This window comes from Nothobranchius furzeri, chromosome 5, assembly GCF_043380555.1.
Source record: "Nothobranchius furzeri strain GRZ-AD chromosome 5, NfurGRZ-RIMD1, whole genome shotgun sequence".
Taxonomy (NCBI): Eukaryota; Metazoa; Chordata; class Actinopteri; order Cyprinodontiformes; family Nothobranchiidae; genus Nothobranchius; species Nothobranchius furzeri.
In genome coordinates, this window is record NC_091745.1 from 54,436,786 (window position 1) to 54,580,964 (window position 144,179).

Consider the following 144,179-nt stretch of genomic DNA (forward strand, 5'->3'; position numbering starts at 1 on the left):
AAATCCCTGGAGAGGGGAGGAGTCCAAGGCCCCACCTGACATGTACAGTCATACACAGACACAGTCACACACTCCCTCCCTCATGCTCACACATACACATACAACTTAAGACTTAAAAAAATGAATGCTAGACATCCACTCATGCTCCCCATACACACCCTATTCACTCTGGTCCCGGTACTGCTGCACAAAGGGTACACCCATCACCGGTCCCCAGAGTTTGTCCCTTTCTGCTAGAGTGATGATGAGCAGGCACCCCCGCCCAATGCCGAGCAAAGCAACCCACCACTCCAGACCCCAACCAGAGGGCCAGCTCCCACTCCTAGCCTCCAGCCCTGGGAAGCCAAGCAACAACAGAGGTGTGCTGAGATCCCTAGTCTCCTTCTGCCTGCTCCAATACAGTGTTGATGAATGATGATGAGGTGTATTCCATGGCTGTGGTGAGCAGACAGTGCAGGAATCGTCTGGCCTACAGCAGCTAATGCATCCACACAACCCCACTTCGCCCCACAGCCCTCTGTGTCTAAGTGCAGTTCAAAATTGGAAGTGGTCACCGGCACTCGAGATGAGGCTGAAAAATTCCCTTGCCAAATGCCGTTGAGTGTGCTCTCTCCCAAGGCCCTAAGTGTGTGTTTGCGTGAAATGTTGTTGGTGGAAGTGTTTAATGTGCAAATAAAATTGAGGGGCAGGCTGCCACAGAAATGTTGAAATGGGATCTATACGTGCACCTCCTGACTTGCCCACCCCCCAAGGTCCTATGTGCATGTTTGTGTGATGATGTGAGGGAGCAGGAGGAGAAAAATGTGTGTGGGGATGGGAGTAATGGCTGATTGGCCTAAGTCCTCCAGGGAGCCAGTGGCCCCAATAGGCACCCCCATTCCCCAAATGCCACCCAGGGCATGGAGACCCCAGCCCATCTCGCCAGGGCCCAAAGCAGCAGCATCGCAGAGCCCCACGGAGTCCGAGGGCACCAACCCAGCCCCACCACAGCAGAATATCTCCCCCCCATCCCTGCATTTGCACAACTTCCAGAATATGTAAGACATGAGACATCCAGGTAAGGTTGGTTCCATACTGAATATTCCCTCCCCCGTGATGGGACAGATTGTTATTATTTCAGAGGAGCCAAAGTGCACCTGAGGCCCCTGAGCCTGGGCCAGGCACTGCCGCGTGTTCCCACCTTCTTCTTGGCAGCATATAAGTCAGGACCCAGTCCCCAAGGCCCCACCCAGACCCCCACACAGGGCCAGCCGCCCCGCACCCCGAGCTCCCAGACTCCCACCCCAGCCCCAACAGCTAATTTTCTTAAAGTGACTCTGGAAGGTGCTAAAAATGTGTTACTACCCCTTTGTCTGGTCTAGGGATGAGAAGGGGGTAACATATAAAGCATGTGCACAATGGTAAAATCCAACAAGGTTTCTATTTCAAAAAGGATTTAAATATATAAACGATATATATATATATATATATATATATATATATATATATATATATATATATATATATATATAAAGAGAGAGAGAGAGAGAGAGAGAGAGAGAGAGAGAGAGAGAGAGAGAGAGAGAGAGAGAGAGAGAGAGAGAGAGAGAGAGAAAGAGAGAGAGACATAAACATACTATAATATAAACGAACTGGAACGGCCCTCAAAGCTGAACTAAAATGAAAACTAACATGAACAAAGATCTTAGACGTTTTACAAACACACACACCAAATGAATTTTACTTTAACTGCAAAGCTTTAAGCTATGTCACACACATACACAATGGTGGCACAATTGTTAGCACTGTTGCCTCGCAGCAAGGAGATTGTAGGTTCGAAACTCGGCTGCAGCCTTTCTGCCTGGAGTTACATGGTCTCCCCATGCATGCGTGGGTTTCTTCCAGGTACTCGGGTTTTCCCTTTAGGTTAACACATGTACGTCACTTTAGATAAAAGCCAAATAAATAAACATAAACAAACGAAAGGTTTCTACTTACAAGGCAACTTCCTAACACTAATCCATTTTAACAAGCACTTGCAATAAACCTGAGCTCCTCTTAACATTTACAAACACCCCTGACCGAAGCCTTCACTAACTTTTGGGTTCTTACCCATTAGCAACAACATGCTGTTTAACCCTGTATGGCCAAGTCTCAGGCCCTGTCCACACGTAGCCGGGGATCTGCCAAAACGTAGATATTTTTCTACGTTTTGGCCTGTCATCCACACGAAAACGGAGTTTTTTCACACGAAAACGGATCTTTTTAAAAACTCCGGCCAAAGTGAAGATCTGCGTTTTCTCCGTTTTGGGTGTCTGCGTGTGGACAGACAAAACCGGAGTTTTAAGGTCCGCAACGTCACTTTCCGCGACAAAAAATGCTGACATCACGTGTGCGACCTGTGTTTACACTAGCCGACATCATGGAAGCCCTCAGAGCTGCGCTCTGTCACTACCCGATCCATCAATTGTCCAAGCGCTTTTTGCTTGTTTGTTTTTGCAAGTGGAATTACTGCTCCTTGCGGAAGACCACAGACGAAGGACGAGGTTAAGAACGGGGGAAGTACTGCCGCCTACAGGTCTGGCATCTCCATAACAACGTATTTATCCGGATACGTGTGGACAGAGTTTGTTTTTAAAACGAGGTGGTGTGGATGCAAGTTTTTGGAGGGGAGGATATTCGTTTTTAAAAAACCCCGGCTACGTGTGGACTAGGCCTCAATCTAGATAACACAATCTCCTCTCTTCTTGCTCTCCCCATCCTCCTCCTTTCTCCTGCACCTCTCTGTATTTCATACATGCATCTTTCTAATCTTTCTTCCCCCCACCTTTTCTGTCTTTTCTACTTTCTAACCTGTTTTATCATGCTTTTTATTTCAATTTTCCCCACACCTCCTTAGACAATTTGTCCACCACCTTGTTAGCGCCCACTCCAGAGTGCACTGGCAGCCTCAAAAATTGGAAAACCACACCCATCATGTGAACCCTAAATAGCATTTGTGCCACTTCTGCCGTTCCAGCTGGCCTGCTGTCTGAGCACCGTCTCTTCCAGCTCTCCAGAGCCACACTTGCATCAGAGCATAGGATGTGCTCTTGTGATTCTGGGAGCTCTCCTTTTTAAGCGGTCAGGTGCTGAGTTGGTGATTGGGTGCAACTGTGCAGGTAGGAGGAGGAGGGGCGCTGACCAGGGCTCTGTACTCCTGATCTCAGGGTGAAAAGGCAGCAGCCATGACAAGTGCCAAGAATAAAGCAGCTGGGATTGCTTTGTGTGAGAGTGATTTTATGTAAAGACCTTCATGAACATGTTGTGCATCAAGCATAGCACTATTATAACTGTAAAAATAATATTCATTCTATAAGTGTTCAGTGTAATTTATGTTAGTTTATCCTTGTTTCTCCTTGAATAAAATGTGAAACTCTGAATAATGAAAGTGTGTATTAGTAGTAACTCTAACAGTAAGAGGTCAGGTGTTTGCTGTACTGTGTCTCATATCTTATTCAGTGGAGAATTCCCAGCAGAGGAAATTTCATCTGTAGATGTTTTGTTCCAGCTGCCCTCCTGTAGATTTGCACCAAGTGTACTTTTCAGGCACACTTTTAGAAAGCCTGCAAAACCAAAAATACAGGCATATCTGTTCAAACACAGAGCCCAGTGACCTGTAGTCAGATCAATAGTAAAAATAAAAAAGAAACAGGGAATAATTTTACTACTTAGCAAAGTAGCATCTGATTCACGCTAAAAGATACATTTTAAAATGATGATTGAATGAACTTCTAGTTACTAAAACCACTACTTTAATACAAGCAAACATGATGGGTTCACTTTTTAAGGTAAAATTAATCCAGTGATCAACCACTTACTTTGATTTTACAGTATAGTTTTGTTTTAAACTGATCATATTCACAGACTAGGTCTCAAAAGTCGTGATTTTGTGGCTGGTGGCAATAATGCTAATTACTTAGCATTTACATGCAAGTAGAAGTTATGCATGTTATAGATTAATACCAGAAATAACAAAGAGGCATTTGTATGTGTAAATTCTAGGCTAATAAAAAAAATGCATATTACTATAAAACAGTTGTTACAATCTGTGAACTGACCCAAAATGATGAAGCTGAGTCAATATGATTCACTCCCCTGCTCTGAAACATGAAAGTTAAAATGTTGACCCTGGGACTGAACCAATGAAACCAACAAGGCAGTTACAGACAGGACATGTTTTGTTACCCTTCCCCTTCAATCAGCAGCTCAGTTAACCTTGGACCTTGCAACACTTTGGATTTAATACTGGTTTTTTTTTTTTCAAAAAAGCAAGTGTATAACTTGTAAATGCTTAAAATGTTCTCCCTTCTTCCTCTTTCTCTCCTCTTTGCTTAACATTCCTGTAATTCACCTACTTGGTTCTTAATGGGAAGCCCTAAGCTCAGGCTCTAGCAGTCACATGATGGATTCAGACTTTCTCTCACTTTTCATGCTCTAAACAGAAGAACCAGCAGGCCATGCTCCTCTTCACATCTCAGTTCTGCTGCTTTTGTTAACTGTCTTACTAAAACTGACCTCTTCTCACAGGTAAGTTGTCTCTACTTGGATTTAAAATGGTACATTTAGTTCATTTGATTTGCTCAAAGCAGCTCTGTGCATTGGCTTAAAAAGTCTCATTGTGAGACATTTTCTTAAAATCTCAGAATATTATGAAAAATCATATAATTTTACTTCTAAAAACCCTATGAAACTTCTAAAGATGTATTGCTCTTTCTGTTGGTGATTTTGCTCTTGTTGAAGTAATTGCTACTGGGTGTATGAAAATCAAATAACCAAAAATGAAGCTTTCTTTTTTATTTTTATTTTTATTCAGAATTGTGTAATGTGATCGTGAGACATGGCAGTGGGAACTGTTTCTAATTATTTCTTCTACAAATGCAGTGTAATTTATTTTAACCCTCTCAAGCTCAAAATAAGCTTTGATAAAAGGACAAACAACTAAGTCCTTCAGGGGTACTTCTGAGTTTAAAATTGCTCATGAAATATGTATGTGGAGGTAGGTAGGTTTCAACTGTTGCAAATGTGCAACGTCTGCCTCCAGAGTGTTAACAAATATATCCAGAAGAGGCAAAATTCTCAACCACAGCTTCGAACACCATTTTGGCAGATTTTTGAGAAATTACACCTGGCTTTTAGTATTAGGGTGTTACTAATTCCCTACGATGCTAATATTTTTATTTAGAAGCTGCCATTCCTTGATGTTATCAGTTTAGCAGCCTTTATGGTCGTGAACCATTCGCTGGAGCGCTTCAGACAAATTCTCAGGAAAACTAAACTAGAAAGTCAGTTAAACTGAACTTGACTGACAGGTCTTTTTAGAGTAATTTTCTTTGTTTCATCTGGGATTGTGAAACTCAAACTGACATTCAAAAGCATTTAGTTCTAAGTAACTGAAGACATGCAGACACCTGAGAATCCAGGCCCTCGCTGCCTTTGTGTTTTACAGCAGAGCAGGGAGTCCCTGAGCGGGTTGGGGGATGGAAAAGCAGAAAGGTGGAGCTTTTTTACTCTAAGGCCTTCCCCCTCACTCCCCTTCTTTCTAGTGCCAAGCTTCTTGAGTAAGCAGAGGAAGAGCACATGGCTGCCTGGTGTTGAAACCACCCCCTTCAGCAGAAAGATGGTGCAAGTGTTCTGGTGGAGAAGCACATGTGCGGCTGTGCAGTCCCTCCCCTCTGACAAGTGCAGCAGAGACACGGAAGTAGAGTGAAGGCTTAGTGTGTGTGTGTGTGTGTGTGTAGCTGTGTGTGTGTGTGGAGGGAATGTATAAAAGGAGGGGGTGCATACATGCTTGGGTCAAATCAGAAGAAATAGTGATGGTGATGCCATGAAGGTTTTTGGAAGGTCAGAGGAGAAACGTTCATTTGGTTCTGAATGAGGTAAGAGAACCGATTCAGTCGTAGCATAGCTAGTTAGTTACAGCACGGTAAAGGTTAATGGAGGGTCGGGTTGTCCAAGAACCCTAATCTGTGAGTCTTTCAGTCCCTCTGCTCCGTATGATTGTCCTTGTGTTTTTAGTTTTAGGTAAAGGGACTGAATTGTCTCAAATTATTATGTTATAACACATAACAAGAAGGAAATAGGAAGTTGAAGCAATAGTTGTATACCTTCCTTGTGTTTGTATAATACTAAGTCACATGACTTGTGCCAAATTTGGTAATGCACTTTTTTTTTACTTGGTACCTCAACCAAACCTTTTGTGGTCTTTAGGATCAAGTCTTTTAAAGCTTGCTCTTAACATCATGCTTTAACTTTTACTGCCCTTTAAGAGCATGCCAAAACTCACGGGAGCAGTGTGTCAGTGTGTGAAAGGTCAACCTAGAGAAGGAGGGACGGAGGAAGATAAAAGAGGGTCAGTTGCAAAGTATCCAGAAAATATTAAAGGTGTCGCATTTAGAATTTTGAAGAAAACAAATTAATTCGATCCATTTTTGGAAAAAAGATTGTAACTTCTGAATACCCTGCTCACTTTTATATGTATGAATAATTCATGTAGTGGGATTTCTTTGCTAATTTGAATTATCTTGGTGTAAAAGTAAGACAATAATCACTATCTTACCCACTGTATAGATAGCTTCTAGCCATTAGAGAAAAAGACAACTTGCATAGGGTGTGCTTGAATTTTTTTCACTTATATATATATATATATATATATATATATATATATATATATATATATATATATATATAGTTTTGTTTTTCTGTTAAAACACACTCAGTTATACATAATTAGTTCTGCAGTACATATGAATTATCCCAGTACAAAAGAAAATGTAGAGATACATTGCAATTTCAAACATTAGTTTTGTACTGTACTGTTTGTAACTGTACTAAGCAGACTGTTGTGTGTTGTTACTGTGTTTCAGATTTTCATCATCTATATTTCCTTATTCCTTCCTTCGTCATGTCGCTGCTGACTCACATACTGGCCTGCCTTTTTGGTATGGGCTCATGGGTAGCCATCAATGGAATGTGGGTGGAGCTCCCCCTGGTTGTGCCTGAGATTCCAGAGCATTGGTACCTGCCTTCCTATCTCACAATCCTCATCCAAATGGCCAACGTAGGTCCTCTGTTCATCACCCTGATGCATCGCTTCCGTCCAGGAGAATTAGATGAGCGACCAGTTATCTACTTTATCGTAGCGCTGGGAATTGTTGCAACATTCCTGCTGTCTTTTTTCTGGAGGCAAACAGTGACAATAGCTGGCTCATTGCACAGTGTGCCACTGTTGATTTTAAGTTTTCTGCTGTCTGTGGTGGACTGCACATCATCAGTCACATTCCTGCCTTTCATGATGCGCCTACGTCCGCAATACCTCACTACGTACTTTGTGGGAGAAGGCCTCAGTGGATTAGTACCTGCACTTGTGGCTTTAATTCAGGGTGTTGGTGTAGTTCATTGCAAAAATGTTACCTTGGCTGGAAACGGATCATCTGATAATTCCAGTATCGTGGGAAATGGAGAATTACAAGCTGTCTACCAGCCTGCCAAATTCTCTGTCCAGGTTTTCTTTGTGTTTCTCAGTGCCATGATGGTTGTGTGTCTGGTAGCCTTTATCCTACTGAATCACCATCCCGCGGTAGCCCTGGAAAGAAAGAGTGACCGGTATTTCAGTACGGACCAAGAGAAAAATGAACAAGGATTTTCTCTGCACGCCCAGACACCGGAGCAGAAACCAATGCTGAATCATTTGGAGTCTGTCCAAAAAGAACCAAGAAGTTCATTTGGAAAGGGAACATACAGCAACTTGGAAGTAGTGTTCATCTTTGTCGTGCTGGCTTGGGTCAATGCTTTGACCAATGCAGTGCTGCCCGCAGTGCAGTCCTACTCCTGTCTGCCTTATGGAAACAAAGCCTACCATCTAGCAGCCACTATGGCTGCTGTTGCTAACCCCATTGCTTGCTTCATTGCCATGTTTGTGCCAATAAGGTGAGTAATAGACATGTGCCAACATCTGTGTCAGTGATCATTTTGATCACATTTGAAAAATTTCTGTACAGCAATAAATGCTCTTGGAAATAATTCAGAAAACAAACAAACCAACAAACAAAAAACAGTTAGAGGTGTTTTGTCTTTAACTTTGTATTAACTAATCTCTGCATCTTTGTTCATAGGTCTCTCACCTTCATGGGGTCTTTGACCATTTTTGGTACAGGCCATGGGGCCTACATCATGGCCATGGCTGCACTGAGCCCTTGTCCATTGCTGGTCCATAGTACCTCTGGAACTGCTGTCATAGTAAGACCATATGTTTTCCTTTTTGCAGCATGCACATACCTGCAAAAGTAAAATAAATACATTTTAGCCTCTTTAAAAATGGGAATGTGTCAGCCAAATGTTATCTTTCATATTTTTCATAAGTAAACTTTCTAACAACCACATCAGCTCATCACTGTCTCATAGAGTAACTTTCCAAGTCATAATTATCAAAAAAAGACCAACTGAATAAAACCATTTTTCAAAATAAAAGTTCCAGGCTCACCCATTGTTGAATGCCTGTCTTCTATGGTATCAAAAGACAAAATAAATGTTTGAACATTCTCCTCATTTATGTCATCACTCTTCAGTTTGTTTTAAATCAGTTACCATTACCAAACTGTCTCCTAAAGGTTTTCCAATTAAGGAAGCAAATCTAGTTGAAGAACAGATATGTTGGCCAGATGTATTAATTAATGCTGAACTTGACTTTCCCGACCTGGCCTGGCATATTTTACTCAGGATGGTTTTCTGCTCAACATCCAACTTCTTAAACCCAAGACAGGTCCTTGTAACCAACATTGCCTTGTCTTTAAAAGCACTTCCTCCTTCAGCCGCTCAACATTTGAAGCAGCAGTTGCTGCTTTCATTGAAAGTTGACGATGATTGACAACAGTCATCAGAATATGCAATTGTGTAAGGCCATCAGAGTCAAAACTGGTATAGTTGGCCAAACTGATATCATTTCTACTATATTCTGTTTATATCGCCCAATACTGGTTGGTCGTCATTCATTTTTTGAGCTTCAAGTCCTGCCAGGTGTGTTCCAGTCAAAGGTCTAGCAGTTGAATATTACAGGTGCTACTGATACCACCCTGCTGGTTTCCTTAAACAACTCCTGGTTGAGGATTAGGATGTTGATGCAAAAAATGGGATCCATTTTGGTGATCAGCATAAGGACGAGGAGCCAAGTTGTTGTGGTTAAGTATGGGTCTTCCACACACGGCTTTAACATGGCCAGTGTGTGTTGTTTTACTTTATGAAAGTGCAGTCATCCAGTTCACTAAGCAACTCAGAATAAGAATGAATGCCAACAGAAGAACACTGCAGGGAACTTAACAACTTTGGAGAGAAACTAAAAATACTGTCAGATTCTCAGGACCAGGACACATTGCTGCATAATTAATTACTGTAACTGATTTAATTTCAGCCACACTATTGATTTCCTGTCTTCTGCAGGTGCTGGCCTGGATCTTTTTCGTGCTGTCACTGTCTTATGTGAAGATCATCATTGGGGTGATTCTGAGAGATGAGGGACACAGCGCCCTCGTGTGGTGTGGTGCTGTAGTACAGCTTGGCTCCATGCTTGGTGCTTTAACCATGTTTCCACTGGTTAGTGTCTATGGACTGTTCAGGTCAGGTGATGCCTGCAACACCAAGTGTCCATCATAGACAATAAACGCATCAGCATTAAACACTACTGAGCAAACCTTAGACTAAACTGTACTTATGATAGAAGCTCTGAGTTCCAGCTGGTATGTTTCTTGCTTCAGGAAGAATGAGAGGTCACAGGTGATTCCTCACTTCTAGACTTATTTAAAGTATTTATACATGGAGTGAAAGTTACCAAAAACTATTTATATCCACATGGTCATAAATTCAGACTATGATAGACCAAAACTGAAGCTATCTATTAAACATTCATTTTACTTGAAATGTTGAGGTGATATAAATGTATTAAAGTAGGCTGTTTTTGTCCCTGTATGAGGAAATTGTAGTTTTGGCTTTTAAAAGTGCCTTAGTTTCTGTTGCTTATGAAATGAATACATTTTAATTTGTATAAAATACTGTTTAAATGGGCTTTGTTACTGGAGGGTGTTTGTTGGACAACACCAAATAAATGGTAAATGGTCTGTATTTGATATAGCACCTTCTAGAGTCATGGAACCCCCCAAGGCGCTTTACAACACAATCAGTCATTCACCCATTCACACACACATTCATACACTGGTGGGGATGAGCTACAATGTAGCCACAGCTGCCCTGGGGTGCACTGACAGAGGCGAGGCTGCCGAGCACTGGCGCCACTGGTCCCTCCGACCACCACCAGCAGGCACCGTGGGTTAAGTGTCTTCCCCAAGGACACAACGACAGAGACAGACTGAGCGGGGCTCAAACCTGCAACCTTCCGATTGCACTTAACTCCTGTGCCACCATCGCCCCACCTGTATAAATTGAGTTATGTGTAATAAAGTGAAAAGACACATGGAAAGCACCTAATTTACTGAAAACAAATATTTTATTAATCTAATCCAAGATTGTATGAACCATAAGCAGAAAAATGGCTTTTGGTGTATAAAAGATGTTTGCAAGAGAGTTGAGCAATAGAACTTAACATGTGACTGGCTTTGGTAAGAAGAGTGGACTTGTTAGCCTAACCTTAAGCTTGTAACTTTTTTGAATTACATTTAGACACTAAACACACACAAATGTTACTCCAGTTATGTGCATTTTTAGTCCTATTTTGTATTGTGCTTGTGAATCACATTTTTTTTCTTGTAAGGCAAACAAACATTTTCTCTTGTTTATTTGTTTATTTGATTGCATTGAGGTGTCACATAAATATTTTTATTGTATTTTGTAATGGCTTACTTTATTTAGAGCTTTACAAATGCATTCATCCCAATAACTCACTGGGCTGTGACTGTTCTCTCTGCAGTTGTGCATATTTTCTTGTCATGGTTTAAATTATAAATGGCCTGGATTTGACAAAGCACATTTTAAGGTTCCACAACACCCCACGGTGCTTTACAACACAACAGCATTTTTAACAGTAAGCGTTTGTCAAAGTGACCTATTGACACAAAATCTCCACCACATGTCAATGTCAACTCAAATATTTAATTTAGTGATGTGTCCGATGTGTTGACACTTCGGAGTGTGTGTCGGGTATCCAGGAAGATTTTTAGTGAAGCGTGTATCGAGGATTGAGTTGGTTACGCAAGCAGTGACGTTCAAGGCCTTGTTGGCCTTCCATACCATGTGACCGATTCAGGAACTGGCTTGCCGGTTCGCGCCGGATTTGAAATAAAAGGGGCAGCAGAATACAGTCACATTGTGCTGTGGAAACCCTATGTCCTGTTAGTTTCCTTTCTCTTTTGGACCAGACAGTATATTAAAAGGACAGTTTATGACAATATTAAGAATATATTGCGATCAAAAGCATTTATTTTTTTCATGTTAAAAGGTTTACAGTTTTACATGAATTGTCCACTCGATGGCGAAATAGAGCAAATGAATCATCTCAGTGCCTCAAGATCAAGTCGACCAGTTGGATGGAAAGCTTCAGCTCATCATGAGGCTTTATCTCACCATCACTCATTTAATTCATGAAAAGGTATCCAAACGTTTAACTCTATAAATTGAGTTATGTGTAAAAAAGTGAAAAGACACAAGAAAAAAGTATTAAACACATGAAAGTAACAAGGTACAAAAAAAAGGCATAGTAAGCAGGGAGATCACCTGAAATCTGTCAGTACTGAGAGAGAACCCCGCCCCCAATCAGCACTAATATCAGCTGCCTTAGTCCTAATTGATGGCCTATAAAGGCTTCTCATTAACCAGGAGGCACATGGGGGGGGGGGGGGGGGGGGTGTAAAAGGGACCACACGGATAGCAGTGATGCCTCGGACGGTGATTGGGACGCACGCGCAGGCGAAGCAGCAGAGGTTGGCGGAAGGACGACTTTGTGGTCTACATACGACGGTGGCTGGTGCGCGTTTTGCAATGTCCAACCCATTTGCGGTGCCCAGGGGGATCAGTACGGTGATTGGGGATGTGATAGATGCTACTGTCATGTTTCCTGGTATGTTGATGGTGGTTTGTCGGACGAGGGCCCAGTGCCTCAAAGCGCAGCAGCTTGAAATGTTTATGGGGGTGGAAGTGGATGTTTCTGAGTCGCGTTTGGGTGCTTTGGTTAAAGGGGTGGTATATGGCGTGCCAAATAAGGTTTCTGTTTCTGACGTGTTTTCCTCCCTGAGTGGAGCGGCGGGGGTGGCTATTCCGTGTCTAGGATTTGATGCTCGTGGATCCACTCCACTGTTAATTACTTGCGGTGAAGCGTGTCATGTTGGGCTTTCTCATCTTCTCGATCAGGGCGTTTGAGGAGCCTCTTCTGATTGTGTGGCATATAGGTCAGCGGTGGAGGTGGAAAAGTTTCAGGTGGAGCATAAGGTGTCTTATCCGGAGGCAGTGCGTCGTAAGGGGGTTAAGAGTGGTGGTGGGTTGGGTTCGGGGCCTCGATCGGCTGGTGGTGTGGAGGAGGGGGAGGGTGTGGTGGTGGTGAGGGATAAGAGGCCTTGTGGAGAGTGAAGCATGTAGCGACCAACAAGTCGGATGTTGCACGCAAGGTGACTGTTGCTGTAGAGACCTTTTTGGGATTTGGTGACGTGCTCCCCGAGGAAGTTTGGGGGACTGCGTGTTCATGCAGGGTTGGGGGCTCTGGGTCTGCTGCGGGTAATGGGATGTCCTTGGTGAAGAATGTGGGTGATGACGGTGATGGGATAAGTTTTCTTACGAGGTTGTGTGTGCATGTTTACTGGGGTGAGTGCTGGTGGTGGTGGGGGTTTTGTTGATGGCGGCTATGTGTGAATTGGGGTGGGGATGTACCTTTGTTTTGTTGAGTGCAACGGGAGGGGCTGGTTAGACTGTGTTGGTTGTTGTGGCAGCAATACGCCTTTTTGACGTCCAGCCTGCCTTTCTCATAATGAAAGAAGAAAGAGGCACACAGGAAAGACTTTGTGATGGTTAAAGGACAAACTCTACAAAGATCTTTGTAATATTATAGTTGAAAACTTTTTGGACGGGAATGGTTATAAGCACATTCCCAGAATGCTGACCGTTTCTGTGAGAGCTCTGGCGGCCATTATCTGGAAGTGGAAAGAACATCAGTTCACCATAAACTGGTTTAGGTCAGGTGCTTCACATAAGATTCCTGTCTTAGACCAGCGAATAATCATGAGAGTTTTTTAAGAGCCAGAACGACTCAGAACTTCAGCAAGACCTTACATCAGCAGGTACTGGTGTTTCAAAGAAAAATGTGTTAAACCACGATGGCATCCACCGCTCACCACACAATATTCCATTTCTGGGAAAAAACAGACATGTAAAGGCTCAATTAAAGTTCATCAAACAGCATTTGGATTACTGGTCGACTATAGTATGTTCAGATGAAACACAAATGACATTCTACTAAGCGTGTTTGGAGAAGAAATGGCACTGCCCACCACCCCATGAACACCATATCAACAGTTTAATTTGGGGTGGAAGCATCATGGTGTGGGGCTGCTTTCAGCAAGGGATAATGGCATATATCATGTTATTGAAATCAGGATGAATGGAGAAATGTACTGGGACATTCTGGATGACAATGTGCTGCCATCTACCGGAAAGCTGAAAATGAAAAGAGGGAGGATATGTCAGCAAGATGATGATCCCAAACACAAGGCAGAAAATGAGTAATTGGTTTCAAAGACAGAAAATCAAGTTGCTTGAATGGCCCAGGCAATCACCTGACCTAAATCCCATAGAAAACCTATGGAGAGAGCTGAAGATCAAAGTTCCTAAAATAAGCCCAAGGAAACTTCAACATTTAAAGTCTGTCTGTGTGGAGGAATGAGCTAAAAAACACTCCTGAACAATGCAGAAGACTGGTCTCTCCATACATGAGGCATCTAGAAGCTGTGATCAAGTATGTTCAATACTTATTGCCTGTGCCATTTCACTTAATTTATTATGACTCAACTTGTATGCGTGTAATTGAAAAGACACAAGGAAAAAGTATTAAACACATGAAAGTAACAAGGCACAAAAAAAGGGGGGTTCTGATTTCTTTTTATTAATTCAATATTTGGTTAGATGGCAACTTCTAGTGCAAATGTATAATAGTCTACTTAGAAATACCCTTACTGATAAAACCTAACCTACATGATAAAAGCCAAACTGCTTAATTTTTCCACTGCACATCATTAACTGCAACACTAGATGTCAGCATCTGTATTTAAGTTGATCAGAGAACCGAGGACACCTGGAGGCAAGGTTAAAAATTCATGTATATCACTGATTGGAACCTCTGTTAACACCAGACTGAGCTGTTAGCTTCAGCTACTAGCAACTGCTTTGTCGAAAGAGAAAAACAAGCACTCGCCACTCAGGTTCCCGAATGTACTGGTAAAATCCAGATGCATGTTCAGTTTGTGGTCTGGTCCAGTTTGTTATTTTTTTTCCTTGTTCATCTGCAACCCTTAAACAACCCTTACCCCACTTCACATTAGGGGCATCAGTAATGTGGAATGGCAGCAAATCGTCACTGCTTCAAATAGAATCCATTATAGTCAATGGGGTGGGTATGATTCAAACGAGCTGCCATGTGGAAATTTTCAGATGTCCCAGAAGCGGCTTGCTACCAGTGTTGGGAGCGTTATTTTTAAAGAGTAATTAGTTGTAGTTAAAAATTACTTTGTCAAAAAATAACTCAGCTACAAGATTATAAAAGTAACTAATTGTCAAGAAAAATAACAATTTTGTTACTTCTTACATAAAAGAATGCAAGAAAAATGGGTTATCTTAATTAAACGTCCTTAATTCACTATAAATTATTACAATGCTAAAATATAAATGACTAAAATGAGTTGAACATAATAAAATGTACATCCAAATGTTTATTATAAAATTGAATAATTGAAAAAAAATTGTACTTAACAAGAGGAACTACAAACAAGAAGCATTGAATGGCCTGTAAATGGCCTGTATTTGATATAGCGCCTTCTAGAGCCCTGGAACCCCCCAAGGCGCTTTACAACACAATCAGTCATTCACCCATTCACACACACATTCACACACTGGTGGGGATGAGCTACAATGTAGCCACAGCTGCCCTGGGGCGCACTGACAAAGGCGAGGCTGCCGAGCACTGGCGCCACCGGTCCCTCCGACCACCACCAGCAGGCAATGTGGGTTAAGTGTCTTGCCCAAGGACACAACGACAGCGACAGACTGAGCGGGACTGGAACCTGCAACCTTCCGATTAAGGGGCGAGCACTTAACTCCTGTGCCACCATCGCCCCCATGACACTAATCTAAACTATTCAAATGTCACTGATGAAACAAGACCCTAATCAACTTAATTTTATAATTGCAAAAGGGTTCCCGAGCGTTTAAATTGGCTCCCAGTGTAGTTAAATTACTCTTCTTCGTCTTCGTCTTCCTCCGCTTATCCGGGTCCGGGTCGCGGGGGAAGCATCCCAATTAGGGAGCTCCAGGCCGTCCTCTCCCCGGCCTTGTCCACCAGCTCCTCCGGCAGGACCCCAAGGCGTTCCCGGACCAGATTGGAGATGTAACCTCTCCAACGTGTCCTGGGTCGACCCGGGGGCCTTCTGCCAGCAGGACATGCCCGAAACACCTCCCCGGGAAGGCGTCCAGGAGGCATCCTGACCAGATGCCCAAACCACCTCAACTGGCTCCTTTCGATCCGGAGGAGCAGCGGTTCCACTCCGAGTCCCTCCCGAATGTCCGAGCTCCTCACCCTATCTCTAAGGCTGAGCCCGGCCACCCTACGGAGGAAACTCATTTCGGCCGCTTGTATCCGCGATCTCGTTCTTTCGGTCATTACCCAAAGCTCATGACCATAGGTGAGGATTGGGACGTAGATCGACCGGTAAATTGAGAGCCTGGCTTTCTGGCTCAGCTCCCTCTTCCCCACGACAGATCGGCTCAGCGTCCGCATCACTGCAGACGCCGAACCAATCCGCCTGTCGATCTCCCGATCCCTCCTACCCTCACTCGTGAACAAGACCCCGAGATACTTAAACTCCTCCACTTGAGGTAGGACCTCTCCCCCGACCCGGAGGTGGCAAGCCACCCTTTTCCGGTCGAGAACCATGGTCTCAGATTTGGAGGTGCTGATCCTCATCCCAGCCGCTTCACATTCGGCCGCGAACCTACCCAGCAAGAGCTGAAGGTCAGAGCTGGATGAAGCTAGGAGGACCACATCATCCGCAAAAAGCAGAGACGAGATTCTCCTGCCACCAAACTCGACACACTCCACACCACGGCTGCGTCTAGAAATTCTGTCCATAAAAGTGATGAACAGAACCGGTGACAAAGGGCAGCCCTGGCGGAGTCCAACCCTCACTGGGAACAGGTCCGACTTACTACCGGCTATGCGGACCAAACTCACGCTACTCTGGTAAAGGGACTGAAAGGCCCTTAACAGAAAGCCACCCACCCCATACTCCTGGAGCGTCCCCCACAGGGTGCCCCTGGGGACACGGTCATAAGCCTTCTCCAAATCCACAAAGCACATGTGGATTGGTTGGGCAAACTCCCATGCCCCCTCCATCACCCTTGCAAGGGTATAGAGCTGGTCCACAGTTCCACGGCCAGGACGAAAACCACATTGCTCCTCCTCTATCTGAGATTCAACTATCGATCGGACCCTCCTCTCCAGTACCTTGGCGTAGACCTTTCCAGGGAGGCTGAGGAGTGTGATCCCCCTATAGTTGGAACACACCCTCAGGTCACCCTTCTTAAAGATGGGGACCACCACCCCGGTCTGCCACTCCCTAGGAACTGCCCCCGATGACCACGCAATGTTGTAGAGACGTGTCAACCATGACAGCCCCACAACATCCATAGCCTTGAGATACCCAGGACGAACCTCATCCGCCCCCGGGGCTCCGCCGCTGTGTAGTTGTTTGACTACCTCAGCAACTTCTGCCCCCGAGATCGGACAGTCCATCCCCAGGCCCCCCAGCTCTGGTTCCTCCTCGGAATGCGCATTGGTGGGATTGAGGAGCTCCTCAAAGTATTCCTTCCACCGTCCGACTATAGCCTCAGTTGACGTCAGCAGCTCCCCATCCCCACTGTAAACAGTGTGAGCGAGTTGCTGCCTTCCTCTCCTGAGGCGCCGGACAGTTTGCCAGAACCTCTTTGGAGCCGATCGATAGTCTTTCTCCATGGCCTCACCAAACTCCTCCCACGCCCGAGATTTTGCCTCGGCAACTGCCACTGCTGCACCCCGCTTGGCTATCCGGTACCTGTCTGCTGCCTCCGGAGACCCACAGACCAGCCACGCCCTGTAGGCCTCCTTCTTCAGCCTGACGGCTCCCCGAACCTCTGGTGTCCACCAGCGGGTACGGGGGTTGCCACCACGACTGGCACCGGCCACCTTACGACCACAGCTAGCAACAGCCGCCTCGACAATCGCAGAGTGGAACAAGGCCCACTCGGACTCAATGTCCCCCACTGCTCTCGCGACGTGGTCAAAGCTCTGCCGGAGATGGGAGTTGAAGACCGTCTTGACAGCTTCTTCTGCCAGGCGTTCCCAGCAGACCCTCACTATGCGTTTGGGTCTGCCAGGTCTACGTGGCATGTTCCCTTGCCATCTGATCCAACTCACCACCAGGTGGTGATCAGTTGACAGCTCCGCCCCTCTCTTCACTCGGGTGTCCAAAACATACGGCCGCAGGTCAGATGATACGACTACAAAATCTATCATCGACCTGTGACCTAGGCTGCCCTGGTACCAAGTGTACCGATGGGCATCCTTATGTTCGAACATGGTGTTCGTTATGGCCAAACTGCGGCTTGCACAGAAGTCCAATAACAAAACACCGCTCGAGTTCAGATTAGGTGGGCCGTTCCTCCCAATCACACCCCTCCAGGTCAAGCTGTCATTGCCCACGTGAGCATTGAAGTCCCCCAGCAGGACAATGGAGTCCCCTGACGGAGCACTATCTAGCACTCGTCCCAGGGACTCCAAAAAGGGTGGGTACTCTGAACTGATATTTGGCCCATAAGCACAAACAACAGTCAGGACCCATTCCCCGACCCGAAGGCGCAAGGAAGCTACCCTCTTGTCCCCCGGGGTAAACCCCAACACACAGGCAGAGAGTCTCGGGGCTAACAAAAAGCCAACCCCAGCCCTCCGCCTCTCACCCAGAGCTATTCCAGCAAAGTAGAGTGTCCAACCCCTCTCCAGGTCTCGGGTTCCAGAGCCAATGCAATGTGTCGAGGTGAGTCCGACTATATCTAGCCGGTACCGCTCAACCTCTGCCACAAGCTACGGCTCCTTCCCCGCCAGCGAGGTGACGTTCCATGTCCCAAAAACTAGTTTTCTTGTCCGGGGATTGGACCGCCAAGGCTCCCGCCTTGGTCTGCCACCCGATTCGCATTGCACCGGACCCTTCATGTTCCTCCTGCGGGTGGTGGGTCCACAGTTGGACGAGCCCATGTATCCGGTTCGGGCTGGGCCCGGCCGGGCCCCATGGGCGAAAGCCCGGCCACCAGGCGCTCGCTCACGGGCTCCAACCCCAGGCCTGGCTCCAGGGTGGGACCCCGGTAACCCTCCGGGCCGGGTACTCCGACTCTTCGTTTTAACCGCCATGAAAGATCCTTCGAACCGTTCTTTGTCTCACCCTTCACCTAAGACCAATTTGTCATGGGAGACCCTACCAGGGGCACTAAGTGCCCCAGACAACATAGCTCCTAGGATCATTAGGGCACTCAAACTCCTCCACCACGATAAGGTGACGGTTCAAGGAGGGGTTAAATTACTCACATAAAAGTAATTTTGTAACAGTATTCTAATTTTTCCAGTTTCACATAATTGTTTGTTATTAGTAGCATTTCTATTACTGGTAATTTAACTAATAATGTTTATGTTTATGTATTTAGCAGACGCTTTTTTTCCAAAGCAACTTACAAGTGATAATCGGCATGTTGCCCTTGAGGCTAACAACAACAATAACAACAACAACAACAAACAATTTCCAGTCAGTCGTAGGTGGCAGTGAGGCCGCATGATAAATCATGGAGAGGAGGGAACAAGGAGTGGACAGTAGAGAGGGAAACGGGTGCAGGGAGGGTGCTAGTTTAGAAGATGCTCTCTGAAGAGCAGGGCCTTCAGGAGTTTCTTGAAAATCAAAAAGGAAGCCCCTGTTCTTGTAGTGCTTGGTAGGTCATTCCACATTTGTGGAACGATGCATGAGAAGAGTCTGGATTGTCCTGAGTGTGGTGTAGGCACTGCTAGCCGACGATCCTGTGATGACCGGAGCGGCCGGGCCGAGACGTAAGCCTTTGCAAGAGGATTCAGGTAGATGGGAGCCGTACCATCTCAAACTTTGTATGCTAGTGTTAGCAATTTGAATTTGATGTGTGCAGCTAGAGGTAGCCAGTGGAGCTCAACAGAGGGGTGACGTGTGCCCTTTTTGGCTGATTGAAGACCAGATGCGCCGCTGCGTTCTGGATCATTTGAAGAGATCTCACAGTACAGGCTGGAAGACCAGTTAGAAGGGCATTTCAGTAATCGAGGCAGGAGATGACAGTAGACTGCACCAGGAGCCGGGTGGCATGTTGTGTTAGGTATGGTCTGATCTTTCGTTTGTTATACAGCGCAAAGTGGCATGATCGAGCAACAGAGGCAACATGATCTTTAAAGGTCAGGTGTTCATCAATCACAACATCCAGATTTCGAACTGCTTTTGAAGGAGCGAGAGATAGGAAGTCATTTTGGATTGAGATATTGTGCTGTATGGATGGTTTTGCTGGGATGACAAGTAGTTCAGTTTTAGAGAGGTTGAGTTGGAGATGGTGGGATTTCATCTATTTTGATATGTCAGAGAGACAGTTTGCTATTCGTGCAAAGTCAGTGTTGTCGTCCGGTGGAAATGACAGATAGAGCTGGGTGTCGTCAGCATAGCAGTGGTAGGAGAAGCCATGTGATCAAATGATCTCACCCAGTGAGGTGGTGTATATGGCAAAGAGAAGAGGTCCTAGTACAGAGCCCTGGGGGACTCTTGTGGCAAGATGGTGCACAGTACAGAATTGTCCAAGCCAAGATACACTGAATGATCGTCCTGTGAGGTATGATTCAAACCAGTCGTGTGCTTTCTCTGTTATGCCCATGCTAGAGAGTGTGGACAAAAGGAATTAATAAAACATGCCCTTAAAAATAACACTTGAACAGGCATATCTGATGGAGAACTTAATTTTACTATCTTTAACAAGAGTCTGCTTCTAGACCTGCGGAAGGAGAAAAACAGAAAAGGGACACACAACAATACAACAGGAGCAAGCTATCACTGCGTCAACCTGATGAGGAAATACAAAATCAACATTGTTTTACTGAACAATCACACAATAATAAATCACAGTGCATTAAGTGCCAACCACAGCCTTAAGACATGTGTTGAACGTGCCCAAGTCCATACTTATGAGAGCACCATGTGAGCATCTGTGTGCATACACGCACTTGTATATGTAAGGTTTCTCCATAGGAGCACCCAATAAAGAGTGTGAGGAGCCACAGATCTGCTCCCCAAAGATGTGTAGGAGATGGAAGGAGCTCCAAGTCTCAGAGATCCAGGAGCTGCCCCAGAACTCAGGGACCTCAGGGAGACTGCAACCAGAAAAGCCCCTGCCCTCCTCGAGAGGCGCCGAGGATTGCCCCAAGGGGGCCAAAACCAGCAGCCGGCAGAGTTCCGGGGGATATCAGCGACAAGCCCACAGGCTCGCCCGTAGCCTCCCACCCCCAAGGCGGCGGAGCCCGGAGCCCAGCAACCCAGGACCCAGGGGCGACCAGCCCCGTCGTGGACCCAACAGAGTCCAGGGACTCAGATCCCACCAGGCAGCCACCGAGATCGATCAGGCAGATGCCAAAAATCTTAAAGCCCCTGACCCGAGAGCCACAAACACTCAGGCAGACCAAGGCACCACACTCCACACCAAGTGTGGCAGGGGGAGGGGAGGCGAAGATGTATAGCATCAAAAGAAGTCCCAGGAGAGGGGAGGAGTCGAAGGCCCCACCTGACATATACAGTCATACACAAACACAGTCACCCACTTTCTCCCTCATGCTCACACATACACATTAGAGCTGAAACAACTAATCGATTTAATCGATTATAATCGATTATTAAAATAGTTAACAACTTTTTTAGTCATCGATTAGTTGTTTAATAATCATATTTTACCGCATAAAGTCTATTTTTTACCACAATCTGATATCGGTTACAATCTGTTAAATTTGCCGCCAGTGTGTGGCAGTAATGAGCCACTGATCTACCAGTGGAGCCGCAGAAGAAGAAATGAGCCAATAAGTGCCCTCGGTTTTCATGACGTATCACGTTACTGACGCTCATCTTGCTGTGAGAGATGGCGGATCAACAAGAAATACGGAAGAAAAATAGAAGCGACAAAACAAGAGAAACCCCGGACAAAAACCTCACGAGTATGAGAGCACTTCACTAGATGCCTTGAAAAGACCGGTGACCTGCAAAATATGCAAAAACCATGGCACGACGGAAGCACGACGTCCCTAAGTGAACATTTGAGATGAAAACGTGGGGGCTGATGCAGCAGAGGAATGTCCGGTAAGTAACAGAAAATAAGCAAGCTAACACAGATCAAATTTGGGACTTAGTGTTAGCTGAGTTCGTTATAGTGGATGTTAAACATGTTTTTTTTTGCCACGTCAGTTTACGGTGTTCTACTTCTGATTGACTAGATGCAATCGTGAATCTCCGTGTTGTGTATCATGCGCTTGCCAAATTTAGCACGTCTGTTTATAAGAATGTTCTCGTTAAGAGAAAAATGGCACAAACACATAACTATGTTCCTCATTCAAAAAAGGACAACTCCGTGGAGAAAAATATACAGACGAGCTGTGTCCAGGTGAATATAACGCGGCATAGTTGTACGCTTTCAATTTTTAAATACAGGATAAATTCAGAAAGTCCTTTTTTTTACTATTAAAAGGCTGTTTTACCGTCTAACGCTGTAAAACGCCTCACAACACATTTTTGTCAAAATAAATGATCACTGTATATTGTTAATTAATTCAAATAATGTAATATTGATTTAGTGTTGTAGTGTGTGTGCTGCTTTATTTTATATGTGTACTTATTTCAGTCTATTTGTGTTTCTTATGCAGAAAAAAACAAGCAACGATGGACAACTACATGGGGAACAAGACACTCACCCCCAGCAATGCATACCACTTACAAACTCTATTCTAGATTCTACATTATTTTTATGGAATTTACCTCATATTTTGATGCCAAAAAATTATTCTGGACTGATATTTTGCACTGTTTAGCTCATTTTACACCACTGACTGTGTTCATCTGCAATAAAATAGATTGCAGTCAACTGCAAAATTCTCTTATGTTTTTCTTTTTCTTAACTGAAATGTATTCATCACTTGTATAGGTTAAATAGCTAAACAATAACAAACCGATTAATCGATTAATCGAAAAAATAATCGACAGATTAATCGATTATGAAAATAATCGTTAGTTGCAGCCCTAATACACATACAAACAAAGACTTACGAAAATGCACGCCAGACACCCACTCGTGCTCCCCATACACACCCTATTCACTCTGGTCCCAGTACTGCTGTACAAGGGTACATTCATCACCGGTTCCCAGAGTTCGATCCTTTCTGCTGGGGTGCTGATGAACAGGCTCCCCCGCCCAACACCGAGCAAATCGACCCACCACCCCAGACCCCAGCCAGACGGCCAGATCCCCCTCCTTGCCTCCAGCCCCGGGAAGCCAAGCGACAACAGAGGTGTGCTAAGACCCCTAGTCTCCCTCCGCCTGCTCCAATACAGTGTTGGTGCATGTTGATGAGGTGTATTCGTGGCTGTGATGAGCGGGCAGTGCAGTCATTGTCTGGCCTATGCCAGCTGATGCCACCACACCACCCCTTTCCCCCCAACAGCCCTCTGTGTCTAAGTGCAGTTTAAAATTGGAAGTGGGTACCGGCACTTGGATTGGAAGTGGGTACCGGCACTTGGGATGAGGCTGAAAGATCCCCTTGTCAAATGCCGTTGAATGTGCTCACTCCCAAGGCCAAGTGTGTGTTAGCATGGAATGTAGTTGGCGGAAGTGTTTAATGTGCAAATAAAATTGGGAGGCAGGCTGCCACAGGAATGCGGAAATTGGGTCCATACCCGCACCCCCTGACTTGTCCACCCCCCAAGGTTCTATGTGCATGTTTGTGTGATGATGTGAGGGAGCAGGAGGAGAAAAATGTGTGTGGGGATGGGGAGGAATGGCTGGTTGGCCTAAGCCCTCCAGGGAGCCAGCTCCCCCAACTTGCCCCAATAGGCACCTCCGTTGCCAAAATGCCACCCAGGGCATGGAGACCCCAGCCCATCTTGCCAGGGCCCAAAGAAGCTGCATCGCAGAGCTCCACAGAGTCTAAGGGAACCAACGCAGCCCCACTCCTGCAGAATATCTACTCCCATACCTGCATTTGCACAACTTCCAGAATATATAAGACGCAGGACATACAGGTAAGGTTGGGTCCTCCCCCTCCTGGACATCCCCCTCTCCCGTGATGGGACATCAGAGGAGCCAAGGTCTACCTGAGGCCCCTGAGCCTGGGCCAGGCACTGCTGCATGTTTCCGCCTTCTTCCCGGCAGCATACATGTCAGGACCCGACCCCCAAGGCCCCGCCCAGATCCCCACATGGGGAAGTCCCGCTTTCACGCCAAGAAGGGTACAGCTGCAAACCCGCAGATCGCAGAGCAGATTCACGCCTGCAGCAGTGAGTCTGCGGGTCTCTGGATCTGTAGCCATAGACTGTTCATCACATCTTCCTCGTTCTTCATAGGCCATGATGTGCCTGGGTGTAAACATCTGCTCCTTTAGATCCTGATCAGCTGATGACATCTTCAAAACACCGCGCTGCTAAACCAAAGTAACACGCACATTTTCTTATCAGTAACGGAAACTGCATTATGGCAAAAAAGTAATTAGTTAGATTACTGGTTACTGAAAAGAACAACTTCTTTTAGTAACAGCATTGTTTTAAATGCTGTTATTTCTGTCACTGCTTGCCGTGCCGCACCACGCCGCTAAGGACAGGATTGGGTTCCATTTTTGCCACAAGCTGCTTCTGGGACACGTCAACTTCCATAGTTAACAGAGCTAGACAGGAAGTCACACACGGTTTCAGTGTAAAACGTTTGGTAATTTTTTAAATAAAAGACTAGTACAGTGATGCAATTTCATATCTATGTAGATTACATCAATACATGTGACCTTATTTACTCCCAGCATCATTCCAGAAGGGCAGGGGTGGGTTTTTCGTGGCTTTAATCCTGGCAGTGGAGAGGAACAACTTTATTACATCAAACAGAGATATGCATTTATGCTATGAATATTATGTATGTTATGAAGAAAACCATGTTTGAACATGGTTTTCTTCTTTTTGGTTTAATTGCAGATGGCATAAACAAACTGTGACCTTTGAAGTCTCAAGGGATCTTGTGAGCTCACGATTCTAGTGAGGAGCGCGGCAGAGAAGCTGCTTTGCGCCAGTGTGCACTGGCACGCAGCAAAGCTTACAAGTAAATTGTTCTGCTGCTACTCCGACAACAAAAATAATGGCACTCATTTAAGGAGTTTGATTTGAACAAGTCATCTTCTTTTTGAAGAGCTTTCATGGATCATCAGGGCTCCACTTGTATCATGTCCTTGTCTCACTAAATCTGAGCTTGCTTTACCCATTTAGGTGTGTGTGTGTGTGTGTGTGTGTGTGTGTGTGTGTGTGTGTGTGTGTGTGTGTGTGTGTGTGTGTGTGTGTGTGTGTGTGTGTGTGTGTGTGTGTGTGTGTGTGTGTGTGTGTGATGAGGAACTCCCAACCAGTCAGTCTAATTCAGATCCCAGAGAACATCTGGGGTCATCATCTGCTGGTGTCTCATACCTGACCTATTCTCCTTACTGCCTCCGGTAGTTTTAGTAACTTATGGTGTGGTGAGTTTTAAAGTAGCTTACCTGCTTGGAAGGATTGTAATGTCTGATCCTGAATAAGTCAATTTGTAACCTGAAATGGAGAAAAGTCAACAAATCTCCTTAAGTCTGAAAAATGTGAGTTAAAAAAATACAGAGAGAGAAAAAGGAGAGTATGTTCTACCTTATCATTTAGGCTTAGAGTGACATCTCTTTTTCTTAGAGATCCTCCTTTCTTCTGTCTGTGAATACGGGAAAAGTTGTGACCATAATTTCAATTTAAAACACATGAGGGGAAATCCTAGCCCGTGCTGCTCTTTAATGGGCCGTCATGGGATTGGGGTATGCAGAGAATGATTGAATTTTGTGAGAAGGCCAGGAACGATCAGGTCTCGCCTGCTGTTATGCAATCGACCATTCCCCACTCCCAACGCAACGTCTGGTAAAACCTGGTACAGTTAAAGGAGGGAGAGTTGGGGGAGGGGGACTGGAGTCTGGAAATCTCAAACGTCTGGACCAAAAGACAGAATAACTTCTTCTTTCAACTGACTCAACCCTCATGAAAAAAAAATCCCATACTAAATTGAATCCCTCTGATGCTTCATATCAAAGGCAAAGATCTTAAACTACATTGATTTTAATGGCTTTATATGAGTCTTTTTACACTGACATGCATGAAATCTCACATTTCCTCACAGATGGAAACATATGGATTAAATACAGCGTTCAGCTTGCTGTTTTATACATTTGATTGTGTCACGTCTGTTTCTTTTGTCACCTTTTTTCAGCTGTTCTCAGGTTGCTTAGCTCTCCTTGACCTTGTAAAGATAAAAACTCAACTTTACTGCAAACGTTAACACCCTTTGTGTTGGATTCCACCTGTCCAGTGTCTCCTGTCAGTTAAGCAAAAGAGATTACTTTTCCCGTTAAGCCCATTATAATCAAATGGACTTGGCTTCTTCATTATTTTCTTCTTCTTCACAACAAGACATAAAGTAATCAAAAGTTAAAAGCAAACACTCAAGGAGGCACTTAGCAAAAAAGAAAAGCTTTTATGATAAAACATTCATATACAGTACAGAGTAGGAGACAGGTGATCTTTGAGGAGCATAGGGTTGTCTTGTGGTCAATTTTGTGTGATATTGCTTGTGGGAGTCTTGAGGATGAATTTTGCTAATAACATCCCCGCCCACATATCATCCACCAGATGATCCTGACAGAACAACTAATATCTGAACGTGTTTCCTCAGTGGTGTGAAGTATGCCTCAAAAAGCTGTTGGAAGCTAAAGTGGAGACGGGTTTATTACTCTGACAAGCTGATGACAGCAGCGTCTGGTTGAGATGAGCACACACACACACACACACACACACACACACACACACACACACACACACACACACACACACACACACACACACACACACACCTCATACTAGCATCTGATATCTTTTTAGTCAGTGAACTCATGATTTACCAGTAGCAATGCAAAATCCATTGTTTTATGGCTTATGAACTCACCATTGTTAAATACTAGTTTATTAGACATAATCGATGTGGAAATTTTTATTTTCAGAATCATAAATATTGTGTTAATTAGAAATTGAAAAAATTGTTTTGAGATGAACTAGAATGAGACGCAATCTGTCTCATCAGGTCAAAGTTGTATAAGATGGGCAAGTTAGCCGATGAGAATCAGTGCATCTCCATTCATCTCGTTTAGTTCTTTTGTGGCTCTTTGTTCCCTGCTTTGGTTTATAGTTGTGTTTGATACAGATGTGGACAGCTGTGAGCCATCAAACACGCTGCAGTTGATCAAAAGGTATCTATTAGTCAGGATTGGTATGAGAAGAACCATTGGGAGGGCTGCATCTGACAAAATATATTTTAGTTTATAACATCTGTTAGTGATTTTACAAATGCACTTTGCTATTGAACAAACAAACTTGTGTGTTTACATACTTTTTGTGAGGACAATTTTGCAACAGAGAAATGTGTCCAAATGTTTGGAGCCAAAATTGCCCAGATTACAGAACTTATTACTCAAGCACCACAGAAATAGTTCATTAAAAGTGATTTAAAGTACATGTAAATAATTTTCATGTAATTTTTGAAAAAAGTATAGTTTTTACTTACTGAATACACTAAAGCTGTTATAGCAAATCTACAGAACGAGCTAGGTTTTTAACGTAAACGGGGTCACAGGACTTTCACCCCTCCCCTCGGTTGTCTTCTCTGAGATACTTTTGCCGGAACCGGGGACCCACATTTCAAGTCAAAACGAGAAGGCACTAAATGTCAGTCACTGTTTTCTAGGTCTAAACGGGTTTTGTTGCCCGTGACTTTAAATGGTGTTTTTCATTTTGGGACTCTGGCAGTTTGCCTGGCTGGTTGCAATTAAGGGAACGATGAGTGCGGAGCTTAGGGTCATTGTCATGTTGGAAGGTAAACCTTTGACCCAGTCTGAGCACTCTGAAGAAGGTTCTTATCCAGGATAGTCCAGTACTTGGCCACGTGCTGTTCCTGCTGCTGCTGAAAAACACCTCCATAGCATGGTGCTGCCACCGCCATAATTCACTGTGGGGAAGCGCATGGTTTTCTCCACGCATACTGCAGAATGAAGGCAAAAATATTCCATCTTGGTCTCATCAGAACAGAGAATCTTATTTCTCACCACTTCGGGTCCTTCGGGTGTCTTTTAGCAAACTCCATGCAGGCTTTCATTTATCTTGCACTGAGGAGAGGCTTCCAAAGGGCCACTCTGCCATTAAGCCCTAACTGGTGATTGTTGACGTTCTCCCATCTCCTGGCTGCATCTCTGGAGCTCACTTTGGGTTTTTCTTTACCTCCCTTACCAAGACTCTTCTCCCCCGTAGCTCAGTTTGGCTGGAAAGCCTGCACTCGGAATGGTTCTGGTCGTCCCAAACATCTTCCATTTAAGCATTAAGGAGGCCACTGTGCTCTTTGGAACCTTAAGTGCAGCAGAGATGTTTTGTAACCATGGCCAGATTTGTGCCTTCCCGCAGTTCTGTCTCTGAGCTCTTCAAGCAGTTCCTTTGACCACATGATTCTCATTTGCTCTGACATGCATTCGTTTTCTTCTTCTTTCGGTAAGGCAGGCTGCACGCCTTGCGGCATATTGCTGCCACAACAACACTAAGTCTACAGCCAAACCTGGCTTCAGCCTGTCATAGACTCCAATCGCCCATAGAATACGTATTAACGCCTCCGCCCTGCGCCACTCCACCACCTCCAGTAAAGTCCTCAGACTGAACTACGCCCCCAACCCACCCAAAGATCCAATCAAGGTCTGCCACTCCACCGCAAATCGGCCCTACCTCAAAAGAACGTGCCCAACCATCTCCACAATCACATCTACCATCTGGGTGCCTATCAACTAGAAGCAACCCAACCCTGACCCAAGAAAAAAAATCAACCTCAGGTTCAGGAAATAACCAGGGCGGAACCGCAGTCCAAACCAAATGAGAACTCACAGGCCAACAGAGAAAGCCCAACTCCTCGTCTGCCTCCTCAGACAATCTGGGAAACCACCCCCAACCCTTCTGCTCGACCCCTCAAATTTCAAATGTCGCCTCAACAATGCCATCGCTGGGGCAGACCCCCCATACCCTTGACCCACAGCAGGTAACAGAACCCCAACTTGACCCGCTGAAACTCCAAAGGGATGTCCCCAGCACCCCAAGGTGCTGTTTAACACCATCAGCAGCATTGTCTCTCCTGCCTCTCCTACAGCCTCCGTCCACTCTGTTACAGACTGTGAGAACTTTCTGTCTTAAGGTTCTGTCAATAAGGTTAGATCTAGCATCTCTCCTGCAGCTTTATGGGCTCGACACACGGGAGGCGACAAACGACCGCGATCAGCGAAATTTGTCGCTGTCGCTTTCATTACCTGACACACGGGAGGCGACCCGCGGCAGTGGCCAGCGGCAAAGCCGTCTACGCGTTCTGTTCCATGGCGAAATTCAAAACTTCCATTGTTTTGCTTGGCTGTGCCAGGTTGGAGGGAATTAAGGTTATTTAACCTTGGCTAACCTTTGGTTAGTTAACCAAACTAGTTAACTCTATGAAGACCTCTGCATGCCCCCTCGACATCTTACCCTCATCTTTGCTTAAAAGTGCTTTTCAGTCCATCAGTCCCAGCGTGCTCTCTATAATTAATGCGTCCCTGGTCTCTGGTCAGGTCCCTGCTTACTTTAAGAATGCTGTAGTCCACCCGCTTCTTAAAAAACCGAGTCTTGACCCCTCTCTCCATAGCAGCTTCAGGCCCATCTCTAAACTTCCGTTCATCTCCAAGATCTTGGAAAAGGTTGTGGCTAAACAACTCACAGCTGCTCTTGATGAACATAACATCTTTCATAGCTTCCAGTCAGGTTTTCGTAGAGCTCATTCTACTGAAACAGCCTTTGACACTGTTGACCGTCACCTGCTACTGGAGAGGCTCAGAGACTGGGTAGGCCTATCAGGATCTGCTCTGGAGTGGTTCTCCTCTTATTTCTCTGAGCGCTCCTTTTCTGTGGCAGTCTCCAAGTTTAGGTCCTCCACCACCTCTCTTACCCATGGTGTCCCACAAGGTTCTGTGCTGGGGCCTCTGCTCTTCCTCCTCTACCTGCTTCCTCTTCAGCACATCCTGAGCTCCTTCAAAGGAATCTCCTACCATCTTTATGCAGATGACATCCAACTGTACATCTCCTTTAAGCCCCATGAGATGTCTATGCTGCAGCTGTTACACACCTGCTTAGACTGGATGGCTGGGAGCTTTCTTCAGCTGAATGAAGATAAGACTGAGATCCTCATCTGTGCCACAGACAAGCTGGTTCCCAAAGTCAGAGACTCTCTTGGTCAGCTTGCTTCTCACACCAAACCTTCTGTCAGGAATCTTGGTGTGACCTTTGACCCGGCTCTCACCCTGGATTATCATGTCAGTTCTCTTGTTCGCTCTTCCTTCTTCCATCTCAGGAACATTGCTAAGCTGAGTCCCATTCTGTCCCGCTCTGAACTTGAGACAGTTATCCACACCTTCATCTCCTCATGTTTAGACTACTGTAACTCTCTTTTCACATGTCTGAGCAGAGCCTCCCTGAACCGTCTACAGGTGGTTCAGAATGCCTGTGCTCGGCTTCTGACCAAGTCCTCCAAACACACCCACATCACCCCGCTTCTCCTCCAGCTTCACTGGCTGCCAGTCAACTTCAGGGTTCATTTCAAGATCCTGGTTCTGGTCTATAGGGCCTTACATGGACAAGCACCATCTTATATTGGTGATCTTCTTAGTCCCTACACCCCCAGCAGGTCCCTGAGGTCCAGTGATCAAAGCCTACTGGTTGTGCAACGCACCAGGCTAAAGACCAAAGGTGACAGATCATTTGCTGCTGTGGCCCCCAGACTCTGGAACACTCTTCCCTTGAGCCTGAGATCAGTGGACTCAGTGACCTCTTTCAAAAAGCAGCTGAAGACTCACTTGTTCAAGCTGGCTTTTGTATGACCTTCTTCCATCCCTCTCTCTTTATTCTGCTCTCCCCACCTATTCCACCTTCCTCAGGATCCACTGATTTCCCTCTTTCCTATTCACTCTCTCTCTTTCTTAACATTTTTTAATCACAATTGTCAATTTTGTGCTCATTTTAAATATATTTTAACCATTTTCTAAATGCTTTTTTATATTTTTACATTTTTTGTTTTTGTGAAGCGCCTCATGAATTTTATCTTGAGAGGCGCTATAGAAATTATATTTTCTTCTTCTTCTTCTTCTTCAACAAGGAGGGCTGCCACCGGGACAACTGAAACGCCCCAGTACACACCCTCATAGCTACTGCCTGCAACACATCCAGCTGCTTCCCACATCACCACCCAAGGAGCCAAACAGACCTTTGATCGAGACGTTGAATAGAACTGGGCTGATCATACTGCCCTGCGGAACCCCATTCTCCACCCCAACCTATTCGGATAGCTCCGAACCCACCCTTACCTGGATTGTTCTGTCACATAGGTAATCCCCTGATCCACCGCCACATTCTCCCCAGCGCCACGGCTCTATACAGAGACACCTGCAGCCCATCCCTCCACAGCATATCATAGGCCTTCTCTATATCCAGGAACAAAGCCAAGACCACCTCCTAGTTTGCCAAAGCCCACCTGACCTCCAGATGCAGAGGCATTACCGCGTCCATAGTGGAACACCCCGCTGAAACCCACACTGATACCGGGCAAAGAAACTGCTGCGATCCAGGAAGTGCACTAACCGCGACGTAACCATACGCTCCAACACTTTACATACAACAGACGTCAAAGCAATAGGGCTGTATGAATCCAGGGCCCCCGCGGGTTTCCCAGGCTTCAGGAATGGAACAATGACTGCTTGTCTCCACTCAGCGAGCAAGCGACCAGTCCCCCAAACAAAGTTAACAAAGGGCAAGACCTCCTCCATGAATAGATCCCCAGCGTGCTGCAGCAACGGGTACGCCAGTCCATCCCTCCCAGGACTATTATCTCTTCTAGCTCTCTTGAGCTCTACCATAGAGAAATAGAGGTTAAGGCACCGGATCCCTCCCCAACCACTGTCAGCTGACCCAGAAAATTCAACAGAATATCCCAATATATTCCCTGCTTCAACACACCTGATTTCAATCAGCAGGTGATCTACAGGCTTTTGGAGAGCTTGATGAGCCACTGCACAGGTGAATCAACGGTGTTGGAACAGGGAAACAACAAAAACAGCAGGATACCAGCCACCGAGGACTGGAGATTGACACCCCTGCCATAAGATAAGGAAAACCATTTGTAGTGAAAACACAGGATAACTTAATTTGGTCATCAAAAAGGGGCAAAATGACTAAATAAACAGAAACTAACCACTTAAAACATGACAACACATTTAGTTCACAGTTTAGTTTCTTTATTAGTTTAGGGTGGTGATCACGCACATTTTGGATACTCAGTTTAAAATGAGTTATAATACAATACAAAATACCATTTTGATATTTCTTACGAACAACATTTAGATGAACTTGGCAAATTTAGTGGTTAAATCAATCCTGCAAGTTTTACAAATGATCACCAATTTTTTTCATTGTGTCAAAAAAACAGCTAGCAGCAAAGATTTTCATTTCGGGAAATCAGTTCACTGTGGTTGCATCTGGGGTCATCGTTAGGTCATTCTGGGCATCCATTAGTGGCCTTATTTAGAGACTCATCCCTTTAAGAGGAGTGATTGGCCAACAAAGACAAAGAATCATTACCTTTGCCCGCCCCCTCCCTGCCAGCAGTCAATAATGAGGGATCATTAAAATGAATAGATGGACATTCCCCTTTTCTCCGGATCCTTATTGCAAAATCAGTGTCAGGGGAAATGAAGATTGAGCTCGGAGAAGGCGTCTAAAAGCCTCACAGTGATTGTCGTGAACTCATCTCCAGTGCCAGGCTCCTTTATCTACTGTAAGAGTCTGCACCTGCCTGAACTCTTGACTAGCAAGAGCTTTTACTGCAGCCCATTAGGGGAGCATTCCTAATGCATGCTACCTTCAACATAAACATTCTGCATATGTACCAAAACATTTACAGCAAACAACAGGGGGGATGACTGCTTTGGATGTCTTCAGGTCGTTGTTTTCTTTCACATTAAAGAAAGGAAGAGTGAAAGGAGTGGAAAGTGAATGCCGTAACTTTAATGTGGAGGATGGAGAACTCAAGTGTTGTGATTAAATAAACAGTCACTTAAGGCTAATTCTCACGTTTCACATCTCAACCATCTGCCACTGCTGCGTTTGATAAATCCTCACACAACATTTCACACACCGCAAAAGAGAGAGTGAATCAGGCTGAATGAGTGCAGATGGAGGATAAAAGAGCACATATTTGTCCAGACCCCATATGGTTGCTGTTCTGACTGATTCTCCTAAAGTGTCTTTTTGTCCGTGCGTCTGCACTGATGTGACCGCGTCAGATGTCACATGTGAAAACGGTCCTAATAAAAGGTTGCTATACACCTGTGGAGATGGACACACAAGACAGGTTAAAGAAACTCATGTAAACAGATGCTCAACCTCCCCACTACAACACACACACACACACACACACACACACACACACACACACACACACACACACACACACACACACACACACACACACACACACACACACACACACACACACACACACACACACACACACACAGTCCTCATCTACTCTCCAAAGGTAACTGATAAGAGGCTCAGTTTATGGTCGTCTAACATATGTTTCTGAAGAATAAAGGAATCACAAAACCGGACACACGGGATGAGAAGAGATCAAATGCAACACTGACTTTGGAGCCATCACAGGTTCCCCTGTATGGTCAAACAATTATCTCTTAAAGAACGTCTTAAATCCACCCCCGTGATTCTATCAACATGCCTTTCATAACAGAGGTACATCAAGGATTTACTGGCTGCAGATGGCTGGTGAGAGGCTACAGTGCTGTGCCTGTCTGCTGTCCTTATAAAAGCCCAAATCCAGCACTCTGTTGGAATACAATAGGAGAGAAAGTGGGGCAGTAAAGACACAATAAATCCATACAATGAAACTTCTAAGTCGTGCCCTCTACCAGGTGGTGTGGACATGTGGACCTTTGGGAGTGAAGACACGCGCTGGAACGACTAAGATCAGGAGTTGATTTTCACCATAGGAAAACATCTGTGTGTGTAAAAGTCAGCTGAAGAGGTAAAAACACAAATTTTGCAGCTAAATATTGGATGATGACTAGACTAGATTAGCTGCCCCTTAGGACAATGACTAAAAACAATGTTTTAGTAAAGAGGTTTGATGTGCTTTCGCTCATTTTATCAGGAGTTAACAAATAACAGCAAAACATGTCAAAGCATCTGAACCGGTGGCATGATTCAAATCAGTGGGATTTTCTAATATTATGTGTAATGTAAAAAACAAAATGTGCCTTACCAAAGGTTTTACCAGAATAACAAGAACAGGTTGAAGGAATACAAGAAAATAAAAACAACTGTGACAATACAAGATAAGTGTGTAGATATGTTTTTGTTTATTGAGGTTTTAGAGTAAACTGACTAGTTGGTCTGTCTTCCTCCAGCTTTACACCAGATGCAAATTCATTGTTTAATAAAATAACTTTCCCCGCTACCTCAGTGGTGCGTCCTTTCTGACGAAGATGCAAATCGGCTGTGGAAGTGTTGCACTTAGCTGGTCCTGCCAGGTCACCAATGACCAGAGAATTGGAAGATCACACATGATTTCACCAGTTCAGACGATGACAAGCAACAGGAAAATGGCAGCATGCATCTAAAACTGGACTGTGGTTTTATTCTGCTTTTCTTTATCTTTATTTTACTTTGTCAATGGAGGTGTCAAACTTTTTCATGTACTCTTTTATTAGTGAAGAATTAGGAATAGACAATCCGCACATTTATTTTACTTTGAAAGTTGCTGGATACAGGGCTGGACTGGGACAATAAGTCAGGCCAGGAGTTTGAAACCATCCCAGGCCACCGCCCAACTGATGCCAAACACTGAAAGTGAGTCAGGTTGGGTGCATACTGATGTAAAAGTGTAAAATAACAAAAATAATGCTTCACATGGTCCCTGTTTCTTTCATCTACAATATAAATATTTGTGTTCTGCAGTGCTTTGCCAGACCCTGATGATGTAACAGGAGGGATCATGTGCCCTGTTTGCTCCGTTTCTGTGAGCATCATGGGAGCAGATGCCCTGATGAGCTGCATGAGGGATTGTTCATTTAGATATCAAGCACTTCATGACTGTCTCCAATCACTGAGCAGACCACATTAGCAACCAGGCCAGCGGGAATTCTCCTGGTGCTCCAGTGTTTGACTTCCTGTCTGGCCGGATCACAACGGATAAGCGTAACACTTTCTGGATGCATAGCTCCTAAAAAACTGGACCCAAAGTGCAAATTTAGCTGAGCGACACAACACCATGCATCTGGGATGGATCCATGATTCACCACTCTGCTCCCAGAGGAGCACAAACATTGTACATAGCTGTGCATTATGCTTCATGGATGTTACGCGAGGTTTACAAGTGCAGTTAGAATAAATCCTGGCCTGAATATGATTAGCCTGACTTGACCAGTGATGCCAAAAAAATATCTTACACTCTCACTCAGAACCTGTTTAAAATCACCAAACATATACTAAAGGAACATGAAAATAAGCTCCACACCTAAACGCTCAATAGATCGAAGGCCTTGTTATTGTGAGGCCACCAACCGCCACATCATCTGGGGCAAAGACATGAAACATAAACTATTGTGATTCTTGGTATTTGTATACAAACATCACTGATTTTCAGCTGGTCGTGAGCAGATTGTGAAGCATCACAAGTGTGTTGCAGCTTTGTGGAGTTCTCTGGCAGTGGTAAACATCTCCTACAGCCGTTTCTCCTCTTTGTGGGGCACTGTGAAAGGACGCCTAAGGTAAGGAGGACAGTGTGCCAGGAAAAAGGGGCGTGGCTGCATCTGTAAATAGTGGGTCTATTTTGGGCGTACCACGATTGTGTAGGGGTGAACCACCCAGGCCTGCCTTCTGTCACTATGGGAGCGTCATAACTTTGTTGAATGGAAAAAGTCTGTAAGACTGGCAGGTGGTACACAGGAGCGTGGCACCGCTCCCATAGCGAGGAGCTGTTTCACTACCCACCGCTAATAAAAAAACACCCAGGCTCTGTTTGCATCAGGGAGAGCAGAAATGTGTTGCTTCTTTAAGCTGCTGAAGCATTGCTTGGCTAGCCTAAAGTGTTATTTTCTGTTGCATATTTCTCAGCTGCAGCTCAGAGTATCACAGGGAAATAAATGAATAAATACTGAAAGAGTGCACTTATTTTTTTCTATTTACCATATTTATAATAGAAATAGAGTAAGTTTAAAGGACTTGTGCTGATGAACTTTCACGTGTACAACGACGTTCCAAATGAAACTGTAGAGCGGCTGCGTGCCGAATATATATATATATATATATATATATACACACACAGTGGGGCAGAAAAGTATTTAGTCAGCCACCGATTGTGCAAGTTCTCCCACTTAAAATGATGACAGAGGTCAGTAATTTACATCATAGGTACACTTCAACTGTGAGAGACAGAATGTGAAAAAAAATCCATGAATTCACATGGCAGGATTTTTAAAGACTTTATTTGTAAATCAGGGTGGAAAATAAGTATTTGGTCAATAACAAAAATTCAACTCAATACTTTGTAACATAACCTTTGTTGGCAATAGCAGAGGTCAGATTCAGCGCCTTGGGCTTCCTGACAGGGTTGCGAAAGGCGCTTTACAAATAAAGCTCTGATTGATTGATTTGATTGATTGATTTGATTGATTGATTGAGGTCAAACGATTACTATAGGTCTTTACCAGGTTTGCACACACAGTAGCTGGTATTTTAGCCCATTCCCCCATGCAGATCTTCTCGAGAGCATTGATGTTTTGGGGCTGTCGCCGAGCAACACGGACTTTCAACTCCCTCCACAGATTTTCTATGGGGTTGAGGTCGGGAGACTGGCTAGGCCACTCCAGGACTTTCAAATGCTTCTTACGGAGCCACTCCTTTGTTGCCTGGGTGGCGTGTTTGGGATCATTGTCGCGTTGGAAGACCCAGCCACGTTTCATCTTCAAAGCTCTCACTGATGGAAGGAGGTTTTGGCTCAGAATCTCACGATACATGGCCCCATTCATTCTGTCCTTAACACGGATCACTCATCCTGTCCCCTTAGCAGAAAAACAGCCCCAAAGCATGATGTTCCCACCCCCATGCTTCACAGTAGGTATGGTGTTCTTGGGATGCAACTCAGTATTCTTCTTCCTCCAAACACGACGAGTTGAGTTTATACCAAAAAGTTCTACTTTGGTTTCATCTGACCACATGACATTCTCCCAATCCTCTGCTGTATCATCCATGTGCTCTCTGGCAAACTTCAGACGGGCCTGGACATGCGCTGGCTTCAGCAGCGGAACACGTCTGGCACTGCAGGATTTGATTCCCTGCCGTTGTTTATGTTTATGTTTATGTATTTAGCAGACGCTTTTGTCCAAAGCGACTTACAAGTGATAATCGGCATTTTGCCCTTGAGGCTAACAACAATAGTAACAACAACAAATTGACATCAGTCATGGAGAGGAGGGAACAAGGAGTGGACAGTAGAGAGGAGGGACGGGTGCAGACAAGGTGCTAGTTAAGAAGATGCTCTCTGAAGAGCAGGGTCTTCAGGAGTTTCTTGAAAATAGAAAAGGAAGCCGCAGTTCTGGTAGTGTTAGGAAGGTCATTCCACATTTGTGGAACGATGCATGAGAAACGTCTGGATTGTCCTGAGCGTGGTGTAGGCACTGCTAGCCGACAATCCTGTGATGACCGCAGCGGCCGGGCCGAGACGTAAGCCTTTGCAAGAGGATTCAGGTAGATGGGAGCCGTACCGTCTCGGACTTTGTATGCTAGTGTTAGCAATTTGAATTTGATGCGTGCTGCTAGTGGTAGCCAGTGGAGCTCAATGAACAGAGGGGTGACGTTTGCTCTTTTAGGCTGATTGAAGACCAGACGCGCCGCTGCGTTCTGGACCAACTCCCAACGTTGTAGTGTGTTACTGATGGTGACCTTTGTTACTGTGGTCCCAGCTCTCTGCAGGTCATTCACCAGGTCCCCCCGTGTGGTTCTGGGATTCTTGCTCACCGTTCTCATGATCATTTTGACCCCACGGGATGAGATCTTGCGTGGTGTCCTTCGAAAGCTCTTTGGTCTTGGCCATAGTGGAGTTTGGAGTCTGACTGTTTGAGGCTGTGGACAGGTGACGTTACAGGTCTTTGAGAGCCAGAGATTTTCCTTGTTTGAAGTGACCAAATACTTGTTTTCCACCCTGATTTACAAATAAATTCTTTAAAAATCCTGCCATGTGAATTCATTGATTTTTTTCACATTCTGTCTCTCAGTTGAAGTGTCCCTATGATGTAAATTACTGACCTCTGTCATCACTTTAAGTGGGAAAACTTGCACAATTGGTGGCTGACTAAATACTTTTTTGCCCCCCTGCATATATATATATATATATATATATATATATATATATATATATATATATATATATATATACACTCACCTAAAGGATTGTTAGGAACACCTGTTCAACTACTCCTCATGCAATTATCTAATCATCCAATCACATGGCAGTTGCTTCAATGCATTTAGGGTGTGCTCCTGGTCAAGACAATCTCCTGAACTCCAAACTGAATGTCAGGATGGGAAAGAAAGGTGATTAAAGTAATTTTGAGTGTGGCATGGTTGTTGGTGCCAGACGGGCCGGTCTAAGTATTTCACAGCCTGCTCAGTTACTGGGATTTTCACACACAACCATTTCTAGGGTTTACAAAGAATGCTGTGAAAAGGGAAAAACATCCAGTTTGCGGCAGTCCTGTGGGTGAAAATGCCTTGTTGATGCTAGAGGTCAGAGGAGAATGGGCCGAATGATTCAAGCTGATAGAAGTGCAACTTTGACTGAAATAACCACTCGTTACAACCGAGGAATGTAGCAAAGCATTTGTGAAGCCACAACACACACAACCTTGAGGCGGATGGGTTACAACAGCAGAAGACCCCACCGGGTACCACTCATCTACACCACAAATAGGAAAAAGAGGTTACAGTTTGCACCAGCTCACCAAAATTGGACAGTTGAAGACTGGAAAAATGTTGCCTGGTCCGATAAGTCTCGATTTCTGTTAAGACATTCAAATGGTGGAGTCAGAATTTGTTGTGGTCTACACCTCATGATTGTTTTTTAATGAGTGTTTCTTCTCTGTGCAGGTTGGCTGTGCTTCTTCTTCTTCTTCGAGTTTAATGGCGGGTGGCATCTAACTGCTAGGAGCATTTCCGCCACCTACTGTGCTGGAGTGTGAGTCAGAGTAAGAGCGAAAAAAAAACCAACTAAATTCTATTCAACAGACCACAGTGCTTTAGATACCCAACAACCAACTTATAATTCCTTTCTTCATCATTTAACAAATTCCTTACAGTCATCACTCCACCTCCTATGTGTCTTAATTTCTCCTTGAGTTGTCCTCTACTTCCCTCATATTTTATGCAGTCACACAAAACATGTCCCACTGTTTCTCCTCCCACCCCACATCCACACAACCCTGTGGGATGTTTCGGCTGTGGCTCTTCCTGCAATACCTATCTCTTTGTGGAGCACCAGGGAGTGCCACAACTAACTGCAATATCCTGATTGCCACACCTTGTATTTAAGCAGCTGTTCCCAGTGTACGGTGTGGTGTTGTTTGTAGTGCTGCTTTGAGTCTGTGGATCTCCATTTGTACTCTTGTTTCAAGTAAAACCTGTTAAGCCTTATTTCCCACTCATGTGTTACTAAAAGTGTAAGAGGGTATAATATGTTCCTTTAAAGCTTAATATACTACCTTTACTTATGACCAATAAGATGTGATATTCTATATAATTATAGGATATCAACCTGATTGATCTTTGAATGTTTAATCAGAAGAATTGGGATTCTTTGCTTTTTCAGTGATAATAACACACTTCATATTAATTCAGACAGAGTCAAGTTAATAAAAAGTAAGAAATTTATTTTCTAAACAAATTAAAAACATGACCAGCTATAAACAACTGTATGTGATGGATATGGAAGGAATGTGATGTATGATGATGGAATGGTGTGTGATGTTTATCGGAACCTTGGATCTAGAAAAAAACTGAGTTCTGGGTGTGAAAAGACTTTGTGGTTGTTATAAGCAGAAAAATTGATTTATCAAAACAGCATCAGACGCAATTCATGTCGTGCCTATGTACCAGTTCCTGAAGACCCAGTTTGAATCCGAGATGTCAAGGAGTCGTTGACCCCAATGCACGTGGCTCATAGGAAAACCTCAATGCGACCAAGTCAGTCCTAGGATGCCTCCCGAGTCACAACAGATAGATGAAATTGTTTGTGTCTAGAACGGCTGGATTCTTATGGAGTCGGAACTGTGTCCACTTTGTTCTGCAGGAACCGTTTGCTGTGTCAGCTACAGCATGCAACAGGTTTGACAGCTTGTCAAGAGATGCAGTGGTGTCATGGATTTTATCAATATGTTTATCAATAACCCATTTCCTGTAGTCGAAGATAAATAGGAGGCAATGAACAGACAAGTCAAACAGTTATAACTGTGGCATAAAGCACGAGGCAAAATGCCCCAGACATCTGGTCACAGAATTAATTTATACCAAGAGATAAGAAAGGAATGAAAGTGAGAGAGAGAGAGAGTCTGTGTGTGCATATGAGAAGTCAAGAATATGTGTGTGTGTGTGTGTGTGTGTGTGCGCGTGTGTGTGTGTGTGTGTGTGTGTGTGTGTGTGTGTGTGTGTGTGTGTGTGTGTGTGTGTGTGTGTGTGTGTGTGTGTGTGTGTGTGTGTGTGTGTGTGTGAATAAGTGGCATGCAAAGAGGCATAGAGCAATACATATTGCCTCGTGAGTTCTGCGTGCTGCCATTTACGTGTTTTATGATCACAGCAATTAACCGGCTAAGCTGTATTTAATTTTTAAGCAATGGTTGATCAATTGTCAGATTACACATAAAAAGCACTTTGGATTGCTATTATCTGTCTCACTGAGACAGATCTCAGACAGATCCTGAGACACTCCTGCCTGACATATTTATTTTATTCATGGAAAAAATCAAACTAGTGATTTCTCTTGGCGTTCAGTTAATACATTGAAACAGCACAGCACTCTATTTAAACTACTTACATGCAAATCTATGTTATTTGTCCATCCATCCATTTTCATCCGCTTATCCGGAGTCGGGTTGCGGGGGCAGTAGCGTCGAGAGGCCCAGACTTCCCTCTCCCCAGCCACTTGGGCCAGCTCCTCTGGGGGAATCCCAAGGCGTTCCCCAGCCAGGTCCGGTAAGAAGTCAGCTCCGACAGCTTCTGGCATTTTTAAAAAGTATCCCAAGGGCACAGTAAGGGTCGGAGATGTTTAGTCTATTTAATTTCTGACTATATAAAACGATTTATTTGGTCTTAAAGTGTGAAGTAAACTCCGACGAAGTAAAATCCAAGCTGATCCCATTCATTTTGTTTACATTTGTTGCCTGCCAACATGACGTCCACTCTCTGAGAGTCACGTGACGTCAGGAGCTCTATAGGGTACAAATCAAGCAACTCAAGACAAAAATGATAAGCATCAAACAAGAAAAATAATAAGTAAATAGATAAATGCTACGATCAGATATGAAAGGTTCAGAATCAACACGCTGAAGTGAGAACACAGCATGAGGTGCTGCAATCATTTGTCTATTGCGGATCGTAATCTCAATCCTTATAACTTTGTCCAAAGAATCATTCCATACAAAGTGTTATACAAAAATCAGCAAAATAATAAGAACAAAGAAGGTAATAAACACGATAAGGCAAATACAACTGACAACAATCTCTTACAGCAGTTCACAGAGATAGAGAACGGAATCAGCTAAATCAACACAATTATAACCTTAAGAAAAGCTATTTCATACATATTGAAATGAATTTACTGTGATGCACAATTCTACAATTTATGGCAGTTACTGTAAGAAGATTGGGAAGGGTTCGCAAAACCATATAGTACACAGAAAACATCAATACAGTTTATTGAAACATCAGGTGAATTTGATTTAAAGCTTCAAGTTGCAGATGAGTCTTTCTGTGAAGGAGGAAAAATGAACGTGTAATATTAATTTATGCAGTTCTAACTATGTCAGAGCTAAGGCAAACCAGGCATTCTTGATCAAAGGGCTCGTCCGTGGACTGACAGTCCCAGTTGGAGAATAGTTTTGAAAGATAGAGTCCTCTTCCATTGATCAGGATGGTTTCAGTCTTATGTTGATAAGTACCTTGAAGTCCAGGTCCGGAACGTAATAACGTAGTTTGGAACATGAAGCGCACAGTTCAACTTCTCAATAGGAAGGCTTCAGGGTCCTTCCATGGCATGTCGAGGCGGTTGTCCAATTGTCAGGGAGCTGATCTTGTCCCCGAAAAGTCCTTTAGGTCCTTGACCATGAAACCAGTCTGGAGGTTTGGGTGCAGGTGCTTGAAGTAGTTGATCCTGTTGTAGTTTTGTCCACGGGGTCGACAGCTGAGGTGGAAGCGGGTTACGTTGTCATGTTGATGTGCGGTCAGGAAGGAACCCCAATCCGTAATTTCATTTCCAGTTCTAGTACCCCCTCAAATGCTGCTGTCTGAGTTGTTTCATCAGGTGCTGAGAGGCGGCCCAAGTGCAGGGCCATGAGTGCGACCACCAACATCAACAATGTGGTGAAACCAATGACCTTGAAGCAAACCTCCATCTTCACCGGATTTGAGAGGTGGCACCCTAGTGGTGGCCCACCCCTTTGTAGCTGGACTTCATCACTAAAGCGGTTAGTTGATAAGCTTGCAGTGGGATAGATGAATCCAAGATGGTCTCTCAGCAATCTTCACAGCAGTGGGAGTGAAGAGGAGTACTTCGAATGGACCTCTAGCTGCCCCATTTATTTCGCTTTAGCACCTTCAACCGAACCCTGGTGCCTGTCTCCAGCGGTCAATGGGCAATTAGGCGGGGTACACCCTGGACAGAGAGCCAGTCCATTGCAGGGACACACAGGACAAATAATCATGCACACACACACACTCACACCTAAGGACAATTCAGACAGACCAATTAACATAACAGTTATGTTTTTAGGACAGTGGGAGGAAGCCGGAGTACCCAGAGAGAACCCACGCATGCACAGGGAGAACATGCAAACTCCATGCAGAAAGATCCCAGGCCGGGAAGTGAACCCAGGACTTCAACCCCTTTTGATCATATCGTTATAGACTGTGTAGGTCCTCTTCCTCCATCTCGGTCAGGATGCAAATATCTGTTAACAATCTTGTGTTTTGCCACTTGGTTTCCGGAGGCTGTTCCTTTGTCTTCGATTACAACTAAGAATGTAAAAGCATTAACTAGTTTCTTTTCTGTTTTAGGTTTGCCCAAAGTCATTCAGTCCGATCAGGGTACCAACGTCACCTCTCGGATCTTCTCTCAGGTTGCAAAGACCCTGAACATCAGACACGCCACGTCCTCCAGTTACCATCCAGAAAGTCAGGGCGTGATCGAGCGACAGGACAAAACTCTAAAAACCATGCTCCGGAAAAATTGCTTATTTTCTGGTCACTCTTGGGAAGAAGGTCTTCCATTTGTTTTATTTGCAGCCAGGGATGCAGTACAAGACTCCACTGGTTTCAGTCCACATTAGCTAGTGTTTGGTCATGCCCCTAGGGGCCCATTAAAGGCCTTGAAGGAAAAGTTCCTCTGGCCTGTTCCTCCTGTCGGTTCTAGCATTCCAACCTATGTAAATACCTGTCAGAAAAGACTGAAAGACGCTAACCATTTAGCGCAACAGCACCCGAGGACTGTAAAAGCCTCTGTGAAAGCTCGCTATGACACAAAGTCTCGTTCCCAAGTTTTACAAGTAAGAGAATAAGTACTCCTTCTGAGTCCAATGGTTGGCTCTTCCTTATCTCCTAAGTTTGAGGGCCCTTAAGAGGTTGTATCTAAATTGAGTGAATGCAACTATGTGGTAAAAACCCCTTCATTGCATAGAAAGACTAAAGTCTGCCACATACACCGATTGAAACCATCCAGTGTAGAGACTCTGCTCCCACCCAGTCTGGTGTCATTGCTGCCAATGTAGGTTCACAACTACCAGAAGACTCTGATGTACCCTCTCATGCCATTACTATGGGTCCTCCTACTACCCCTCGTCTGTGCATTTCAGATGCCCTTAAGAATCTGTCTACCAGTCTGAATCATCTCTCACCTTCTCAGCAGGTGGAACTACAAGACTTACTTTTCTCTTTTCCTGAGCTATTTTCAGATGTTCCTTCGCAAACCCATCTGATAACTCGTGACATGGTTCTTTCAGACCCGACTTCAGTGCGGATGCACCCCTACCGCACCAGCCCTCAAAAGCGTGAGTTGATGAAGCAGGAGGTAAACTACCTACTCAAGAACGGCCTAGCAAAGCCAAGTATTAGTTCTTGGAGCTCCCCTTGTCTGTTAGAAAACAAACCCGATGGTACTTGTAGATTCATCACCGACTATCGTTAACTCAATGCAGCTACTGTTCCGGATTCATTCCCTTTGCCTCGTGTGGATGACTGTGTAGACAGTGTGGGAGCAGCATCCTTTGTTTCTAGACTCGGCCTTCTAAAAGGGTATTGGCAAGTTCCGTTAACTTCTTTCACCTCCAAGGTCTCTGCTTTTGTGACTCCAGACAATCTTTTACAGTACACTGTGTTGCCATTTGGTTTAAGAAATGCCCCTGCCACATTTCAGAGGCTCGTTAACCAGGTTCTGTGTGGCGTCCCTCAATGTAGTGCTTATTTAGATTGGCTAATCTCACTTGAAACTTGGATAAATGTGAGTTTGTGAAAGCCACCATCCACTACCTAGGGATGGAAGTCAGCCATGGGAAGGTATGAGCCCTAACGGACAAGATCCAGGCCATGGTTTCCTTTCCACCTCCAACAACCCATCAAGAGCTCCAGCGACTTCTAGGCATGGCTGGGTTCGATAGGTGTTTCTGTCGAAACTTCTCGGTTGTGGCTCAGCCCCTCACTAACATGCTAAGTCCTCGCATCCCCTTTTTATGGACTTCTGAGTGTCAACATGCCTTTGTTTCTTTACAAAACCTGTTGTGCTGTGCTCCTGTCCTAGCAGCTCCAGATCTCTCATGGCCGTTTAAGATGGAAGTTGACGCAGCCACGCTGGGGCTGGAGGAGCTGTTCTAATCCAGGAAGATTCTAACGTGCTTGATCATTCCGTTTGTTACTTTTCCCGGAAGTTCAACCAGGCTCAGCTCCACTACTCCACCATTGAAAAGGAAACATTAGCACTCATCTGGGCTTTGCAACATTTCCAAGTTTGTGTCAGAAACAGTAAATTCACCACTCCTGTGTTTACAGATCATAACCCATTGGTCTTCCTGAGTCGTATGTACAACCATAATCAGTGGCTGATGAGATGGTCTTTGCTGCTGCAGGAGTCCACCATTGAGATCCGTCACAAGGGCTCCGACAACGTCATCGCCGACGCCTTGTCCCGTAGTTTTGGTGCTTGAGGCTCCCTTATAGGCTTATGATCCCCACTCCTTTGGGTGTGAATCCCGTTTGTTTTGCTTTGTAGTGTTGAAAACAAAGGAGGTTAGTGTTGTCTGTGTCTCACAGACATCTCGGGAACACTCCGCAGTACTGGGGATCAGTACTGCTGGTAATTTGTGTTTAATTCACCCGCCATCACGTTTTCATGAAGACTAGGGTGAGTTAGTTAGTTTTATTTTTGAGTTAGCTGTAGTCCTCAAGATTTAAAACAAATGTCGGCCCTGTATGCTAAACTTGCCCTCTGTTTTCTTAAGGGGTGGGGCGTTACAGGCACTCCCCTTTCCGGCCACTAGATGGCCTCAGTAGCACCATTCTCACCTGGCTCCTTCCTCTGGTTGCCCAGCTGTACGTGATTCCAATCATCAGCACAGCTGGTAAAAGGACGTCACCTGGGCTGAGACGGCGAGAAGGTTGCAGGGAAGTGTGGGCATGGAAGGTTTCCATTTCTCTCTTCTCCTCGCGTGCACACATTTTGATTAGCTTCGTTGGTAAACTCGACCCTTGAACATACAGTTTGATTTGGCCTTGTCAGAGCGTCTCTGCTTAACAGGACTGCTCCCGTTTAAGTTGTGGATTTTAGTTGGACTATTTATGTTAGTATTCCCAGCCCCTTTTGGGCTGGCGCTTTCTGTTAGAACCTTTTGTACTTAGATCCTTTGTTTTCTTATAAAGATATCCCTTTTTTATTGTAAATACTTTTAGTCCACCTGAGTTTTGTAACGAAATCCTTGTTTTAGTGACACACTACTCTGTTATTATTTCTACCTCACACGTTTTCATTACAGCGTCCACCACATCACTCCTAGAGAGCTGGGGGACGTTATACAAATCAACACTTCCATGGTGGCCAGACCTAGAAGCCACAAGGGGTAACTTTCAGTCTGTATTTCTGAGGTAAACTACAAAATGTAATTCCTCTCCAGCACTTCTTTTAATGTACAACTCTTTGGTAACACTTCACTATAGGGGCCCTGTATTAGCGTTACTTAGAGAATTATTAAGCGATAATAAATTAATTAAAAAAATATTAGTAACTGCCCAATATTAAGTAATGCATCATTATCAGACACCGCCCGACCATTTGTCCTATCCTTAAAAACACAATAAAGGGATCCTTTGTTTGTTAATGCTTAATAATCCACTAAGTAACGTTAATAAGGGACCCTTACTGTTCAGTGTTACCAACTCTTCTTCTGATGCCATTCTTGTTGCTTAGCAATGCTGTTTTCTCATCACCGATGCCTTTAATTCAAGCTATAAATTGCAACAGCAGCACTGTCTCATTAGCTATTCTCGACGAAAACTGAAAGGACATGTTGAGTTTGATACTTCATATTTATAAAATGATAAAGCCTCTTTGCCACATTTTGCTATCAGAATAAATCATTAACACCAGAATATTTTTGGTCACCAGTCTGCCATTTATTTATTTATTCATTCAATTTCAAAGAACACGTTAATTAAATTCACTTTAGACAAATTTTATTTTTCATAAATATGTCATATTAAAGACATTTCACCTTGTGCCTATACAGAAATAAAGCATTACACAGTTGCAATAGTTTTTAAGCCATAAAAGAGAGTAAGGCACAGAATAGGAAGAGTATTCATACAGTTTACTCATGCTCTGACAGATTATGTTCAAAAAGGTATCAGAAAGCTATTCTGAAAACTAATCTCAGCTAAATGATGTCCGTCATTAGATTGGTGCGCATGCCCCTAAAGACAAAACAACACAGAAAGGCAGCAGCTTTGTATGGTTAGAGTAAGTTTGACACAGCTGAGGAAATCACTCCATAAGATTTGGTCTGAAGGCAAGAAATTCTGCTTTGTTTCTGCTGTAAAGTGCACAACGTTTAATATCTGGGGAATTGTGCTATGCTAAACGTTTCACACAGAAGAAGAAAGCTTTGGACAATAATTTCACCAAAGATAAAATCCTTTGGTTAACTAAGACCAATTATTGCCAGCTGCAGGTAAGTAACAGTCTTGCCAACTCCTCAGTGAAATCACACGGGTCACTGGAAATGAATTTGTAACAAATGTAGAAAAAAAACTTTTACCTTACTGCAGGAAAACCTGCAGTTCAAGACGTAACTGGTGGTATTCTTGTTTAAGTTCGGCAGGCAGGCATCGTTCATCTGTTTCACTGCTTGGAGGAAAAGCCTTTGCCACCTGCTTTTATAAGTCCCTGTGATAAAGAGACTTTGTCATTAGATTTAGCGATGTTATCTGATTGTCTTTGCATCTGTATGACTAAATCTGAGTCAAGGACTTGAAGAAATGGCAATGAGGGGAATCAAAAATAGGCACTAAGGTGAAAAGCAAAACGCAGGATGAAAAACACGTGGAGGGGAAGACGGAGGGAAGAGTGGAATGCTTAAGTAGAAAATATTTATGATATGAGCTTAAGGCATACATATTTTATCAGACATGTTTATACAAAAGGATATCATACAGAACATTCAGCATAAATGAACAGTGGTAATAATATTAATAATAACGATGAAACAAGAAATATGTAACTATCATGTATTCACATACCCCTAACACATTTTCCTTTTCTTTATTCCATTTTCCTGTAAACAAATCCTTGAAATGATACAAAAGAGCCGTATAAAAACTTCGGCTTTGGGTCTCGCTTGCACGTGTCACTGCTGTAAGGCACCAGTTTAGTTGTAGCTGCACAAACAAAAGGAACCGATGATGAAGCTCGACACTCGCTGTCCCATTAGCGTGTCCATGCATGAACATAGCAACCTTAGATGAAATGAAGATTGTCATTTGTAGAAGAGTAATGCAGTCACTGAGTTGCTTGGTCCACTAAAAACATCTGCTGTGCATAAAGACAAGTGTAGTCTCATACTTTGCCCCTGATATCACTTCCCTTCTTTAAAAGATGTAACCCTTTTATTGAAATTGAGCCTGCTGTGATTGTCAGTGTGAGTCTGCAGCAGGTGTCTGAGCAGGTGATGATAGGAGATCCTATCTTCATATTCTGGATTGCAGCCTTTTTCGTCCTCTTGCAGCAGGTGTGTGTGTGTGTGTGTGTGTGTGTGTGTGTGTGTGTGTGTGTGTGTGTGTGTGTGTGTGAAGCAGAAGACTGGATGTCTATGCATGCGTGTGAACAGAAATGGCGGAGAGGTCATTCTTGATGATCTCGTTCACTGTGGAGACAAAATGGGGAATATGGATCATTAATAACCACAACATTAACAATGAATTGGATTATTGAGGTCCCATCAGCTCACATAATTTTCGGAACTTTAAATTTTAAAGTGCATAAGTTTGGTAATTGACTGAGGACTAAAGAGATCGTGGCTGATTTCAGGTTTGTTCCTGCTATCTCCAGTTAAAATGAGTTTTTTTCTGGTATCATTCAACCTGACACAACAGGTGTATTCTGTCTGACTGACGCTATGTCAGCGATGTTTTAAACAATGACATTTTAGCAGACAGATGTTGAAAGGCATTTCATTTCATTTACTGGAATATTTGATTCTGAAAATCATAAAAACTAACCTAGAATTCTAGACAAGCCGTAGCTGTTTTCCTCTGCCGGTCGGTGTAGCCATGCTCCATTGTAGCCTCAGCAGGTCTAACACTGGCCAAAACTAGTTTAGGGCTGTCCAATCTCAGCGCTCTATGTTTGTCAAGAGACGTGGGTTGGCTTAGCACCAGAGCTGCCAAGGAGAAAAACTACAAAGATGGCGACGACTCTTTTTTGAAACAACTTTAAATGACTTAGACTTGAGCTTTTCTTTGAGACATGAGCGGGTGGAGGCATCTATGTCATTTAGTTCAAAAAAGGATGTATTTGCTGCTTCTTCTTCACCGGTGCATGGCGGACTGCTTTGCTGACTGGTTTCTGTAGCATTGGGTATGTCTCGTTGTTCGTTGCTGTGATTGGTTCTAGCGCTGTCCAATAGTATGCAGTTTGAAAGATAACCGTGGATTCCGCCCCACGACCGAGCTCTGTCTATAGCTCATGGCCAGACTATGTATTAGGGCTGGGCGATATGGCCTAAAATATTGTGGCATATAACAATAAACGGATGATAACTACATGTTTGCACAACAAAAAAAATGTTCACTAGACAGGGCTGTCACATTTATCACGCCGAGTCACGTTGCCAACCTACAAATATCTTTTCATTTTTTTATTACCTAATTCCTTGACATGGGAAAATTGATATTGATTAGAATCAGAGATTTTGATAATGATTAATTTGTGATTTATCGCCCAGCTCTACTATGTAGGACGGCTTGCCAGGCTACATGAATAGGTTTCAGGCAGAGGAAAACCCAACAGTTTTTTCATATAGAAGAAAACAACAACAACAAAAAAAACATTCATTCAGCGATATTTGGTGGTGCAGAAGACAGATGAGTTATTCATGAGTGTGATGTATGACTCATCAACAGAATGAATGTAAGTGATGGACATTTAGTTTATCCTTTAGGTCTGACACACTGATTGCTGCTCTGAATTCTTTGCATAGTGACATTCAAAGTGCCAAATACAAGATGTCAGTAGCTGCAATCCAAACATATCAGTGTCTTTACTAAGGCATATCGGCTCCATGCACACATCTGTGTTTTTACAAGTCATCTTCTTGTCTTTCCTGCACCGGTTCCTGTGCCCGCGCGTTTCCCACAGTCAGGCAAGCAGGGATCATTCTCCCCGTTTATCTGCGCTGTGTTCTTTGGCAAAACAGAGGGAAGTGACTAAGAAGATGGCGAGGGCCTCGAGACCTGTGGCTCAACAAACAAGAAGCTTTGCGGCGGCAGGGAGCTCGGCGTGATAAGACAGGCCGATGCAGACGCCGACAGAGGTAGAGAGAGAGAGTGTCTGGTGAAACCAGCGACAGGAAATCCACCCACTCTGAGGTTCAGAGGGGCCCTGATGTTTGTTATTACTAGATACTGTTAGGTGAGCAGTGAAGCATCAGCACACAAATGAAAACAATACCAGGAGTTGGTTTGAATTCTCAGACACCTGCTAAAAAGACGATGTAATGTTTCAGCATTAAATAAAGCAAGCATGGAAAATATGGAAGAGGGTTGGACAGAAAAACGCATGTGTAGATGTCATTGCACGTGCAGTTTGAATAGGAGCAGGCCACACACTGTCAGCCCTGCGCTTCTCTCTTTGAAGGTAAACACCCTCCGAGTCGCGCACACACGGAACACACACAGGTTAGTCGGGACTCACCTCCCTCAACAGGAGGAACTCCCTTTGGAAAAATCCAACCTGTGCCAACAGTGCCGGCTGTTTTCAGCCTCGCTTCGCTCTGGGCTAAACATGCATTTATACGCCGAGGTTATTTTTAGCTCGTAAAGGAAGCACAAGCACACGCAACAATGAGGTGATCTAGCATTTGTGCCGCTGCTCGGCTCGGCGTTTGCTGAGTTGAGAAAACAGCTCCAGGTAGTTGTGAAGATGGTGTGGGAGAACCCGACAGCTCGGCAGCGAAAAGCAACAAACGTTCTCTTTGTCTTTTTTCACAAGCTTTTCTCCTGTTTTCAGTCAGTGTTTTAAAAAAATCATGACGTCTTCTCCACCTACATAATAACTGTGGTGTTATTTTCAAACTGTTGATTAACTAATATTTTCCATTGGTATGCTCAATGATGTTCCACTGTGAAAAAAAAGAGCCAGAAGATGACACACTGGCCCGAGAGTTTTTATCTTCACACTTGGTCGCCGATGTGAGAATCTAAGAAACGGGATGTGGCCAACTGTTGCACCTCACGACAACACTGACATGCTATTCATAGCCACCTAATGGTGCGGTTCATATAGCTGCAGAAAATTCTGAGAAATTTTTTGCAAAACCTGAATGACTTCTATATATATTTCTCACTACAGGTAAAGCAAAACAAGACTGGTGCACTGAGTCACCTTTGTCCCAATCAGTTTGACCTTAAAAGGTCATCACACAAAAAAACACCTCGTCAGGTGTAAGAGATCTTAAATGACTTTGGTTTTTACGTCTTCCACTTCAGGATAAACTCATAAATGATGTCAGTCTCAGTTAAAGGTGAAGATTTAGAGGAGGGGGAACTTTTATTAAAAAAAACATGACCATCAAATAATCAGATATGTAGGAGGAACCTTTCCATAGGGACATCTCGCTTTTTTATGCTTGCTATAATTTTTGAAAAGGGCACATGCTATATCATGTGACACAAAAATGAAGCAAAGCAGCTTTGCATCTCTCTTCAGCAGCACTGGAAGTTGTTTTTTTCATTTGTCCAGGTTGATAATGGAAACCTGGGAGGATACCCGCTCATGAATAAACAAAAACAGCGGAAAACTGAGCTCCAAATATTCCCCTGCTGAAGAAAAGAGAAAACACACACACGCACACATGCGCTGCAAGTTAGTTAAACAGATCCTTTATTAGCTGCACCACCAGTGTAATCAGTGAACTGCGGCCTGAACCTGTCAGGACTCATACGTGCGGCTATTTTAAGCAGGTGTGGCAGTGATGCGAGAATATGACTGAGCTCTGCTGTGACGGTTCAGAGGACAACCCCACTCATTTGTGCAGCTTTAACATTTAACACTGGGGTTGCATGTAGCCCATAAAGATTGAACTCACTATAATAAGTTGTCTCTGCCAGCTGAGATGGAAGATAATTTGCTCAAAACAGCTGATTTAAAAACAACAGGCAATTCCTGGGTTTCTGTGTCAAAGGTTACAGCAGAAAAATTAAAAAGGAGCGCTGCAGCAAGTTTTGCCTTGAAAAGGCATGTCCCATCAGGTAACAATCCAGCGTTGGGTGTCTCCAAGTAAATAGACATTAGTCTTGTTTTGATGTTCACGAGATTCTTTTGTTGCTGTTTAATTCAATACAAAAGAACAACAAACCTATGATAAATTTACATGTGATGTACAGAATATCCATCAATCCAAACTGTGAGCATCAAATAATTATACTATTAATCCAAAAACAGTCTTTTTTAGCAGTTAGGAAAAACAAAATTTTTATTTTGACTTCCTAAATTGATGCATTTATCATGAGTTTGTACCTTTCGCTATCATGTATATGAACAAATAAAAAAGCAGCAAAATCAGAAATCTGGGATAACAGAAACACATTTAATACATTGTAAGAAAAAATGAATTTTAAAATGTTGTTGCACTGGTGGAGTTAAGATTCTGTTATTAATAATTATAAAACTACATGACTGCACTTGTTTTATTGCAATAAGACTCAAAGGGTGTGCCTTTTTATGGCAACACAAAAAAGAACTGAATTTTTTTTTCCTTTTTTTTTAAATAAGAATTTAGGGCAATGGTTAAAAAGAGTTATTTTTTGAAGCACTTCTTTTTTATTTCTTTTAAAATTTCTATGAGTTTTTTAGACTTTTTTTCAGTTCAGAGCAGCTTTTTTTAGCTGCTCTTTGGCTCCCAATCAGCTGATGACAGCTTCAACACACCGTGCTGCTGAATTAGTAATGCACACATTTTCTTATCAGCAGCGGTGTTATGATAAAAGAAGACACTATATTTTTAGTAATGCTGTTATTTTAAACAGTGTTATTCCCATCAGTGGGTGTCAGACTCCTGGTTAGCCTCTCTGTGAGCCTCTGGTGTTAGTCATTTGTTTGTTTGCTTGTTTGTTTTACCGGCCTGCCTTCTGAAGTTCACGTCTTGGGTCCTGATTCACTAAACCATGACATTGGTGATATTTTTTATAATCAATAGACATCAATAGCCACATAGTTGAACAGAATTTCAACAATAGAAATGAATTTGTTTACTTTCGGGTAGGGTTCTATGGAATTAACATTTAAACGTCAACATTAATTCTGACGTTGAAGACAAATGAGTTAAGGTGCTAAAAATGTGCATTGTTCTTCTGCAGAAATCCAAACGGGCACAGGCATTATTGTGACTTCATTTACTTACTTAGACTTCAGCATGAACCTGACCTGCTCTGGGGATCTAGTTAGCTTTGTTAGAGGCGAGCGCTGAGCTCTGGGATTCGATAACAGCCGGGCTTCCTCAGAGAGCAGAGGATGCCCTGTGGTCTGAGAGGAGGTGAGACTCGAGGCCTCAGAGCCTCTTGGTGTCGTAACACAATCCCTCTGCAGTCGGATTCGGCCTGACCGGCAACGACCCCACTGAGAGTGACTTCACCTCACCCAGGCTTCCCTCATCTGACTCTCCAAAACACGACCTCTGAACTTTAGGTTGTAAAGGCAGCTTCCTGGCTGTGACTTCTGTTCCCACTCTCATGCTCTTGATAGCGAAGCAGTGGAGAGCACCACCTGGTTCTCCTCTTACTTATACTCTCACAACATTAACTGCAGTTGTCATAAGGTCAAGGATCTCCACCGTGTAGCTAAGGGAAATGTTTCCTCTGCTTACTTGTGCCTCCTGTAGTACAACACCCGCTTTGTGAGAAATTAGAGATAACTTCCTTCTATTGTGGCGATCAGACTCTCGGCAGCCTGTGAGGAAGTTCATCTGACTCATCGAAGTCAATTCATGTAAACACCGATGCACCCAAATCTGTGCAGGGACTGAAAATATTGCTGCAAGGCAGATTCACGGTTACACCTAATCTGAACTTGGGCTTTCATGTGAAATTGATTCGCTGGGGAAGCCAAACTAAAGCTCCAACTTGCTGGAGAGAGACAATTGAATTTCCTGCTACGTATTACTTTTGTTTCCCCACTAGATCAAATCTTCCCTCGGCCTCTGCTGAAACGCTTAATGGACAATTTGCCGCCTCCCACACGTGGCTCAAGCGGCTCGGACTGCGTCACTTATCTTCAGCTCGCAACCAACAGTGTCAAAAATAAGGAGGGGTCAAAAGTCAGAACACATGCATGGACAAAGAACGTGAGATAGAGAGGGTGAAAAAAGACAAGCAAAGTGGACAGAGCAGCGCTCATTAATCCCACAGAAGAACCCAGATGGAAAGAGACAAAGCGTTCCGCTCATTCTTCATCGTGATAAAGTGCTTCATAAATTCATCTGAGCTTCGCAGGTTGACGGGTTCTAGACCTTTGCAGGAATCCCTTTGGGCCTAATGATGTGATGATGTGTACAGACAGAATATTTCATCTGCACAGCCAGGCTGATGTGTGAAGCCCCGGGCTTTCCCAAGTGGAAACACTCCGTCTCCCCCACTGTCAGCGCAGCTTCAGAAGAAGAAGAATAAAAAGAAAAACATGGCTGCAGAGCAAAAGTTTGTTTTGTGACATTCTAGTTAAATAGGGTATCACCACTTATTGGCCACAAGTAGTGGTAATAATATAAATATCTTTTCAAGCAATTTACTTAACCCAATTTAACCTCTATTATCTTTACAGAGACAAAGTTGAAATTGTCTATAGGTGTCACCGCCATATTGCTGTGCCAATCATCTCCTCAGCTGCTACATCGTAGAAAGAGAGAACAATTAGATAAATATTGGAAAAAGTCTACAGCAGAATCTTCTCAGGATGACAGATTAGGAGGTGCCAATGGAGCTACTGCCCAAACATAATGGGACTTTGGCAGTTACATGCATTTTAGAAGATATAGAACTCCGGGAGTTGACGTCACTTCTCCCGGCATGCAACAGTTCAAATCGAAACGGCGCCATATTGGCAGGCAGAAGCCCGCAGCTGGACTATTTGCTATTGTCAGAAAACAGCTCAGTGGCCTAGTGGTAGAGTGTCCGCCCTGACACTGGGAGATTAGGGTTCGATTCCTGGTCGGGTCATACCAAAGACTTTGAAAAAATGGGACCCAATGCCTCCCTGCTTGACACTCAGCATTAAGGGGTTGGATTGGGGGGTTAAACCACCAAATGGTTCCCGAGCGCGGCTGGGTCTGCAGCTCACCGCTTCCCCAGGGGATGGGTCAAATGCGGAGAACAAATTTCGCACACACATCTGTGTGTGTGACAACTAGTGGGACTTTAACTTTTAACTTTAAACTCAATCAAACAGGAAATATGGTAGATTCCTGTTGTGCCCCAGGATGCAGAACAGACGCGGACGACATAAGGAATGAGCCATCTACAGGATTCCCCAGATCCGGAGCGCCGCAAACGTTGGATCATTGTAATAAAACACGCTAGTGACCGGGCTAAAATGAAGCTGTGGTATCCTGAGAGTAAAGGTTTTCGCTTATGCAGCGACCGCTTCATATCAGGTACTTAAACCAACATTTCCTCAACTGTGTATGGTATTTATTTTAAATGCTTTTAATACGATTCATAGTTGGCTTCCTAAACTTATTTTGGCGTGGCTTTTTCTGTCTTATTACTTATAGCAACAAGTAAACATCACGTAAAACGGTGCCTCGTGATTTCTGCGCGCTGCCGTTTACGTGTTTTATGATCACAGCAATTAACCCGCTTAACTGAGTTTAATTTTTAAGCAATGGTTGATCAATTGTCAGATCACACATAAAAAGCACTTTGGATTGCTATTATCTGTCTCACCGAGACAGATCTCAGACAGATCCTGAGACGCTCCTGCCTGACATATTTATTTTATTCATGGAAAAAATCTAACTAGTGATTTCTCTTGGCGTTCAGTTTATACATTCAAACAGCACAGCACTCTGTTTAAACTACTTACATGTAAATCTATGTTATTTGTCCATCCATCCATCCATTTTCATCCACTTATCCGGAACCGGGTTGCGGGGGCAGTAGCCTAAGTCGAGAGGCCCAGACTTCCCTCTCCCCAGCCACTTGGGCCAGCTCCTCCAGGTGAATCCCAAGGCGTTCCCTGGCCAGGTCCGGTAAGAAGTCCGCTCCGACAGCTTCTGGCGTTTTTAAAAAGTATCCCAGGGGCACGGTAAGGGTCGGACATGTTTAGTCTATTTAATTTCTGACTATATAAAACAATTTATTTGGTTTTAAAGTGTGAAGTAAACTCCGACGAAGTAAAATCCAAGCCGATCCCGTTCATTTTGTTTACCTTTGTTGCCTGCCAACATGGCGTCTACTCTCTGAGAGTCACGTGACGTCAGGAGCTCTATAGGTTAAAAATACCCTACACTTGTAACTGTACAGATGACATTTTGAAGTAAAACAATACCAGAAGTTTATGGAAGTAATTTCTTGATGTCTTTTTTTTTAAATATCAAAAGCGTATCCATCTGCTTGAAGAGAGAAATCGATCAAATAAACGTTGTCAATCATTACAAATGTAGCAATGAGAAAAATGAGCTGTCCTTTCATCTCCATCCAAAGGTTTCTGATTGGCTTTGTCTGCAGGATTTGAGCTGAACCTATAATGACATGACCCTGGAAGGGTGGGTTGTCTGCCTCCTCTGGTTTAAAGACACTGAAACGTTGCCAGACCGTCTAGAAAGCCTTTAGAGTACTAAAACAGCAACGTCCAAAATTCAAAATCAAAAACCATCAACTTTTACGCAGCGCCCCGCCACTGATGAGCTTATTTTGGCTGCAGTGGAGCAGAACCTTCGTCTTTGATCTTTACTGGTGAGCTCCGCCTCTCCATATCTTACCACATTCTGTCTGCCGTTCTGGGCTTGCCACTTCCCTCTCCTCCTCCTCCACCTCCTCTCATTTCCTCCTGAGCCCAGGAGGCCATGGGTGTGTGCTCCTGAGCTCAATCCCCAGGCAAGATGAAGAGGAGGTGTTTACATGGAGCTGATCTCCTGTGCCCTTAACACTAATTCCTCCGAGTTTATTCTGTAGTCGTTACAGACTGCATAACGAGCAATTTTTCAATAATAATCCAACAAACACATAAAAAAAAATGTTGACTTGGTGCACATGACCTGAAGAGGTTAAGGCAGGTAAAAAGAAGCACATCACCCACCATTTTTCACATAAAAATTATAATCTAAAATAATCTAACATTGTGAACAGATAAAGTTGTATTTGTTTTAGTCTAGAATTATTCTTAAGCAATATTAAAATATCTTGTTTGATCATTAAACACCTAAAATATGTGTTGTGAATAACTGTCTGCCAGGGGTGGATAGGTCCATCTGGTGGGCCGTTGCACAAAATGGACCGGTCCGGTACACCCCGTCCCCACTCGGCCGGCCGTCAGCACGGCAATATATCTGCCGTTACCAACTACCCCCCACCCTGCTCTCGGCTTTTAACACAACAAATTCCTGTTCAGTTTCTAGGAAATTAGCTCAGTCGCAGCCAATTTTATTGCTAATATTGATTAAAGGTTTGGTTAACTTGTTTAATGAATAAATTTGCAGTGGTCTCTAGTAGGAATGCCTTAAGTCGTACTCTGGCGAAGAAGAAAAAAAGCTCAGTTGTTTTAGTTTCAGGAACTAAACTTGAGTTGTGTCACATGAGAGCTTCAGCCAGCAGGGTTTGGAGTCTGTTTTCCTGATATTTAGTCACGTCGCCTCTAATTGGATAACAGAAACACGACTCTACCACTGACTCTGTTTGCTTTGCAACGCCACTGTTTTATCTCCACAAATAAAACAAGCCTTAAGGAGTTCTGTCACATTGTGGAGTTGCTAATGCTAACAGTTAGCTTCTACTAGTCGAGACATTCTCTGCCATTTCCTGGACACTAAACCAACAACAGCCTTCCCCGAGACGTAGATCTGTCAGGACTTTCTAATCCTAGTTTCACCGTTTATTTTCTATCAGATGCTAATGCAGGAGATAGGTGTAGGTGATTATTTGTATGTTCAGCCTGCAACTGAAAAACTCAGCGTGACTGATTGGAATCATTAAAAAATTTATATCAGTGTTCCACACCTTTAACTGCACTGTGGTAGCCATCTTTATTACAGTTCCCTCCAAAAATGTTCAGTCACTGAAGAATTTCATTGAAATGTGTTCAGTAGTTTATGAACACACACACACACACACACACACACACACACACACACACACACACACACACACACACAACACACACACACACACACACACACACACACACACACACACACACACACACACACACACACACACACACACACACACACACACTCAAAAAAAGAGGAAAAAATATGATGTCACACTTCCTGCCCTTAAACATTTACTTTGTGCAGTAAATACTTAAAAGTTTTGGATTTAAAAGGTTTCTGTATCTGTTTGTGTTTTTCTCTCCTCACAGTCCAGTTTGACTGAGTATGCATTGACACAGCTGCAGAGGAGAGACCACCACATCACAGTGCACCAATCAAAGAGTTTGCCAAATCTGAGAAGCTAAAAGCTTCTGTGTGTAAAGTCAGCTGCTCAGCTTCACACAAAAGGCAAACAACACAGCTTAAACATGAAGCAAACGAAGCAAAACAAAAAATCTTAGTGACTGAGTCATGACAGAAGGTGATTAAAATTGCTGAATGCCTCATAACCAGTGAAATAACTCAACCATTTGATAAAGCTGCAGTGATTGATTCTGCATCACGCCTGACAGAGCCGAGAACCACGCTAGCACCTCAAAGTCTGTCTGCTTTCCAAATCGGCACACGGCGTAAAAAATAATATATGAACATGCTGAAGCAATCAGGTTCCAGTAGGCTGCAACTGTTTGGGTGAGAATCTGGCCGTGCACCTGCGATGAACACAATTTACAACTGCACTTGTGGCGTGTGTCTTTAAATCACCTGCTGTCTGTTTTAGAATTATTTTGTTTTATTTAAATGGAGGGAAGCAATGTGTGCAAAGCGGGGTAACCTCAGTGCACACTTTATTGTTCGCTGTCCATCACAGATAGATGGCTCAGAGAGGCTCCTTCCTGTCGTTTAGTGTTCTGCGGGTATAGCAGCACGTCTTGGCCTTTGGGTAACCCTTCTGTTTTGCCATCCATCAAAAAAAAAGTATAAACTCTTCTTTCTGTCTTCTGCTTGGGTGCCAGAACATTCATCGTTTAAAAAAATCCGGTCCAGCTTAAATGTTATGATTGTTTGCATCAGTCTAACTAGAAAACAACACCAGCAAATACAAGACAGCGAGTCTACTGGGTGTACAGAGTATACAAACCTAGCCCCTCTTTTATAGTATCCCTGCAGCCATGAAGCTCAGAGCCATCTGATTAACACCCTGCCTGCTGACCCTGATAGCTGCCCTGTAGCTTTAAATCCTCAGCGCCTGCAGGGATTCAGAGACACAGAGGAGAAGGTCTCCTCAGGGCACATCGTGCACTGACTCACACAAAACAGGAAGGAAGGTGCAGAGAGGCAAACCTGGGTAAAGTTTCTCTTGTCTTCCCTCTAAAAGTGTGCTCTGATTTCCACAGACAGACAGTTATATCCATCTGGACCTTGTATTTTTCCAGACAGTCTGAGTCAAACGTGAGGAGCAAGCTGCCCTTCCAGAAGCAGAATTCTGCCACCAGTAAATCACAGGATCCGACCTTCACCGTTAGACTGATGCTCGGAGAGAGAACCTGCTCCATGTTTCAGAGCCCATGATAATCCAAATCTATTGTTGGAGTAACTTCTAACATTTAACATCTTGAATCAATGACATCACTTCCTACAGCTTATAAAGTGTTGATAAATTATTTAGTAATCTCATTTGATTACTTATAAACAATCAATAAGCAGGCAAATGGGACCCTTACACATCCCAAAAGCTGTCCTGATTAATAGCTTGAAACCTATAAAATATAAGCAAATGAACCTGACAGAATTATAAAGCCATTAGTGTGGTGTTTAGTGTAGAAGGCTGTAATAAAAACATCCAAAAAAAACATTTCTGTGGTAAATGTGCTTGTTCATTCACCACTAATGATCAAAGTTTTTACATATAGCAGCTGGTTTTTCCAGTGCTTACAGCTCTAATCTTAGATGACAAATCATTAGGTTTAGGGTTCTGTATCAAATCTGAAGTTCAGAATCATCATCAAAGGACTGATGCATAAATCAATGTGATAGTTTAAACTAAGGATGACCCAAACTAAACCCCATTGTCCTAATTTTCATTTAAGAGGATGTCTCAGCCAAACAGAAGTCTCAAGTCTGATCAGGAGGTTTGATAAATGGTTCTAAACAGCAGCTGAATTCGGTTTACTGATCTTGGGTCTGTGTTTTTATAAATGACACCTGACATCAACAGAGTCTAGAAACAGCAGGGTGTGTATTTTAAACCGTGATTATAAATTTGATTGGGAACAAGATGCAAACACAAATAAAGGACTTGCTCATGGCTGGTAATGAAAAAAACACATCCACACTGCAGAAAATAATGTGTTTCTTGCTACTTAGAATGTTTATTCTTATTAAAAGAAGATAAAATAAGCTGAGTAAAAGTGAAACTAATTCAGAGATTTTAAATATGGTTCTCGCATCTCTATCTCTAATTTCCCTCTGGCTCTAATTTCCCTCTGGAATAAATAAAGTATTTTTGAATTTGAATTTGAATTGAATTGCATGATTTTCACTGGTTGTTCATTTTCCTTCCACCAATAAAGCAGTTGGGCGTGTATTACAGCACAGCTGAAATAAACCCACAGAAAGCTCCTTTTGTGTTTAAATGAAACGTAGCATAAGTGTGCATGTTAACCTTGGGCTATATAGGTTTAGAACTGACTGCAAATAAAGATTTCTAGAAACTAAGGAGATTTTGTGTGTTAGTGAAGCAGCTGCATTTTATTTGATTTCTCAGCACCTCCTTTTTTTCCCTCCTATTTATTAGCATGTTGTTTTGAGTGAAACTGAGCTCTGCTGAGTACAATCAGAGAGTCAAGGGACCAGTTGAGGTTTATGGCTGCCGTGGGTCACATGTCAACAGTAGGACACTTACAGTTCAGTGGTTATGTGCGTTCCCTCCCCTAACGTAAACCCGTTCACTCACTGCTCCGTTAAGCCTCTGATCTGTGAGCGGCCACCGCTGGGAGAGGGAGAAAATGTGATCTCTAACTTTTGGTGTGTGTTTCTTTGACTTTTACTGTTTCTGGTTTTAACAGCTTTAGTAGTAGAAGAAGCACATGTGTGTGTGTGTGTGTGTGTGTGTGTGTGTGTGTGTGTGTGTGTGTGTGTGTGTGTGTGTGTGTGTGTGTGTGTGTGTGTGTGTGTGTGTGTGTGTGTGTGTGTGTGTGTGTGTGTGTGTGTGTGTGTGTGTGTGTGAGGAACAGAGGCAGTGTGAGAACCTGCCAGGGAAAATCATCACGATTGCACGCTACTTTCTTCCACCTCAGATTTTCCTCCTTCCCCGAGTCCGTCTGTGTCTCCATCTCCTTTAATTTCTATGGCTGACCTGCTTCTCCTCATGCTTGCTGAATATTCCTGGATGTGAGGAAAGAATGAAATTCCTCTGACCCTCAATAACTAAAAAATGAAACACATGTCACAAAGCAGGAGATTTACCATTAAAAGTGTAAAAGAACCATCTTTCTCTCAGCATTAAAACATTTATTGCACATTTATTGAGGGGGTTGTGGAAAATTCAAAAATGGATACTATTTGCATTTGGATTTTCATCTTGTGATAGATTTTACTCTCACTTCTACAGTTACTTTTTTGGTATTGTACCAGTCTTTTACTTTCCATCTCAGCACCTCCCCTTCTGCTTTCTATCTCTCTCTCTTCCTCTCCTCTCCATCCTCTACTTTCGGAGGTATTTGTGCATGGAGGAGACAGCAAACTCTGCCAGCTGTTATGAAACCCATTGGCTTTCCCCATCCCACCAGACTGGATCATACTTTTCTGTTCACATCTGTCGCTACAGGATACTATTTCACTGAGCTAACACACTTCAGATGGGGAGCTGTGATTAAGTGGAGACCAGCTCCTGTTTACTGATGCCACAGGTATTCAGATCCTGTAAATGCGACTACTACGAACAGGCAGCTCGGTGTGGGCTTCCTGTTTGAATAAGGGCCTCCCTGTTTGCACCTCACCAGTTCTCCTTTCAAGCTCTTGTTCTGGTCAAGGTCTGTCAAAAAGCTAACACTGACCCCAGACCTCTCTCTAAAAGGTAAACTTTTGGCTAAACTTTTGCTGTGTGGTATTTTCATGTGATCATATACTATGTAGGAGAAAGTTACCAAGACACAAAACTATATTAATTGTGGCTTTTGCAAAAGCAAAAATAGTACACATGAAGTTCATTCCCAAAAGTCAGAAAATACAAACCCAAACAGTCTGCAGACTTTAACCTATGCGTGCCAGAAAACAGGTAAGCTTGTGTAGCCGGATGATTACTCACTCCTGCTACCAACTGGGCTGACCAGCAGCAGAGGGTACTGTGCATGTGTACAGGCTGGTTTCTCTCTTTCAGAGGTTTCACTTCTACAGTCAAAACTACGTCCCTGCTGCCTGATCACCATCACTCAGTCAGTTTGAACCTGAATGGACCGGTCACCAACAGTAGGTACACAAAACATGTGTAGCCTAGAGTTTGGTTGTTAATAGTTTGTGCCTACTTTTTATAGGGATGTGCGTGTCACCCATGTCTTTGGGAGACTTGGTGGAGTTTCTCCCAGTCCCAGATTTGCCTAATTGAGAGGCGTAACACGGCTCACTGCTCTGTTTTGGTTCTATTTGGGCTGGTTTCTGTGTTGTCCTGCTCCATCTGGCCCTGTTCGATGTCACCCATCTACAATCGAGTGTGTCCCAGCTGTCTGTGCTTCTGGGGAGCTGTGGCGGTCTCAAACCTGTGGGCGGTCTAGAAGTGCCTCCTATTGCATCTGCTAAAGTGTTCACCCCCCAGTTCACTCCGGATCATCTGGTCTGTTCCGACTCCAGCATTGACTCACATGTGGGGCTGCTGTTAATCGCTACGACCTTGCCATGCTTTATTTTTTCAATGCTTTTCATACGTTTTATTGTAGGCTAGGCTTTGTTTGTCTTAGACTTTTGCCTCAGCTTGGCCACCAATTGCCGCCCACTGCTGCCACCATTTGACAGAAGTGGTAAGGGAGACTAAAAGACCCAACTTCCTTATTTTTTCAAAAAATAAGTCTAGAAATATTGAGCAAATCAGACATTCTGAAGCAAAGAAAATGTTGTTTACTAGTTTAAGATGCTATTCAGCTCTTTTAGCATTTGTCATTATAAAAGAACTCAAAAGAACAGTTTGACCTTGCTTTAGAAATCGATCAGACATGCACTCTGTAAAACAAACCCGCAACTAGTCTTGCATTTTGTGTGTCACAAAATCTGTGTTCACCAGTCGAGTGTGTATAATTGCAATAGCTATAAACAGGCTTCTTGTCATATGTTAAATAACATAACAATGCATTTAGAAAAACGAACCTCTGGATCTTCAAAAAATGGTCTAAGAGCATGCAAGTAAAAATAATCTGATCATTTCAACCAATAAAGCAACAACAAAAGAAGGCAGTGCTAAAAAAAGTCTCCATGTACGCACAGATAACCTCAGAGTCCTGCGAGGGAAATAAACTCACTCAGTGATCAAAACAGCCGACCACATGGACATTTGTCATAATGTGATTCAGTAATGAGAGCGTCTGGCGTGGAGTGGTTGCTCCATGATCAGATACAGTCTGGAAGTTCCCTGCCAAGCCACAGGCCCTGTTTGTGTTCTGACCCACTGTGATCCATGCGGCTCGGTGGCTTCTCAACGCGTGTCTCCTAAACCTCAGAATGTGAGCCACATAAACCGAGCCTCTAAATGGCTGTGTCAGGAGAAACTGTAGGACAAACATCATGAACGATGAACTCAAGTGATTTAGTTTTAATGAACAGAATGAAATGTGTCAGAGAAGAGCTTCTACTTTGACTTATGGTTACAAGATGGTACATTTTGATTCTACTAAAGGCGATTTAGCTGTTGGGTGTTGCCTCTTATGAAGAGCCAGAAATGAGTTACTTTCGACATAATTTTTAGAAATAAAAATTAAATAAGGTTTTATGCCATAAAAAAACTATCTTTAAAAAAAATCATCTAAATATGCTCCCATGTGGACCCCAGACACAAAAGAAACCCAATTTATTTAGACAATCTCACTCCTGGTTTGCAGCAGACGCATTCTTTCATGGTGACTGTGGATATTATGACGAAGCGACTGAAACTAGACCAGATCTTCTGGCTCAGCTGCCGGGGTCTTCGGCACACGCATGCACACACACACACACACACACACAAGCAAGTAAAAGCCAACCTGTTGCCATAATAAATTGTTCTAATTCTACGAGATTAATCTTGCTTAAGTTATCAAAACTAATAAAGTTCTCAACAGTGACCTGAGTTCCACCTTCATATGCAACCAACTAAAACCAGCTCTTTTCTAAACTGGAAGTAATTTGGGGCAACAGTGTCAATAGCATAATGGGTTTTGTAAAATGTGACAATGAGCTGTGATCTGAACCAGAAGTGTAAAAGCTCTCATGTCTGGCCAGTGGGACAGAGATGAAAGGGTTGGAAGATGAAATGGAGTTCCCAAAGGTAATTCAGAGGAATTCTTCTAAGCACCAAAGGTTTTCTCTCTTCCAATCCGAAGACATAATGTCTTCTTTTGGTTCCATTAATGAAATGATGTTGCATGTTCATTAATGTATTATACTGAGTTTTGTATTAAATTACAGTAATTACTTACTAGCTCAGGCTCAGAACCACCGACTACCAGTGGTGTTGAAAACAGTCATGAAGTCCCACGACTGAACATTTTAGATGGACAGACCCTCTGTGACATCACCTGTAGGTTTCTGAAGCGGTAAACTGAATACCAACGGGTGGTATCCACCACCGCCATCTTGGATGCATCACTCGTCTCGTCACTCCTGGACATTACAAGTATGGGCAAAGAGGCGGAGCTAAGAGCGGGGTTATGAGGATGTGGGCAAAATAGAGACATCCATCAAACTCAGATCTGATGTAGCTACAAGCTAACTGAGCTAACTGAAGCTGATAAATGATAAATGACCCGCACTTGTATAGCGCCTCTCAGAGTAAGGACTCCAAAGCGCTTTACACTAGAGTGTATCATTCATCCATTCACACACACATTCACACACTGATGGTGATGAGCTACAATGTAGCCACAGCTGCCCTGGGGCACACTGACAGAGGCGAGGCTGCCGAGCACAGGTGCCACCGGTCCATCCGACCACCAGCAGCAGGCAAGGTGGGTTAAGTGTCTTGCCCAAGGACACAGCAGCAGAATTCTCTGTCCGGAGCCAGGATCGAACCTGCAACCTTCCGATTACTGGACAACCTAGTCAACCTGTTGAGCTACTGCTGCCCCAATGATGGAGGTTTGCGGGCACTTTCAGCCAGAAAAACACAGCTGAGCGACCGTAAAGTGAAGCATGCAGCAGCTCACTGAGCTGCAGTGTTTCAGCGTCATGCTAAATACATAGCATTTTACCCTATTCAACCAGCGAATAAAGTACAGAAATATAATTTTACTTACTGATAAAAATGGAGCAGAGAGACTTATTGGATGGTCTGTTGGAGCAGTCAATACCACAGCTGGCCATCTTTGTACAATAACTACACAATTAATATCTGAACACAAGTACACAGGAGACACAGCTAATGGTCAAGTTCAGAGAATCGTAATGGGCGACCCTTTTAACACAAGGCAGAGGCAGAAGCCTTATCCGCTAGCACTAGCTCTGACGGCTCATGCTAACTGTCAATCAAAATCAAAACCTTTATAATTTCAAGCATTTAATTACAACAAAAGGAATAGTTACAAAACATACACGCCACTCAGAGTGGTCATGACTTTGAACTAGACCAAATAAACCTAAAATGGTGTTTTGTACCAGGCTGTAAACACGTTTATTCCTGCTGTGAAGTGGGCCATTTTTAACTTCGGAGTCGGTAAGAACTTGATGTTTTGGAGCCAGCTCCTATTGGATGGGAGAACTGCAATTTTGTTACCTCCGTGTTGGCTTTAAGTTTTCAGGCAGAAAATGGCCGCTTGGTCTTGTCACTCCTGGACACCATAAAAATGTTCTTAGCTCTTGAATCTTACTTGATAGTGTGACTCTTCATTAATATTGATATATTAAATTTTCCTAAGTAAGAAACTACAAAGGGATTTTCTGATCTGGTTTATATTCTATAATTTTTCCAAAATAATCAGTTTAAGCTACCAAGAAAACACTGAAATTTGTTTCATAAGCAAAATCTGTGCTGCTCTACTTAGTCACTACAGAGCACACTCCTTAACATTTTAGCAAAGTCTACATGTATTGAATAGGCTATAAGAGTCAAAGCTGCTCAATTCACACAGTAGAAGTAATGGTTTTTAATAGTAGTGAGAGGAAATGGAATCAAATCTATTGCCGATCCCTAAAGTATTGTTGTTGATCCATAACGTTGGTGCTCAAAGACTCTCAAAGGCCAATGCAAGAGTGCACCTACCAATTAATTTTTCCCATGGCTATAAAACTTCTTCAAGAAGCTCAAACTTTTACTTATACCTCAACCATGAGACACACTGCCAGGAAAGAAGATCCCTAATATGAGAAGGCAGCAATAACAACAACAGTAAAATATCCACATCCTGTCTGTGATCATAAATAATAAAAAAGCCATCACGGTTTTCTTGTACCTGTCAATATCTCTACATGTGGAAGGAGACTATGTTCTAGGCACTGCACTTAGCCACAAGACAGCCTCGCTTTCTCTGCACTATTAGCTGGACCTTGACCTGCTCCCTAAAGGCTAGAGAGGTTCAGAGGTTGAGTGTTGTGAAAGCACACCCTGTCACTTACAGGGCCTGCTCATGTGATTCTTCTATCTATGGGACACACACACACACACACACACACACACACACACACACACACACACACACACACACACACACACACACACACACACACACAGGGCAGCTGTGTCTTGCCAAGTCCCATCAGAACACTTAAAGCTCCCCTAATGAACACCCTTTGCCCCAAAAATCCTCAACTTCACAGCCCCCCTTCAATCTAGCCTCGCGGCACACTGCAATGTTAGCGACTCAGCATGTTTTTCAGCACGGTGCGGGTGCGCTCTCAATCATCATTAGGGGTTTTTGTGGAGTCCTGGGGTCTGGGCAACATGCCAGGATGTGTAAAAGTTTCCATGAGGAATGCCTCGAATTGCCTTCAGAAGCATCGGAAGTAAACGGATATCTTCAAGAAAGTTGGAAAGACTTTTTTTGTTGTTTGTTTGTTTTTGCTGAGTGGAAGGAAGCAGAAAAGGGCCATTGACAATTCTGTTTCCAGTTTGAGGAAGAAAAAAAAACCCTAGAAGGGCTTCAAGTGCACAGGCTTGAATTGGACAGGAAACAATCACAGGGAAATCTACGCTGTAACGCAACGCAATCAGAGCCCAGATGGCAATGTCAGAAATCAGGAGGGGCTTTAGTGTGCTCTGTGTTTTTCTTGTTTTTGAGAATAAGGGCCCTCTGTTTCTCAAAGAGGCAGCTGGTAGAAATCTAGCTCACTGATTAGCACAAGTTCCTTTGCTGTCTGCGGTGTTTAACTGCACTTCGTGATATCACCCATCACAACAGCCAGCTAATGAGACAGGACACAGAGCATCGGCCTCAAACGGCCAGCACAGCTTCTGCTCTAAACACACACACACACACACACACACACACACACACACACACACACACACACACACACACACACTGAAATAAGTACCACCAACAAAAACCAAGAAAATTATTTTACCAAGTGTGATGTGGGCTGCCTTTTCCAGAACTGTGTGATTTTATGTGCCTATGAATGTAGATGACTATGGGTGTCAGTTATGCTGACATCAGACCCACTTCTTGACAAAATGTAGCGTCTCCTATTTTTAGACTTAAGTAGCAGAGTTCTCAAGGAAAACATGAATGCACACTGATTAAGTCTGATGTCATTTGCCTGCTGTGTCTTTAGGTCATGTGTCTTGTAAAGCACGGCTTTTGCTCGGAGTAATTATGCGAAGTCTGAAAACTTTGGGTTTATGTGAGCCCAACCACGAGATGTTTATGACAGTGATTCAATATGGCAACTACTGCCCTGGCAGAGACGGCTTCCATCCTTCTCCCCATCATTTTCTGAGTCACACTGATCGTGGGTGTCATTCCAGCTTTGATAGGTAAGAATCGTATTAAGATCCATCAGATAACATCATTGGTCACGCAGGAGGCTAACGTTAAACTGAATGCCAAGTTTAAAGTCTATTGCTGGTACTAATTCTTCCCATGTTATCATCTGCATTAAGGGGAATAGTTTAACAGTTTATGATGGAGAAAGTGAATGGCAGTCTGGGGGTTTTACACCTCCCTGCATAGTAACCCAGTTCCTTGTGGTACAGTAGCTCACCATTGATATGTTGAGGGGTTTCTCATGGGCTGAGTAAAATCTGGGCTGGGCCTGTGAGACACATTTCCTCTGGCTTATGAGAGCCGGAGGCCTCTGTGTTTGAGCGTGGGAGGCAAAGCACTCATGGGGAAGATCAAGTGTGCTCCCACAGACTCCAAACCCCCGATTGCTGAGGAGGGGAGCTATTCCACACGGCTGGCGTTAAATCACCGCTACTGTGGTGAGGTCATCCTCTTGTCTTGCTTCTCTAATGGAGCAGGGCAGTAATGTGTGTGAACGGAGGAGCGGGGGCGCCTCGTGAGCTGCCTTCCGATCTTATTTATTTTAGCTGAAAGCTCATTTAAGGGGTTAGGTGTAGGTCCAGGCCCGGGAGCAGCAGATGCCTTAGCAGTATGCTGTTACCACCACACACTTACCGGGACTCCAGCAGCTCACCACAGATGCTCGTGCAGACGTTAGGTGATGCAAAGCGGCAGCATGATGAGGTTTTGAAGGAGCTGCCTTGCTGTCCTCTTTCAATCAATACACATTCCTGAGCGTTCCTAATGCAACTGTAATCACTGGCTGAATACATTTGGCCTCCAGGCTTGAGGAAGATTGAGAATGCTAAAGTGACGAAGAGAGCTTGTGTGATTTTGTTTTTTGGCAAAGTTCAAAATGTGCATGTAAAAAAATGTACTATACATTTTGTACCTAAAGCTTAAATTTGTCGTTGGTTTAGTCATGAGACATATTTCAAACTGGGCAGTACTGCCTAGCAGTCCATTTCCTCACATTCTAGAAAAGGTGCTACTGCAAAATTTAGGAAACACGCTACTGTGAGTTTCTAAAGCTGATAACAGACCTGTCTGTGTAGTCTGCTGATGAGGTGAGGACCAATGGGACTCATCAAGACTGACAGAAATGCTGACAACTGGATTTCATCTCAATTACACTACCATAGCAAAACTCCCCTGGTCCCCTCATGCCCATCACCCCTACGGTCCCTGAGCTGTTGAGTGAAGGGCGAATAAACTGCACAAGCAAACATATATATCCACTCACCCTTTCACACTGCATCAGCTCACTTAACAAAAAGGTGCACAGGAAGAGTAATACTCCTGAGTTTAATGTGGAGGTGTCTTCACTTCACCCCTGCTGGGATGGATTTTTACCATTTTCAAACTGGCAGAAAGCCAGTGATGCATTCCGTGAATATATATCATAACATGTAGAGCCTCTGCTAACACAGATAACAGGTTGCTGACCTAAGAGACCTCATGTGAAATGGACACATTGGGCTATAACCATATGGTCCCTTGGGCGTGACTGGTTTCATTGCTAGAGGGAGACCAGTGACCCCACAGTCTCTCCTGATGACGACAGCCACACAGTGTTGACTCCGTGGGGAACAGATGGGAAAACAAAGCTTCTGCCTCCTGCCTCTCTGCATCCCACCCAGAAATATAGGGGGAAAATGGTTAAGTCCAGGAAACCCCTACCCATTGTTTTGCTTCCTTCATTAGTCGTCATGTCAACAGTTTGGCTCGCTATGCGTGTGCCACTGTTTTTGTTCTGCTGCACCCCGGCCGACCTTGGTGCTCTGATGTTTTGACAGATTGTTTCAAAATCCCATCAAGGCAGTCCAGAGTTTTAAAGTAAAGCAGCTGCTTGGCCCAACATAAGCTGGTCCGAAAGTTAAATCAAAAGCAAATACATCTGCAGGGTCTAAAATTAAACAAATGTGACGCAAATCAGCTGCCATCAGGAAATACTGAAAGGTGCAGCAGGGTGTGGCTTTGTGTCAGGGCTTTCAGATAAGCTGAAGGTGTTAAATAAATGTAACACGCTCCATAAACAGCCCTCTCAGTCTTTGATTATTAGGCACATCAACATACCATTTATTTTAGCAATACTAAATTCACCCTTTTATCGAAATCATTGTCACAATGACTTTTTCAATGTTCAACAGCATGGTTACTCACCATCATCTAGGTACATCTGGTCCAGTTCTTGGGGCTCTTGCTTGACAGTGATGGCTGTTGACGGGGGACTGGCATCTTCAGGTAGCAGACTGGGTGGGCTGCCTACAGCTTGGGCTGAGCTGCCAGCTGCCTGGGCCTGACTGGGACTGTAGGCTTGAAATGGACTCTCTGCTGTTCCAACGGGAGTGGAGGGGTGAGAGACTGGGGAGGATGAAGAGCTGCTGTTGGCATATATAGATTGGTGGTAACTTTGGGGTCCAGGACTGCTGAGGTGGTTGGGGCTACCCTGGGAGTGGAGCATCCCTAGGGAAGTGTTGTCGGGTGACGTTGGGTGAGCAAGACTGGGGCAGCAATGGGTCTCCTGAATGGGAGCCACAACAGTGCCTGGTGGGGCCTCTTGGATGGGGCTGTTGGGGAGGCACTTGCTGTATGTTACAGGGGACAGATCGTGCAAACTAGGGCTTGAGCTTGGAGAGGATGGAGGCATGGTGGCATGTCGAGGGGGGCAAGGAGCGTAGCCACCAACTAGGCAGGTGTCAGGATCGTCAACGGGCAAGATGGAAGTGAGCCTGGGCTTGCTGTAGAAGGTCTTTGAATGCATGGACAGCCCAACGGTTCCCAGAGAATCATACTCGTCATTAGGTTCGGTTTTTATCATCGGCACTGGGGAGGGGGAGCAGAAAGAAAGAGAGACATTAAAACGTGAGAGGAAGCCACGTGGCGCTATGAGTGCATAAGTAAAGAGTTGAGCAGATACACTCATTGCTGCGGTAACCTTCTTAATCTAAACAAACAATAACCAGTGGATATAGGCTCAGTATCAACTTGGAAGCATTCTCTAAAGGAGAAGTCCTCACACCCACCCATTTTACCACACTATGAAAAAAAAGCCAAAGAACCAAGGGAAAGAAAAATGGATGAGTCATCAGTGTGGAAAGCTACAGCTGGCTCTAATAATGAGCAAGACCTATTTTAGTTGGACTCTCCTCCAATTCTGATATCCAATAAAAGTACTTTAAAGCTTTGGGCTGCTGCTGCTGCTGCTGCTGCTCACGGAGCTCAGGACCCCCAGGTTTCCTCCACACTCTAGAAGTAATTGATTCTCTCAGGACCAAAAGATAGAAGGAGAGAGAAAAAAAACAGATGATTTGATTTTGATTAGACTGCCTGAGCTGCTTAAGAGGCTGTGGAGCTGAGCCTGTGGTTTCAGGAGCTTGAAACCTCAGCTAATGCAGGAGAGTGCCGTGACCCCACTCGATCATCCTGCCTTTCCTTTTTGAATTCTTCATCTAGTACAGATTGTCTCCTCTACTTCCTGGACAGGTCTAACTGAGGGGTATCACATGCCTTCTCTAAGTTAGCGTTAAAGGTTTTCTGGTGGTTGAACTATCAAAATATCAGTCTAAAAACGTCCCATCGCTGGAGAAAAAAATCAGTGAACCCTGTGCCGAGTTATTATATAAGTACGTATACACACACTGTGCCAGTGCTAAGCTAATAGACCAGTGTTAAGATACCCCGAAGCATAAGAAAGTCTTTAGGGTCACAATGGACGAACTGTTTCTATTCCTGCTAATTGTTATTAATGGGAATGGTGTGTTTGATGCCAACCATTGAAAGCTTTTGGCTGAAGTTGCTCCAAGTGACATTTACTAAAGGCCAGCTGTCAGAATGACTAAGACGCCTGTCTAAACAGTTTGATTTTGTACACAACTGTCCTGAGTGACAGAACAAGCTAAGTAGTGAAATAGTGTATACTATCAAATTTTTCACTGGTTTTATGTTTTTCTTGTTGGTTTAGAGACAACATTAATCGCGCCTGTAGCCTCTGGGGTGCTGGGCTGCAGTGTAGTGATAACGCAGCAGGGAGCACATTTACGTCAGCCCCGTCTGCTCTAAAAGCCCAGGGACAGGGCTCGGCGTGGAGAGGAGAATTGCAAGGTTAGTCCCAAGATGCGTAGGCCTCTTCTATGCAGTCTGGGGAATAACAAGTGTTTCATGTGATTACATCCACCGTCACGTCCCCATGTGACTCGCTTCTTCTCCTCTGCCTTCTCTTTTGGTGACAGTGTACTAAAAAAGCCTTTTTAAAATGTTTTTGCCTAAATTCAAGGACTGGATGGACATTTCGTAGAAACTATAAATGCAGATTTTAGGTATTTAGTGTTGCTGTGTTAAAGTAAAAAGTTACCTGCAATTTCTTCCTGCTGTTCTAAGATGACAACAATCCACTTTTGGTTGTGTCTTGTTCTGACAAGCTGCTTTTGACCGCTCAGTTTCAAACAGGTCCAACTCTAAAGTGGTTTTCTGACAACCCAAAACAGCTCTTGTCCTCTAAATTTCATCACAGTCATTGTTTCCATTTTTAGGAAACTAAGAAAATCCTACACGGCTCGACCCCTTGATGAATCAGAAATGGTACATTATGCTGCTGGTGGTGTTCTTTATGTTTTAGTTATGCAAAAATGTAACTCCTTTCAATGTAATGTTATTTGAGATACTTTATTTAAATATGAAACAAGATTTCTTCTCCATATCCACAGACAGACACCTTACTCTTTTGTTCTTCATGTGTGGAGGGAGAAACTGATTTTACCCAGTGAGTCTGCAGCATCCGCTGGTTTCTGCATCTTTGTGAAAGTGTTGGTCGTGGCCCAAAGAAAGCTGATGCTCTGCACACATGTCACTGTGCATAGCAGGTTTCCAGAGCTGCTCTTATTAAGGTGCTCAAGCATGATATCTTACTTTTTTCTGGAATAACAAGAAAATAGGTTTGTCTGTATTTGATTGGGAGCAGTAAGCATACTGTGTAAATTCTGATAAAATTTAATAATTTGTTCCTGCATCTCCCTGTCCATATTTGGTGATTTAGAAAAACAAAGAAATAATCAACTGAAATATGCAGTGAGACCCATTGCGGAGCAGGTGGTGGTTCACTAACATAAAAGTACCCGGTGCACCACTACCCAACAATCTGGTCACCCAATAAACGTTGAGTCCTTGTTACTTTGAGCAGGCTTGACACCACCCAAAGGGGGAGACATGACTGAAACCATTACGTCGGTGTCCAGATTTTAGGAAAAATCATGACTGTGCAAATAGTAACAACGAACAATGTGTGGTTCATTCACTTTTTCTGTATGTGTTCCAGAACATGCTTCTGGTTAATTTCTGTCGAGCTTCAACCACAAAACCATTGCAACAAGGGGGGAGTGGGCACCCACTAAGAATAGAACTGGATTTGTTGGGGGAATATCCAAACAGCCTGTAAAAACCAAGTTCCGAGAAGCTCTTTGCCCAAGCGTTGGCCACGGCCAATATACTATTTTTTGGAGCTTGTTGTTTAATGTGGCTTGTAAAAACGGTTTCTTGTTTGAGGAGTGACGTGTCACGTCTCAGCTTACGCAAGAATGATTCCAAGGGGAAAGCAATGCTCACTCAGAGAGCGAGAGAGATGCATGAACATCTCAACATGATTCATCTTTGCACCAAATATCCTCTCGATTTGTTAACCCAGTATGCTTCCCATCTTCCGGGGCAACATCTTAACCAGTTTTATGTGTTCCCATTTTTTTAAATTGTCACCATGCCACCAAAAAATGAAAGCAGAGGCAGGTTATACTGTTTTTGCCTATTTAACTGAACAACTTTTGGAGTCCATTCAATTAAAGAGACGGTGTGTATTTTTCCTGGTTATAGGGGGCAGTAGATATCTGAATCATTGAAAGCAAGCTGTATTTTTGTGTTGGAGTAAGACCTTACCAACAGATGCCCATTAGGGTCAAACAGGCCCAGGAAGTGCAAACTTCAGCAACATAAAATGCACATCAGACTCCCTTTCATCACTGGCAATAAGTGAAGAGGTAAATGTGTAAAACAATGTTTATTATTGGTGAAAGTTTTGTAACCATGTGTTACAAATCAGTAAATGTGTTTTGTCCTCAAGGGCTTCCGTAGAAGGAAACATGGCATCTAATATGGTGTCGCACAGAGACTTAAGCCTGATTCATGCTTCTGCGTCTGCGTCAGTGTGGAGACATGCAATGCCATTATCCATCCTTGCGGGCCTGCTGGAGAGCTCTGCAAGGACGGACGGAGTTAAGCTCTCTTTTCTCAACATCCGTCTGTCGAGACGGAGAACGCAAGCTTGTGATTGGTCAGGGCACCGCTGTCGTCCACACCGCTGCCAATGCACCCTCAAAAACTTAAATAGAGCCGAGAATAACTAGCGGCAGACATGGAGAAGCTTGAAGAATACCTCGCGAAAAAACTCTAAAAACATGAACGTTTAATACCCCATGACTGGAGGAGTGAAAATATGCACAGCAAGCGTTTTATTTGTGGACGGAAATGACAGGAAATGTGGGTTTAGAGGTGGCAAGCGCATGAAGAGGTGGAGCATGATGAGAGACAAATTTGTCAGTGTTAAAAAGTCTTATATACAAAAAACACAATATAAACACACTATCTTGGACCAGATAGATGACAGAATACCACAGAACAGCGCTACGCCGTCTGTTGTCCTGCCGGGGAATTGCTTTGCAACACTCCCCAGGAGACGGAGAAGTATGAGGGCAAAACATCTCCGTCCGAGCGTGTGTGTCTCTCCCTTTTGGGGCTGACAGAGATGCATGAATCAGGCTTTAGACCTGCTCCCATGTATTTTAGACCAGATTTTTATGGTTATATGTTAAAAAGCCACCAATATTTTTTCAACAACTGGGCATCATTTCATTCATTTTCAACAACATTTTGATGGATATTTCCAAAAATTAACAATAAAAACTACACCTGAATATCAAGCATCAACTGTTGAAACCATTCATCAAATTCCTTAACCACCATTAAATTCAACCGTTAAAATTGTTATGTTATGTTATGTTTATGTGCTTAGCACAAAATTGTGTTGTTATGTTTTGAGTTGGCTATTTTCTTGTTATTCCAGAAAAAAGTAAGATGCCCAGTTGTTGAAAAATATTGGCGGCTTTGTAACGTATAACCATAAATGTGCGTAGACCTGGCAGACCCAAACGCATAGTGAGGGTCTGCTGGGAACGCCTGGCAGAAGAACCTGTCAAGACGGTCTTCAACTCCCACCTCCGGCAGAGCTTTGACCACGTCCCGAGAGCAGTGGGGGACATTGAGTCCGAGTGGGCCTTGTTCCACTCTGCGATTGTCGAGGCGGCTGTTGCTAGCTGTGGTCGTAAGGTGGCCGGTGCCAGTCGTGGTGGCAACCCCCGTACCCGCTGGTGGACACCAGAGGTTCGGGGAGCCGTCAGGCTGAAGAAGGAGGCCTACAGGGCGTGGCTGGTCTGTGGGTCTCCGGAGGCAGCAGACAGGTACCGGATAGCCAAGCGGGGTGCAGCAGTGGCAGTTGCCGAGGCAAAATCTCGGGCGTGGGAGGAGTTTGGTGAGGCCATGGAGAAAGACTATCGATCGGCTCCAAAGAGGTTCTGGCAAACTGTCCGGCGCCTCAGGAGAGGAAGGCAGCAACTCGCTCACACTGTTTACAGTGGGGATGGGGAGCTGCTGACGTCAACTGAGGCTATAGTCGGACGGTGGAAGGAATACTTTGAGGAGCTCCTCAATCCCACCAATGCGCATTCCGAGGAGGAACCAGAGCTGGGAGGCCTGGGGATGGTTTGTCCTGGGTATCTCAAGGCTATGGATGTTGTAGGGCTGTCATGGTTGACACGTCTCTACAACATTGCGTGGTCATCGGGGGCAGTTCCTAGGGAGTGGCAGACCGGGGTGGTGGTCCCCATCTTTAAGAAGGGTGACCTGAGGGTGTGTTCCAACTATAGGGGGATCACACTCCTCAGCCTCCCTGGAAAGGTCTACTCCAAGGTACTGGAGAGGAGGGTCCGATCGATAGTTGAATCTCAGATAGAGGAGTAGCAATGTGGTTTTCGTCCTGGCCGTGGAACCGTGGACCAGCTCTATACCCTTGCAAGGGTGATGGAGGGGGCATGGGAGTTTGCCCAACCAATCCACATGTGCTTTGTGGATTTGGAGAAGGCTTATGACCGTGTCCCCAGGGGCACCCTGTGGGGGACGCTCCAGGAGTATGGGGTGGGTGGCTTTCTGTTAAGGGCCATTCAGTCCCTTTACCAGAGGAGCGTGAGTTTGGTCCGCATAGCCGGTAGTAAGTCGGACCTGTTCCCAGTGAGGGTTGGACTCCGCCAGGGCTGCCCTTTGTCACCGGTTCTGTTCATCACATTTATGGACAGAATTTCTAGACGCAGCCGTGGTGTGGAGTGTGTCGAGTTTGGTGGCAGGAGAATCTCGTCTCTGCTTTTTGCGGATGATGTGGTCCTCCTAGCTTCATCCAGCTCTGACCTTCAGCTCTTGCTGGGTAGGTTCGCGGCCGAATGTGAAGCGGCTGGGATGAGGATCAGCACCTCCAAATCTGAGACCATGGTTCTCGACCGGAAAAGGGTGGCTTGCCACCTCCGGGTCGGGGGAGAGGTCCTACCTCAAGTGGAGGAGTTTAAGTATCTCGGGGTCTTGTTCACGAGTGAGGGTAGGAGGGATCGGGAGATCGACAGGCGGATTGGTTCGGCGTCTGCAGTGATGCGGACGCTGAGCCGATCTGTCGTGGGGAAGAGGGAGCTGAGCCAGAAAGCCAGGCTCTCGATTTACCGGTCGATCTACGTCCCAATCCTCACCTATGGTCATGAGCTTTGGGTAATGACCGAAAGAACGAGATCGCGGATACAAGCGGCCGAAATGAGTTTCCTCCGTAGGGTGGCCGGGCTCAGCCTTAGAGATAGGGTGAGGAGCTCGGACATTCGGGAGGGACTCGGAGTAGAACCGCTGCTCCTCCGGATCGAAAGGAGCCAGTTGAGGTGGTTTGGGCATCTGGTCAGGATGCCTCCTGGACGCCTCCCTGGGGAGGTGTTTCGGGCGTGTCCTGCCGGCAGAAGGCCCCCGGGTCGACCCAGGACACGTTGGAGAAGTTACATCTCCAATCTGGTCCGGGAACGCCTTGGGGTCCTGCCGGAGGAGCTGGTGGACAAGGCCGGGGAGAGGACGGCCTGGAGCTCCCTAGTTGGGATGCTGCCCCCGCGACCCGGACCCGGATAAGCGGAGGAAGACGAGACGAGACGAGACATAAATGAGGTCTAAATTACATGGAAGCGGGTCTAAGTCCCTGGGCGATGCCATATTACATGCCATGTTTCTTTCTATGGAAACGCTTGAAGACAAAACATATTTATTGATTTGTAACAAATGGTTACAAAACTGGCTGCGCAGTGGCACAGTGGTTAGAGCTTTTGCCTTGCAGCAAGAAGGTCCTGGGTTTGCTTCCTGGCCTGGTATCTTTCTGCATGGAGTTTGCATGCTCTCCCTGTGCATGCGTGGGTTCTCTCCGGGTACTCCGACTTCCTCCCACAGTCCAAAAAACATGACTGTTAGGTTGATTGGTCTGTCTAAATTGTCCTTAGGTGTGAGTGTGTGTGTGTGCATGACTGGTTGTCCTGTGTGTCTCTGTATTGCCCTGTGATGGACTGGCACTCTGTCCAGGGTGTACCCCGCCTGATTGCCCATTGACCGCTGGAGATAGCCCCCCCCCCCCCCCCCCGCGACCCTACATGGACAAGCGGGTTCAGACGATGGATGGATGGTTACAAAACTTTGACCAATAATAAATATTGTTGTTTTGCACATTTATCTCTTCACTTATTGCCAGTGATAAAAGGGAGTCTGATGTGCTTGTTATTTTGCTGAAGTTTGCACTCCCCGGGCCTGTTTGACCGTAATGGGAATCCATTAGTAAGGTCTTAATCCAACACAAAAATACAGCTTGCTCGCAACGAGTTAGATACCTACTGCCCCCACTCACCAGAAAAAATACACACTGTCACTTTAAACTGCTTCTAATTATGATATTTTACAATTCCCCTATGTCAGTTGAGGCTGAGAGTTGATCAAATCTGCTTGTAATTCATAGACAATGCAATACGATGAGCTAAGTTGTTCAAACCAGAGTTCAGCCACAAATGGCTAGCTGATAGCAATGTCATTGGTGTGAAAGGATAATAAGGTGGTCACATGACCTGAATGGAAAATAAAGGTGGTTTTCAGCATCTGTGTCCCAGAGAGTGTTTGCCTCATCCTTCCGCAGTTTCAAACAAGTCGGGCTATTTTAAGGGTTGGGTTTGTCTTTTTATAGAAGAACAGACACCAGAGTGTGATAGAAATGTTCTGTGTAACCAACGTCACTGACCACAACCATGCTTGAAGTGGGCTGGAAGGCCGGAAGACACTGTTCGTACCTTCTTTCATAAGAGCGAGCAAAACTGTGTGCGTGTGTGTGTGTGTGTGTGTGTGTGTGTGTGTGTGTGTGTGTGTGTGTGTGTGTTCCTTCTTAGCCCACCCTGGGTACCTGGCCACACTACTAGTTGTTTCACACACTGTTGTGATACAAACACACACACGGAAGCCCTCAACAACAAAAAGCTTCACCAGGATTTCCTCTTTCTGAGCTGCTGTATTGAAACCGTAATCTTTTCATCGTTACTACAAAGGGTCTGCTTACGGCTGATTACAATCTTTCTCCATTCTTTGAAAGGCACAGTTGAACAGTTACTGCAAAAAAGTTCATCTGTGTCATTTCCACATTCTTACCATAAGTGGGCTTATTTTAATGCAATCAAATCTCAAGTTTCAAAAATCCGCTTTAAACCTTCAAAGTTGAGATCCTGTGACTCTTATCTCAATTCTCAAAGTTTTGCATTTGTGCCATTATGGCATCAAAATGGTTGTGAATCTGCAAATAGAACTCGTCACAACATCTTATGCTAAAACAGTTAATTATGCATCTTTATGAAGGCATTGGCCCTGCCTGTGTGGTCTACACTGTGCTTGTGGTTTACTTGGCAGCAAAATGCAGAACCCGAGACATCTTTTAATTAGAGCAGTGTTTATGCTCAGTGAAATGACTTAGAGATGTTCAGCAGAGGCCAAGAACTTCACATCTTTCTCTCTTTCTCTGTCAGTGTTGGTGCACTGTATGAAATGGATCGGCCATATTTGTCCAGTTTTTTGACGACTCTTTCTACCCACTCTCTAAAGCAAGCATTTCCAAATTCAGGAGAGTTATTTTATTTTAAGAGCCTCTCATCCAAAACCATGATCCCTTATCTCCTGTGGCCATGAAAAAAACATCTGCTGATAATGTAAATGCCACATCTTATTAGCAGATGTAGTGTTAAAATGCTCTCCCAAAGGCCCAAGACCCATTAGGCACTGATCAATGAAAACAAGATAGTATTGTTTTGATCTAATGGATTCCACTGGTTATCACAATCGAGATGCGTCTGACAAAGGCACAGATGCGGGTCGGTACCTTAAACCAGTAATGAACTGGGAAAATGTACTGGACTACTGTAGTTCAAAAAATGTATATGTCCTGAAAATAAACATTACATAAGAAAGTTTAAATCTGTTCAAATCTTGAGGGTATTTTTTTTGTATAAATGCAAAGACAAGGAACCTCCCTCACACAGGTTGATAAATCCAAACAAATTTAGGAACCCTCTGTTTGGTGTTGGGGCAGTCACGAGGCAACCGCTAGGTTGGTACTCACCAACTAGAATTTTCTTTGTTCTGGACTCACTGAGTTGTATACAAATGCAGCACGTTCCCGTGACAACCCTAACATGTTAACTAGTGATTGCACAAAACCCTGGGACAATCCTCACATAACTTTCCAAGACAGCTTTAAAATGCATCAAAATAAAAACTACGGTTGTGTGACACATTAGCACAATGCTACTATAATGTGGTCAGTCTGGGCATGAAGTCAGTGTGATTTCTAGTTCTCAGCAACGTACTAGGGATGCAAATTATCGAGTAATTCATTAATCAATAGTTGTTTCATCTTATCGATTGATGATTGATTAATTGATAAGCAGCATTTTTTCTGAAAAGCTGAATTTCAAGTTCAAAACACAATTAATTGCAATTAAATAATTTTACTCAAGTAATTCATTATCGACAATTAATTAATAATCAATTAATTGCTTGCATCCCTACAACATACCAATGTTAAATCTGAATCTCAAGGATGTTGAAAAGCTTCCTAATAAAAATTAGAGCATGAGCAAGACCAGAGATCAAAATACGGTGCTTGGCCAGTCGGCTATGGGAGACCCACTACCATCTGGTTGATGCACCACCGCAGCAGCAATCGTGCACACAACCCCAACTCCATTGTGTCAGTGAATCCCTCCGCACACACACAATATTGCCCCCACCACTAAAGGACCACGTTGCAACAATTTTGATTGCTTTGAACGTGTGAACACCCCTGACCAAGATCATTGAGGACCCATCCATGATGACAAGTTTGTTTTATTCTTAAAGGACACATATTATGACTTTTTTCCCAAGTTAGAATAAGTTACGGTTGATACTATACATTTTCATGACATTCTTTGCACTAAATCCCTCTCACATAAATCAATTCCAGAGGTTTTATTCTTGACATTCTCAGTACTTTCCAGAATGAGTCGTTTCAGGACTCTGTCAGGCTGCTCTGGCCACGCCTGCCCCACCCCCGCTTAAGCTGCTATAAGCTAATATCTGATATCCATGAGGGGCTCAGAATATTGCTGTTTTTGTTACGTGAAGAGGTGGCTCCATCCTGGTTTTATTCCCTGTTTGTGATGTCACAAATGGGGACTATATTTATACGACTTGTTTTAAGGTATTACATTTGTTAACCAAATGCTAACAGAAAATGGATGGAAATTTTTTTATTCACATTTGAAGTGTTTATAGAGGCAGTAAGCAGCCACTAGGCAGCAAAACGTTAGTTTTATATGTTTCCTGGGCGTTTGCCCAGTGTAAAGAATGAATTTCAGTTGAATTATCTTTTCTTATTATTGTAGAATACAAATAACAGTACATCCAGTTGAACTTAACAATTCATTCTTTAAATTCCAAAGTGAAGGTGATCTCTAAAAATGATGCCAGAGGCGTGTGATAAGCACATAGAAGGGCTGTTCCTAGATTTTCAGGTTGTAACATGAATGATGAAGCAAAGCACCAGCTGCTTGAGTGTGTGGATATTCACATGTGATTGTCAGTTCTTTGTTGTTGTATTTTTTGGGGGGGAGTAACCATGGAAGTACTGTGTGAAGCAGGGTCGGATCCCTTGAAGACTGACTTGTCTTCACCGACAGCACATGGAGCATCTGTCACTCAGTGGGAACACCTCACTGCTAAAGAATGCAGTTTCACTACAAGGCAAACAACCTTACTTCTGCTTTCACTCAAGCTAAACTCAAGAGTTACCAGGAAAGATGTCAAAAACACCCATTAAAAATACCTACAAAGTTCATGTAGCACACTGATACTGATAGGTCGGCCACATTGTATTGACTTTAGGAATAATTGAAAGAAGAGTCCAAAGTGTGTTGGTTCTTATAGCAACAAGAAGACAAAACCTGTGGTTACCATTTGGGGGCAGGTAGGTGAAGCGTTGGTACTGGCTTCTCTTCCTCTTGCCGTTGCAGATGTAGAAGTTCACGTGCACTGGGCTGGATATCCTCTGGTTCCTGTAAGGTGGGATCTCCACAACAAGAGAACCCTGACATTCAAGAAGACCAACAATTAGATCATGTTTCAAATATTATTTTCACACTTTAGCTGTGATGTTTTTTTATGACTATTTACTCTACTAGTAGACTACTGTATATTTTACATGGCTTCTTGACTTTATAATTAAACCAAGTTTTAAATTGACAGTATAATACACTCAGATGCCAGGGGGTTTGGAGGGTTAATTAACAGCTAAGTTTATTTTGCAGCTGGCCTGCATTTAGGATACTGTTTCCAAGAGGCTGGACTGGAAGCTGGTCTAAATGAGTGTCTGGACTGTATAGAAGCAGTAGTAGGACCCATGAGGCTGGTCCTGTGCCCGTGTTTGTCTCTGAGGAAAACCCTGAAGCTTTGGTGTTTTCACTGCACAGCACAGGAAAACAGACAGGCCGACTTATTTGTTTGCACAGCCGTTCCTTGTATGAGGGGTTATACGCCCCCCTTGTCCCACCCTGCGAGGCCACGGCATGTCTGGACGGTATGAACTCTTGACTGCTTTAGTTCTGACAGGGAAACATGGCGAAATTTGTCAGGGGCGGTTATGTCTAATTCCTGGGATAGCTGCCACTCTCGTGTGGGTCTGTGTGGCGCTTTGACAGGAAGCAGGTTTTTGTCGGTCTTCACTGTGTGCTCAGAGGAAGGTTGGGAGGGGGTGAAGGTGAGCTCAGCCCAGTCTGCCTTCCAGATGATGACAAGGAAAACATGCAGGTGGCTGATTGAGTGTGGTGAATGTGTGCATGCACACAGCCTTCCGTCTCAATTCAAAACAACCAAAGTTAGCGTACTCTGAACAGCAATAAAAACACAGTCAGGCAGGCAGACTGGAGCACTTTAGAGTAGTCTGGTTGCAACTGACATCAGAGGAAGGCCAGTGCTCTCTCACTGTTTGTTGCCATCTATAAAGGAGAACACTGTGGGGCTTGTGTTTATCACTTCTGCCTCTCTGCACCACCACCATCACCTTGCACACCCACCTTTTCTTGCTTTTTTCAAGCAAATCTCATTCAGATCCCAGCTATATTATCTAAAAAAAAACAATTAGCCATCATAGTCCGCACGTACCTTCCCGATGCGACCACATTTTTACCCGAGTGACATTCAAAAAAGGAAATTTGCAAATGTTATTTTAGTGCCTTTGCCAGAGTAAAGTCCCCTGCTTAGTTTACAAAGCCAGAGGGGGATGTGAAGCTGCTGTTGAAAGACACTCACAATTCCAAACAGACTGTCATCATGCCCAATCAAACACGTTTTCAAATAGCCTCTGCCTGACTCTGCACACTTAAAGCAGACCTAACGAAATCTTAATTAACTCCAGGGCACTAGAAGCTTTCTGTGACACGAAGAACAACATTCGCTTCATTCCCTCTGTTGACAATTCCCTTTTGGTGGGTTTTATATTAACACAATCTGAACGTGTGGCTGTGCGTCAGTATAACGAGTGTGCTGGTTTATTTTCTCATTACAGCCTTCATGAAAAGCAGCAGGTATAAAGGCGGGGGTGTGAGACACTTTTTGGCTGCAGGGTCCCAGCACAGATGAGGTGTTTAAGCCCAATTCACCACAATACTTTGCTGTGAAGTGAACGTCTGGCTGTGCTGGAGAGTGCACACAGGTTCCTGCTCCTCTTGTGTGATCTGTACCTAGTTTTTATGCAGCTGCAAATGTGTTTACCTTCTGGAGATTTTGTGAAAATTTCATTCAGGATTGCATCGTCTAATCAGCGTCATTTGCACTTGGAATTTGCAATGCCCTAGCAAGGGTTACATCATTATGTGGGACAGATGAGGAGGAGATGGAGGGAAAGAGAACGTCTCAGGAGATAGTGAGGAGTGAAGAGACAGGAGCATTTCAAAGAAATCACATCGCTGACGTGTACTTACAGATTTGACAGAATCCTTGTCAACTTTGCCCTCTGTCTCCCACAGATGGTGTCCATCTGTTCACACAATGAGGAAAAAATACAAAATTTTTTGACTTACAAATTGTAATTTCATACCCTGACCTTAAAATGTGGGTTGCTGCAATCTTAAAGAGTCAATGTGTAGTTTTTACTGTTATTCTCTGAAAATATTCATCAAAACATTGTTGAAAATAAATAAAATGATGTCCACTTGTTGAACAACTAGGTCTAGCATCTTGGGGGAGACGCCATTTTAGATGCCATGTTTCCTTCTGGCCGGCCCGGGGTCCTGCGCCTGTCGATGATGTCACACTAGATGATTGGCTGCACGTATGACTTACGGAAGTTACATTACCACGTTCAAAACCATTTAGGCAGTAGGAAACATACATTAAATTAAAAAAACTGCTAAACTCTTTTCAAAACCTGTGCGAAAGAACAGAATTGAAAGAGATGCAAATATATTTTGGTCGAGTGGTATTGCCCTACGTAGAATAATGACGTCATTGGCAGGTGCAGGACCACGAGCAGATGCAGATACTACAGCACAAAAAAAACTACAATCAGTATTGCATTCTCTCAATGGAATTAACTGAAGGACCATCAAAGTCTGAGGAGGTATTGTTGCTGAAAGTCACTGTTACTGCTCTTCGCCTATCATTCTTACATTTCCATTTCCTCATAAATTTGGAAAAAGCCGTGCAACAAGAATATCTAAACAGATTTAGTGGGTTGAGCCTTTTGGTGGTCGTATATCGAACAATGTACACTGAATTTTGCAAAAACACAAGTGAAAAATTTTCTCTTCTCAAAACAATGTTTTAAGCTAATGGAGAAACCTTGAAACTATCTGTTCCTCAGGCTTAGTTTACAGTTAGAGTTAAAAATGGGTCACAGAAAGTTGGACTGTCATTCTGAAATCTTCTACAGTTTCTGCACAATCACAGTTTAAGTTTTTGACTTTTACAGATTTTATCATGAACTGTCCCATTGAGTATGATGGTGATGCTAACTGTAACTTTTCAGCTGCCTAAACTTTCCATTTCTTTTGCAAACTCTTACTCCCACAAATGTGCTTCTCCCTTCTGGTGCAGTTTATACCTCAAACTGTCGGCATTTCTGTCTTCTTTCAATAAACAGCTTTTGGTTACAAAATTTTAAATCAAATTTCTTTTAAATATGCCACACATCCTACAAAAACTCAGAAAACAGAAAGAGTGACCACAAGCCCCTCCTGCTAATCACTGATCAAGAGGGTTTTTGTCAGTTTGAATTGGAATGGTTTATTTGGAGTGTGTTGTCTAGAGAATCACCTTTACCTTGTCTTTTAAACTCTTTTCTATACAACTTATTTGACATGCTTATAGTTTATAAGCAAACCTTTACATTAAACCCCAAATCACTATTGGTGTTTAATGAATAGAATATTTCGAGCAGTAATATTTACTTTCTTGCTTCTGCTGAAAAAAAAAAGAATATTTTCCTTCTCCTCTCTGTTCTCATTTCCATCCCGCTGATGTAAAGAGGTTCCCCTCGCTGACATGTGAGCTCCTCCAGCTGTTCGGGGCCTGCAGAAGCTCAGCTCATATTTTTTTAACTTTTTTTCTCTGGTATTTCATGCCACACCTTTCGTGCACAGATGCTCTGGGTTCTGCTGCAGCAATCAGCATTGGCTGAAGGGCCCGTTTTTTTTCTTTTAAGGGACTGATGAGTCATCACACCTGTCAGAAACAGAGGTGACACTGCACAGCCCTTCTGTCAGTGGCACACCATGTGAGGTAACAGGGTGGTTAATGCAATATTGCTAATATCACTATTAAATGGAAGCAGCAGCTGATAATAGCAACACAGAAATACATCTGCTCTAGTTTACATTAGAGGCAGGAAGCTGCAGAGAAAGAGATCCATGTTAGTTTTCAAGCTACTGATTTCAAAAGCTCAGCAGATCTGTTAGATCTGGAAACCTTTTTCTCTATTTTCCTAATGAATTGTATTTTCACCATCATGCAATGAGAGAAAGAGTAAGAGATTCCAGTCACGTCTGGACTGTTATTGGTAAGACGCCGTAATGGGGGCAAGTGGTCTGCTTTAGCGTTTGGGAGCGAACCTTGTCTTTCCAAAATGGCCCTTTTAAACACAGCCAAGACCAAACCAGACAGAAGAGGGATCAGATGAGTTTTCTATCTCAACTTAGGAAAATCAGAGATGCCTATGGAGAAGTGGGCCTCACGGTGATGGAGATTAACAAACTGCATGGGTAATACTAGCAGGACTATGCCAGCAGAAAATGCCGTGGTCTTATGCATAAAGCAGCAGGTGATGGTGGTGCAAAAAAGAAGGAGGTTCAAACTGAAAAGAAAAGGGAAAGGCAATTAGTGAGAGTGCAGACAGAGAGAGGGAGAGAGAAGGTCAAAACAGAGGAGAGAGGCAGATGAGCATTCCTCATGTTACGTCTCCAGGAACCAAGAGGGAATCTCACCCGCCCACGCTCTGGGAGACACTCCAAGAGGGAAACCTTAAACTACGACGTCAACCCCGAGCTCCACTAGTAAACATGTTTTTCAAATTTTTCTTTTCCCTCATCATTTATACCTGTAAATCATTTTGTTCCAGGAAACTTTTAAAGGCTCGCCCAAGTTAATCTAAAAGCGAGGCTGGATTGGGATGGGGGCCACTGGTGGCGTACCGTCAAAGAACGCCGTACAACTGATAACCACAAGACTTTCCATTCGCACCGTCTTCCTTGCAACATCTGCAAAATGCTTCTGTTCCTGACAACACCTCCTCCTCCGTCGAACCAACCTCCGCCTACGCTCAAAGCGCACAAACAGATGCAGACACATGCAAACACTCAACCGCAATATCCTTTACCTTTGTTCTGGCCTTAAACTTAGAGTGGCCTCAATTTAAAAGAGAGACGAACAGACACACACAGGCTTGCTTTGAGGTAAACTAGCAGCCGGCGTGCTGCTCTGCATGACTCACTTGTGCAAATGAGATCCACACAGACTTACACCAGACAACCAGGACAACACTCATTCTTCAAGCAATTACACGTGATGTGGAGGGGAGGGAGGTGAGGATTATCCGAGTCATCGTCTTTAGCTCGACAACACAGAATGCTGTGTACCTGGTCACAACCTGGCAACACGGCGGTAAGAATCACAAAAACAAATCCATCCGTTTGTTTGGTTTTCACTGAATAAACTATGCTGTGGACATTGTTAGACTTTATAACCAACCTGGTTTAAAGTCATTTTTCAAACTCTAAATCTTTTAGACACCAGCCATGACTCCACGGCTGCCTGATGATTCACTCGACCTCATAATGAACTTGCCATCTTGAAATCCTTCCTGATTTCGTACAGACGTTCAGCGGCAACATTTGTTTTTTCTAAAAAAACTCACATTTGAGCACAACAGCTTCCACTGACCAAAAAAACTTCATGATGATTTTTCAGAGTGGAAAATATGATTCACATGCTTAATTGGGGGAGCCTCTTGTGAAACGGCCCAGATGTATTCTGCAGCCACACGTCTCCTTCCCAGAGATGGTTTAGGGCGCATTTTGCCCCTCTCCTCAAATCTCAAGTTAATTTAGAATTTTATCATCTTTCTGATGGTGTCTTTAATAAAAAGGCTTCAGTAATCTTACCCCCGTTTTCAGTGCAATCACCGTTATACCCAAATAGGGGCAAAGCCAGTAAACCAAAGGGATTCCCTCATGTCTGACTCCAGGCACTGAGATGGATTCTTATCCTTGCTGCCAGTCTGGAAGTTGATGAAACTGGAGAAATGCACGTCTGCTTCTGATTGACAGGACTTAGTATGAATTATGACCTGGCAGAAGATTTTCACGGTACATTTATAGCCAGGAAGTGAGTTATTCATGACACACAGCAAGTGATGTGTGAGCTGACTTGACCCGGGAGGTAGAGTGGGCTGGCAGTCGGTGTGATTAAATTTCATCTTTTTCTCACAAGTCCAGCTGCGTGGCATTGGCTCTGAGGCAGATCTAAAGACCCAGACAGAGAGATGGATGATCAGCTGGGGTGACATTCATAAAATTTGCAAGATGTGAAGCCAGGATGGTGCCAAAAGTGTTTGTTGGTTGGTATTTCTCAACCTTAGCAAAACAACAACTGGCCGCATGTTGAAAACCATGGCTTGGATGCATTCTTTGGTATTTTGTAGGATCTTTAGAACAGCTTGTCCCAAAATATGAGCAACATTAAGACAGGTTACTATTCTTATAATAACAAAAGCAAATACTTTCAGACCTGCCCCGTAGAAAAGAATAATTACCCCTTTACAGATTAGAGGGATTAGCCGCTGTTACGCGTTCAAACAAGCCTAACAGAAGAGTGAGGGCAAGGGGAAGATCTAAGCATCTTCCAGTGAGGTTCAATTGATTATTATGCTCATGAAAAGCATTCTTCATCACAGCGTAATATATGTTTTGAGCATTTTATGGCTAATCTTTTTTTTATTGCAATAAATCCCAAAACCTCAGGAGAGAAAGTTCAGCCACCTACATATTCTTTACCCTTCAATGTGAATAAATAGATTACACTTTGCAGCTCCTTAAATAAGTTTTAATAGCACAGCTCAGATATTCTGAAGTATGAAAAAGTGAAAAAACAAAAACAATAATATCTCTCCTGCTCCGAAACCATGCATGGACCAGCGGGTACAGATATGGATGGATGGAATAGCTCTTCTGTCGCAAAACTCCATGACTGCTAAACTAAAGGTAAATGAAGCTGAAGACGCCATAAAATAACTCTAAAGCTCAGAAAATTCGGAGAGGTTGTTTGTGTGAGTGTTATTTTAGAAACTTGTTAGTTTTGTAATTGCTGGTTAATTTGTTGGCAGGTCCCCAAACTACAGCGGAGGGCAGCAGCTATTGAAAACACTTACAAACAACCAGTAAAGTTGAAATAATGTACTATGTAAGGTGGAAGTTTATAAAACAGGGTTTATATGAACCTTTTGAAATTAAACAACTATCTACTTTAGTTTAGACCCTGCTATGACTAGCTGTTAGCTTGTTAATCTCAACAAAACTAACCTCAGTTTCTCCAAAGTGAAGTAGAGATCTGAGATTAACTATTTATAATGTGCAGATTCATCCTTCACATATCTGAACTATCTCTTTAAGAAAGCCTCACATCTGTTTTACCAGACACACTCTTAAACATGCAGCAGTGTCATTCTTTGTGCAGCGAAGGTTCATTTCAGTAATTCTTTTGGTTTCAATCAAATTATCTGTTGCTATTTTTCAAAAGTTATTGAAGACTTATTTTTATTCCAAAGCTTTCAGCAACTTGGGCTGACAGGGCAGTCCTGTTTTTATGACTCTTTGTGTCTAATTTTATTTTTGTGCTTGTTGAATGTTTTTTTTTAATTGACTGTTGTCATTTAATTGTATTTTTTATTGTTTATGTTAAGGACTTTGAGCGACATTGTTACATTTAAAGTGCTAAACAAATAAACTTTTGATTGATTCGATTGCTTGACAGAAGGTTTTCTACAATGTGAATTAAGATTAGGACAGTTTAGAGATCACAGAAGTACAGCAGCTAATTTGTACGATGTCTGGATTTGTACTGGATTATGTTAGGGATTAAATCATAGATCTGCAGCTTGAAGAAATCCAGGAGAATAGACTGTTGTCTTCTGCAGACCAGGCTGTAGGGCGCTGTGGAGCTCCAGGCAAGCCTCCAGTCCAACCAGATGTAAAAAGTATCCCGCTCACCAGGGAATTCCCTCACCTCCCCCTCCTGAATCGGTGTAGGCTTTCCCCATCTCTCTCTCTCTGCTTGTGTGTGTGTGTGTGTGTGTGTGTGTGTGTGTGTGTGTGTGTGTGTGTGTGTGTGTGTGTGTGTGTGTGTGTGTGTGTGTGTGTGTGTGTGTGTGTGTGATTGTGTGTGTGTGTGTGTCTCTATTTTCCTTGCCTCTAGCACTCGTTCCATCCATGGAAAAGAGGGCAAGCCAGAACACACACTGCAATAGGTGTACCAGGTATGTCTTCCTACTCCACAGCCAAAAGAGCGGTTTGGGCAATCACACACAAACACACACACACACACACACACACACACACACACACACACACACACACACACACACACACACACACACACACACACACACACACACACACACATCATAGCAATACTATCAAAACTGATTCAAGCACAACAATGCAAACGAAGATGGAAAGTTCCATGAATGCAGAGACTATTTTCTGCAAACTTACAATTTCCAGAAGTAAGGGACGTCTTTAAAAAAAAAGTGTCAATGAGGACGAAGGCTACGCTGCAAGAGGAATAGATACAGCATCAAGTTACAGTCTGATTCTCTTGATCCTTCTTGTCTCTGTGGTCGATTTTAAACTGATGAGATAAAAATAATGTTATATTGATTGATCAGTTAAGACTTTATCTATAGGAGTAACATGAGAAAATAGAATTCTGTTTGTGCTGGGAGTAGGATTTGATCTAATTAACAAGATCAGTTCACATGAACACCAGCAGCTCTTCAAAGGAAGCCCCATCTTACACCTCCTTTTTCTCTTCCTTCTATTTATTTGTAAGATCTTAGGATCTGGTCTTTTCCGTTTCATTCGTCTACGGGGAATCCTTTACGGATGACTCAGAAAACACTTCCTACTAAACAACACATACAGGCCCGCGGGCTGGCAGCTAAAGTGGGTATGCACACACACACACACACACACACACACACACACACACACACACACACACACACACACACACACACACACACACACACACACACACACACACACACACTTGATGCAAGGAGTTTGCATCATTTATCCTGTGGGTCACAAAGTAATGCAGTAGGGATGGCTGTGACATAAAAAAATTAAGTAATTATTTTCTAAGGTGCTTTAAGACTACTGCACATTTGATACTGGGCATGTCTTGGGGGTGGGGGGTAAATCAGACAAAACAACAAAAACAGAAGGAGGGATATTTTTCTTACCTATTGGCTAGCTTCCTAAATAGCCTCAGTTTGGAGAAATAGGTCTATCATGTTACCAACAGGACCAACGTGCTAACAGCTAGTCTAACTGCAGCAGCTGTTGTTTTAAGACAAACAAACCTACAGAAACTTAAGGCAGTTCGTGCAACATTCTTTTTCTAATCCTTTACACTGCTGTCTTTTTCACTTTACAGATATTCAAATGAGATGTAATGGTTTTGCACAAATGTGCAGAAAGTAGCACTTTTAATCATAACGTAACTAAACACAGCTACATATGATGATAAAAGGCACATCAGAAGGTCCACACAGTATTAGCAAAATCTCAATCAACCAACATCAGCATCTGGAACAATAACATATGAGGTGGAGGGGGCGGGGCTTAGAACCTTTACTGAAACCAGCCACTAGTGGGAAATGGACATTTGTTCTGCAACGAAGAACTTTAGCAAAAAATGCAATTCAACAAGACTAAAATGTTCTTTTAAAAAAACAAAAATACATTTTTAATTTCATTCCATCAGTTAATAGGAATACTTTTGTTTTGTGAAGAAAATGTTATATAATATTTTATAACGTAAATAAAAGTGGTTCTTAGCTTAATGCAAGCTTTTAAAAGACGTCTGAAGCAGTTTGTCTCTTTTTTCCATTAATCCTAGACTATTGGAAATGTGGGGGCTGTCTCTGTTTTCATCATTTAAATCATAAACCATTAATGGGAAACTTCAAAAGGCTTGTGGCACAGATAATAATAATCTATTCATATTTAAAATAAATTCTACTGAGTGCAGTTATAGATAAATACGGGCATTTGTGATTTATAGCTGCCCCATGGGGGCATGTTCTAATGGACCTTTGAACCATCTGTGATTTTCCTCCGACTCCATTTAGAGGATTTTAGCTCCACAGAATTTTTCACACAAGTTAGACTGAGCCTCTCCAAATCCGTCTGCAGCTCTTTAGGATTTGTGGACCTTTCTGGAAGGTGTTTATTGGAGTCAATTTTGGAAAATGAGCCACCATTCTGACCTTTGATGGCAGCAGCAGTAATGGCTGTCATCACTGTGGCATAAGCAGTGATTGGTTTTGTGCCTTCCAGAATGTCTGGCTGTTGTGTGTGTGTGTGTGTGTGTGTGTGTGTGTGTGTGTGTGTGTGTGTGTGTGTGTGTGTGTGTGTGTGTGTGTGTGTGTGTGTGTGTGTGTGTGTGTGTGTGTGTAATAATTATTGTGGTGCAACTGCTTTTAACAAGGGCAAATTTCTTCATGAAGTTTTCCAGTTGAAAATGAAGCCAAAGTTAAGGAATAAATCTGTCAAACGATCATTATATTATTTTAATTTTAGTGTCATTTCAGTCTTTTTAATTAAACATTTAGAAAGATCTTTGTCAGATAAACTTGATGAAACAGCACTTATCTTTGTGTGTGTGTGCGTGTGTGTGTGCGCGTGTGAGTTTGTACATGTGTGATGAGTGTCTGCGTGTCTGTAATAGGCTTTTTGACATCAAAGACCCTGGAAGTGGAAGGTCATTAACGTTTACATGAAAGCAGCCCAAGTAGCAGCCAGATAAACTTTCTTTTTAATCTCACTCTCCCCTTCTCAGTCAGAAGACCATCAGCTGAATTCTTGACGGCCGACACGAGTGGGCAGATCCCACTGGAGCAGAACTCCACACTAATATCTTTAGCAGGTACTGGGGGTAGATGTAAGAAAAACTCAAAATGATGGAGGGAGAACAGAGAAAATGCACGAAACAGTACTGAGGTAAGGATGGCAGATGAACAAATGAAAACACGACTTTGGAAGGGTCATGTGACTCAAAGAGTGTGGGGGTGGGGGCGTGTACAGTCTTTACTCTGCAGGGGATCCCCCTCCATGACTAAGTAAATCCAAGGAAGAGAGAGAACCCATAAGATCAATTTCTAACTTCTCAGCTATGCCTATTTTTTGACACCTGAAATGTCTAAAATAGAATGTTGGAGATTTAAAACCAGTTGTTCTCTTCTACTAATAAATGACTCAGCCTCCAAATGACCTACATGCTCTGTTTAAAAGACTGTTTGATTCAAAATCACTTCTGTGTTTGGAGATGGAAGGGATGCCCAACTTTTTGCTCGTCTCTCAGCAAACTGCACATGACCTAATGAAATGTCATGATGACAGTTGGTGAGAGGAGACGTGAGGGTATAGAAGGAACTTTATTCTTGGGCATTGGTATTGTTTTAAAACAACAAACATAGATGCTGGTTGTGCTTAACAAGAGTCTGGAGGTTTGAACATTGTCGAAAGATGAAAATCAGGCAATCAGGTTTCCTGTGTGTCGTGTGTGTGGGTGCGCGAGAGTTTGCGTGTGTGTGTGTGATTGTGTTAGCAAAATATCTAAATGTTATTATTGTACTTTACTACTGTACTGTAATTTTTTTCTAACTCATAAAGTAATTATTGGATGAGGGACTTTTGGTGTCAACCTTGCTCAATATGACCGCCATAGCTAATTAACATTAGCAAACACTGAAATGTAAACTGTGTCGATTCTGAGTTAAAATGTTATGTGTTAGTAGCTAAGAGTATTGACAATCTAATGCTAACAAATAATGCCCCGCTATTATTCTCAAGGTTTGACAAAACCGCTATGTCTAGGCCTAAAGCCTCCTTTCCACCTGATGCGAAGCGTTTAACGTAGGCTAATAGCATTTTACCCGAGAGCTCTCTTCCAACTGAGAGCAATTCATAGGTGAAATGTGAATAAAAGCGTTATATACAGCTGATCCCGTGAGGTCACAAAATCTCGGAAGAATTTCAACACCACGCATGATCTCAGAAGTCCACACAATAACAAGCATGGAGAAAGACGGTTGCATGTATCCTAACAACACATTCTCACACCCAAGGCGTCAAAATATGACGCGTGTGACCAAGCCTCAATATATGATGATTCGGGATGCCCCAGCGCATCAGGAGACGACGATCAGGGACAAACAGCTGACGCAGCGACCCAGAGCGTCAGTATCCGACGCCAGTGATGAGACGGAGATTAGAACTACTTGTGAACTACTTAACCTTCCCCTCACCCCAATCCTCACCTTAAGGTCACAGTTTATTGACCTTAAGGTTAGGACTGGGGTGAGGGGAAGGTTAAATAGTCAAATAATGTCCGTGTGACCGCGCACGTCAAACAGTGACGCCAGCGGAGCCACGTGAACCAGCGTGTCCCTGATGGTCGTCTCCTGACGCGCTGGGGCGTCCCGAATCGTCATATATTGAGGATTGGTCCCACGCATCATATTTTGACGCCTTGGGTGTGAGAATGTGTTGATCCTAAAAGGTCTGTGGTTTTTTTTTATGTTCTGTTTACATCATCTATGAAGGTTTCACGGGAAATGGCTTTTACTTTTTAGTTTAGTTTACGCCTTGGCGCAACAATGGGAGGTGTCATGATCACAGGGGGAGTTACTGCCGAGCTCCAGCTGGCAAGTACATTAAAAATGAAAGTAAACGTGGGCCGTAAGTTTTGTTTTTGTACACAGAATCAGCTGAGATCCTAAACTAGAGTGATGCTCCAGGAGCTTCTCTCCGTTAGAGCTGAAGCTCTGATCACCAGACTGCTCAGGGACTGTGGAGGACAGACACCTTTAGGGGTGGCTTGTCAAAAAAACTGAGCGCAGCTTTGATCGCAATAAAAAGCAAGTTATGTTCAAGATAACCCCCCTTTATAACACCATCGCTTCGTCTTTTCTAAAAAGGACACGATTTCGTCACTTCACCGCCACTGTGTGACCACTTATAAACGACCTAAAGCTCCCAGACGACGGCTCGGAATTGCGGCAAACTGGCGGCATTGTTTTCTAAAAGAGGCAATTCAAGTCGAGTCCGTTAAGTTGTATTCTGTTAGGTAGGTGTCTAAAGAAATCCTTCCCCTCTAAAATATGTTATGCAAATTTAACTTTAATGGTTGTTTTATTTATTTATGGGTATGGGGGTGTAAGCAGTGATGGTCAATATATCGGCATCAACATCGGTATCGGTCGATGTTAGTTCTTGTTTAACATATCGGTATAGGTCCGATAAATAAAACCGGGCCGATATTACCAACCAATATTTTTTTCCATCTCGTCTCCATTTGTTTGCCTGTTTAAGAGGGTGAGGGGGGGTGATGTGTATTTGTTTAGTCATGCGACAGTGAATTAAATCATCTCAGAACCGTAAATGTGTGCGCTGTGTGTACTTAATAATGTAAATTCAGCTTTAATAATTTTAATTCTATACAAAATTTCCTGATTTTAGAAGCATTAATGTTAGTATATCGGTATCGGCAAATGTCGGTTATCGGCCATAACAGTGATCTCAATATCAGAGATCGGTATCTGCCCAAAAATTTCATATCGATGCATCACTAGTAAGCAGCAATCTCTGATTGCCTTTGGGAATGTTCTGCACATTTAAAGGTGCAGTGAAAGTACTTCAAAAAAGATGTTCAAGCAAGCTACATTTTGACGAGCAAATGGTATCAACCTGCCAGCTTCACCTGATCTCCTACATCTGCCACTCAAAGGCAGCTGAGTTAAGAAAGGACTACCAAACTCACGAGAGGGTTAACTATCTACAGTAAAGCAGGCCAGCAAGGGAAGAAGGGACAGCCAGGGAGAAAAAGAAAGTGAGAAAGAGAGATATTGCACATGCTCTGGTCATGATTCATTCTTTCACTTGTGGCAAGCACCAAAGGACAGGCAATGGAAACTCCAGCAAATGTAAATAGGGTTTGGTTAAAAATATAGTGGCCTAATGCACACCACATGTGGCTCGCTGGCAAGTCCTGCTCTATTTTGACGGGAAGAAAGTCTAAGAAAACACCACTGGGAAAGAAAAGGACAGAGGCACTTGAAAGAGATATCGGAAGGGAAATTAAAAGGTTGTGAATAAAGTCTGATATGGCTAGGCTCCTCTTTACCTTGAGCTTTCTCCACAAACACCACCTTGGACTCAGGGAGGAAGTTAAGACCACTGAGAAGCATCATTTTGCCTCCGGTTGCAGGGTAACTGTCCACGCTCTGCTTCTCCACCAAGGGAAGCTCTTGGGCTGAACGCTGAGCTAAAGACAAACACACATACGCACACCATTCAATACTCAGTGTAAATCTACATAAACTCACTGTCTGATCAGAATCTGGCTTGAAAAGAACACGTCCAGGACACAACCAATAAAGCAGCAGTTTCTGATTAAGAAAACAGGCTTATCAAATTTATTATGATGATTTCATGACCCCTAGCTACGAGGTTCTCAGCCAACAGCTGCTTTAAAAATGACATCAGAAAAAGGTGCAAGACAGATCAACACGTCCACGCTGAAATCTTTGCTCATTATTTCCATTAACAGCCTGCAGCCAACCACCTGTCTCTGATTTGGTTGAATTGAGGCAACCTATCACCTTTGACCCCTGGAGATGGTGATAAGATCTAGAGCCAGACTGCTGCCATCATTTTCTTTTGTCACACTTAAGGACTTCAGAAATAGGAGTTTCAAAAACTCAGTGATAATTAAATTTAACTAACAACTCGGAACCGTACAATGCCTGCTCTGTTTCACTGTCCTGCTTTTATTGGTTTCCTTTGGTGCAAATAACATTACACCTACACACACAAGTGAATGACAAAGAAACAGACGTTTCTGTCAATGAACCCATTCAAACGTGCCAACAGCGGGAACTGGCAAATGACCCTTATTGAACCTGTGCTAATGGTTAATAACTCCTGCATTCACTCTTAAAAATTGAATTTGAGAAAGACAACACATGTATTTGGCATTGTGTACAATAAACCTATTGCTTTAGCTAATCTTTTTATTATGTAAACCTTATTGAGTCCAGAGGTACTGAATTTGATCCAGCAGGTAATAAAACAGAGGCTCATTTTATTGGTTTACAACAGTAGATCCTACTTTAAGCTTCAGCGGAGAGCCAAGAAAAAAAGAGTGTGTCAACTTGTGTTAGCTTCTCGGTCTTACAGCATTCAATGGGGTTCGAAGAAGCCTGTAGGGACACCGTCCTGCCATTGGACTGGTTGATGTGGACACGAAACACCAGCCTGACACGGGTGTTTTTCCGCCCGATGTCCGTTTCTCCTTTGCGTAGCTCGATGTCCGAATTGCGCAGCTTCAGGATTCCCGCACAATCGATTCTAGAATTGAGGCACACAGAGGAAACAGTTAAAAGGAGATTTGATTCTGTATTAGATTGTTATTTGGGATGAAAAGTATGGTTTTAAACTTTGTTTGCTGCTGGTGAAATTTATGATTATAAATAACCACTTTTTTTCCACTGAATAACCAAGTAATAAGAAAGAAATCTTAGATTTATGTAATCAGCTACTGTGAGATTTTACAGACGGTTTAAATTGTCAGTAATACAGTTTAGTCTTAAAGAAGGCAAACGCTATTCATCCTAACTGAGGCCATTCATGAATCCATCTAATAGTTGAATAGAGAAAACTTTTATACTAAAACAAGCCCCAAAATCAAATTAAAGATGTTTTAATTATTTAAACCTGAACTTGAATGCTTTTTTTATTCATTTAATGAAGATTTTCTTGGGTTATGTTGACCTTGCACTCACTCAAGAAAGAAGCTGATTTATCTTTTCTTTATTTTTTTTTATCCTTGTTTGTTAGTTATGCAACCTCAAAGTAGAAATGAAGACTTTTGTAGGAGCAAAAGTTTTCTATCCCAGATTAATGGTTTAAGTCCAGCGTGTTGAGAAGCCACTTGGTGTGAGAACAGCCAGTCCTCTGGAGAACGTTACCAGCGTCTGAGACGATCCAAGGTCCTTCTCCATTAGAGAGCATCAATCCTGCCTTGTCCTCTTAGACTTTTTAAATTCAGGATTTTAACAGCTGTTAATCATTGCCACGTGTAGAAGTGGACCCTACCCCAAGTCGGCAGCCTATTTATTTCATTTCACAATTTGGGAGGTAAAGGGCTAAAGTTTCTCTTCCTCTTCTTAGTGGAAAAAATGCAGGCCTGGCCTTTTATAAATGTAAATAAAACTGTTGTGGCTGGTAAAAGTGAGTAAAAACAAATGGGATTTGGTTTGGCATTTTAGTTATTTTATACGCTACATTTTGGGCACTTCTCCTGGAACATGACAGGTTTTTATTTCCATTAACTTTGGTTTGCACAAGCTGAACTAGGAAAAACTCTAACTTGCTGCCTGCCACTCTTTATCAGACCTCCACAATCTGGTGCTTTGTTGTTTTTGTTCATAATAACTCAAGTTAATAGGCTGAACGAACCAGCTAAGGGCCCTTTTCTATAAATATTCTACACAGGGAAGACAGATTAAGACACCTCATGCTCTCTGTGTGAGTTAAAAAACACTTTTGAAAATTATTTTCAGCTATAAAAGACCGCAGCTTACTGTGTGGAATAAAGAGTCAAGGCATGATTTGTAATTAACTTTAGGTTAAGTATGTGCATCAGGTGATATTTAAAAAAAGACAAAACTGAAGCAGTGAGACATTTTTGCAGATTTTTTTTCATCCCACACAACGAGCAAACGATTGCAGATGGATATCTCAGTGGTTGTTTAACACCTCGGTGGAAAGAGACAGTTAAAGGGTTTTCTTTTTCATTTTGAGATAGTCAAAAGGAAAAAAAAGGGAACGTTACTCCTCTGCTTTTAACCTGAGCGTCAACGACAAAGATGAGAAGGGAAAACAAAACTTCCTTTTCAGCTGTGGTTATAAAATAAATGAATGCATTTGGACAGTTTGAATCAGAAACCTGAGCAGTTCCATTGAATATGTTACATGAAATGTAACCTGTACATGCAAACCATCCACACCCTCAGGAGCTTCTAAATATACTTCAGATAACTTCAGTTTTAAAGCAACATAGAGCTGTGGTAGTATTTTAATGAGGAAAACCAATGAAAAGTGTTTTAAAATGAAAAGCTGACTGATATGCAACTGGGATGAGAATCAGCTCCTCTAAATCCAAGATTAGCATGTAGCTAATGTCCCGCTGATCTCCGACCATGGAGCAAGAGCTGATGTAAAAGGTCACGGCGCCTGGCTACGATCGCATCGGTCTGAGGCAACGCTTGTAATTTAACAGTCCCAGTCCATATTAGATATCCACAGGCAAACGGCATGATTATGGCCTCCCACGGGAACCAGTTTGCCATGTGGGTGGAATACCCTCGGTCCAAGGAGCCCATCTTAGCTTCTTGGGCTAGCTATGTCAGTTAGTAGCTACACTGGTTCATTTATTCCAACCCTGTTTCAAACGTAACAGCCGCACCCTCAGCTTCACCTCTTTTCCCATTTTTTGATTGTCTGGGCGTGACGGGACCTGTGACATGATCAAAATGGTGGTAATGGGAATCTCCCATTGGGAACAAAAACGTATAATTCGAGTCTATGGACATGAATTGTCCAGTATATATGTCGATGGTTCCTACTCTCACCTTTGATCACGAGCTTTGGGTAGTGACTGAAAGAACGAGATTGCAGATCCAAGCGACCAAAATGAGTTTTCTCTGCAGGGTGGCTGGGCTCTCCCTTAGAGATAGGGTAGCCCTGAGACAGGAGCTACTGCCTGGATCTGCTGCAGCCTGCAGCCCCTCAGCTCACTGGGAGCCTGCAGGGTGGACATGGGGCCAAAGCTGCTGCTGCTGCTGCTTCTAATGATGATGATGATGATGATGATTATGATGAGTGTGTTTGTAAAGATGAAGAACAAACATTTTACTTCTCATCTCCTAAGCATTTTGTAGTCCATGCAACTTTTAAAAATGTATTTGACCTTCTAACTTAATCATCTTCTTTAACCTTAAAGTTGTGTCTTAAGTCTAAATGTGTAACATAAAACTTTGTACCAACGGTTACATAAAAGCTTTGAGCAAACCCGGTTGATTGCTCTTACTATTTGAAGTGATTGCAGCATAATTTAGAATTTTACAAGACAGGATGCAATAAAAAGTGTCACCAGCACATAAACTCCTCACTGGGCATTTTCTTGGTAGTACTTTGAGGAAAGATTGGAATATTATGAATTAACTTCATGCGTTGGTATTTTGAAATCAATTTGACTCACAAGTTAAGTTTGAAGGATTATTTTTTTGTTGTATAGATATTTTATTTGGAAAGAAAATAACTTTATTTATTTATTTTTTTACAGGACAAGCTTAATGCCAGTTCTTGCAACTTTGTTGGATTGTTTTTGGTCATTTTATCTGCAGGCAGCTACTCTAGGTGGACGACAGCCAACTTAATGTTCAGAAATCGTACTTTTCTTTTCACAATCATGTTCCAATAAATACAAACCAACAGGGTTTCTATTTGTGGAGCTAAAGCAACATAAATGGCATAAAATAAGTGTTCTACAAAATGGTTCACTTGAGAAGTAAAAAGAAGAAAAAATTTAAAGTCAACATGCGGTGGTCTCAAAGCACTCACATAGCTCTCATGTTATTTTCAGGCAGCAGAGGGATCTCCAGGATTTTGGTGTTGGATTGCATGACTTCATGGCTGGCGGTGGAGACGGTTTTGCCCGTGATGCGGTGGACCTGGTAGAAGGCATGTGGTCGCAGAAGGCGATCGTCTGCGGTCCCAATGAATAGCTGCAGGGTGAGCGGCTCGCTCTCCATGTAGCCATAAAGCTGGTAGGAGAACAAAGAAACCCAGGTGAGAGGCAACAACAGCAACTTTTAAGACCCTCAGCTTGAAGGCAGACCCTCATTTAGGAAATAAAGATTAAACAAACGAGCAACAGCCACTGTCAATTAAAAAGCCTCAAACACAAATGGTAAAGAGGCTGTTTTCTGTTGTTTTCATTTCTTTTATTATTTAAATCCTTTGTTTAAAAATGTGACTTTTGTCTGTATATTTATGTGAATTTAAATATCTCGGGTCCAGCAGCATGGAGCCAAACAGACTTTCAAGTTGCCTCATATCACTAAAATCTCATGACAACGTAAAACAAGCTCACACAGGAGTAATCTGCTTATTCAGACACCTGGCTGCCTATCATGTTTGCATTAATCCCAATTTCTCAACATAAATGTGGGTTGGACCAGTTGAATGAAATAATGATGAAATTATACAAAATCACTAAAGTCAATGGACACAACATTACATCATTAAACATACCTAAATAATTAAAACGTCACACCTAAATCTAACTAGTAATAGCACCATTAAATGAATCAAACCTTGATGATGTGAGACATTCAGCATGATCTAACCATTTGGCCTTTGGCCAAATATGAGCATGAATTATTAGAGTTTTGGAGACCGTGTCCCGCTGTGATCAAAGGGACTCCTGTATCAGACTTCAAACATCTACCACTTCCTCTTGTAGACCTCTATTAGATGTCAGTTCTCAGCTAATAAAAATTATCAAAATATATTTGATAGGTGTGGAAACATTGTGTTTGAAAAGTACCGTCCTCTAGTCAGCTGCTCTTCACAAATAACCTCCTACTGGACATTACATTCCACCCTGACCATTGCTTGATGCCTGGTGATGTCCTCAGTGGAATCATTTGATAAATTTACCCTGTTGCAGTGGTTTTAAACATGAATATTCAGGCTCATGCTTTGTAATTTCTAATTGCCGACCAAGTAATTTTTGGGTGAAACTGAGTCTTAAAACCAAAGACCTCCCAGGATAGACTTTCACTTGGCAGAACTAAGTTGTCAAACTGCTACGAGGACAGATGTTCTTGTGGTCTTAGAAATCTCTCCTAACCCAAAAACCTTATAGGAAGCTGCAAAATCCATCTCCTCCAAACAGAGGAGGACAACCAGTCAACAGGAACCCCAACAGACCCACCAAGGTGGCTGCTTGACCACTTGTGACATCTGCTGTGGGAGATTGGTTACTCTAGACCGGGGTTCACCGAGGCATGGCTCTCAGAAAAATCCCACAAATTGGTCAATTACTTCAGCACACACCAGCACATTGCTTCAGACCTATTTTTTCTGAGCTCCGTTCGAGTGAAAAGTGAAAACAGTGGTAACGTCAAACGGAATAAAAGACTCCAGTTGTTTATCTAACAGACTGACTCATATAACAAAATGCAGACCACATGTGGCCCATGACATAATCTGATTAATGGGTTTATAATTACCTTTGAGAGGGTAGTTGGGGTGGGGGTGTAGGGAGGCGTAAGGTTGGTGGACCACTGGAGATCTGTCATTGTAGGTTTTTGGAGACAAATACTACAGTATCGTTAAAAAACAAATTTGTCTAGATGTTAAAACCTGCCTGATGCCCAACGCTTAGATTAAACGGTTACTGACAGATCTTTTGTGTGAAAGATGAGTCAGAGTGCTGGATTTGCACCATATTTTCCTAGTTATAACAGATTTACGTGAACTGACTATGGCTAGTAATTTTAGACGAGTATATAATAATAGAAGAACCAATGCTTATCTTGCCTTGCTTTTTATTCAGGTATCAAAGGAATGGTTACATTAAAGTTGTTGAACATCTCCATTTCCAACAATTTCTTTATATCTCAGCTAGCAGTAGTCTCTCTAGCAGCTGTCTCATCCAGCAAGCTAGTCACACATGCTAGTCATCAGTGAGTTAAGCCGAGGTCAGGAGCTTCTTGGCGTCCCTAGGGGCCACTTCATCTATACGGTGATCTCACCGGCAGACCCCGTTCCCCTTGTTATATTTTACTCATAGTGTCACCAGAAGTAATTATCTATAGACGCACATGCTACCAGTTACTTGTGCACCGACTTGAGGGAAGGACGTGGTGGCGCGTGAGGTAAAAATTTGAAACACCAGAGCATTAAATTGCATGACGTTGCCTTTTGATTTAATAAGACTCAGATATCTGAATTACAAAGCGGTGTCGTCTGTAGCTTTTTCCTTCTTTTTTGGTTTCACTTTGACCTCCAACAATTACCTCAGCCACCACACGACTGTAAGGAGACACAAGAGAGGGGGATATAGCAACGTAGGAGATGATGTAGGGTGAAGATGGAAGAGGGGGAGCTTATCTCTTCACCGTCTTGTGGTAAAACCACAGTGATGCTGGCACAGTCACTCTAAGCCTCGTGAACGCTTGGGGGAGAGGAACTGATCAATGAGGTCAGGTATTCCTCTTGGTTACGTTAGTTCACTCGGCTGTGAGAGAAGGTGGTCTAGTCCCCCTGGACGACCTCCCTCAATGTCTTTTCCACATGTGCTCCCTTTGACCTTACAGTCGACTCTGCTTCTGCTAAACTTCTGTGATGCTCAATCAACTACACACCACAAGAAGAGAACAAAACTTTCTTCTTTGTTTTTTTAAGAACTGAAGAAGATGAGGGTCATCATTAGTGTGATGAAGGGCGGGCTCCAATGAACAAAGCTTCAAATACGCACCTGAAACCTGTTTTGTGTTTGTATCTGATGCTGATTGTGAGGTTGGACCAGAGAACATCTAATTTTGACCAGATGAGATTCTTAAGCTTTAACAGCAGCCCATGCGGCGCATGGTTTGTGTAGGTTTCTGATAATCAAAACCAAGTTTTAAAATGTATTATTTTTATTTGCAGCTGGTTTAGGTACCGACTTAATCAAGAAGAGATCCGTTTAAAAGCCATTTGATCCACAAACTGTTTCAGGAAGCTGAGGCTCAAGTAAAATATGGAGGTATGGCAGTTGATGCAATGATTATGTAATTGAATGCATATGTATTGTTTTGGTCAGTTGGGATTAAGGAGAAGGTGGTAAAACACACAAGTAGCAGTTTTCTATGTCAAATTATCCTTCATTCTCTTTAGTAAGCGTGACAGTTTAAATGCTACCTGCACCTGGCCTCAATGGTTCAGATGAAGGATTTGAAGATGTAAAGTTTAATAATGACTTGGCGATGAATTAGATGTGTCTGTCCCAGCTGGAAATTGATTGTGAATACACTCCACAGACTGGCGGCGGGCCACCTCATTCCCTCTGGAGTGATTTCTTTCATCACTGCCTGGAGAAATGTCATGACTCCTAGAAGTCCACGTGGCACGGTGAATTTGGAAGAAGAAGAACACTGGGAGCCAAAGTGGGGGTGGGGGATAGTTGTAGGGGAGGTGAGGAGTAATGCAACAGCAGATTCAGGCTTTTTGCCTCATTATCACAATCCCTTCTCTGTCAAGTGCTGACATACCCACAGCAAGTTTTCACTGCACCCAATTAAATGTACACTCATCCACGTTGTCTCTCCTTCCAGACTTTACACCACCACGCTGCTGCCCTACTCACGTCTCCTGTGTCCCATAACAAATACACAAGCTGATAAATGCATTCCTTTAATGTTCTCCATTTCCATGGATTCACATGCAGCTCCTTTTATAAGCAACGGCACTTCTACAGTCCGTGGAGTTTTGTTAAAACGGTTGCTTCAGTGTTATGTCATTGACGGCAAAGATTCAAGCACAAGCCCATGTCTAGACCAGTGCAGGTCCAAAATCCATATAAAAATGGCTTTGTTACCAGTAGAACCTGCCATGAGCAATAGGGATGGCTGCTGTATCCCACTACCCATCCAATAACAACACCACCCACTTCTGTCTTGCCTTGTAAATCTATGGGATGTCTGGTTATCGCCACAAACCAGTGAAAATGGTGCACATCTCTCTCAACTTTTTCCATGTGTTATTAACTGGTAATTAGTGGCAGCCCAATGCTACCATAAGGGAAGACTAGCAAATGGAGAACCACAATTTGAGAGTGGCAAAAATACCCCTTTGGGCAATGAGTAACAGCCCTGACTAAGCTCTAACAGCACTACAGGGTAAACTGAGACTTCTGAATATCAAACAAGAGGCGGCGGTAGATTTAATGAGCAATTAGCTGCTACAGTATAGTTTGCTGTAGATTAGTTTCTTTGAGATGCAACACAGCCAGTAAGGACCGGATCCCAAGGTGAAACAACACATGTTAAGAACCTACCACATGTTTTCTGAGGTCTTTCATGTTGCCATGGCAAAAACTTATGGCAAATTTGCTGTGCGTTCCATGCAGTGGCAGAAAAAGCGAGATGGTTGTTATTAAGTCATGCACATTTTAAAGAGGATAATGGATACATCCTGTAGAAATTACATGTCTGTTGGTGCTTTAGATTTAATGAGAGTGTATGTGTAAAGGGGAAGCATATAGGCCAGTAATTGTGCTGTGTATGTGCAGCCACAAGCACAAAGCGAACTAACACTTCACAGGTGTTGCTAGCATAGGCCTGATATAGTTTTACCCTGGCATAACTGCCTTTTTAAAACAGAAAAAGATTTTTGTCATCTGCCATCCGCCAGAGGCATTCTGCTGTTGCGTTCATGGACAAGACACTTCATCCATCGCATGGTGGTGGTCAGAGGGGCCGGTGGCACAAATGGCAGCCTCGCATCTGTCAGAGCGCCTCGGGGCGGCTTTGGGTACATAGTAGTTTACCACCACCTGCAGTGTGTGAATGTGAGAGAGTGTGAATGATGGAAAGTGCTTTCAGTGCCTAAAAAATATAATTCTGCTATAGAAATCCAATCCAATGTTACTATAACTTTAGCAATGGTAGACCACAATTTTCCTTAGTGTGACTTTTAAAATCACCATCAGAGTCTCTGGGGCCAACGGAGTCCCCTACATCCCCTAAAATGTATTATACTATACAAAAGTGAAGAAATACAACCAAAAGACTGAAAGTGGACAAATATTGAGAAAGGTAGGTAAAAGGTGACACCAGGAAGCAAAGACTTTAAAGGATGTAGTGCACATGATGCAAATGATTATTGAGAGTATAGTGTAGGCATCAGAGGAGGAATGATTTCAGGTAACTTGGTTGTTCATTGAAATGACGCTAGAAAAAATGTGTCAACCATACATCCCATAATCACTCTATCCCATGTGGTGAAGAGCAGCCTGGTTAATCTTCTGCTTTTTGTGGTGATATCTGAATTGAGAGGGGAATACCCAGGGATGAACACAAAAATGGTCAATCAGATCTTTATCCGTCAGTGTAGCAACAGTGTATCCTTTCATGCTCTTTATTGTTCTGTTTTTTCACCTGGTGTTGCTTTCCAGCACACATGTCCTCATCACTCACAGCACATGTGTCTGATCATGCATGAGCTAAAAAGAACAATAAAGTTGTGGTTGACTGGGATTTGGCATGAGGGAGGCCTGCTGGTGCAGGTTTGGGAGATGGTTGAAGGATGAACAGTTCACAGGGAGCGACATCCTTAGTCCCCCAGGAGGGGGAGGGAGGCAAGGGTGCATGGAAAAGGGAGGTGGCTTTTAGTGTGCCTTGGGATTCTGAATCTTGTGCATTCCCGTCACTGCACCACCCATCGTGCTCAGGCTAGCTCAGGGCTCCTCAACTCACATCATCACCAGAACATCTCCAGGGGAACACCAAGTTAAGTTACAGCTGCACTGCGAGTCCCTCTGCCCTTTTCTCCCGCTTTCTCTCTGTTTTGAGTAGCTCACACACACACACACACACACACACACACACACACACACACACACACACACACACACACACACACACGCATGCATCCTTCCTCTGCTTCCTAGACCCATACCCTCATGTCGTTATTGACTCATTCTCCTTGACTGCACCTCACCCTTCCAGTGTCTGCCACTCATTACCGCAGGGCACCAGGGACCACACACCATCCCTTTTCCTTCAAGAGAATAACAACAGTTTTATCAAAACACCACAACAAAAACAAAGAGTAATAAAGAGTAAAGTAGAGTGATTTCATACTTCAAATTCAGCAAAATTCCTGAAGATAAAATAAATGTTCTTCTTCCACGTGATTTCTTTCTGGCTACTGCCTTGCTTGCAGCAATTTTCAGCATTATAAAAGCTACAAGATTTTCCAGGGAACTGCATTTCAAATATCAGAGACATAAATCACCACTCACCACGTAAAATTTGTGGAAAAGGTTCATATTTTCAGCACTTTGCAGAAATAAAACATAACATCTGGACCACTGGTGTGTAAAATCGTAATTAATTAATCTGAATGGGACACTGTGCAATGGGGTAACTTATGAATTTCACTCTGGTCCCTTGGGTATGAGAAAGAAAGAGGCATTGCCTAAATCAGAGCCAGTCGCACCTGCTGCACATGACGACTTTGTCTGGCTGGCCTCTCTCTGCAGCGAGCGGAGGTGCTAAGGTGAAATGTTGATTCATGTGTGCTGATAAACGGCAGCTTTTAATGAGGTGTATTTACAGAGAAAACCTGCAGGCTGGCAGGCCAGTTTGAAACACCACGTTGGCCAACAATTCAGTTCAATTCAATTCAGTTCAAAACTACTTTATTAATCCCAGAGGGAAATTGATTGTTGTAGTAGCTCAGAATAATAATAATAATAATAATAATAATAATAATAATAATAATAATCAAGTCATCAAAGAGTTATTGTATATTACAATGGCTGTTGGCAGGAAGGATCTCCAGTAGCGGTCAGTGTTGCAGTGAAACTGAAGAAGCCTCTGACTGAAGACACTCTTCCGTTGTCGGACAGTCTTGTGAAGAGAATGCTCAGGGTTGTCCATAATTTTCTTGATTCTCTGGAGAATCCTTCTTTGCATTATCTCCTCCAGTGGTTCCCCAGTCGTCCCCAGAACAGAACCAGCCTTTTTTATTAGGCTGTTGAGCCTTTTCAGGTCCCTGCTTCTGATGCTGCTACCCCAACAGACGATGGCTGAAGAGATTACACTCTCAACAACAGACTTGTAGAAGATCTGCAGCATCTTGCTACAGACATTGAAGGAACTAAGCGTCCTCAAGAAGTGCAGTCTGCTGTGTCCCTTCTTGTAAACGGCTTCACTGCCCGTCGTGCATTTGACATTGAGTAGACCAGGATGTGCTGACAACATCTGTTTACAAAACAGCTCTAGTGCAGCATTAACACTGTGCCAAGTGTGTGACACGGCTCGACCACCAACTTTAAACCGTGCAGATCCCAACAGACTTTCCCTGAGAGGTTTGCTTTTACTGTGTGAAAAATAGAGCCTTCATCAACTTGAATCTTTCAAGAACACAAGCACAATTAGCTGGATAAATGTGGCTTTACTTTGAGTTAGCAGCATGAAATTTACCCTAGGCCTTAAGGGCACAAAGTTAAATCTCCAACTTATGTAAACCGATATGTTAGAGTGGTGCGACAGCGCAGCAGAGAAAAGAGCTCTGTGTAAGCGCCACGGGTGAGACTGACGTCTGCTCTTTGAGTGTTCTCCAAGTGCAACAGTGAGAGGCGATGGTCCTAATTAATACAAATTGAGTCAGTTCGCACTGCAACTGGGCAGAGTGACCATTTTACAGGATGACAGAACTCTGACTCTCTGAGCATTTTAATACCACGGCAAACAAGCATAAAGTAAAATAAACAGCCTTCTGTGTATTTGCTGTCGGTAATAGTTGGAAGAATACTCTAGAAACACACATCAAGTCAGATAATTACTTTGTACAGATCATCTTATTCCAGTCTGTTTCAAAGAAAGGCAAAAGACCTTAAGACTAATAGAAGTTGTCAAAGGTGACCTGATTTTGACGGGAACAGCCAAATGCTCATGCTAGATCAGAAACACTAAAACAATAACTGACAGAATGCACTTGTTTGCGTTTCTTAGAAAAACAACATCATAGAGCTAATTGTTATCTCTTGTAAATGTATTATGAGCCTTAAAGTTAAAAGGCGTTTGCTGTGAGCAGAGTGCAGGTAGACATACCTGCACCACAGGGTGTCCTCCAGACAGCGCCTTTACGGCTCCTCGGCTTCCTTCGGTCTCGTAATGGGCCCTGTGGTGGGACTTAGGCTGCACCTCAATCTGAAGGTTGTATGGACCGGAGCACGATGGCAGCTGCCAGTCAAGTGCAGGCAGAGATGGGCTGCAGAAAAAAATAAACAATGGTTGTTTTATAGGTGGGAGCAAAGTTATATCCAATATCTGCTTTTTAAGATTGAGTCAACCTTAGACAAGCTGAAAATGGGTATAACATAGGCATCTTTGCAGATATGAAGCAATGATTTAGCACCATATTTAACAAACCTGTGTGATCTACTGAACATTTAAAGACAACCCTGATGATTTATTGGCCTTTGCAAAAAAAATGACAACAAATCCATCATATTTGAATGTATTTAACCGGCGTCTGTGTGGTAGACTCCTTGACAACACATACTCTGAATGCTAACAGATCATGTGAAATCTTGCAGTAAGGTGTAAGGCTGTGCATTTTTTTTTCGTCTTCAAGATGTGACAGAAATGGCTACAAATCTGTAATTTCTCATTATATGATACACCTGGTTCAAAACCTAAACCAAGTTTTTGTTTTCATATGCTTTAATAATTCAAATTTTTAAAGTTGCACTGACGTTAGGGCCACTTTTACTAGAATCAGAATAAAAACCAACTAAACTTGCTTTAATTTAGCCTCAAACTGGGACACAAATGTATGTATCAATGTTTAGTTTTCTTTAGCTCATTTAGATCTATATTCAGCTGCATTTGTTCCCTGAAATGACACATTTTTTGGTCAGTTAAATGGTTGACTGTGTTCTTTTGTTGCATGTGAAGAATAAATGAAAGAAATATTCCCTGGTTAGAGGGTAGTGTGTTTAACATTAAACTGTAAAGGGGGGAAGAGTTCGGATGAGTTAAGAGAGGACAGACCTTTTTCGGGCAGAAAACAAGTCACACTAACTCAGCAAATGTGAGATTTTAAATCTTAACCCCTCGTTTTCATCGGAGCAGACTGTGATGTCCGGCATGTCTTTGGGTAAGATATCTCTTTCTCAGAGCTGCAGCTGGCATCCCTCAGCATCATTGTTCTCAAGATGGCTATTCGGAGATTCCCACGTGAACACTAAAGAGTTATCTAAACCAAAACAAACATGTGCAAGACAATATTTCTTTGCTCCGGATGACTGGTTAAAGGCAGACCCTTGCCCTCAAAGGATGGCTTTGCTGAAACCAATCTCTGGCATCTATGTGGAACTCGCAGGCTGTTTGTTGACCCAAAGCAGAGCAATTTCCCCAGCAGGGTTTTATCTGTCCAGTCAGTGCATGACATCACTTTAGTCGAACAGGGAAAAGATGAGCTGATGGCGCGACACCCCAGTACAGCGAGCCAGCTGATTAACTCACAGACTGCTTCCCTTTCAACCAGGCCTGTCACCATTACTTCCTGCTGCTAGCTATCTTAATCAAACACTTGATTTCCGACAGGAAAGTGTGTTATTGGCTCAGAACTAAATTCCACAAAGGGGGAAAAAACAAGGATTCACAAAGCCCATCTTGATGTCTAAAAACAAAAGAACTGTGTATGTGCGCCTGTGTGTGTGAGAGAGAGATAGAGAGACAGAGAGAGAGATAGAGAGAGAGAGAGAGAGAGAGAGAGAGAGAGAGACAGAGAGAGACAGAGAGAGAGACAGAGAGAGACAGAGAGAGAGAGAGAGAGAGAGAGAGAGAGAGAGAGAGAGAGAGAGAGACTAGATTTATGAAACAGTTTTGATCTTCAAAGGGAGATTGTTTGGAAGTAAGGAGCATGCTTCTTTGGTGTTCTGCCTTTGAAGATTCAAACCAAAAAAATCTCTCCCTCATAAGAAAATAAAGAAAACTTAAAATAGGCACAAAAGACAACTAAATATTAGGATAGTAATGGGTTAAATCTCATACTGAGGTCTACAGCGTTAAAACCTTTATCTAAAGACGTCGTAAATGATGCTAAGCTTTTTTTTCCAGAAAGGCCAGTTCCACCTGCTGTCCTGGGATTTCTCTCATTGATTTTGTGCATGCACACATTCAACGCATGGCAGCAGCTGGAGCAAATCAACATACCTGAGGTAAGGCTTGGGTTTAGGCCAGGAGTATGGATGCTGGGGCACATCCAAGAACCCTCCACAGTAGTTCTCCTTTTTAAGGGCCAGGCGTGAGGGGTAGTCCTCATGGCAGAGCTCAGCATCTGGACCCAGATCCTCACCACTGGGTTCCAGCTTCAGGCTCATGGCGGGGGACAGATCCAGCATAGTCTTGCGTGTCTTGATCGGGATCCCCTCACCCATGTCTACCACTCCATCTGTAGTTAGAGCATTAATGGCAGCCACGATGGCAGAGTTGGTGTACTGGTTGGTGTTGGCGAGCCAGTTCTCATCAGTGACGCTGACCCTGGGAGAGCCGTGTGGAGAGGGAGTGGGCGACTGGTTGGGTGAGAGGGATGTCTGATGGTAGGAAGAACCACTGAGGCTGTACTTCCTTTTCCCCATGCCACTACTGTTGTTGCATCCACCACCTCCGCTGCCAGAGGGGGAGTTTGGCCTGGAACCACAAGGTTGTGCTGGCCAGCCCTCTTCTGCCACTGCTCCTATTTGAGGGGAGTTGGAGGGAGAATGGTGAGGGGAGAATGTCGGGCCAACGGCCTGTGGACACGACAGGAGTGAGGATGACCCTCGAGGTGAAACGCAGGGAGATTGCCAGGGGGAGTTTTGTGGGGAGTTGTCATAGTTGTAGAAGCCAGACTCATAAGACGAGGCGTCTGAATTACAGCTGCGTGAGGATAGGCTACTCGCTGGGCTTAAACAGCTAGGGTCACGGTACCCCTCTGCATTTGGCAGGGTCAGCGTAACAATGGAATTGACACCTCGCTTGATGGCGTGGCTTTCACCGCCGCTCTCTTCAACCTCGTCCTCTGGGTACTGGCTGTAGGCAGTGATCTCTATACGAGGGCTCTCCAGTGCAGGAGCACCATGGGGTCTTAAGCCTTGAGGCAGGTAGTAATCAGGTGCTGCATGGTTGTCATTCTGCAGGCTGTAGTTGGGCTGGTGGCAAAATGACACTGAGATGACAGGGCTTGACTGTAGGTTGTGGTACTGCGTCGACAGACATGGGTTGCCCATTCCAAGTGGAAGGGCGAGGCTGACGTTTGGTGCGTAGTTGTATGCATCTAAAAAAAATAAAGCACGCTGAGTTTAAAATACACACCACTGCATTTGAAACCCTCAGCATGTTAGAAACAGACTCAATTTGTACTAAAACTCCAAAAACGCAGCAAGTCTTAAATCTCCAAAGAATCTCAAAGCAGTAACTGTCTGCTCCGTGTAGTCACAACTTGAACCGCCACTTTGTTTGTTTGATCGGTATGTCTACAGCTTAGTTTGGCACACCCTACTGTCATATGTACTCTGCAGGAATTCCTCAAGCAGCGCTGATTGATGCTTCCTTTGATTGATTACATCACTCAATGAGTGAATTAGGCCCTCCCCTGTGGACAGCTGACAGCACTCTCGCACTGCTCCGAGCTTGTGATTAAGTCAAGGAGAGTCTGCTGCAGCAGATCGTACACATACAAGTAAAGGCTGCACACATCAGGAAATCAGAGGGGCAGGTGGCATTCAAGAGAACCGCATTTATCCTGAAAGCACTTCTCAGCAACACTTAGCTGTTGCATCAGAAGGAAATCTATTTGTTGTATGAATAAATCTAACCTGCTGGGAAAAGATAGAGGTGAGACTGAAACTAGTGAAGGACACTCCCTTCAACGCAGCATGCTATATTTGTAAACCACAATGCGGTGTATCATATGAAACGATGAAAGTGTCACATGCCCATTAAAATGTGGACAGGTGGTTAAATTTAGCTCACAAGAACTTTCCCTTAGAAGCAAAAATATACCAGGTAATGTTATCTGAACACAAAGAGAAATCTAAAAATAAACAAATATCAGATAAACCTAATTTTCTGTTTGACTTGAAGTGAAGAGGATGTTTCACTAAACAGCTGAGATCTCAGCATTAAAGAAAAAAAACAGATACCCTTCACTACCCACCTCTCTCTTGTTCATGCTGCACACCTTCACTGTGCTCAAACACACAGCTAAAGTCAAACTCTTCCTCTTCGGGCTGAAAACCCATCCCTGCCTCAGTCATTATCCCGTTTCAACATTAAAAACCAGTTTGTCTCAGCTCAGTCCTCTCTGATGCTTTTCTCTTCTGGTTAGAACAGATGATTATCTCCTGCCCACTCCACCGCTTGTGACACGCCTCCCGTGCGTCAGGCCTGACTGCCTTTGGTTTGAGTTGCAGCCGATTTTTTTTCTGGTTTTGCCCTCCTGAACGTGTGTTTGATCAGTGCACTACGCTGCAACATCCTCGACTTCTCCTAACGCCCACCTGACTCACGCTGAGGCTTTCACTTTTGCGAGCTGCATGATCTTGAAACTTGGGTTTTTGTGGTTTGCACCCGTCGCATCTGCTGAACGAACAAAACTACAGAAGCTTTTGATTGAGAGAAAATTAAAACCCCATTTGATCACAAAGTAAAGACTGTTTGAAGTGTTTTAAAATGTTTTTTTTTAAATGCACGCTCTCTTGCTCATTATAATTGTGTTCATATTGTCCTCTGACCTTTTTCTCAATCGCTCTATCATGATCAAAAGATTTTCTCCCCCACAACCAAAGAGCAGACAGGTTTCTCTATAGGGATTGAAGTCTGGACTGAAGACTTCTGAGGACCTCTTGCTTTTTTGTGTGCAAAACGGCAGTTGTAAAACATTATATGAATGCATGCGTGTGTGTGTGTGTGTGTGTGTTGTGTGTGTGTGTGTGTGTGTGTGTGTGTGTGTGTGTGTGTGTGTGTGTGTGTGTGTGTGTGTGTGTGTGTGTGTGTGTGTGTATGTGTTTTTGTTGCTTTGGTTTTATTTTATTTTTTTGGTTATGTGCCATTTGACTTTAGATGTGATGGTGCAAGGGTGCTGTTAGGCTCAGCTCTTTCTCAGGTTGGCTACCCAACATCCAAACAACACACAGACCAAGGTTTTTCAACACACACACACACACACACACACACATACACACACACACACACACACACACACACACACACACACACACGCACACACACACACACACACACACACACACACACACACGCACACACACAAACGCCTGTTCCCGATTAAGGACCGAAATGAAGAATGAGTCTGCTCCCGTTTGTCTGAAACCTCAAACACAAAAGGAGCCAGAAGCATCAGCACAAAACAGTGTGTGGAACTTCTGATTGGTTAATATAACCGTAGATGCTAACTCAATAAAAAAATATGGTTTTATATTCTTCAATAATGGCAAATTCATAGAGAAGTCTAAATGAAAATAGGAGCCTTTATTACACCTGATAACTTATTGTGAGTGTAGCAGACATCATTAATATGCAACCCCATCATGGACAGAGGCACCTGCCAGCACAACTGGATGCAAAACAAGAGTATGCACAATATAAGGCAAACATACAATTGTGATATTTTTGTAGAATTTAGTGATTCCACATTATCTGTCATCATGGTCTCCAAACTAGTGGTTTTTAGGTATTCTGGGTCCATCTGTCTGCCAATTTGGGATGCATTTTGTGTTTGCAATATAACTGAAGCCTCTGTTATATTTGAATGTAATGCTTTTCTACATTTTGCAATAAGATTAGCAGCCCGATCCTCCTTTATGCAGCTGAAGCAAAACAAATTGTGGCGCTGACTTAAAGATAAGAAAAGGAGCTTGTTTGATGAAGCACAAATATGCAATCGTATTTATTTATTAGGAAAAAAATACCCAAGTGTTAAAAATGCTCTGCTACTTTTACAATAAATATGTCATTGGAAATTTACAGTCTGCAGCAGCTGCAGCAGCATATTTAAACCAACGCACGAATGATCAGCTGTTATCTATACCTTCTTCTGCAGACTTCATGTCGGTGGTGAGAGAGGTGAGACGCTGGAGTCCTCGCTCCTAACCGGCTCCAAAGCTGAACTTGGCTGTGACGCTCAGAAGGAATCCTGCATTCAACAAGCGATGCGCAACTTTCTGCTCTCAGCGAACGCCTGGTTATTAATCACGACCAAACGAGTTCACTTCGTAAACATTTAGAAACTTGAATTAAAAGCAACTTTGATTCAGAACTCAGAGCGCACCGAGAGCTCTCAACGGAAGTGGCCAGCTGGACCGTGCGCAGAGGTGAGTGTGGTTCGCTTCGGCACCGTGAAGGTTTTAAAAAGTCAACCCAGGTCTGTGACGCAGCTCGGTGAGTCAGAGGGGCAGGCTCCGGTGCTTTTAAAGCTGGAAAACACCATCCGTCCTCCCCGTCCGCGTGCGCCGCCCATCCAGGGATGACGCGGCCGGCTTCTGAAGCTTCCTGGAGGGCCTGACGACGTCTCCAACTCCGGGATCCCTTTGGAGGAGGCGCGAGCCAGGCGCGCGGCGCTTGTGCGCGTGCGCGTGCGGAACAGCAATTAAAGCAAGACATGCTTGTGTCAACAAGTGAGTTTTCCGTGATATTATAAACATTATTATAGAGTCTGATTTGACAGAAACCTTCAGGTGTTTTAATAAAATATGCGCTCGTTTGCTGCCTCCTCAGGATTTATGCTCTCCTAGTTCTTGACACTCAATTTCACATTTTCCTAAAACATTTTATTAAGGATGGGTTTTTGTGTTATGCATAAAACACACCAAGACAGTTTTCCAGATATGATAGTAATTGGGCTACGTTACATGCATAATGTCAGTCAGGTTAATTTGAGGACATGAATCATTTAAAACTTCCTTGTACAGAATTCCATTTGATCCCATTTCCAAACCACTTTCCCATATGACTGAGGAAGGTTTCCGGCCTTTGCCCTCACCCTCTGATGGCATAAACAGTCCTTAATCTTTATCTCTGCTTTCCACCAAGTTGTACCAAATCCACAAAATCTCAGTCACTTGATCAAATCTAACATTATATCATTCAGTAAAGGATAAGGACAATGTCTCTCCAAACCTTAGGCCTGTTCCCATTATCGGAACTTCTGGATACATTTCCTGGACCATCGCAACATGTGCGCATGTCCATGCCACCGTGCTGTACCTAAAGAACTGTTTTCTGGGGCATTTCTGAGACGAATGAGTACCAAAACTTGATAGTCACAGACTGGGACATGTTAACTCCAGCTGATTTGTTGTAACTCAGAGGGGAATGATGTCGGCAGACGTAGCCAAACAAAATCAGTAAAACTTGAAAAGTTGGAGTAACTGAATGAAAGGATAAAACAATGAGAAGTGTTGAAGCTGCTTTGAAATTGCTGCTTCTAAACTCCCGACTTTGAAAATGTAAAGGAACTGCGTCCTCACAAGGCCACAGTAACAATATCAAAGTGGTGCCACCCAAAAATGATAATTAACACATGATCATGCATGTCAGCTCATATTCTCTGGTACTTGTATCTTTATTCGTGCCTGACGTGCTGCACTGCTACTGAGATCATCACCTGTTCTCCGATGACTTCACCTCACTGGCGCGGCCACACCCAGGGTCGTTTAAAGGCATTTTGGGGTTCAAGGTAAAATAGACCCCCCTTTCCATCTCACAGGACTCCCCCACAAGCCTGTGTATTTTGTACCCTGGGTGTCTTAGAGAGCACTGTAAAAAATAAAGCTTCCTCTGGTTATTGAAAACCTTTTTTATATCAAACAAACACCTTCCTCGTTCCTGAATAGATTACAGTGTACTTTGACAAAATACAACTTTTGAAGTGTTATTAATCTCAGTAGGTGCCTTTTGGCATTGATCAGTGACATCACCCACTGCTGAAACAGTATGCTGACATCCTAGCAAAGTCCTGAAAGAGCCGATTTTGTATGGAGATGCAACAGCCGAGAGAACCAGCCATCTCGTTGTCTCTGTCACATTCCCCTCTCCCAGAAATATCCCGGAACAGCTGGAAAGACGGTTAATGCGACTGCATCTTCAGTGGCAGACCGCAGCACCTCAGGCACATAGTAGATTTATTGCAACCAGACTTTAAAACCAATAACTGTAACATTTAAATACCTGCAATTCGTGCTCTGTTGCACACTGCTGTTCTAAGTTTCAGTGAAATGTTTCTCTTCCCTTTTTTGTATTTTTTTTTACATTAATTTAATCTTTGAGTACACATTTTCACCTTTTCAAAATCATAAATCTTTCAAATTTTTGTGCTTTTGGGCACTTATTTTACTTTGTGCCATTTTAGTACATGGGATAATTTTGAGAGACCTGACAGTCATAATTTTGGACTGTGTGAGGGAGCCAGAACACCTGGAGAGAGCCCAGCAATGCGCAGGGAGAACATGCAAACTCCATGCAGAAAGATCCCAGGCCAGGATTCAAACCCAAGACCTTCTTGCTGCAAGGCAACAGCACTAACCACTGTGCCACTAGTAAGTAGTATGTTGCTATTGTTTTAACCAAGCTCTAAATCCCAAAATTATGCAGCGGCTCATTCAATAGTCTTTCATGGAGCCATGTCTAAAGCAGGAAGTTGTTTCCTTTAAACAGCTCCATCCATCCATCCATGTTCTTGCGCTTATCCGGACTCGTGTTGCGGGGGCAGTAGCCTAAAGCGAGAGGCCCAGACTTCCCTCACCCCAGCCACTTGGGCCAACTCTTCCAGGGGAATCCCAAGGTGTTCCCTGGCCAGGTGAGAGACATAGTCTCTCCAGCGTGTCCTGGGTCTCTCTTTAGGCCTCCTCCCGGTTAGATGTGCCCGGAAAACCTCACCAAGGAGGCGTCCGGGAGGCATCCTAATCAGATGCCCGAGCCACCTCAACTGGCTCCTCTTGTGCTTAAACAGCTCCAATTTTTTTAAATTTCATAGCAGCTTGAACAAAAATATGTTTGTTAAACCTTCACAGTGCCACTAGTTTCACAACACATGGGTCAGCAGAAACATTTGTAAAGTTTTTACACAACTGACCCCTGCATATCCCAGATTTACTACATCCTACTGCTGTTGACTATTGGTTGTTTATTTTTACACTTAAATAATAACAATACAATTCCATTTAAAGGGGACATATTATGCAAAACTCACCTTTAGCACCCTTTTGCATTGCCATGTGGGTCTCTACTGACTTAATAATCAGTCAGAACATGAATAAAAATTGTCCATTCAATTTCATTGAGTGTCTGGTTTTGTGTGCCAATCCATTTAGTAAAGTCCTCGTTTGTGATGTCACAAACAGGGAAATAATCATTGAACCCCACCCCACCCCCCACCCACCCCCACACACACACCTGCAGCAGATCCACTGATGCTGATGGAGCAGCAGTGCTACTCTTCAATATTGGAGCTTCTCAGCTTATAGCAGCCTAAGCAGGGGATGGGAGGGTGTGGCCAGATCCAGCTTTTGTTCTTGAGACAGACCCTTGAAATGACTCATTCTGGACAGTACTGAAACTGTCAAGAATACAACTGCCTGAATTGCTTTATGTAAGCTTTATAAACATATTTTGTAAAGACTATAGAACTATTCTTTACTATCACTTAAAAAAGTGCTAAAGAATAAAAGTCATAAAATGCCTGCTTTAATTAACTGTAATTACTACATAAGTCTTAGTTGTGCCTTGACTAGCTGTTAGCTCATTAGTTCTGTGGGATGTAAATTTCACTTCTCAGAAGAGAGGCTATTCAGAAAACTATCCACATTTATTAAGGTGGAGATTGTTTATTTAATTTTTTTTTACACAGAAGCAAAAAAATCATAGTGAGATACAACCAAGCTGCTGGGAAAAGACATTGCATCATCAGTTTTCATGGAAGCAAAAGTCACTCACTTCTGAATTTCTTTCTAACAGAAACAAATTTTCACAGGTTTTCTATGACAGCCTGAATATTTTTCTTAGGCAGAGAGAACATTTTTCTTTTTGCCTTCTTCAATGTCTAGTGTCCTCTTGTCCATCTGAGTAAAGCTAGTCATATATGGTTGTTAGAATTCTGCAGCATTTGAATCCAGAGCTGATTTAAGGCTTTACACTCTAATACCGTTTGAGATTATAAGTTGAGATGCATTGACTACCAATTCAGTGTATTTCATATTCTCTAACAATTTTGCATCTCCATGTAGTCAACAGTTACAGCTCGGTGAAATTCTGCCTGCAAATGCAGTGGAAAAATAAAACATTAAACTACAATAATTTGCTTTAACTTGCATCACTGAACACTTACAAAGACTTTTTTTTACTTTTAAAATTCAATAATAAGTTGTGGTTGGAATTTTCAAAGCACTGCGAAAGAATTATGCATTCTGTTATGTATGCAAGACGTATGCAACTCACTACGAAACAAATAAAAGCCACATAAAACATTTCTATGAAAAAAAGCTAAAAGTTAAACTGTCATTATCCACCATCACCACAATTAAGAAAGTTTCAACAAGCCACACTGAAATTTCTTTTGAAGGACATTGAAAATGGGTGGGGGGGGTGTGGGGGTGTGGGGGGGGGGTCTCCCTTTAGTTTGCAGTGAAGCTGGCGAGCTCAAGGATGATCACACATAATCAGAAACAGACTGAAGGCAGGCAGGGAGGCTGCACGGGCTAAAGAAACAGGACACTGTGTTTTCTTTGCCTACAGTAGCTCTCTGGCGTCAGCTGCGGCTTGGCCCAACGAGTGCTTGTGAGCTCAAAGATAAAAAAGCAGGATCACATATTTTAGGAGATGAAGTACGATGCAAACCCAGTGGTTGGAAAAAAAAAAAGTAGCTGATTGGCACTGCTGTGCACTCTGCTGACCAAGATGAAATCCCTGCGGTGGGGCACACTTCAGTGGTTGTCTGCAGGTTTATCATGAAGGATTCTGTGAGACTGAAGGAAGCATCATTACTTACAGCTGTCAACAGAACTCTGGACACTTCAGCAACAGATTAGGACCATCAGGTATTAAGCAGACTAAAAATGATTTAAAACAGAAATGATGTTTAAGGATGATGACAGATAAACTCTCTTGGAAACCATTAGATGAGCTTCAGATTGATGTTATTTTGTCCAACCTCTGAGTAGACACTTTGTGCTAAATATTAATGCTCATAGAACATTTAGCATCATGTCATTTTTTTACTGCACTAATGACTACTATTTATCCTATTATTCTTTATTTGATTAATGGCCTGTATTTGATATAATGCCTTCTAGAGTCCTGGAACCCCCCAAGGCACTTTACAACACAGTCATTTACCCATTCACACACACATTCACGTGCTGGTGGGGATGAGCTACGATGTAGCCACAGCTTCCCTGAAGCGCACTGACGGAGGCGAGGCTGCCACGCACTGGCACCACCGGTCCCTCCGACCACCTCCAGCAGGCAAGGAGGTTTAAGTGTCTTGCCCAAGGACACAATGGCAGCGACAAACTGAGCAGACTCGAACTCGCAACCTTCCAATTATGGGACAAGCACTTAACTCCTGTGCCACCATCACCGTTATTGCTTTTCTAAACTTACGAGTCTTGAGGTATTTGTCTTTTATTTTGCATCTCCTGTGAAAATGTCAGCTTTTAATTTACAGCATTACTAAATCCTGCCCCTTTGACGTTGCTTGTACTGAGAAACCACATCACGTCTGCAGAGACCATTAGAGATGTTGTGTATGCTTTGCTCAAATTTATGATGGCTTTACGCATCGCTCGTGTTTTTTGTATAAAAAACATAAATGATGATGACTGAGTCAACATATACGCATGTTGTTTAACATTTACACAAAAGCAGGTTTTTTTTTATCATTCCATATAAAGATGACAGGCACCAACACAAACCATATGGACTGGCAGACAAAGTTCTCTGTCCATCCAGCACAGTGCATCTTTTCTAAAAGGTAATCTTTGCCAGGAGCACTGATTATATAATAATGACAAGAGTGAGTTTTGCAACATGAGTGCTGTTCTTATTGCCAGCAAATACAATATTTACTACTAGCGATTTGGCACAGGACTCAGCCTTCATCTTGGCACGGTCAGAGCACATTTCTTAGAACTATGACAGATTTACACGTAAAAGACAGACCAAAAGCTGACAGGTTTAAATAGTCGCATCTACGGCTTGCCAAACACCTGGCTTAGTGCTGTCATATTTGTTTGTCTAGACATCAGGAATGCTACCATTTAGAGAAAGCAAAGTTTGAGGCAGATTTGAATAAACAGAGATGGGTAAACCTGGAGATTCTGGATGATTCGTTGGGATTCATAAACTTCAAGGCTGCAAACTTGTGCATTTTTTCTCCTTAGTTGTAGTTAATCATATCTTTTTGCAACGTGTAATTTATGTTTGACATATCCGGGGGAAAATGTGTGCACTGACATTCAGAGTTCTCAACACTATTATTATATGTTTTCTAAGATTTTCTCTGAACATAGCACCAGTCGCTCTTCTGTTAATAGCTGGAAACACACTTTTGATATAACTCTGAAGATCACGCAGCTGTTTTAAATAATGCATCTAGAAAGTATATTTTTTAAAGGACATTCCTAGATTCATTCAAGTAAAACAAAATGAAGAAGTAAGCTTTGACTGACTGCTTCCATTTTTTTGGCATGTGTACAACTTGTACTCACTTCCCTTTTCCTTCTTCTTTGTCAGTATTCTGACACATGTAGTTTGTTCTGAGCTCTCAATGGAGAACTGCTTGGAGCTATCTTAGGCATGTCTGGACAGTTCTGCATCATTAGCAACTGGCTTTTTTCAGATATTCCTCTTATGAATAGGAAGTGGGGAACATGTCTGACTTTTAAACCAAAGAAGCAGATTTATCATTGTCACACGGCCATTGACTAAATTTGAGATAATAAAAAAATCAGGAAGAAACTCTGTACATTTATACCTCGTTTGTGTTGTTTACACAGTATACCTGAAATAAATGCTTTTTAATGGCATTAATGGAGTCTATTATGATGACTAAAATTAGAAAATGTTGGAAGAGTTTTATTTAGTTTTAGTTCAATGGCTAGAAAAGCCCTTTAGGTTTTACTTGCAATTATTAATTTACTCACAATCAATGCTTACATTTTCGGTAAAAAAAAACTGTATAAGATATATAAAGGGAACCAAGATCAACATAAATGTTATTGTTCCTGTATGTGGTTCATTAGGGTCACCATAGTGACCACATGTGGCTAAGGGCTGGAATATACTTGCTTTTTAACCTCACATTGGTACAGGCAGCCAGCTACGTCTTTGTTCACATACTTGCTGTTGCACTGCACTGCATATAGTACTAGAGGATTCCACTAGGGGCCACAGTAGAAAATTCAGAAAATGGCTTGGGTTTGTGGGGTAAAACCAAAACAAACATGGCGTCAACAGAAGAGTTCAGTAACAGGGTAAATTTGAGATCACAACAGAAAAAAACGACAGCAATGTTATCGTAGCTAATATGAAAGTCCTCTAAACCAGAGATGGAGTGAACATGGTGAGTGTCTCTTGCTCGCTTTGTCAATTCTATTTAACTCATTAACGGCCATTGATGACTAAAGATGTCATTTGCATTTTTATAATGTGTGGGTGTCAGAACAAGCCCCCGCACCGTGAGAACAAACATCCCAGCTCTAAAGCTGATCTTCATCTGTGTACATCACACGTCACGTGATCAGGAAGCAGAAAATCCATGTGTTAGGAGATCGTTTTGGGACGCTGCTGTGACAAAAGTGAGGTGCAAACTGGAAAAGGTTCTGCCGATCACAATTCAACATCGGATTATGAAAGAACAAATAACGCTCGAAACACGCAGATTCTTCCTGATGTAAGAGATGAGTACTGTTTGTTTTGGTATTTTCGGCGTCAACATCATGCTAGAGCAGAGCGTTCTGTGACTCTTAGAAAAAATGTGAAAATGCTGAAAAATGCTGGCAGCGAAGGACTTTTCTGATCAGGAAATGGCTGACAGTTGATTAGTTAATGGTTACTCATATATTGCAGTTAATTTTGGGGATGCACAAACACTTCAAATTAAGGCAAGGTATGTGTGGCAGCAATTTTAAACGTGTATGTGTCGTTAAACAGCAGGTATATTCCAAGCCTCAACCTCAATAACCATGAATGGCTCGTTTTAGTCACCATGGTAACTGAACACCTCTGAGACAGGTACACTTACAGATACAAAGTAGCATAGAGCTATCTTTTGTATATTCATTCTGTGTTTTTCTTCTGAATGCATTTTGGGTCCTTTTTTAATACAGGAAAACTTTGTTTTACCTTGCTGACAGTTTTGACCACTCCTGTGATCTTCATCAAAGCTAGCCGCTAATGGCAGTGTCACTTCCTTCTCTGTTTATCCGCGGGCAGCAGAGGACGGTGAGGAGAGCGCGGGCAGCAGAGGGCGACGCTGTCCTCTGCTGCCCGCGGATAAACAGAGAAGGAAGTGACACTGCCATTAGTGGCTAGCTTTGATGAAGATCACAGGAGTGATTGAAAGGTAGAAAATAAACTTTCCTGTGTTAAAAAAAAATAACCTAAAAATGCATTCAGCGTAGGGCTATTTTCAGTGGAAATCAATACTAAAACACACTATTGTGAGAAAAAAAACTATACAAATAAAATAAATCATATCGGAAAATGATTTGTTTGTCAGAAGGCTTTGATGGTAATGCATGTACACATTTAAACGTGTGTAATATTTTATGTGGAATTTGCACAAAGTTAAAAACACTCCCAGTGTTGAAGACAAATAAAGCTTTGAAATGTTTGGACAAATAATTTGATTACATCTGTCAGAGAATCTTCAAAAAGCATCAAGCCTGAACCAATTTTTTACAACCTGTTTAATGTCACTTCATTCATGTAAAATCCAACGTTTCTTTATGTGTTAAAATGTTCAGTTCTTGTCTGGGGAAAATCCCCAAATAGTGCATGTAGAAATCATAGTCCTAGGAAACATTCCCAAACCCACCACTTTGATATAGTTTGGTATGTTTTTCTAAATTTGCAGACATATGTATGAATCAAAGATTCTAAAGCAAATGTAATTCTAACAAATGGCTGGCTTTAAGACTTGATTACTTTAGTATTAATTAATGTAATATTAGAAATTTTGCTGCTGACTTTGTTCTGATGATCTTGCGGTTAATGTAAGTTCAAGGGATCATTTAAACTGTTATAAGAAAAATAGTGAAATAAAATGCTCCCAGAAAAATACAAGAGTAACTCTAGGTGTAAACCAACCATAACAGAAAGTTAAAGCTCCTGTTGCTTGTTACTGTCTTGATTAAAAAACATCTCCCCAGGTCTGAAAAATCCACATTGTTTTTCTTACTAATGATCCATTACTGAACTCTGTTGGAGCCGTTTTCTCTCCGGCTGCTTTTGCTGACCATATGAGTGGTGATAAGAGCTTCACCCTGGGTACGGTATTGTACCCACATGTGCAGCTAATTCAAAGCCTCTGGTAATAACAATTTCTATAGGTCAAAAGCACATGACCTATGAGACAATTTTCCTACACCACTTGTAACACGGATAATTACACAGGCAAGTTATCTGATGAGGACCATATTGTTAGTTTCAAACAAAACAGTATGATGTCAGTACTAATTTATTTTTCCTCTTTTTTGCTGTCTGCTAAAAAGCATATCGATTAAGTTTTCTACAATCCAAGTAATGGTTATGGGATTATGAGAGTGGATGGTCTTCTTTTTTCTGTGCTCTGATTGTCAAATCCAAGTCTTTTCAGTGATTTAAAGTCAAAAGTACACGCCAAGGCCGTTTTTACTGTAGGGCTTTCCGGCTAGGCTGCTTTACATTAAAAATCATTTATATGGTCCAGAACAGTTGAGGTCCTGGATACGCGAAAGGGTCACTCATACATGTGAGCTCAGGCTCCACGCATCTTTAATCATCCTGTTCGTTCAACGCAAAGAGATGACTTGTCACAGGCAGTCATTGTTTCCATTGCTATTTTATTTAACTGGAGAATGACAGAAGCGGAGATTTACAAAGTACATCAATAATTCTAAATGGATGCATATGGAGAATGAAAGAGAACCTCCACTTTCCAAAGCCGTTGATTAATACAGTCAAACAGTCATAATCTAACAGCAATATTTTTGGTTATTTAGCATATCATAAGAGAAAAAAATTGGGAGTTCACTTTTTCGAAGTCATATTTTCATCATGTTATTCATACATTTATAAATGTTAAAGTTTCCAAATAAATATTTAGTTAGCAAGATAAATATTTAATTTGCAGTTAAATATTTATTTTGCAAACTAAATATTTAGGTCTGATCTAAATATTTAGTTTGTAAAATACATATTTAATTCACTAACTAAATATTTAATTTACTAATTAAATATTTATTTTGGAACTAAATATTTAATTTGTAAATTAAATATTTATTTTCCGAAATAAATATTTAGATCCCAGCTAAATATTTATTTTGGAGCTAAACATTTAGTTTGCAAAATCAGTATTTGGGAAATAAATATTTAAGTCTGACCCAAAAATATAAACTATAGTGTGGAGCTAAATAACATCATGGAAAATAAATATTTAGCTGGGATCTAAATATTTCTTTGGAAAATATTTAATTTACAAATTAAATATTTAATTTAAATTTTAAATATTTATTTCCAAAATAAATATTTAATTAGTAAATTAAATATTTAGTTAGTGAATTAAATATTTATTTTAAGAACTAAGTATTTAGATCAGACCTAAATATTTAGTTTGCAACATAAATATTTAACTATAAATTAAATATTTAGCATGCTATCTAAATATTTATTTGGAAACTTTAACATTTATAAATGTATGAATAACATGGTGAAAATATGACTTTGAAAAAGTGAACTCTCAATTTTTTCTCTTATGATATGCTAAATAACCAAAAATATTGCTGTTAGATTATGACTGTTTGACTTTACAAATGGCACCCCATAGTTCAGCTTTTATTTTATTAACACATAAAGTTTCTCCATTTTGAATTCCTAACTGAACCAGCAGAATGATCCTATATAAGCTATTAATGATCAGATATTGGATTGGCTTTCTTGAGAGACTTGCTAGTACCATCATGATTTGGACCACTTTTAGAGACAGATTTGATCAGACTACACAAACCACTAAAATGGATTATGGGAAATAATTTTAGTAGCTTTCAGATGAGAAGATTGAAACCACTCTCCCATCTGTTTCCTAAGTATGAAGTGAATTCAGTCAGTGACACAATACAGTATGAACCAAACAGACGGTGTCAAAAAAGAGACTATGATATATAAAAACCAGGCCCAGCTGCTTTCAGGGCCCCTTCACACAGGATGAAGACTTCACTATGATGTAAGAAATCAGACTTCACTATGATGTAAGAAATCAGCCACATGCTGATGGCCTTTGCAGGGTCTTGCTGAGGTCTTTAAGAAACTATTAAGAATTCTAAGTGCCTCACATTACCAGTGCTAGATATTTGATGTTTTTGAGCTTCTCCTACAGAACGATCCTGATTATTTATTATCATACAAGCTAATGATCAGTGGTCCTGGGTGAAGCTTGGCAGTCTATCCATGTGATGATCAAGCTGCAAATTTGAAGTGGAGCCAAAGTGGTCAAGCAGGAGAAAAGCCTCATCACCACATTGTGTTAATGTGTAGTAATATTGTGATTGAGTAAGTAAGGGTGTATTTATATAGTGTCTTTAAAGATAAAGGTCACAAAATACTTATGATGTTTTAATTGGTGTTATGGCCACCAGCCGGACCTCTTCAGGTGCAGGAGCCAGGATCACCCAGCCCCAGTGATCAGCCCGACACCGCCCATCCTCCTCCTCTCTTCCAGGCTGCTGAGGAGCACAGCTGAGACGAATTCCCTCTGACGACCGACACCTGGGATAAAAAGGCTGTGCCTTCAGCAGTCTGGGAGGCAATTTACAGGGTTCCGAATGGAGACTCGGAAGCTGAGCTGTTGGACAACCTGAGGGGTGGTGATGTGACGGCGGTGGGTTGTCTGGGCCTTAATGCGAATGGGGTCACGCCCTTGTTGTTGATGTTTGGGGACGCAGTGCTTCGTGATCATGTTGTGCTTGACTTTGTAAGTTACTCGGTGAGGGCTTTTGAGAAGGCCCCATTGCGATGCTTTAGGTGCCAAAGGTTTGGTCATGTGGCGGGGGTTTGCATGGCTAGTCAGAAGTGTAGGCATTGTGGCGATGATCGTGGGGGACAGCAGTGTTCAGCGGCTTTCTGCTGTTGGAACTGCGGTGGTGGACATCAAGCCACCTATCGTGATTGTGTGTTTTATAGGGAGGCGGTGGCGGTAGAAGATTTTCGTGTGACTCACAAGGTGTCTTACGCAGAGGAGGTTCGTAGGGTGAAGGGGGTAGGGGGTGCTGTGACCCGTGGGGCAGGTGTGTGCAGCCAGGCTCCGTCCACTGGTGTGGAGGTGGCGGTTCCTGACAGTGAGGTGGTGGTGGAGGATAGGAAGCTGTTTTTGACTTTCTTATGGCGTGTGAAGATGGTGGTGGCCAATAAATTGGACGCTGCTCGTGAGGTTGTGACGGCTGCTGAGATTGTCTTTGACTTTACTGATGTGAGCCCACAGGAGGTTTGGGCCGGGACTAGTTCCCTGGGAAAGGGTGGAAGTTGGTAGTTGGTGGTGGGGTCGGGAGGTGGGCTTGGGGTGGTCATGGGTGGGTATATATTGGGGGATTAGTTAGGTTATGGTGTTTCATGTCCTGCAGTGGAATGCTAGGAGTCTAGTAGCCAATGATCAGGAATTTAAGAAAGAGGTGGAGGAATTTTGCGTGAGGCTAGATGTTATTTGTGTTCAGGAGACCTGGCTGAAGCCTCATTTGGGTGTTAGGCTGCGTGGTTTTGTTTGTGAGAGGTGGATAGCGAAGGGAGGCCTGGTGGGGGTTGTGCCACGAAGGCCTGCAATGCCAACATTGTGGGGTGGATCTAGGCCTTGAGTGTGTTGTGGTTAAGGTGGACTGGCCAAGGGGTTGTGTTGCTTCTTAATTTTATAACCCTGGTGGGGCTCTGGCCGGACGGGGGCTTCGGACTCTGTTGGTTGGAGGCTTTGGGTCGGTTTTATGGGTGGGTGATTTTAAAGCACATAGTGTTCTGTGAGGGGCTGGTAGGACTGACAGGAATGGTGAGGTTTTGGGGGAGGTTTTAGAAGATTCTGGGTTGGTTGTGCTGAATGATGGTCAGCCCACTCGGTTTGGTGGGATTGGTCATATTGTTTCGGCTGACTTGTCTGCGGTGGCTTGTGGATGGGAGGTTCTGTCTCACCTGGCCACGCAGAGTGATCATTTTCCAGTGCTGAGCTGCTTTGGGAGGGATCTGTTGTTACAGCCTGATTCCCTGGTGTTGGGGTTTAATTTTAGGCGGGTGAGTTGGTCCCTATTTACGGAAGGTTTGGATGATGCTATCTTTCAGGTAAGGGGGACAGGGGACATGGCCGATCGGTATGCTGCAGTTGCTGACTGTGTTCGGACTGTGGCGGAGGCTCATATTCCTAAAAAAACGGATTCCTGCTGGTCGGTCTATTGTCCGGTGGTGGACTGAGGCCTGTAGTGAGGCCATTCGGGCTAGAAATAAGGGCTTTTAGGTTTTTTAGAAGGCATCCTGTTGAGTCCAACACTTTGGTCTATAAACGATTGAGGGCGGTGGCTCGAAGAGTAGTGAGGGAGGCAATGAGGGATGGATGGAGGTCCTTTTGTGACGTCTTAGGGCCACGGACCCCTGTGCGTTCCTTGTGGGGCTTGGTCCGCAAGATGTCCGGTGCTCATGTGAGGCACGCAATGCCTGTACTTCATGTAGGGGACTGTGTGGCTGTTGGACTTTGGGAGAAGGCGGACCTTTTGGTGGCACATTTCCAGAGGGTCCATAGTTCGGCAGATGCTGCGGTGGGTCGATCGTTTTTTGAGTGACAGGACCATCCAGGTTCGGGTGGGTTCTGCTCTCCCATTGTCTGTGGGGGTGGAAAACGGTGTCCCACAGGGTAGTGTGATCAGTCCGGTCTTTTTCAGCATCTTGGTTAATGGGCTGTTTGATTCCTTGAGTGGGGATCTGGAGAGGTCTCTGTTTGCTGACGACGGAGCTTTCTGGAAGCGTGGACGGAATCTTTGCATGTTTTCCATGGGGTGCAGAGGGGTTTGGATGGTGTGGTGGCCTGGGGAGGGATTGGGGTTTCAAGCTGTCCTCCGCTAAATCCAAATTTATTGTTTTTGGTTATCGCACAAAGGTCTCTGGGAGGGGTTTGCTACTGGATGGGTTGGAACTGGAATGGGTTTCTTCTTATAAGTATCTAGGACTGAGGTTTCATGAGAGGCACATGTGGGGGGTGCATGTTTGTAATTTAGTGGGGAGGTTTGAGCATGTGTTGAACGTTATGCGCTGCCTGGCTGGGACATCTTGGGGGCGGACAGGAACTCCTTGTTGCTGGTGTATAAGGGCATGATTAGGTCAGTTTTGGATTTTGGTTGTTTCGTTTATGAATCGGCAGCACCCACTACCCTGAAGTGCCTGGATGTGTTGCAGGCAGCAGCCTTGCGGGTGTGTTGTGGGGCGTTCTGCTCGACCCCGGTGTTGGCCCTTCTTGTAGAGGTAGGTGAGATGCCCTTGTGTTTCCGCCGGCCGCAGCTGGGGCTACGATATCTGCTGAGGGTCAAGGGTATGGGTGAGTCCTCCCCTACGGAAGCCTTGTTGGGCTGTGTTTGGGAGTTTGAGGGTGGAGGCCAGCGGGCTTGTGGGGACTTTCTGTATCTGCTGAGGAGCCGGGCAGTTGAGCTAGGATTCCTTGAGTGGCCTGTGTGTTCCCACCTGGTCTGGACCGAGGTCCCTCCGTGGTTTTTACCGGTTCCTGAGGTGGATTACTCCTTTCTTGAGCAGGGTCGCATCAGCCATGGGGCATGGGCGTTTGAGGTATATGTGGGGGAATCCTGGGGGGAGTATTTGCAGCCGTACTCTGATGGCTCCAAGGACCCGGAGAGTGGCACGGTTTCAGTGGGGCTGACTGTGCCTGCTTTAGGGTATCAATGTGGTCATAGGATAGGGGATATGTGCGCTGTGTTCTCTGCAGAGTTGGTGGCGATTTGGTGGGTCTTGCAGTGGATTGAAGCACGGTTGCCGTTCCACTCTGTCATGTGCTCGGATTCTGCAGCCACTCTTTTGGCGATGAAGCGACAGTGTTCCCGGTCTAGGCCTGACATTTTGGCGGTGATTCAGGTGCAGCTGCACAGGTTGTTGGTATTGGGGTGTTTGGTGAGCTTTGTGTGGGTGCCTGCTCATGTAGGGGTGGTGGGCAACGAGGAGGCGGATGCTGCTGCAAGGGATGCGCTACAGATGCGCTGCGGCATCAGAACATGGATGTGAGGGTGGCGTTGGGTCTACCAAAGTGTCTCTCTAAGATTGGTTGAGTGGCTCTAAAAATGTGGCAGACCTCCTGGGATGCGGGGTGGACTGGGCGGACGTATTACAAGCTGCGGCATTGTGTAGGTGCCCGTGGGCCAGCCCTTGAGTGTGGGAGGAGGGATTCTTTGATTTTGACACGCCTGAGGTTGGGACATAGCTGCCTTAGGGGAGGTTTGCTTTTGGTGGGTCGACATCCGGATGGCTGTTGTGCTTGCGGGGAGCGGGAAACGGTTGCTCATGTTCTACTGCACTGTCATCTCTCCGTGGTTGAGCGGTGGACCCTGTTTGGTTTCCTGGGGACTGTAGGTGTGACTGTGTTTGGCCTGCGTACTTTGTTGGGGTTGGAAGATCGACGTGTTGAGGGGGCGCTTTTGGCTTTTCTTCAAAAGGTAGGCATGTACGGGAGGTAGTAAATCTTGGGCTATTGGCCATCGTTGCTGGGGCAGCAATACGCCTTGAAGGCGGTCCTTGGTGTTGACAATGACAAAAAATAAAACAATTATAAAAAATAGCTTGATCCTAGCCAGCAGCAGTTGCAGGTCACCTTTGGTTTAAGGCTGTTAGACCTCAGTCCTGACTGAAGATTTCCCCGATACACACTTGTGCTGCATATCCAGCACTATTTTCCTTTGTTTTCTCTCCATTTCCCATCTCTAGTTAGAGTCTTTCCCTTTTCATGGTGCCTCTGATGGGATCCCTCTGCTGTTTCCTGTTGCTTGTGTGGGTTGCTTAGAAACCATGTCTGATGTCCATTTGGGAGGGATTTATTTTCATTTTACTAGCGTGACTTGATGGGGTTAAGGGGCTCTGAGGTCAGCAAATGGATTGGATGCTCATGATTTTTATGGCATTTTGAAATATGGGTTAAACTGCTGTGATGTTCCACCAAATCAGTTTAACAATGTGTTAAGCGAAGTATATGATGTTAAACTATAGTAACTATATGTATTAAAAAAATCAGCAGTGACTTTTAGAAATAATTTTACTTATGATCATTGACTTCCACGATTTTAAAATTATACAACATTTGATGAACAATGCATTTCCCAACATGATGGAGCTCCTAAAATAATGACTTAAAAACTTAAACATTAAACATTTGTTCAGGAAACTTCTCAGACCTAATTTCCATGGAGAACTTGTCAATACTATAGACTTGGGGAAACAAACAAATTCTGCCAAACGTCAAATGTTGATTATGAAGAAAAAGAAGGAGAAAAAAGAAAAAGGAAAAGGAAAAAAAGAAGAAAAAGAAACAATTTTTATGAAGCGCTCCTCAATATAAACCTCATAAGGCACCTCACACAAACAAAATAATAAAAAACAAGGGTAAAAAAAAGAATTTCCCAACCCACCCTCCACGGGTCGGGTAATATCCTTCCAAGCTCGGGTCCTCTAGCAGAGGCCTGGGAGCTTGAGGGTTCTGTGTAGTATCTTAGCAAAAAATTGACAATTTTATTGGGGAAATTCAGAAATTGCAACTCACGTTGACCACCTAATGGAAACATCGGTTATCTCGGTAGTCTCTCCACCATTCCTCTTTTGAGTAATTCATCACATTGTTCTGGGACTTTGAATAACGCGTATGAGTCATCACGTTTTTCTTTCATCTTATGCCACAGCAGCCTATAACACACATTAAACCACGCAATGTCCTATTATCACCTCTGATTGTACAAATCTGTTAAATGTCTCACTTTCTTTAAGCACAACATGTCCTAGCACCTTAATTGTTCCATATGTGAAAAATCCACCACATAAATAACCAATACTTCAGTTTTCCACAAGTGGTCATATTTTGTGGTTAAGGTTAGCATAAGTGTTTCTAAACTGTAACAATGCCTTCCTCTACTTTTCAGCTTTGTGTCCTTTTGTGCCGATACATATTAGTATAATAATAAAGAGGCTCAACCACAAAGACATTTGGTAAAAATGTGATGATTCACCGTGTGAAATTAGTCAGCCCTCTTTCTTTGATTCACCCCCATCTGGGTCTGATTCGACCAAAAATGCATCACATGAGGAATACGGCTATCCCGAGGCCAAGGCTCGACCTTCACATCCCACACCTGAAAACTATGAGAGATGTCAAGTTTACATTATGCTGTGTCCTGCTTTTTAAAGCTCCACAAGGTCTAGCAGCAACCCCACACACATATTTGCATGACACAAACTCACAAGTCAAGTTTGAATGTTTGTGTCTGACTGAAAAACTCATTAGATCTGAGAGAGTCATGCGTACCTGAAATCCACAAACTAACTTATTCAGAAGCATATCTTTCCTCTCTCTGATGTTGTGTCTAAAATACTCTTGACGTTGAACTAGACTTAATAAAGGGCTGCGCTGCTGCCGATTCATGTGAAGTCATTTCAATCCTCCGTGCAGCCTAAAGCGTCTCCCCGGTTTCTGGAAAACCAATGTGGTGGTGTGTTTTTCACATGATTCCTAAAGTGGCGTTCCCAACCTCAGACAGTGATCCCAATCAGGAGGAATACCCTGATGCTGCAGTTTGGAGCCTCTGTGCTGAAACCAGATATTATAAATGTGAAACGAGGGATCTCTCTCCAGATACTCCAGGAAAACTGGCTGCTGCCCCTGCTGATAACTTTCATGGTTTATTATGAAAACACACTTTTACTAAGTAATACTCTGAATTTACAAAGTATACTTTTGAATTCAGACACTGGATGGGTCTGGCATTTAATTTAGTTTTTGTTGTAGTGGCAGATGTTACCAGCACATTTTCTTGCGGGGTGTGCTCTTTAAGGGAATTCTTATCACGTAGCATCTTTCATTCCAGATTTTTCAACTGAGATCATGATGGAATTATAGCTGTTTGGGCCAAATCTTGTTTGGACAGTTTCTACAACATTACAAAGATCATTTGCTATATACTTTTACTAAGAAATACTCTGAATTAACAAATTATGCTTTTGTATTCAGACACTGGATGGTTTGGCATTTAATTTAGTTTTTGTTGTAGTTGCAGATATTATCATCACTTAAAATAAGTGTTGTGACTCTCAGCCATTAGCAGATTCTATTTTAGTTCAATGTCCTGGGTTATAGCTAGTTACCCAAGTCTTTTCAAAGATCAATTATCTATGGTGGCAACCCTGAATGTAGCGCACAAGTGAGACTCCAAAACAAAAAGATTTTTTTTTTTTTTTTTTTTTGCAAAAAACTCAACATCTGTAAACTGACTTACAACATTTTCTGTGCTTGGTCAGCTATTGAAACCATTTTGGAAAGGTTTGAATCCAAAAATTCATCAAGAATAAATGTACATCTAATGAAGAAGTTCTGTGAATTTCCAAAAAAACATAAGTTAAGATGCAGATGCAGGAATTTGGGGAAGCAAATCCTTTTTTTCCCCTTTTTTTCCACATGTGCTGGCAAGATTCATCTTGTCAGATGAATGAGTTTTGCACATTGCTGCATTTACCAGAACCTCTGGTTACATCGATGTACGGTGAGCTGTGGGATTATGATGCATTCCTACCAGCAAAAGATGTGCTACTGGGAAACCCTTCACAGTGTGTTAGCCTGGCAGCAGGAGGTGGTGTTACTCAGCATCTCCTATGTGTCATAGCCTCACCACTATCTATTAGCAGTCGCTTCTGAGAAACCGTCTGGACCTGAACTCTCCCTACAGTAAAATAAAATCCAGAGGTGTTGAGCTGCAAAGAGAAGAAAAACTACACAACCACACTCATGCACAAACAGATACGTATACACACAATGTGATGTAAGCTGCACACACCTGTGTACACATGTCAAGAGAGGCCTGTTGCCAAATACAATAGCTCCCTCTTCTCTTGCAATTCTGGATGCATGTGTAAATACATGTGGACAGTATAATTTTGTACATCACCACCTCTGCAGCCTGCTGGTCTCCCAGCCCCCTTTTCTCTGCATACAAATAAAGGTAAGATCTTGTCAGAGGGAATCCCTGCTAGTGTCGTTGAGAACATGCACTCCATGGTGGCCTCCCTGACATAACTTTCCTCTGACAGTCTGAAACCAACCTTACCGCTATAGTCCAGAGTGACTCAGTGCCTCAGTTTCTTGCATTTCCCAGAAAGCCATGCCAGGGCTTGACTGAGGAGACCTCCAAACAAATGAAATTTCCCACATTTCCACAGATCAGACTCAAAACTGGATAACTGTTGGAACACATTGCCTATGTTTAGGGATGCTTCTTGGAGATTTGAGAACCTTGGAATGGAGAACAGTCTCCTGAATCCTGGAGCTATCATTATTCAATGTTGTGATTTTTAAAGCATTTTGGGTTGAACTTCATATGTTTATGTTTGTTTATGTTTATGTATTTAGCAGACACTTTTGTCCAAAGCGACTTACAAGTGATAATCGGCATGTTGCCCTTGAGGCTAACAACAACAATAACAACAATAACAACAACTTGACATCAATCATGGAGAGTAGGGAACAAGGAGTGGACGGTAGAGAGGGGGGACGGGTGCAGGCAAGATGCTCTCTGAAGAGCAGGGTCTTCAGGAGTTTCTTGAAAATTGAAAAGGAAGCCGCTGTTCTGGTAGTGCTCGGTAGGTCATTCCACATTTGTGGAACGATGCATGAGAAGAGTCTGGATTGTCCTGAGCGTGGTGTAGGCACTGCTAGCCGACGATCCTGTGATGACCGGAGCGGCCGGGCCGAGACGTAAGCCTTTGCAAGAGGATTCAGGTAGATGGGAGCCGTACCATCTTGGATTTTGTATGCGAGTGCTAGCAATTTGAATTTGATGAGTGCTGCTAGCGGTAGCCAGTGGAGCTCAATGAACAGAGGGGTGATGTGTGCTCTTTCTGGCTGATTGAAGACCAGACGCGCCGCTGCGTTCTGGACCATTTGAAGAGGTCTCACAGTACAGCCTGGAAGACCAGTTAGAAGGGCGTTGCAGTAATCGAGGCAGGAGATGACAGTAGATTTCACCAGGAGCTGGGTGGCATGTTGTGTTAGGTATGGTCTGATCTTTCGTATGTTATACAACGCAAAGCGGCATGAACGAGCAACAGCGGCAACATGATCTTTAAAGGTCAGGTGTTCATCAATCACAACACCCAGATTTCGAACTGCCTTCAAACTGCCATCATATGATACAGACCTGCAATTTAAAATGTGCGACCAAATTTACAAAGGATTTGAAGAAATTCTCAGAAGCAAAGTTTGTTACTGAACATGAATTAAACACAACCATCCAAGTGATAGTCTTCTGTTAATCTTAAATGTGACTGAAGTAGGACATCAGAGCAGAGCTGGACGATTTGCAAAAGGAGAATTCTATGAAATATGTACTTGAGTATTTGGATGTGCATGTTCTACCAGTCATATTTAATGTATGCTGGTGAAGGGTCTCAGTCATTCAGGTCATGGTAGTTCAAAATAAACTATAGGAATCCAGTTGCCTTCATTTGATAATTTGTGGGTCATGGAGGTTCACAAAACCACATTTAGCTTGCTTGATTTATTCCAAAAGGAATTATTTACATGAAATAATGTGTATAATGATACATTTAACCCCTACATCACACTGGAAGCATCAGCGGAGCGGAAAGTCAGTAAAATGGTTTACTCGTGTCTTTCGCTTTGGTCCAGTGCACATCAGGAGACTTTCAGCCATGGAGCGGGTTCTCTGCCACGCTCCTCACTGGACTCGCGAGATCACAAAATCCTTTGAGTTTACTCTATCTGCCATTAAACCAAAACAAAGGAGATCACATTTGATATCGTTTGATGTCCTTTATGAGTTTCCTCTCCACTGCCAGGATTAAAGCCATGAAAAGTACACCACTGCACTTCTGGAATGATACTGGGAGTAAATAAATTGTTAGGTCACTTGTATAAATGTCATCTACATAGATAATATTGCTACAATAGACTTTTATTTTGAAAATTACCGAGGATTTTACACTGAAACCATCTGTGATTTCCTGTCTAGCCCTATGTTAACTGCAGAAATTGACTTGTCAGCGCCTTGGGCCAAAAATAGAACCCAATCCTATCTTTAGCGGTGCTGTAAGCCACTTCTGGGACGTGCCTGAAAATGTCCGAGGAGTGGCCGTTTTGAATCACCTACAAAGACTATGGATTCTATTTTGAAGCAGTGACATTCCGCTGTTGATGCTTCCAGTGTAAAGTAGAGGTCAATCTCCACACTACAAGCTGAACCCAGTGCCTGGTCCATTTTGAACTGAGCAAATGCTGGGTTGCTTCAACTCAACCGGGTTAGGTTATTTGTTTGGCCCAGTATGCTTAGTAAAGATATCTATCCAAAAAATTTGTTTAAATTGACCCAATGTTTAATGTTGGGGTAACCAAATTTGGTTGAAACTCCTAACCTATCACAAGGGATATTTTACCACTAATGTTTGGCCTGACACTAAAGATTACTACATACTACAATATTCAGCATTAAAAATGAGACTAAAACTGATCACTCATTGAACGTTACCATCTCATTTATTTGTGATAGGACAATAAAAGTACTTTTTAGATAAAATATGTAAAAACGTAAAATTAACAAGTGTAAAAAATATAGAATTTAAAATATTGTTATTGTCTTACTTCACATATCACTTTGGTTACAGCTCCAAAAGTAGGCTGCATGTAAATACACAACATTTTAAGAGAACTTTTAAGAAAAAATTTTATGTATAACTGACTCAAAAGGAGTGACCAGGTTTTTCAACTGGGTTTTTTCTTCAGTCTGTGAGATGTAACATCATCAGACCTGGGGTGTCCGGCAAACAGTGAAACTGCAAATGTTTGTTTAAGTGGGACTGTCTCATTTGATCGGATGCATATTGTTGTGCCATGGATGGACATTCCCAGCATGTGTTGGGAAGTCTGAGCTAGTGGCCAGATGTTTTTCAGCCTTCCTGTCAACTGGGCAGCTCATTCCAGTCTAGTCGGTTCTGTAGAAAACAGATGCATAAAAATTCTAACCAGCTTTGGAAGATCACACACTCAAATTAAGAGCTGAATGAACTGATTCTCCACAAGAGGGCAGTGTTGGATAGGCAATGAAAAGATGGAAATCTTTTCATTGCAAATGTTAAGTATCATGTTTCACAAATTTTACTGTATTTTCTTCATCACCACCACACACACACACACACACACACTTCAGATGCTGCAAAAGGATCCACTGTACTTGGGCCAGCACAGCACAGTCCCCCCCCCCACCCCCCCACCCCCACCCCCGCCACACACACACAAACTGATTTATTGTTTGTACAAGAAACACTGACTTTTCTGCACAGCCCTCCATGACGTGTGTGATGAGTATCCAGACCATGCATTATCAGTTATGTATGGATGGGCTGGTTTTCCTCAGGACTGACAAGATTTACCATCTGATGAGTTGTGGGGGACCTCACAGGTGTTCTAAAATTAAATAAGTTTATAAAGTTTTCAGTTAAGTTTTGGACAGTTTACTTTGAGAAATAATAGTTGTAATATGCTCTAAATGTAAAGCAAAGATAGCATTTCTTATTCTTTATTTTCATAAAAAATGCATAGATATAACAATAATGATTTCAATTTATGTTGTGTGTTTCAAAGCACCCAAAGCACTGTCTCTTATTCATGCACTCACACACTCACAGTCATGGTGATGGTAAGCTACTTCGTAGCCTCTGCCACCCTGGGGTGGTTTGAGAGTGGCGAGACCGACATTCACACCATCGGTTGACTACCACAGCATAGATATAGACCCCTTAAATGTTTTTGTTTATATGTGAGTAACTGTGTGCATTTGCACAGCTGAAGCAATGATGGTGTAATTGGATCTCTTCTATGTTTTGCGGGTTAATGTTGAAGGATCGTCGTGGCAGTTTGGAGATTAACAGATTCCCTGTTTATTCTGATGAACAACATAAACAGAAACACAAATGAAGAAAATAAGAGGCTGCATGCTCCAATTACTCAACAGATTTTGTATAATTATTATAACAAATCCATTACTGCAGGTCACGCACAGAACTACACACCACACTGGTGTTTCACACAAGTTTATTTTTCAGGACTGATGTGCAGCACATTTCTCCTCCTTGCTGCTGCCTCCACTCGGCCAGTGCTTCTCCCTCCGGCTACTCGTGCCCCGCAGCTGCGCATAGTTATATTAAAAAAACATATAAGTCTTATAAGCTTTAGAGATGGCTATAACTTTATGTATGGATATGTGGGACAACTATTTTACTTTTTTATTCTCTCATGAAACTTTGTCTACCACAATGTGGGTTGTTTTTATAATAGAATAGAATAGAATAGATTTTATTGATCCCACCGTGGGGAAATTCACTTGTTACAGCAGCACCAACACTTAAAAAAAAATTTGAAGAAAAATAATATAAAAGGTACATGCACAATACACATAGGCAGTAAGCTATTATTGTATACTTCAACTGCCAAAAACCACCAAAAAAAAAAAAAACTAAGAACTTGGGTTCCGGTCGGTAACAAGATGGCACCTGTGCTTGGTTTAACAGCAGTCACCGGCCACTTTTTCAAACTTTTCTCCACTAACCTCCTCTTTTCCACCTTGCTCCTGTCTGTGATCCTCTTCGGTAGTGTCCCTGCTACCATCTCCTGTGATCGCCAGACTCTTTTGTCCTTCCGTTTGTAGCGTGATGAATTTTCCATTTCTGACCTAAAGGCCCTGCTCTATTTGCTCTACCCAAGCACAACCATACGTTTCTGACACAAACCTTATCTACAGGACATGGGCCAAGACCACCCATGCTCGGTGCTCTTATCTAAACTGTTGCTTCCTCGGACACCACAAGAAAGAAGTTAGTCCAAATAATCATGTGAAGCTCAATGTTCAATCAATCTGTGAAATAAGAATATTAATTACTTGATATTATAATCCTATGAAAGTATTTTAATAAGTAATATAAATTTAAATATGTACAATAGACTGATAACGTGTAATGCTAAAGTCACATGACACATTTCCTTTTTCTGATCCAATCGGAACCTTCCAGATCTGACGCGAGGCGTGGTTTTGTTGGTGCTTGTATAATCCCCTTTTGTTGTCCAATTCTGATTTGACAGTAAATCAAAACATCCAATTTATAAAACTATGCCCCACGTCATCTTAACTTCAGTTCCAAGCGTTCCAGAGAAGTTATCGGAGTGGCCAATCCATAACTTTTCTCTTAAAGCCGAAAGAAACTAACGACAAGCTGGATTAAATCAGTTATATGTTCCACCTGCTGCAACGGTTCCTTCAGAATAAAAGCTGAACAGTCACAACCCCTCCAGGGGCTCACTGAGGCCAATAAACTGTTGTGACCTGGGAGTAACTCAAGACTGGAAGGGTTGGCAACCGCTGCATTTCTACAGGTGTCGGTTCCAAGAGGGTCTAAAGCTGGACCCCCGACATTACGGATCTAAACGGGGACTTCCGTTGGGGTACGTAGACCGACAGATGGCGTCTCAATGGGTATTATAATCTCCAAACCAAAGCTTAGAGCGAAACACCCTACTCCCTGGTTTAATGACAGCCATCGCAGCCTAAAGCGCCAATGCAGAAAAATTGAGCGCTTGTGGAAGAAACCCCATCTCCATGTCCATCTACAGCACCTAAAGGATCTTCTGACATCCTTTAACTCTGCAGTCAGAGACGCTAGGGTTTCCTATTTTTCCAAACTGGTGTCCCAAAGCAAAGGGAACCCCAAGGTGCTGTTTAACACCATCAGCAGCATCGTCTCTCCTGCCTCTCCTTCAGCCTCCATCCACTCTGTTGCAGACTGTGAGAACTTTCTGTCTTTCTTTGTGGACAAAGGTTAGATCTAGCATCTCTCCTTCAGCCTTATCGCTGCCTCTCCCGACTTCAACCAGGCCCATCATCCTAGATAGCTTTGCTCCTGTTTCTTTGCCTGAGTTAACCAAGCTACTTAACTCTATGAAGACCTCGACATCTTACCCCCATCTTTGTTTAAAAGTGCTTTTGAGTCCATCGGTCCCAGCGTGCTCTCTATAATTAATGCTTCTCTGGTTTCTGGTCAGGTCCCTGCTTACTTTAAGAACGCTGTAATCCACCTGCTTCTTAAAAAAACGAGTCTTGATGCCTCTCTCCATAGCAGCTTCAGACCCATCTCTAAACTTCTGTTCATCTCCAAGATCTTGGAAAAGGTTGTGGCTAAACAACTCACAGCTGCTGTTGATGAACACAACATCTATGATTGCTTACAGTCAGGTTTTCCCAGAGCTCATTCTACTGAAACAGTTCTTTTTAGAGTCTCTAATGACCTTCTGACTCACAGTGATGCAGGGGACTGTTCTTTTCTAGTCCTGCTGGACCTGACTGCAGCCTTTGACACTGTTGACCATCACCTGCTACTGGAGAGGCTGAGAGACTGGGTAGGCCTATCAGGAACTGCTCTCGAGTGGTTCTCCTCTTATTTCTCTGAGTGCTCCGTTTCTGTGGCCGTCTCCAAGTTTAGGTCCTCCACCACCTCCCTTACACATGGTGTCCCACAAGGTTCTGTGCTGGGGCCTCTGCTCTTCCTCCTCTATCTGCTTCCTCTTCAGCACATCTGAGCTCCTTCAATGGAATCTCCTACCATCTTTATGCAGATGACATCCAACTGTACATCTCCTTTAAGCCCCATGAGATGTCTATGCTGCAGCTGTTCCACACCTGCTTAGACTCTATCAAAACCTGGATGGCTGGGAGCTTTCTTCAGCTGAATGAAGATAAGAATGAGATCCTCATCTGTGCCACAGACAAGCTGGTTCCCAAAGTCAGAGACTCTATTGGTCAGCTTGCTTCTCAAACCAAACCTTCCGTCAGGAATCTTGGCGTGACCTTTGACCCAGCTCTCACTCTGGATTCTCATGTCAGTACTCTTGTTTGCTCTTCCTTCTTCGATCTCAGGAACATTGCTAAGCTGAGTCCCATTCTGTCCCGCTCTGAACTTGAAACAGTTATCCACACCTTCATCTCCTCACGCTTAGGCTACTGTAACTCTCTTTTCACGTGTCTGAGCAGAACGTCCCTGAACCATCTGCAGGTGGTTCAGAGTGCCTGTGCTCGACTTCTGACCAAGTCCTCCAAACACACCCACATCACCCAGCTTCTCCTCCAACTTCATTGGCTGCCAGTCAACTTCAGGGTTCATTTCAAGATCCTGGTTCTGGTGTACAGGGCCTTACATGGACAAGCACCATTTTACATTGGTGATCTTTTTAGTCCCTACACCCCCAGCAGGTCCCTGAGGTCCAGTGATCAAAGCCTAATGGTTGTGCAGCGCACCAGGCTTAAGACCAAAGGTGACAGATAATTTGCTGCTGTGGCCCCCAGACTCTGGAACTCTCTCCCTCTGAGCCTGAGATCAGTGGACTCAGTGGACTCCTTTAAAAAGCAGCTGAAAACTCACTTGTTCAAAGTGGCTTTTGTATTACCTTCTTCACCACTCTTTCTTTATTCTCCCCACCTATTCAACCTTCCTCAGGATCCACTGATTTCCCTCTTTCCTATTTACTCTCTGTCTTTCTTAACGTTATTTTATTCACAATTGTCAATTTTGTGCTCATTTAAATATAATTTTAACCATTTTATAATTTTTTAAAAATATTTTTACATTTTTTGTTTTTGTGAAGGGCCTCGTGGTTTTTATCTTGAGAGGCGCAATAGAAATAATATTTTCTTCTTCTTCTTTTTCTTTTTCTTTGTCTTTTTCTTCTATAACTAGGCAGCATACTGTAAGGGACAAATATATACTGTGAAAATCTGGTATTGCACAGGTATTTAACACATACTGAGCGTTGCATTGTTGTTATTGTGTTCCAGGATAATGCCAGTAAAACTTAAACTGAGGAGTTATATACACGTACTGCAGAGGGGAGAAAGGTCTTTAGTAGAGTTCCCCACACTCACTGATTGTAAACAGTTGTTACATCCCTCTTTTTTTGCTTTGAAAGGAGAAAAACTGACAATCTCTGCAGCCAGCTGGATATGAAATATATTTCAGTATAACGTTCCTTCCAAAATGCCTAAAATATTAGAGTCTTCTGGGATTTTCTCACTGTGAATTTCTTACTATAATCTTACATTACTGCACCATTAAGATGAAGGTCATCTTCCCCAGCATCCTCATTTTACACGTTCGATCAATCCACTAACATTATCTACATTGCTTTCAATAATTGCTTTTGGCAGATTTTGTGTTTCTTTCATCTACTTGTGCAGCCTACAGCTTTACGTGTGTTAACCATGCAGATAATTTTTATTTTGCTGCTGTTTAGCTGTTTATTGACCACAACAGTGATCAACGGGGTGGTGCCGACATCTCTCCCTCCGGCCAGGACCAATCCAAAAAATGTCTGTCCCAAACACTAGAGATGAATTCAGCTTTAAAGAGCCATGCTCAGCATTTATTTTTGTGTCCATGAAGCCTCAATATTTCTGAAGTCTTGCAGACTTTTTCCTAGCAAACAAATATCAGAACAAGCTTGCGGGTGATGCTCCAGTGCCCTCGAAGGAAATGAAGTGACTGAAAAACCAGATTCAACTATAAACAAAACTTCAGTAGCTACAACAGGATTTGATTCTATTCCAGTTCATTCTAAATTCAAATGAGTGCACACAGACACACATGTTCAAATAAACGTAACTACTGTCATTATGCATAGATAATCATTGAAAGCTCTGAGTTAAACATTTATAATTCAGCCACACTTTCACTTTTTCATTCTTTACATGATCATAATTTTTTTTTAAATTTCAGATACATATTTATTTGGTTATTTCTGAAAGTCTTTATCAGAGTTATCTGACGAAGATGTATGTGACGTCAAAACGTCAGGTTTTTTATTTGCACTTATTAAAAATTGACTCACCTGAGTGCTCCCTTTCTTCATATATCTGTCGTTAAATACTTGGAAAAGTCATTATTTATGGAAAGGGTCTAGACCGGGAAGCAGAGTCGTAGTTTAACACCCCCCTCTGCAGCTTCAGTACTGTTACCCACCCACTACCCCATTGAGACAGTGTCCTGCCCAGGGCCAAAATCATACAGATAAAATAGCAGGCTTCATATAGCAAATCATTGAAATCTCATAAATATTAGAGCAAATTCAACTGAGCAGAAAACTAGAAAAATACTTTGTTAGTTAATGACTTGATTTATGATAATCAGATTTCTTTGCTCTCTCTCTCACACAGAATCCTGGCTGCAGCAAGAGGACTATGTTCGTTTAAATGAGTCAACTCCTTCTAATTATTTAAATCATCATATTGCTCGAGGTTCATGGCGAGGAGGAGGAGTAGCAATTTTCCATTCAGAGCTATTAATCAATCTCTTACCAAATTAATAGTTACAGTTCTTTTGAACATCTTATTCTTAGTTGTCCTAATCCAGATTGCAAAACTGTAAAACCACTCATGTTTGTAGTTTTGTATCATCCACCAGCCCCTTACTCTGAGTTTTTGGATCAGATCTCTGACTTTTCATCTGATTTGGTTCTAAATACTGATAAGGTCATTGTAGTGGGGGATTTTAACATGCATGTGGACATTGAAAATGATATCCTCAATGTAGCCTTTAGTAATATCTTGGACTCATTTGGGTTTACCCATAGAATACATAGCTCCACCCACTCCTGCCATCAAACATTAGACCTTGTGCTGTCTTATGGCATAGATTGTGAGGAAATAACGATATTTCCACATAATCCAGCCCTCTCGGACCAATTTTTGTTAACCTTTAAGTTTTTCATAACTGAGTTCTCGAGACATGAAAGTGAATTTCACTATAGTCGGTCTCTATCTGACAATGCTGTTGCGACTTAAATCAACTGTTCCATCTTTACCATTTTCAGCATCTCAGAGGAACATAGAAGAGGGCAATATTTAGTTCCACTTTACATGTGGCATAAAATCATGTTTCCCCTTTAAAAAAGAAGGTAATTAAGCATAGGAAGTTGGCTCCCTGGTTTAATTCGGATTTACGAACTTTAAAACAAAACTCTAGAAATTTGAAGAGAACTTGGTGCTCTACACACCAGAAGGAGTCCTGCTTATCCTGGAAAAATAGTCTTCTGCTTCATAAAAATAAGCTTCGACAAGCTAGAACTGCTTATTTTTCATAGCTA

The 144,179-nt window shown here is 43.0% G+C and overlaps 2 protein-coding genes across 4 annotated transcripts; one reads left to right on the forward strand and one right to left on the reverse strand.

The window, feature by feature from the left end:
* The first annotated feature begins 4,253 nt into the window (after positions 1-4,253).
* slc52a3-2b (solute carrier family 52 member 3-2b) lies at positions 4,254-10,850 on the forward strand. Of its 2 annotated transcripts, XM_070551782.1 has the most exons (5): positions 4,255-4,548; positions 5,565-5,897; positions 6,885-7,947; positions 8,133-8,256; positions 9,454-10,850. In XM_070551782.1, exons 3-5 carry the CDS (start codon positions 6,923-6,925, stop codon positions 9,664-9,666), a joined length of 1,362 nt encoding a protein of 453 aa, XP_070407883.1. In that variant the 5' UTR covers positions 4,255-4,548; positions 5,565-5,897; positions 6,885-6,922; the 3' UTR covers positions 9,667-10,850. The 2 variants fall into 2 exon arrangements, with proteins under 2 accessions (XP_015804904.1, XP_070407883.1); XM_015949418.3 differs by lacking the exon at positions 5,565-5,897 and having other exon boundaries at positions 4,254-4,548.
* A 35,447-nt stretch (positions 10,851-46,297) lies between these two features.
* On the reverse strand, positions 46,298-115,102 carry LOC107378925 (nuclear factor of activated T cells 1). Of its 2 annotated transcripts, none has more exons than XM_015949419.3 (10): positions 114,600-115,102; positions 110,726-111,827; positions 108,614-108,773; positions 100,344-100,546; positions 96,895-97,067; positions 95,842-95,982; positions 83,862-83,917; positions 81,838-81,970; positions 70,372-71,034; positions 46,298-48,376 (listed from the first exon to the last, which is right to left on the reverse strand). In XM_015949419.3, the coding sequence occupies exons 1-10, from the start codon at positions 114,616-114,618 to the stop codon at positions 48,321-48,323; spliced, it is 2,706 nt and encodes a 901-aa protein (XP_015804905.1). In that variant the 5' UTR covers positions 114,619-115,102; the 3' UTR covers positions 46,298-48,320. The 2 variants fall into 2 exon arrangements, with proteins under 2 accessions (XP_015804905.1, XP_054596604.1); XM_054740629.2 differs by lacking the exon at positions 114,600-115,102 and adding an exon at positions 112,710-113,489.
* Positions 115,103-144,179: the final 29,077 nt, after the last annotated feature.

Bases quoted from the DNA above. Each gene is read 5' to 3' on its own strand.
- slc52a3-2b (XM_015949418.3), top strand. From the start codon at position 6,923: ATGTCGCTGCTGACTCACATACTGGCCTGCCTTTTTGGTATGGGCTCA. The intron at 7,948-8,132 runs GTGAGTAATAGA...CTTTGTTCATAG, and splicing joins GCCATGTTTGTGCCAATAAG to GTCTCTCACCTTCATGGGGT. The intron at 8,257-9,453 runs GTAAGACCATAT...TGTCTTCTGCAG, and splicing joins CCTCTGGAACTGCTGTCATA to GTGCTGGCCTGGATCTTTTT.
- LOC107378925 (XM_054740629.2), bottom strand. From the start codon at position 112,809: ATGACTGAGGCAGGGATGGGTTTTCAGCCCGAAGAGGAAGAGTTTGAC. The intron at 100,547-108,613 runs GTATGTCTACCT...TTCTCCTACCAG, and splicing joins GAGGACACCCTGTGGTGCAG to CTTTATGGCTACATGGAGAG. The intron at 81,971-83,861 runs GTAAGTACACGT...CTTGAATGTCAG, and splicing joins ACAAGGATTCTGTCAAATCT to GGTTCTCTTGTTGTGGAGAT.